We start from the raw sequence: 144179 nt of genomic DNA on the forward strand, positions 1-144179 counted from the left end.
GGAAAGAAAATTCAGAACAATTCAACTGTCCAATTAATAACACTCGGTGATTGAATGAAGCAAAATATATTCCCGACTGATGAATGGCATGCTTACCAGATGGCAAGCCAAATCGAGCAGGTGGCTTGAACCCAGCCTGGGCTTTTATAAACTCGGTCACAGTAGGGTATGGCAATTTTCACTCGCGTGGAATTGGCGTGGAATCCACGAAAAATTAACCCAAAAAATATAATGACAACATAGCGTAATACTGACATACAATTTATAAAAATAAAAAAGAGTGACACTCACATAGTGAGAGGAATAAATATCATATAAAACACCCAATGTTTGAAGACAGCAGATGGCACACGAAAGGCCTCTTTGCCAATAACAAATAATTAGTGCAAATTATGCAGGTATGTGGATCCTCATGAAGAAAACAGTGAATACACCAGCACCACACGGGGGGGGGGCTGCTTACCAGATGATATATAACAAATAGTGAATCTTGTAATCTTGTGAGGTGCCAACCGAGTCTACCAGTGAAGGGGTTAATACGTGCACCAAAACCGCATAAAAAGCCTGCTTACCAGATGTCAGACTTTCGGTGAGCAAATTAACTTATCAACCAGATGAATTGACCAACTAATGGAGAGAGCGATATAGATCCATCCCCTCAAACATATCAAAGGCTTTTTGGAAGCCGATCTGACACTCTCCGACCGGATCCCACGCTGAGCTGTCAGCCGCGGCTTCACTGTGGAGAATTTAAGTATTACCTTGGGGAGATGCAGACTAGAATACTGCAATCACTGAGCAGCAAATGATATCACCTGTGATGTATTTCAGTTATCCTGCAAAGCTGGCCTGTTAGTGGGTCCCAAGGACAGTAGTTAAGAACCACTTCCCTAAAGGATTTCATTAATGGGTCATTTCACCCAAAAAATGGACTCTATTACAGGTGTAGCCTTGCTGGCTTCTTTTATAACTTCAGTTCTCCATCGAAGAGATCTCCCAGTCAAAACCCCTGGCTCTGTTCTCACCAAACTTTGCATGTTTCAGTTACATTACTGGACATTATTTACATTTGTTACATAGTTACATTTGTAGACTAGGACAGTCTATGGGTGCATAGAGTTGTTGTGTGAATGGTTTGGCCCGAGCATAAGTTTTTGGGCCAAACATTGGCTATTCACCCGTTCAATGAACACCCAAATTATGAGGGCGTTCGACACCGAACGACCGAACGACCAGCACGCACTGCACCACTGCACAGTGCATTGGAAGCCCTGATTGGCTGAAGCCATGAAAGCTTTGCACTGTCAGAGCCATGATTGGACACTGTCATGACTCCTCCATCCAATCATGGCTCATTGCTCTAATGCCCTGTACACACGATCGGACTTCTCATCAGAAAAAGCTATGATGGTTTTTCTGACGGAATTCCGCTCAAGCTTGTCTTGCATACACATGGCCACACCAAATTCCGACCGCCAAAAACGCGGTGACGTACAACACGTACGACGGGACTATAAAAAGGCAGTTCAGTACGAAGTGCTCCACCCTTTGGGCTTCTTCTGCTAATCTTGTGTTTATCTCGTGTTAGTAGAAGTTTGGTGAGAGACTTGTGCTTTTTCAGATCCTTTTACTGCCGTTCAGTTTGTGCTTGTGGGTTTGTATCTGCTTTTCAGTGCCTGTAGACAGTTCGTATCTGTTCTTCTGCGCTCGCTACTGATTTTCAGCTCGCTCTTCACAGGCCTTGCTGTTCTTCAGTGAGTTCTGTTAGTTCATTCTGACCAGCTGACCGTTTTGAAGCCATGTTGCTTATACGTGCTTGTCGTAGAGTTCATGCTGTGCGGGGCTTGGTGTTGGGCTTCTAGCTTTGACCCAAGCCCAGTCCATGAACAGGGTGGGGAGGAGTTCATGGACCAAGAATTGGTTGTAGTACTTGGCGACAGGGAGAAGCCTGCAGGACCTCAAGTTCTCGACAGGCATCTCCCCCAGGGCTCTGGGGATCATTATCCCAGAGACCTGTTCTGCCGTCATTCAGGTCCTGCAGAAGGACTATATTAAGGTAAGTTTTCTCCTTTATCATAACATTCTATGTATTTAATGTTTGCTAATGTATTGTATTTCTTTCATCATTCCCTAATTACCATGATTGTAATATGCTGTGAATGTCCTCTTTGTCCTCATGCATGTTGGAAGCTTTTAATGCTCCTTTTTTGTCCTTCATGCATATTTGCCTTCACTAACCTCCCCAGCATGCTATCCTGGGCCCATATCCACCTAGCCTAGTCACCTAACAATGTATTTTGTCAGCTCCATAGTACTGTTTTACCCTAAACACCCCCTAAAATGTGTACAAATGTTGTGTCCTTAAATTCATGCAGAGTGCCAGAGGCTTTTTTTGGGGGCTTTGGCCAATTATGCCTCAGGGGATTTAGTACACGCCCCACACTATGTAAGGCCGCCTGGAAGTCTGCCTTGTGTAGTGTGTTCCGGCATTCTGAGAGATAGAGAGAGAGACAGTGTCATTACATTTGAGTTAGATAGAGCAGGCAGGCGAGTCAGTTAGCTACAGTCAGTGTATTTAGTATATATATGCATCCCAGCTGTTGTGTGTGTGTGTGTGTATATATATATATATATATATATATATATATATATATATATATATATATATAAATATATATATAGAGAGAGAGAGAGAGAGAGAGAGAGAGAGAGAGAGATATCTATATATATATAGATATATATATATATATATATATATATATATATATATATATATATGTACACTGTATTCAGTTTAGCTAGATCCGTCCCTGTTATTCTCTTCCTAATATACTTACAGGCAGGCAGCTGCAGTATTTTCAGTCAGCGTACTGTATCCTGTGCACAATTTGCAACTAAACCTAGCTGCAGACAATTGCTGGTGTTCTCTTCCTAATAATACCGCAGGCAGCTGCAGTATTTTGAGTCAGAGTACTGTATCCTGTGCACAGTGTGCAACTAAAGCTAACTGCAGACAATTGCTGGTGTTCTCTTCCTAATAATACCACAGGCAGCAGCTGCAGTATTTTCAGTCAGTGTACTGTATCCTGTGCACAGTGTGCAACTAAAGTTAACTGCAGACAATTGCTGGTGTTCTCTTCCTAATAATACCTCAGGCAGGCAGCTGCAGTATTTTCAGTCAGTGTACTGTATCCTGTGCACAGTGTGCAACTAATACCCTGAAGGGCCTGGTATGGAATTTAGGGGGACCCCCACAGCATTTTTTTTTAAATTTTGGTTCGGGGTTTCCCTGTGGGGAAATCCCAAGCTGTTTTTATCAATGCATTTTTATGTGTATTGTCGGACCGACAATTCATTAATAGCCGCAAGTAGTTTTAAATTACTTTTTTTCCTTTGAAATGTCATTTTGCTGTCAGACTGTTCTAAACACGGGAAACATCCGCCCCTTTACAGGCATACTATAGACACCCCCAGGTACGAAATTAAAAGGAATATTACACTTTTATTGTTTCACTTTAAGCATTATTAAAATTACTGCTCCTGAAAAAACTGCCGTTTTTAAAACTTTTTTTTGCATTGATACATGTCCCCTGGGGCAGGACCCAGGTCCCCAAACACTTTTTATGACAATAACTTGCATATAAGCCTTTAAAATTAGCACTTTTGATTATTCATGTTCGAGTCCCATAGACTTTAACGGTGTTCGTGTGTTCAAACAAATTTTTCGCCTGTTCGCATGATCTGGTGCGAACTGAACAGGGGGGGTGTTCGGCTCATCCCTAGTCAGTGTACTGTATCCTGTGCACAGTGTGCAACTAAAGCTAACTGCAGACAATTGCTGGTGTTCTCTTCCTAATAATACCTCAGGCAGGCAGCTGCAGTATTTTCAGTCAGTTTTAGGGATGAGCTTCAAGTTTGAGTCGAACTCATGTTTGACTCGAACATCGGCTGTTCGCCAATTCACTGAACAGCGAACAATTTGGGGTGTTCGCAGCAAATTCGAAAGCTGTGGAACACCCTTTAAAAGTCTATGGGAGAAATCAAAAGTACTAATTTTAAAGGCTTATATACTTGGTATTGTCATAAAAAGTGTTTGGGGGCCTGGGTCCTGCCCCAGGGGACATGTATCAATGCAAAAAGAAGTGTAATATTCCTTTAAATTTCATACCTGGGGGGTGTCTATAGTATGCCTGTAAAGGGGCGCATGTTTCCCATGTTTAGAACAGTCTGACAGCAAAATGACATTTCAAAGGAAAAAAAGTCATTTAAAACTACTCGGGGCTATTAATGAGTTGTCGGTCCGACAATACACATAAAAGTTTGTTGATAAAAACGGCATGGGATTTCCACACAGGGGAACCCCGAACTAAATTTTTTTTTTTTTAAATGGCGTGGGGCCCCCCAAAAATCCATACCAGACCCTTATCTGAGCATGCAACCTGGCAGGCCACAGGAAAGGAGGGGGGATGAGAGAGTGCCCCCCCTCCTGAACCTTACCAGGCCACATGCCTTCAACATTGGGAGGGTGCTTTGAGGTAGGCCCCAAAGCACCTTGTCCCCATGTTGATGAGGACAAGGGCCTCATCCCCACAACCCTTGGCCGGTGGTTGTGGGGGTCTGCGGGCGGGGGGCTTATCGGAATCTGAAAGCCCCCTTTAACAAGGGGACCCCCATATCCCACCCCCCGTGTGAAATGGTAATGGTGTACAAAAGTACCCCTACCATTTCACAAAAAGAGTGTCAAAAATGTTAAAAAAAGACAAGAGACAGTTTTTGACAATTCCTTTATTTAAAGTCTTCTTCTTTCCATCTTCTACGGGTCTTCTTCCTTCTTCCTTCGTCTGGCATCTTCCTCCATGGCGTCTTCTTCCCCGCTTTGTTCTTGGGCGGCTTCGCATCCATGGGAAGCTCCCGCTGTGTGACGCTTCTCTTCTTCTGACACTTCTTATATAAAGGAGGGCGGGGCCACCCAGTGACCCCTGCCCCCTCTGACACACAGGGACTTGACAGGGACTTCCCTATGGCTTTCCCTGTGACGTCAGAGGGGGGCGGGGTCACCCATTACGTAACCGGGTGACCCCGCCCCCTTCTGACATCATGGGGAAAGCCATAGGGAAGTCCCTGTCAAGTCCCCGAGCGTCAGAGGGGGCGGGTCCACTGGGTGGCCCTGCCCTCCTTTATATAAGAAGTGTCAGTATTTTCAGTCAGTGTACTGTATCCTGTGCACAGTGTACAACTAAAGCTAACTGCAGACAATTGGTGGTGTTCTCTTCCTAATAATACCACAGGCAGGCAGCTGCAGAATTTTCAGTCATTGTACTGTATCCTGTGCACAGTGTGCAACTAAAGCTAACTGCAGACAATTGCTGGTGTTTTCTTCCTAATAATACCTTAGGCAGGTAGCTGCAGTATTTTCAGTCAGTGTACTGTATCCTGTGCACAGTGTGCAACTAAAGCTAACTGAAGACAATTGTTGGTGTTCTCTTCCTAATAATACCTCAGGCAGCTGCAGTATTTTCAGTCAGTGTACTGTATCCTGTGCACAGTGTGCAACTAAAGCTAACTGAAGACAATTGCTGGTGTTCTTTTCCTAATAATACAACAGGCAGGCAGTTGATTCAGCTAGCTGCAGTATATGAGTGTACTGTATACTGGGCACAGTGTGCAGCTAAAGCTCACTGCAGACAATTCCTGTTGTTTTCTTCCTAATAATGCTACAGGCAGGCAGTCGATTTAGTTAGCTGCAGTATAAACAGTATATATATATATATATACATCCCAGCTTTGTGCAGCTACATCTCACTGCAGGCCATTCCTTGTGTACCTATTCCAATAAACCAAAGACAGTATGTCTGGAAGGCCAAGGAGAGGCAGGCAGTCACAGGCCAATAAAAGAGACAAGCAGGCTCTATGTCTAGAGGCATCAGTGCTGGTCATGGACACGGTGCATCCTTCACAGCACGTGGCCGTGGGGCATGCTTGTCCTTTTTCCCGGCAGATGGCCGTGTTGAACCACAACATGCCAAAGAGTTGGTAGAGTGGATGACCAAGCCGTCCTCATCCTCCTCATCCTCCGTCATCCAGGTTACCTTGGCTGCCAATGCAGGTGCCAAAGCGGCCTATTCTTTGGACTTGATGTCATCATCAGTTACTGCTTCCCTAGCCCCACCGGAGGAGTCCCCCGAACTGTTTGACCACAGTGTCGGGTATATGCTGCAGGAGGATGCGCAGCGTTTTGAAGGCTCCGATGATGGTACCCAGCTTGAGGAAGGCAGTAATGTGAGCCCAGAGAGAGGGGTTGCCCAAGAAGGACAACAAACTGGCAGTCATGTTCCCCTAGCTGCAGCATACTGCCAGGTTTGCTCCAGTGACGAGGAGGGAGGGGATGATGAGCTCACTGACTCTACGTGGGTGCTTGATAGGAGGTAGGAGGAGGAGGCGGAGGAGGCATATCTGCAAAGAGGCAGGATGCCCTCCAGGGGCCAGCTTAAGGGCAGCCAACCGACTGCATCACACCTCATAGCTCTGCAAGTGCAGAGCACTGGTGACTCAGCGCATTATTCCAAAAGTTCTTTGGTGTGGGCCTTTTTTGAGATGTGTGCAACAGATCGCACCATTGCTATTTGCAACATATGTCTGAAGTGTATCAAGCGTGGACTAGACAGCAAGCGCTTGGGCACCACATGCTTAATCAGACATATGTCGAGCTCCCATGCAGCCCATTGTCTACACTACCTTAAAGACCAACACCAAAGAACAAGGTGAACCTCTCCTTGCTCCTCCTCATCAGCTGGCATCTCCAACCCTACTATACCTTCAGTCCTCTCAGAAACCTGCACTGAGAGGAATGAAGGTGTAGAATTAGGTGTGCCACTGCCAAGTACTTGCGGGCTGGGAGGAGGCAGTGAGGATCATGTCGTCCTTAGTGACCCAGAGGACCTACGCTGCATGGCCTCCCTGATCCTGTAAAGCCTGCAGAAGGATCCTCGTATTCCTGGTATCAAGGAGAGGGATCATTACTGGCTGGCAACCCTCCTTGATCCACGTTACAAGGGTAAGTTTGCTGACCTTATCTTGCCTTCGCAGAGAAAGCAGAGGATGAAACATCTTTGGGAGGCCTTGCAGAAAGGTTGGTGCAACGCGTTTCCAGAGCCTGGGAGGTTACAATTTCCTGGTCCTCCTGGACAACGTGTCCTCCTGGACAATCGGTCAGTCACAGAAGGAGCGGTGGAGAAGGTGGCCATCTGACCGATGTGTTCAGACAATTTTTTAGTCCGCAGCCCCAAGGTATGATCGGTTCCAGCAGCCATCGCCAGTGTCTGATTAACATGGTGCAGGAATACCTAGGGGCAAGATCAGACTTGGACACCTTTCCCATTGAAAATCCTCTGGGTTACTGGGTCTTGAGGATGGATCACTGGCCAGAGCTTTCACAGTTTGCAATTGAGCTACTGGCCTTTCCTACATCCAGCGTTCTTTCGGAACGCACATTCAGTGCTGCTGGAGGCTTTGTAACTGATCACAGGGTGTGCCTGTCCACCGAAACGGTCGATCAACTGACCTTCATAAAAATGAATCAGCTACCAAGCACCCGATGCTGATGTAACTGAATATTTTTTTTTAATGTGAGATCCCTTCAAGACTGCCTATGCTGATGCTGATTGACTATCCTGTTATGCTGAGTGACTATCCTCTTCCTACTCAATGTTCATGCTGATAGCTTGTAAGAACATTTTTGTTTCTGGGCACCACCACCAGTGGCTAAGGCCCAATTTTTCTGCCCCTGTTTAACAGGGGCATGTAATTACAATTTTTGATGCAATACTTTGCAGCAGGGCTCATTCCTGCGCTCCAACTAGAGTATCTGTGAGGGGTTGCAGTGTTGTGGCACCAGCACCAATGCCTAAGGCCCAATTTTTAAGCCCCTGTTTAACAGGGGCATGTAATTACAATTCTTGATCTAATATTTCACAGCAGGGCCCGTTACTGCACCCACCAAGAGTAACTGTGAGGCCTTACAGTGTTGTGGCAACACCACCACACCGTCCACCACCAAAGGCCCAATTTTTCTGACCCTGTTCAACAGGGGCATGTAATTTTTATTCTTGATCTAATATTTCACAGCAGGGCCCGTTCCAGCGCCCACCAAGAGTAACTGTGAGGACTTACAGTGTTGTGGCAACACCAACACCTAAGGCCCAAATTTCTGCAGAGTAGAAGGCCCTTACTTTCAAACATCCAACTTACAAATGACTACTACTTGCAAACGGAAGGAGACAACAGGAAGTGAGAGGAAATCTACCCCTAAGAAGTGAAATTCTCTCCTGTAAGAGTTCCTTGTTTCACTAAAACCCCAAATTTTCAAAATCCAATTGTCATTGGGACAGAAAGTGAGGTGAAATCTTCTGAACAGGTGTACAGACAGCAAAACAAATGTTACAGGGGTGATAACCCTTCCCTGTTTTCCAAAAAGCTTAAAAACAGATTTTTTGTCTGGAGCTACGCGTAAAAAATGTACCAGTTCAAAATTACAAACAGATTCTACTTAGGAACAAACCTACAGTCCCTGTCTTGTTTGCATCGCCTGTATACTGCTGTTCAGAGTATATAGGGCCTGGGGGCCCCACGTCTTTCCTTTTTTTTATTTTGGTGCGCGGTTCCCCTTAATATCCATACATGACCCAAAGGGGCTGGTAATGGGCTGGGGGGAGGGTTTCTCAATGATTTTCATCCATAATGCCAGGACCAGACATGACATTAAAGCCGCAAGCAGTTTTAAATTACTTTTTTTTCATTTAGAAATGTCATTTTGAGCAGGGACTGTTCTAAACACGGGAAACATGCGCCACTTTACAGGCATACTATAGACACCCCCCAGGCACGATATTTAAAGGAATATTTCACTTTAATTTTTTCCCTTTAAGCATCATTAAAATCACTGCTCCCGAAAAAAACGGACGTTTTTAAAACTTTTTTTTTGCATTGATACACGTCCCCTGGGGTATGACCCGGGTCCCCAAACCCTATTAAGGACAATAACTTGCATATTAGCCTTTAAAATTTGCACTTTTGTTTCCTCACGTTTGAGTCCCATAGACTTTAACGGGGTTCGAAAGTTCACGCAAACTTTCAGTCTGTTCGAATGTTCCGATGCGAACCGAACTGGGGGTTGTTCGGCTCATCCCTAATACTGATTCTAGATTGAGGCCTATATTGGGATAATATTAGGAGAGTTTAGCCTGATATTTAGTGTTTTTGTCTTGTGTTTGGTGTTTCAGAAAAAAATTAATAAATTAAAGATCCTGATTTTATGGGACAATTCATAGATAGACACAGAAATATGAGGAATTTATGGGAGGTGAAAAACCCCTTTTATTGAAACAAACCAGCTAGGAAGGCATCTCTGCTGAAACTGCTAGAATTCGTGAAAATGCAGGTCCCTGACCCAGACATCACGTTTGTTGAAAATAAAATAATAAAATTGGTAGCTTGAGAAGCACATATAGGAAGGAGTTTCAGAAGGTCCAGAAGTCCCTGAGGTCAGGAGCAGCAGCAGATGACGTGTATGTACCCAGTCTACGGTACTACAACAGGATGCGGTTTCTGGAAGACCAGATGGAAGCCAGGGAATAGAGATGAGCTTCGAGTTCGAGTAGAACATTGGCTGTTCGCAAGTTCGCCGAACAGCGAACAATTTGGGGTGTTCGCGGCAAATTCGAATGCCGCGGAACACCCTTTAAAAGTCTATGGGAGAAATCAAAAGTGCTAATTTTAAAGGCTAATATGCAAGTTATTGTCATAAAAAGAGTTTGGGGACCTGGGTCCTGCCCCAGGGGACATGGATCAATGCAAAAAAAAGTTTTAAAAACGGCCGTTTTTTCAGGAGCAGTGATTTTAATAATGCTTAAAGTCAAACAATAAAAGTGATAGTGTAAGTGTAAGGGATATTACACTTTTATTGTTTGACTTTATGCATTATTAAAATCACTGCTCCGGAAAAAACGTCCGTTTTTAAAACTTTTTTTTCCATTGATCCATGTCCCCTGGGGCAGGACCCAGGTCCCCAAACACTTTTTATGACAATAACTTGCATATTAGCCTTTAAAATTAGCACTTTTGATTATTCATGTTCGTGTCACATAGACTTTAACGGTGTTCGCGTGTTCGAACGAACTTTTTTCCTGTTCGCATGTTCTGGTGCGAACCGAACAGGGGGGTGTTCGGCTCATCCCTACCAGGGAATCACTTTCCACTCTTCTGGCCCCCCTTCCATCCTGCCTTCCCTCCACCCTTCCATCCACCCCAGGTGAGGCTTCCGAGGACCAACCTGCGCCTTCCATCCTGGAAGAAATTGAGGAGCCCAGATGGAGCCAAGTATAGTTTTATTAAAAATATTTTTTTGTGGGAAAATGATTGTTGTTAACTAGATGTTATTATTGCTAACAAATGAATGATTTAACAAAAGTGTTTTACATATCAGAAAAAATATTGTGGCCTAAGTTACAATGTAGTTGATAGTAGATATAAGTACCATCATCCCAAAAGATCATAATTAAGGGAAAGAGGGGGTGAAGACGCAGAAATACCACACAATCAAAACAGGTGGATTCCACAAGATTTGGATGAGAAGTGTATGTAGAGCTTTTTAAATCTCGACCGGTTTCGCAGTTGAACACCGCTTCCTCAGGAGAAGCATATCTAAAACATGATGTAACATGGTTTTAGCATATACAGGTAAGTACATAAAGTCATTGCAGCAGCACTATTTACAACAATAATCAAATACAGTGTACACATAGGATAAAAATAAGGACAAGCTCACCCAGTCAGGCGGTTTCCGTGAGTATGCAGGACCCAATAAAGGTTCCCCCGCGGCGGACACAGGGGATAACAGACAGCCTCTAATGGATAAGAGTGTAATTAACCAGACTGTAAGCATCTTAGTACTAGTAAGATCCTAAGGGGGTGTGCCATTACCGTAAGATTACAGAGGGCCTTTAGTGCTGGTATATAGAGAGGGAATAGAACGAGGACCAAGGAAAACAAGAAGGGGGGGAGGGGGAAGGAGAGAAATTGGAACCCCCAGACAGGAGGAAATTGGAAGGGAAAGAAAGAAGGGGAGGGAGGGAAAGGGGGGGGGAGAAGGGAAAGGAAGGGAAAAAGGGGGGGTCTGGATTGTTCCCCAACAGGTTAGTTTGTTACTATCCCCTTATTGATTATTACACTTTTGTCTTCCTTATTTTGTACCGCTCTTTCCTGTACATCTTAATCAATGCTTTCTGGCACCTACCCTATGCCACCATTGTGTCCATCCAGCACACAGGTCTATCTCCAACGTTATGGCTGTTGAATTTGATATTGTTCGGCACATCACGGATCTTGTGGACAGATTACTGGGAGGGGCTGGGGAAGATGATATTCCAGAGGGTAGTGTTGGGGGCATTAGTGGTAGGTTAACCAAAGCACAAAAACACAAGGTGAGTATAGTAGCAAGTCCTAGTTGCAATTTTGAAACACCCAATACGAGGACAATATGCGACCGGTCTAAACTATGTGGCATGTTTACCAACGCCAGGAGCATGGCAGACAAAATGGGTGAACTAGAGATACTGTTGTACAAGGAGGATTTGGATTTTGTGGGAATTTCAGAGACCTGGTTCAACAGCTCTCATAATTGGCTGGCAAACATTCAAGGGTATACCCTATACCGCAAGGATAGAGAGGGTAAAAAAGGGGGAGGGGTATGCCTATATATCAAGAATAATGTACAAGCGAATGTGAGAGATGACATCACTGAGGGAGCTAGAGAGGAGGTGGAATCCTTATGGGTAGAGCTCCAAAGGGATGAAGCTAAGGGGAAAATAATATGGATTAGCAGCAAGGATGGGAAGTGTTATCATAATGGGGGATTTTAATTATCCAGACATAGACTGGGCGGAGGGAACCGCGCATTCATTTAAGGCTCGCCAGTTCCTTAGTGTCTTGCAGGACAATTTTATGGGTCAGATGGTAGACGCACCAACTAGAAATAAAACATTACTGGATCTACTGATTACCAACAATACAGACCTGATCACAGATGTGGAAATACGGGGCAATTTAGGTAACAGCGATCACAGGTCAATTAGTTTCAGTGTAAATCACACAAATAGAAAACATAAAGGGAATATAAAGACACTGAATTTCAAAAGAGCCAACTTCCCTAAACTACAAACCTTGCTAAAAGGCATAAATTGGGATAAAATATTAGGAACAAAGAATACGGAGGAGAGATGGGTTTGCTTTAAGAGCATATTAAATAAGGGCATTAGCCAATGTATCCCATTGGGTAATAAATTTAAAAGAGCGAACAAACATCCTGGATGGCTTAACTCTAATGTAAAAATGCATATAAAAGCAAAGGAGAAGGCCTTCAAAAAATACAAGGTTGAGGGATCATCCTCAGCATTCAGACTTTATAAAGAATGCAATAAGAAATGTAAGGGTGCAATTAGGACGGCTAAGATAGAACATGAAAGACACATAGCAGAGGAGAGCAAAAAAAATCCCAAGAAATTCTTTAAGTATGTAAACAGTAAAAAAGGGAGGACAGACCATATTGGCCCCATAAGGAACGAGGAAGGACATCTGGTTACAAAGGATGGGGATATGGCAAAGGTATTGAATTTATTCTTCTCCTCAGTCTTCACGAGTGAATCGGGGGGCTTCAGTAACCAAAACTGCAGTGTTTATCCTCATGACACAACACAGGAAGCACCTCCATGGTTAACAGAGGACGGAATTAAAATTAGACTTGAGAAACTTAACATTAATAAATCACCGGGACCAGATGGCTTGCATCCGAGGGTACTTAGGGAACTCAGTCAGGTGATTGCCAGACCGTTGTTCCTAATTTTTACAGACAGTTTATTGACTGGAATGGTACCAGCTGATTGGAGAAAAGCCAATGTAGCACCAATATTTAAAAAGGGCCCCAAAAACATCCCTGGGAATTACAGACCAGTTAGCCTAACATCAATAGTATGTAAAATCTTGGAGGGGATGATAAGGGACTATATACAAGATTTTAGTAATAAGAACGATATCATTAGCAGTAATCAGCATGGATTCATGAAGAATCGTTCTTGCCAAACCAATCTATTAACCTTCTATGAGGAGGTGAGTTGCCATCTAGATAAAGGAAGGCCCGTAGATGTGGTGTATCTGGATTTTGCAAAAGCATTTGACACAGTTCCCCATAAACGTTTACTGTACAAAATAGGGTCCGTTGGCATGGACCATAGGGTGAGTACATGGATTGAAAACTGGCTACAAGGGCGTGTTTAGAGGGTGGTGATAAATGGGGAGTACTCAGAATGGTCAGGGGTGGGTAGTGGGGTTCCCCAGGGTTCTGTGCTGGGACCAATCCTATTTAATTTGTGTATAAACGATCTGGAGGATGGGATAAACAGTTCAATCTCTGTATTTGCAGACGATACTAAGCTAAGTAGGGCAATAACTTCTCCGCAGAATGTGGAAATCTTGCAAAAAGACCTGAACAAATTAATGGGGTGGGCAACTACATGGCAAATGAGGTTCAATGTAGAAAAATGTATTTGGGTGGCAAAAATATGAATGCAATCTATACACTGGGGGGAGAACCTCTGGGGGAATCTAGGATGGAAAAGGACCTGGGGGTCCTAGTAGATGATAGGCTCAGCAATGGCATGCAATGCCAAGCTGCTGCTAATAAGGCAAACAGAATATTGGCATGTATTAAAAGGGGGATCAACTCCAGAGATAAAACGATAATTCTCCCGCTCTACAAGACTCTGGTCTGGCCGCACCTGGAGTATGCTGTCCAGTTCTGGGCACCAGTCCTCAGGAAGGATGTACTGGAAATGGAGCGAGTACAAAGAAGGGCAACAAAGCTAATAAAGGGTCTGGAGGATCTTAGTTATGAGGAAAGGTTGCGAGCGTTGAACTTATTCTCTCTGGAGAAGAGACGCTTGAGAGGGGATATGATTTCAATTTACAAATACTGTACTGGTGACCCCACAATAGGGATAAAACTTTTTCGCAGAAGAGAGTTTAATAAGACTCGGGGCCACTCATTACAATTAGAAGAAAAGAGGTTTAACCTTAAACTACGTAGAGGGTTCTTTACTGTAAGAGCGGTAAGGATGTGGAATTCCCTTCCACAGGCGGTGGTCTCAGCGGGGAGCATTGATAGCTTCAAGAAACTATTAGATAATCACCTGAATGACCGTAACATACAGGGATATACAATGTAATACTGACACATAACCACACACATAGGTTGGACTTGATGGACGTGTGTCTTTTTTCAACCTCACCTACTATGTAACTATGTAACTATGTAACATGTTAGATCATGTTTTAGATATGCTTCTCCTGAGGAAGTGGTGTTCAACCGCGAAACCGGTCGAGATTTAAAAAGCTCTACATACGCTTCTCATCCAAATCTTGCGGAATCCACCTGTTTTGATTGTGTGGTATTTCCCCTTTTATGATGATATATAGTGATGTTGTTTGTAATTGCAACTGTAATTGTAACTGTAATTTTTACTGTTGTTTTGATTAAAATTAACATTTTATAAGGTCTTTTAACTCATCCTTACACCTACTACGATATACCAATAATTGAGTACCAGAATAGCCCATTTTCCTTCCTTTTTGGGGGGGGGGTCAGGACAGGAGTTGTCAGTAGCAGCAACTGCGACTGCGTCTTCACCCCCTCTTTCCCTTAATTATGTTTTACATATCAATAGACAGTAGGGACCAAAAATGATTGTGACAAGAAAGAAAAATGCTGGGCTCAGATTGATAGTCTTTTCTATTTTATTAACATTCAATTTGCAACAGTCACGAGCTGAAAATTGTGTGTGATTGATGAACCAAAAACTAAAACTATGTCCCTTTTTCATACACAGGAAGACCTCAGCCAGGACGAGGCTCTATAATGTGGCAGACAGGAGGCAGGAGGAGGCGGGGGTAAGTGGCAGCCAGGAGGAGGCCGGGCCCAGCCTCACCCAATCTCAGGTCCCTCCCCTCTGCCTTCCACCCAAAAGGCCCAGGAAGGGGAGGAACGCAGAGGAGGCAGCACTGGGCCTCATTAAGGAGGGTAATGACGCCCTGAAAGCCCCCCTCGATGCTCTAGAGGCCTATGGCATGTATATAGCCTCAAATTTGCAGCAAATTGAGAAGGGTCCATGCCGCAAATGTGAAAAATTAATTTTTGAGACCATCCACAAGGGGTTGAGTGGCCAAATGACGGGAGATGTCCACTTATGTACGCTCACCCATCCTCCTCCTCCTCCTGCCACAAGTCCACCTCCAGAGCCACAGCCTGCAGGGGAGGCTGCAGGGAAGGGTGCAGTGAAGAGAAGAAATTGATTGCCTGGCTTCGGTCGGTTCTGAGAGAACATGCAGGCTGTTGTAGTACCACAGCCTGGAGACATGTATTTCATCTGCTGATGTTCGTGATCTCTGGGAGTCCTGGACCAGATTGTGCTCCCTTCTATATGGACTTCTCAAGCTACTGATTTTTTAATCCACAGAGTTGATGTCTGCCCTGGGGGCCAAAGGCTTCGCAAATTCCAGCAGTTTCTCCAGCGTTGCCTTCCCTCTTTATTTTGTTATTATGAGCCAGAATAAATGGAGATTTTTTGTTATGAAAATACTTGCCTATTTTCTTCAAATAGGACAGTTTGTTTGTGAGCAGGCAGGTACATTTCAAAAATACAATGTCTAATTAACAAGGGACACCAACCAACCTCCTTGAGATTTACAAATACAAGATAATAATGTTGTGGAAATGTGACATACAAAAAAAAAATATGGAGCTCACTCTAAAATAATTACCAAAAAAAAACAACAGGGGATCTGGATTACAAAAAGAAGACTATAAAAAATATAAACATTATTCTGGAGATCTGGCTTTAAAAAACAAATGTATGTAGCGCTGGTAGATTTGCAATCTACCGCAGATTAGGTAAATTTAGTAAATCGTGTGTTAGGAAGGTTAAAGGTTCGCCTCTGTTCCAGCTTGGCTGACGTTGTGTGTGGTTCCGTGCTGACCGGTGGGTGTCGCTGTTACCATTAGTCAGTGTTGGAAGGGCAACGTGTCGAAGTGTATGGATGCTCCTCTGTCTCGGAGACAAGCTCGGTGGAGGTGGTCCTCCGAGTTGCATTCTGGGAAGGGGGTATTTATGGGACAGACGCCATGTTCTAAGGTCGTTTTACAGCCACCTGCTGGCCCTCCTGGCCGACAGGTATGCGTTAAGGAGCTACCTCGTGGTCCTCCGATCGGGAGGCCCACGATGCTACGGCGCAGGGGTGGGTCCAGATGCTTGTCTGGGGCCTACAACCGCGGCCGAGGAATGGTCCTGAGCTGTCGGTCCTGTGTGACGAAGCTGGACAGCCGAGGAGATCCCAGGGAAGGACCCGTCTTGGAGAGATCACGCAGCGTGCTGGTCTATAGAGGGGCCTGGTGACTCGGTTGGAGGACGTATCCAAAAGAAGTAATTATACAGCATAGTGTTGCCGGTTCGGCTTAAAGGTTCAGGCACTGTGACTGACTGTTCACTGCAGAGGCCTATCCAGACGAGCAAAGAGTGCGACCCATGAGGGGAACGCATTCCATATAATTATCTGAATTCTACCGGGACATTTGTCGCTAAGATCTTGTAAGAAGTTATTTGAGTTGCTCCTGAAGGTTTCCTTTTCCGTCTCTTTCCTGCTACTTCCTAAAGTTTGACTGTTCAATAAAGCATTGAAAACGTACTCCAGTGTTGGTGCGTGTGTCGTCCAGCAGTAAACTCAACGGAACCCCTAGACCCGGTGGCGGTGAAACAGAGGGAAGCAAAGTGAAGGTAACAGACCCGCTCCCCTACATATATTATTCATGAGATCACAAGAAATAATAAAGAAATAAGTTTGTGAGAACTCTGTGTGAATATGAGCAGCAAAACAACTTCTTTCTTTTAGCATTATAAAGAAAAAGAGAATGCGCTGCATTGAAAGATTTAAAAATTATCTGTGTGATGAATGTGCCATCTCCATTACACACGGTCCTTTTACCAGACTGAGCGGCTCCATCTCGTACTTGATTCTGAGCATGCGTTGCATGTTTTTTTGCACGTTGGAATTGCATACACACGAACGGAACTTCCGATAGAAACTTTTTCCGTTGGAAAACTTGAGAACATGCTCTCAAACTTTTGCTGGCGGAAATTCCGCCAGCAAAAGTCCGATGGAGCATACACACAGTCGCATTCTCAGACCAAAAGCTCTCATCTGTCTTTTGCTGGCCGAAATTCCGATTGTGTGTATGGGGCATTAGTCCCACCCCACACTACAAAAGTATTTTTTCCATAGCAACCATTTGTAGTGTGATATCAGCGCAGAGAGAGATAGAACAGGGCTCTGTTCGGTGCTCTTAGACAGTTAGTGTGTTATAGTGGGCTATTCTGAGTCTATTGTCATTGTAAAGTATCAGTTTAGTGTGAATCTAGTGATGGTTCAGTGTGAGTGTAGCGCGACAATTCATCTTTACTTCAGTGTCAGTTTATTTTATCAGCACAGGTTTCCTGCAGTATATTTCAGTGCATTGCTGTACATTTACCACAGTATATTTCAGTGCGTTACTGCACATTTAATGCAGTATAGACATGGGCCGAACGACCACCACTTCGGTTTGCGGCAGAACTTTCGAACCATGAAAAAGTTCAGAACAGAATAATGAACCCAATTGAAGTCTATGGGACCCAAACTGAAAAAATCAAAAGTGCCCATCTTGAAGGCTTATATGCAAGTAATTGGACATACAATGGTTATGAGGGTCCAGGTACTGCCCTGGGGGACATGTATCCTTGAACACAAAGTTTGTAAAAAAACATAATTTTTAAATGAGCAGCGATTTACTATGGCTTAAAGTGAAACCACAAAAATTAGAAATATCAATAAAAATGGAAAATTCCTATAAATATAGTGTCTGGAGAGTCCCCTTAGTCTGCCTGTAAAGTGGCACATTTGTACCATGTATAGAACCTGCTGCAGCAATAATGACATTTTTAAAACCACAAAAATGACATTTTCCCTGCCAGCTTTCTTTATTTTATAAACCACGGCTTGGGGAGCCAGTCTGTTTGATGAGGCCACAATGGAACAAGATTAGAGATTTTTTGGATGAAGTCTGGTGTCTCTTTCGCTGACTTTGGATAAAGTAACGGGTAGGGAAAAATGGGTGTGTTGGTGGTGCCTTCACACAGTAACCCTATAGAGGTACTCTTGATGAAAGCAAGAATTGGCCTTGCTGTCAAAAATTTAAATGACATGCATCTGTCCAACAGGTGTGGAAAAATTGGTCCTTGGGTGTTAATTGTGCCCATAAAACCTACACCAAAAAAATTCTTCCAGATGACATCAACACCAACAAGGCTAGGCAGCCTAGGCAGTCTTTTGGAGATTTTAGATCCGGAAAGCACTTAATCAGTGACATCGGCATCAGGGGTTTAATAGCTGCTGCTAATCCAGGACTGATTCATTTTGATAAATGTCAGCTGGACCACGGAGTCTGTGGACAGACATGCTCTCTTACCTGTCACAAAACCTCCAGCAGCACTGAATGCCCGTTTGGAAAGTACGCTGGATGCAGGGCAGCCAGCAGCTCAGTTGCATACTGGGCACGTTCTGGCCAGTGGTTTATTGTCATGACCCAGTAACCCAGTGGATCATAAACTGGAAAGCTCTCCATGTCTGTTTTCGCGCCTAGATAATCTCACACCATATGATGCAGACGCTGCCAATGGGATGTGGAAGCTGACAGCCCTGGGTGTTGAGGACTAAAAAAATAGAAATGCATCACTGAGGCGGCCCCCTTCTCTACCAATCCTCTCTTGACCAACAGAAGCCTCAAAACTATAATTTCCACGAGACTGTAACCTACCAGAGTCTGGAAAGGCATTACATAAACTCCTCTTTAAATCTGGTGCAGCTGTGCATGGTAGCCAATCAGCTTCTAACTTCAGCTTGTTCAAATAAGCTTTGACAATAAAACCTAGAAGCAGAGATACATCAGATTTTGCACATCAGTTCTAGTAAATCAACCCCAGCGAGCCTCGTACTAGGGCGAGCACGCGTCTAGTTTGATCATCGTGCCATGCCGTAAAGAAGGGGGACTCAGTGGTGAAAAACCATCTATAACTAAGTATTCTTGTTACATTTTCCAATACTACTACATTTGTTATCTTTATCTGTATGTAGATGGGGTGCAGTGTGGTGTCTCGGTAATAACAAACACAGTCTTAAGTGCGATGAAAATAATTTTGTATTGAGACAGTGCAGAGACAGTTCACAATAAACACGGTGGGAAGACAGCCCAACCAGGAACAGTCACAGGTCCCAACAGTGTGTAGAGAGCAGGTTACAGCCGAACTGACAGCACCTGTTAGGAGGGGCAGAGCCTCGTGCCCAAGTGGGAAGATGTCCAGAGAAGTTGCAAGCCCTACACTTTCCCTCCTCACCTGGAACTTTTCCCTGGCACTAGTACTGTCCCTAACCTATCCCAACACTATGCACTCTCAAATGCATACCAAACCTGGAAGCCAGGGCCTAAAATAGGCTCTGCATGACCTATGATGGCAGCTGGAGTCACATGGGGCAGCAGCATCCAATCGAATAGATTCCCCAGTGACCCAGGAAACCATAGAGGAACCATGTCCCTCTTGACTTCCTCTCTAGCTGTAATGTCACTGCGGACGAGCATCACCTGCAGAGGAGAAAATAGACTGCTGCACCATTTACTGCGGTTCACAATAGTAAACACTGAATAAATAGATTTCATTCACAAAAAAATGGTTGTTTATAACAGTGATATTCACTGTTATAAGCAATCATAGTGTGAAAAAAAAAATCCGGATCCCCTCCCAGAGTAGTATAGTGTTACTATGGTAACACTGGTTTGTTCTGGTTTGTTCTGGTCGCAGTATGCAAAAAAAAATCTTATAAAAAAGAAAAAAAAAATTAATGAAAAAGAAATAAAATATTTTTAAAAATTGAAAAAAAAATATTATTATTATTTTTTTTTTTTTTTACATGCTTTCACCAGTCAGTGTCCCGGATCACCACCGCACCCATTATATGATGTACTATTATACTGGTGACAGTATGTAAAAATAAAAAATTGAGGTTTTTTTTTTTATTTCTTAATTTTCCAAAAATTGTTAGAAATTATAACTTAAAAAAACTTGCCATGCTTTTTTACTAAATATCTTGGACAATCTACTTTTCAAAAAGGGGTCATTTGGGGGGTATTTGTACTGTCCTGATGTTTTTGGGCCTCAAGAAATGAGATAGGCCGTCAGTACATCAGGATTGATCAATTTTCAGATATATATGCCATAGTTTGTGGACTCTATAACTATCCTATAGACTAAATAATATACACTGATTTGGGTTATTTTCACAAAAGAAATATAGCAGAATACATTTTGGCCTAAATTTATGAAGAACGATTATTTATTTGCAAAGTTTTATAACAGGAATGAAGAAAAACATTATTTTCCAAAATTTTCCAAAATTTTCCATCTTTTTTTACTTATTTGGCAAAAAGTAGAAAACCTAATGGGGACAAAATACCCCCAAAAGAAAGCTTTATTTATGTGAAAAAAATGATAAAAAGTTCATATGGGTACAGTGTTGCATGACCGCGCAATTGTCATTCAAAATGTGACAGCGCTGAAAGCTGAAAATTGGCCTGAGCAGGAAGGGGGTGAAAGTGCCCGGTATCGAAGTGGTTAAAGGCCTTGTCCCCTCTGGCAAGGTAACCCCCACATGTTGATAACATGTGAAATGGTATGTCTCAAGAAGGAGGGTGTCTCACTCGTTTGCATGCAGATCACCCTAGATAACACCCACATGTGATGCTGAGCCTCCATGTTTGAAAGAACTGAAATTCAATGAATGACTTGTGGTGGGTCAGGGACAGTCAGGCTGGGGAGGAGAGACCTAGGTGACACTGGGCCTCCTCCAGCCAAGAAATTAGGAGTGGCTCTATCTGACTCTTTGTAGCTTCTAATGCAAATTGTGAGAATCTCACAGCATGTGGTGAAATACAGGACCCTATACAACTGTGCAAGACTAAAGAAAAGGTTGGAGTTCAACTTGAAAACTGCAGATTGGACGCTCTGAGATCCTCCAATTCTAGAAGAACAACAAGTCCCAGCATATCCTGCAGCATTGTTTTATACAGTAGTAGACTCTATATGGCTGTAGTATAATGGAGGAGCATAAAAGGTACAGTATAGTATATAGTATACAGGATAGAGATATCAGGTGTCCTCTGGTGTCCTTCAGTCCATATCAAAAGGTCATCTTCTTCTCACAGATGTACTTTCTTTTTATAGAACAGCGAAAATCATTCCAGTCATATCCATCCCTTAACGTAGCACAGTCTTCCCCTTCTTCGACACCAGGATCCTTCCGATCATCGGGCTGCCTGTTCCCCCAGAACCTGAAGGACAGAAGTAACAATAGGGTTTTAGACCAATACAGGAACTGAGCAGAACTGGGACCTCAGAAATGCTATAAAATGAGATTTAAAAGGTGTGAGCCCAACAACTGTGATCGGCTGCAAGAGAACTGACCACACACTACAATTTAATGGTACAATCTTCTAAGGTTAGATCAATGGTGGCCAACCCCATACATACATAGTCAGTAGCTATGTGATGTGTTCTTCCTCCCACCTCTTTCCCTGATTGAATATGTGAAGAGTTTTCTCCTCCAGGTCCTTCATGTGAGAAGTTCTTCCCCTTCACATCTTTACCTATTGGTCTATGTGAGGAGTTCTTTCCCTCATCTCCTTCCTACATTGGCTATGTGAGGAGTAGGGATGAGCCAATGGTTTGCCTTAAACCTAGGCTGTTAGGGTGTTTGGAAGAATGGCCAAAAATTTGGTCCCCTGTGCGCTGGGAGCTGAGCATCATCTATAGAAATGGTATTTCTACTGCTTCTATATATAACAGCTTCCTACTGTCAGTGGTTCCTAACGAAGCAGCAAGTGCTGGTGCCCACTGCGTCCCTAGCAACCATCTCTGGCACATTACTCACATGGGTGGGAATCTACAGTTACATTAGCAAACGGACAGGGATAACAGCAACTGTCACTGGCCATATTTGGTCAATGATGTCACTACTTTCCCCTCCCCTTCCCTTATATAGCTGATGACAGCTCATGGAGCTGTCATTCAGCGAGCAGTACCATTGGGAATAGCCATGTACATCAGGTCAACCCAGTTTTTAATTCTGACAAGCCAGCAGGCGCAGGGCATCCTGATAGATGATGGATTTACAAGGAGGGACTCTTTTTTGGGTATTTTTAGTTTTTATTTGGGTGTCTTTATTTATGGGTTACACAGTTAATTTGCACCTCCTACTCATTAACATGAGGGGAGGCGATATGTGTAGGTGCCCATATTTTTAACAGGGGCTTCCAAATTCTGATGAGCTCCCCCCACAGACCCCCCACAACCATTGGAGACCTTTATCTTTATCAACATGAGGATAAGATGCTTTGCCAGGGGGTCCTCCCTGGCATGGCATACCTCCAAGTTAAAGTCATGTGGCCTAGCATGGCTCAGGAGGGAGAAAAAAAACTGAACTGGGGGCGTTCAGTTTTTGCCATCCCTAATTAAGATAAAAAGCCTTCAGCATGCAGTAGCCTCCCTCAGCCCCGCTAATATTTACCCGAGCCCCATCTCGAACCAGCGATGTTGCAGGAGTGTTTTGGTTGCAGGGACTCTCCCTCCTCATTGGTTGAGACAGAAGTGTGATGCCATTGGCTCCTGTCAATCAAAGTCAGTCAGCCAATGAGGAGAGAGAGGGGTGGGGCTAAACCATGCCTCCATATCTGTCCCCTTGTGGGGGCACTCGACAGGAGGGAGGGGCCAGGAGCATTGAGGATGCATCATGTCCATGACCAGCACTGTTGACTGTAGACACAGAGCCTGCTTGCCCTCTTTTAGTGGCCTGTGAGCGTCTGCCTCTCCTTGGTGGCCTTCTGGACATGATGTATATTTTGTTTTGCAACACCACACTACACTGTATTGTGTACTGTGTACACCACCAGAAAAGTAGTAGCAACTGCACTATGGCTGCACTGTATTGTAATTACAATTTTTGATCTAATATTTCACAGCAGGGCCCATTACGCGCCCACCAAGAGTAACTGTGAGGGCTTACAGTGTTCTGGTACCACCAAAATCTAAGTGGCCAATTTTCTGCAGAGTATATAGGGCAGGCCGTATAGTATATACAGGCGGTCCCCTATTTTTAAACATCTGACTTACAAATGACTCCTACTTACAAACGGAGGGAGACAACAGGAAGTGAGATGAAATCTACCCCTAGGAAGGGAATTCTCTCCTGTAAGGCCTCTTTAAGACGAACGATCCATTCAGGTCCACCTGTCAGTTTTTTAGGCGGACCTGAGCGGACCCTCCATAGACCTCTATGGAGCATCGGATGTCAGCAGTGACATGTCCACTGACATCCGACCCGCTCCGATCCGAAAAAGTGTAACGGAGGAAAAACCTACTTTTCCATCCGTTTTCGGATCGGGTGACGACGGACTCTACGGTCTAGGGGAGAGCGGCACTGTGACAGGTCCGTCGCTGCATAGTGTGCAGCAATGGACCTATCATCTGCCTGCTCAGCGGGGATCCACGGAGCGATCCCTGCTGAGCAAGCGGATGTTCACGGAGGCGGATCATCTCGGATCCGTCCCGTGTGAAAGGACCCTAAGAGTTAATTTGGGAAAAAGGTGTCTCCTCTCCACTGATGCTCTATCACCAATCCTTGTTTCCCTAATAACCCAAAATTTTCAAAATTCAATTGTCATTGGGACAGAAAGTGAGGTGAAATCTTCTAAATAGGGGCACAGACAGCAAAACAAATGTCACAGGGGTGATAACCCTTCCCTATGTTTTCCAAAAAGCTTAAAAATAGATTTTTGGGCTGGAGCTAAACACGTTAAAAATGTACCAGTTCAAAATTACAAACAGATTCTACTTAACTACAAACCTACAGTCCCTGTCTTGTTTGCACCGCCTGTATACTGCTGTTCAGAGTATTTAGGGCCTGGGGGCCCCACGCCTTTTTTTTAATTTAGGTGCGGGATTCCCCTCAATATCCATACCAGACCCAAAGGGCCTGGTAATGGGCTGGCGGCAACATTACATTACAGCTGCAAGCAGTTTTGAATGACTTTTTCCTTTGAAATGTCATTTTGCTCTCGGACTGTTCTAAACACGGGAAACATGCGCCCCTTTACAGGCATACTATAGACACCACCCAGGTACGAAATTTAAAGGAATATTACACTTTTATTGTTTCACTTTAAGCATTCTTAAAAACACTGCTTCCGAAAAAACAGCAATTTTTAAAACTTTTTTTTGCATTGATCCATGTCCCCTGGGGCAGGACCCGGGTCCCCAAACACTTTTTATGACAATAACTTGCATATTAGCCTTTAAAATCCCATAGACTTCAACGGTGTTCGCATGTTCTGCCGCGAACCGAGCCGGGGGGGTGTTCGGCTCATCCCTACTTAGAAGACAGGTGTGAGCCAGTATTACTGGGTGCATTAAAGAGGAGCTGTGTGCATTGATGGGCTTGAAGATATGTGCATTGAAGAGACGTTGGTCTGAGGGACACATTACTAAGAGCAGAAGTACTGCTGAAGAAAGAGCCAGGTGGCTTGATATTTTTTTGCCTGTTTATGCTGTGTGCTGGGAAAGTTTATGGACTTTAAGTTAATCTGTTTTCATAAAAGTGGGCTACCAGGCCCTTAAAACTGGCATGGACTTCACTAAAAAAAACGCATCTACCACTGAGTCTCATCACTCCATGTCACAGTACTGTAGCACCCTCTACCATAGGTAGGTGCTAGAGGTGTAGTGTTGTAGGTTCTGTCAGTGCAGGTAAATTTAAGCAGGCCTAATGCTGTGAGCTAGGCCTGCTTGTTTTTGATTCGGGGGCAGGGAGTGGTTAGTGTAGCAGTGGGTGTGACTGACATGTACTTCAGCTTTTGAGTGCCTCCCCTGCTGTCAGTGAGAATGTTCTGGAAGAGGGGCAGGGCTGAGAGTTGGAGTAGCATGGAGTACATGTGAGGAGCCCTGACCAATTTAGGATTGGCAGGAGGCAGTCCTCCTACATATACTCAGGGTCAGCCTGCTGGGGGAGGAGTTGTTGGCTGGGAGAACTGAAGGATGGAGTGCTAGACTGTGTGTGGGGGAGCACCCCCCTCTGGGGGGGTGCGACTCAGGCGGAGGAGCTCAGCAGCTGGGAGGGAGCCTCTCCTTACATGGTCATGGGGATGTATGCTGGAACAGGAGTTGGAAAAACAGGCGGTCCGCATGGTCTGGGAGAATCCTTTAGGGCAGGAGTCGATGAGTGAGGCACAGTGGAGATCTGGAAGAGGCATACCAGGGAAGCTGGGTGTAGAGCCAGAGGAGAGACTGTAGGGTTTTGTATCAAATTGTTGCAGCTGGAGGGCACAAGATTTGCAAGTCATGTCAAGAAAGAAAAAAGGAGCGCACCAGCCTAGTGCATTATCCTTGACAAATTTATTAATTAAAAGCAAGATAAAATCTACTCACAAAGGTTGAAGAAAAAAATCGCATTGTATGTGGCACAGAGGTGATTAGTCCAGTGGTAGCAGTTTTCCAGGTCCCAGGAAGGAGGCGTACGGACTACTGCTGGCTAACGCGTTTCGAAGGTTACCCTTCTTCATCAGAGCCTTAGTAGTGTTAGTCTCCTGCTGGTTTTTATACATGTGTCCATCCAAACAAGACTGGTCAGATTGGTTCTGAGGCTCCTCCCTTAATTGGTGGGCGGTCCTCTGAGAAGGATGGATCTTGGATTTGTTATTATTATAAGACCGTTATTATTATTATTAGATCAGCGGCCATGCATATATTCAGGAGTACAAACATCCAACAACAAGTAAACTGAAATAGTCCTGCCAATACTACTATGTAAGTGAGCCAAGGCACATCAGATGTTCCTTGGAGCTCCTCTCCCCTCTCTTCAATGGATTACAGACATCAGAAGACACTGATCAGAGGTCTAGAATCTAAGATCAGCTCTTTTGCTTGGGCAAAGTGTCTCTATGGGGACTGTGGCTGTACCGGCTTCCATTGCTGGCAGTTCCTGGCCGGTGACACGTTCCTGTGTTCTGTAGAGCCAGGTGGAACGCACGCCGCTCACCCGCTTCCAGGGTGCGGTCCACAGGGCGGAAGTGCGGTCGTGATGTAATTTCCCGTGCGCCCATTGGCGCACGAGATTGACATACTATGATAAACAATAGCCTCCATTTTGCCGTAGGCAAAGATAGAGGCCAAAGCCAGACAGAAACGTCTGAACTGTGGATTAGAGGAGGCTATTGTTTATCATAGTATGTCAATCTCGTGCGCCAATGGAAGCCGGTACAGCCACAGTCCCCATAGAGACACTTTGCCCGAGCAAAAGAGCTGCCATCAGACATGTACATCATAAGGTACAATAAGGTGAATATATGCATGGCCGCTGATCTAAATATGAATTATAAATTAAAAATTAAAAATCAAAATTAAAATACCAGAGCTAGAACTAGAAACTACAATTAAGACTAAAACTATAAATTAGACTAAAATCATATTAAACGTAAAAAGTTTTTAAAAAATATATTAAAAATAAAAAACTAATAATAAAAATCAAATTATAACCTAAATACACTACGGTCTTATAATAATAACAAAGCCAAGATCCATCCTTCTCAGAGGACCGCCCACCAATTAAGGGAGGAGCCTCAGAACCAATCTGACCAGTCTTGTTTGGATGGACACATGTATAAAAACCAGCAGGAGACTAACACTACTAAGGCTCTGATGAAGAAGGGTAACCTTCGAAACGCGTTAGCCAGCAGTAGTCCGTACGCCTCCTTCCTGGGACCTGGAAAACTGCTACCACTGGACTAATCGCCTCTGTGCCACATACAATGCGATTTTTTTCTTCAACCTTTGTGAGTAGATTTTATCTTGCTTTTAATTAATAAATTTGTCAAGGATAATGCACTAGGCTGGTGCGCTCTTTTTTTCTTTCTTTTCATTTAATATTAGGACAATCCCATCCTTAAGAGCAGCAAGGCCGAAATCCACAGTCCTTCCTGAACCCTTGGGATCTTTTAGCTAATACACCTGTGCGCAAGAGTATTTTTGCATCTTTATTTTGCAAGTCATGTCTACTGGGATCAGTAGTCTTTCATTAAATGTCCTTTTCAACTAAATGTTCAGGGCCATCAAGAAGTGGTACTGCAGGCCCCTGGCCTATTAAGATTTAATAAATGAAACTAAAGCCGTGTACACACGGGTGGACTTTTCGACTGGACTGGTCCGACGGAGGGAATCCGTCGGACAATCCGACTGTGTGTGGACTTCATCGGACCTTCAGCTGAGTTTTTCTGTCTAAATCAGACGGACTTTAGATTTGGAACATGTTTCATATCTTTCCAACGGACTCGAGTCCGGTCGAAAAATCAGTTTGTCTGTATGCTAGTCCGACGGACAAAAAAAGGATGCAAGGGCAGCTATTGGCTACTGGCTATGAACTTCCTTAATCTCGTCCCTTCGTACGTCATCACGTTCAAACCAACTGACTTTCGAACAGACTTTAGTTAGTTCGCGTGTGGGCAAGTCCGGTTGTTCGAAAGTCCGTCGTAACTCCGTCAAAACCAACAAAGAGATTACCCCCTTAGTGGGACTTTAATAGACCACCAACTCTTATGATAAAAAGATATATTTTATTATAATGGTATACTATAAAAAGACGTAAAAACGTCTATGACATACAAAAATACAAAAATTGCATTCCATACAGAATCAGAACAAGAGGTATACAAATGATAATATTAGATGTACTCTCCTAGGGGTGGTGTACCCCGATGCCCGACGCGTTTCCAGTATTCTGATAAATTCATCAGGGGTTTGAGAGTTGCAAATATTTTCCAAATGTATAGGTTCCAGTGACATGACTCTGTGTTCAAGCAGCACTTAAGACCCCAATGTCAAATGAAATGTTTCATGGACGCCAGGCCCAGATACTGGAGAAGCTAGATGTGTCTTATATTTCCGATATCAACATGTGTTGAACAAATCTAATTGGGACCAGCAATCATTAGAGCCTGTGTAATAGAGGCTGCCCAACAGGCGGATCGATATCCAAGATGGTCCCACACTGGCTATATCCTCTGGGTGTCCAGGTCCGGTATGGGGTGCCTTCCCAAGTATTGGTGCTTAACTCCGTCAAAAGTTCGTCGGAAAGACTGTCGGACCTTTAATGCTGAAAAGCCCACTCGTGTGTACGCGGCATAATCCTAGGACTTATTCAGAGGGAGGCCTAGTCATCTGAAGATGGTGGGACAGGATGTCTAATGCTGTGACAGGAAAGTTTTGTGAAGGAGGAGAAGTGTCCTGGAGGTAGAAGTCTGCAGGGAGAGTGCAGAGGAGGAGAATGGACTGGAGTAACGTTGTCAAGATTAGATTCCACCATTTTGTTCTATATTATTGCAACCTATTTGTTCCATGGCCATCCCATACCCTTTCCCCCAACCAAGTTAAATTCCCTAAATAAAACAACAAAACAAAGCAAAAGACTTTTCATTGTCTACAAGTGTGACGTATGGATGTCTGGCAGCAGGGTGAATATTCGTGGATGTTAGTAACTAGTGGCAACACACTGCAACAGTACATTATTGTTTTTTGGGTGACAAACTATTGTACAGCACTGGGTGAAGTGAAATAAAGTCTTAACGATGTGCTCAAGGATCCATCGGTGTGCCACCTTTTCAGATAATTTTGCCAGATCTTATGCCGCGTACACAAGATCGCACATTCCGACAACAAAATCAAAATGTTTTTTTTTTCGGCGGATGTTGGCTCAAACTTGTCTTGCATACACACGGTCGCACAAATGTTGTCGGAAATTCAGAACGTCAAGAACGTACAACACGTACGATGAGCCAAGAAGATTAAGTTCAATAGCCAGTGCGGCTCTTCTGCTTGATTCCCAGCATGCGTGGAATTTTGTGCGTCAGAATTGTGTACACACAATCGGAATTTCTAAAAACGGATTTTGCTGTCGGAAAATTTGAGAACCAGCTCTCAAATTTTGTTTGTTGGAAATTCTGACAAAAAATGTACACAAGGTCAGAATTTACGACAACAAGCTCCCATCGAACATTTGTTCTGGGAAATTCTGACCGTGTGTACGCGGCATTAGAGATATGTGAGAAGGATTCTGATATTTGAGGTTTCAGTGTCTTACTTTGGAGTTATGTCATAAGACGTTCCATCCACCCATATCCAGGTTCCATCCGCCTCTGTTAGACCGATCCAAAAGGTTTGTTTATTTGCAATCCCACGCAGAAAATTCTTAAGAAAGACAAAATATAGAAGTTGTTAAAAGATGAATTATTATACACACAATGGGTGATTAGGTCACATGACAGTTGGGCTACCAGTATATTTTAGGGTTTGGGTAGGAAACTGGGGAACCAGGAGGAAATCCACTAAAATGATGAGAACACGTCACACCCAACACAAATGTAATCTTCCCCCAGAGACAAAGACATGGTACAACTTATCTCCAGGCTCGTGACACCCCTGAGGTCAGCCTTAGAAAATGGACAGCAAAGTCAAGGTTGAAAAATTGAGGAGAGAGGAAATGTATTCTACAATAGCAATGTTTTGGCTGTGTGTGGTGATCCAACATAACCTCATGACATTTACATCGGAGGATCATGCCTAGAAACCAATTCATTCTGAAAAAAGAAAAAATATTTCCACAAAAAAATTATTTTAAAGTAAACTTGCCCTAACATAAACACAGGGGGTGTAATAGTTTCTTGAAGCTATCAATGCTCCCCGCTGAGACCACAGCCTGTGGAAGGGAATTCCACATCCTTACCGCTCTTACAGTAAAGAACCCTTTACACAGTTTAAAGTTAAACCGCTTTTCTTCTAATTTTAGTGAATGGCCACGTGTCTTATTAAATTCCCTTTTGCTGAAAATTTTTATTACTATTGTGGGGTCACCAGTACAGTATTTATAAATTAAAATCATATCCCCTCTCAAGCGTCTCTTCTCCAGAGAGAATAAGTTCAGTGCTCGCAACCTTTCCTCATAACTAATATCCTCCAGACCCTTTATTAGCTTTGTTGCCCTTCTTTGTACTCGCTCCATTGCCAGTACATCCTTCCTGAGGACTGGTGCCCCGGACTGGACAGCATATTCCAGGTGCAGCCAGACCAGAGTCTTGTAGAGTGGGAGAATTATTGTTTTATCTCTGGAGTTGATCCCCTTTTTAATGCCAATATTCTGTTTGCTTTGCTTGCAGCAGCTTGGCATTGCATGCCATTGCTGAGCCTATCATCTACTAGGACCCCCAGGTCCTTTTCCATCCTAGATTCCCCCAGAGGTTCCCCCCCCCCAGTGTGTAGATTGCATTCACATTCTGGTGTTGAGTGTTTTTCATATTTCTCAGCTGGTCATCATCAAGCGTGAACCCTGAGGAAGCAATTTGTTGCAAAACGCCTCAGTTATTTATACTTCTTTGTACAGTGTTTGTTTTACTATTGCTACCTGTTTGATGTGACCAATTTATCCCGTTGACTTGATTTTAATGATGGTACTATGGTTTTAAGAAATTTAATAATAAAATCAGTGATTGTAAAGGCAGAAGGTGCATTCTATGCATTAAGATAAAAAACCTTCTGTGTGCAGCAGCCCCCCCTAATACTTACCTGAGCTCCCTCTAGATCCAGCGATGTTGCAGGAGTGTCTCGGCTGCCCAGGACTCCCCTCTTCATTGGCTGAGACAGCAGCGCGGCGCCATTGGCTCCTGCTGCTGTCAATCAAAGACAGTCAGCCAGCCAATGAGTAGAGAGAGGGGGTGGTGCTGAGCCGCGGCTCCATGTCTGAATGGACACACGGAGCTGTGGCTCGGTTTGGGTGCTGTCTGGAAGGCTCTGTCAGAAGACAGAATAATAGCAGCAGACAAATCCCTGTTCCCCGAATATCTGGAAGAAGAGGCGCATTAGTGCGTGCTAACATGGGAACGTATATGCGCATGTCCGGAATGTTAACAAATATGCGCATGCGTGCACACATGTGCGCGGCGCATCTCGGGACAGATAAGGGCCAAATGGGCTATTTAAGCTGGATCAGCACTCAGGATCAGTGCCGTCTCATCTACAGCATTCTGTGATTTGTCCTGTTCCCTGTTATCTGCATCTGCTCTTGAAATACTTACAATCAGGTGAACAAGTACTCAGAGGCGGCTCTATAATTAGGCAAGTTAGGCGGTCGCCTAAGGCCTGGCCCTCACAGGGGCCTCACGGCCGCCTAATTTGCCTATTGCAGTGTTTAACAGTGGTGGTTTCCCAGTCTGTTATGCCGCAAAGTCACCAGCTCTACCCGTCAATCACAGGCAGCTGACGGGTAGATCGAATATCGGCCGACATGCAGAGTAGCGTGGGAAACGGCTGTAAAAAGTCCATAATGTCCTCATGTCACACTGCTCCACGGCGGCCCCTCCCCTCCTCCATTCCAGGTGATGTCACAAGCATACAAGAGGAGAGGAAGGGCCGCCGGGGAGCAGCGTGACATGAGAGAGGACAGTAAGGACTTATATTACAGCTGCTTCCTGTGCTACTCTGCATTTAAAGGAAACTAAGGAAAGTGTGCCCTGCTGTGCCCAGTACTCTGATGTACACCATACCCTGTGCCCAGTACCCTGATGTGCCCAGTACCCTGCCATGTCCAGTACCCTGATGTGCCCCATACCCTGTGCCCAGTACCCTGTATCCTTCCAAGTCCAGTACCCTGATGTGCCCCAAACCCTGTGCCCAGTACCCTGATGTGCCCAGTACCCTGCCATGTCCAGTACCCCGATGTGCCCCATACCCTATGCCCAGTACCCCCATATGCTCTGCTGTGCCCAGTGCCACATACCCTGTGCCCGTACCCTGATGTGCCCTGCTGTGACCCATGCCTTGCACCCTGCTGTGCCCGTACCCTGCTGTGCCCCATACCCTGTGTCCAAATCCTGCTGTGCCCAGTACCCTGATGTGCCCCATACTCTGTGCCCTGCTGTGCCCATGCCCCATGCCCTGATGTGCCCAGTACCCTGCTGTGCCCTGTACCATGTACCCTGATGTGCCCTGTACCCTGCTGTGTGCCCTGTACCACGTTGTGCACCCCATGCCCTGCTGTGTGCCTTGTGATAAGCCTTGCTGTGTACCCCATGGTATGCTGCTTGTCCCATGGTGTGCCCCATGCCCAGCCGTGAGCCCCTTAAAGTGCCCCATGTTTTGCTGTGTGCTCTGTGATGTGTCCTATGCCCTGCTGTGGGACCCATGATGTGCCCCATGTTCTGCTGTGTGCCCCATGATGTGCCCCATGTTCTGCTGTGTGCCCCATGTTCTGCTGTGTGCCCCATGTTCTGCTGTGTGCCCCATGTTCTGCTGTGTGCCCCATAATGTGCCCTGCTGCCCCCCCTGGTATGGTCTCCTGACCTCCTATGCTCTGCCCTGCTGTCCCCTGTACACTGCCTATCTCAAGTTAAACCCAGAACTGAGCATCTGTGGGGAAAAAAAAGCACAAGTTTCACATAAAATAGGTAAGTTCTAAGATTTGGTTCTATTATTTAAAGGGGTTGTAAACCCTCATGTTTTTTCACCTTCTGTCACTCAGCAGCCCCCCAGCCCCCCCATTTTACTCACCTGAGCCTGTTCGTCCCCATGCCGGAGACAAGCTCTACCTCTCTGGCCGGGGGTTCTTTGCTCTTGACTGGATAGATAGCAGCGCAGCCATTGGCTCCCGCTGCTGTCAATCAAATCCAAGGACGCAGGGGGAGGGGCTTAGCCTGGCATTTGTGTCTATGGATGCAAATGCTGGACACGGGAGCGTGCCCGCAAGGTAACCCCCAGGGAGAGCGCTTCTCCTAGGTGGTTTCCCAAAGCAGGGAGGAAGCGCGAGCGCCGTTGGGGGACCCCAGAAGAGAATGTTTGGGGCCACTCTGTTCAAAATGAACTGCACAGTGGAGGTAAGTATGTTTGTTTGTTTGTTTTTTTTTAAAACAAGGGTTTACAACCCCTTTAATGCTATATTTTAAAATGTTTTTATATCACAGCTGGCTGATCATGCCAATTTTCCGTGAGCTGTAGACCTGAACACTACAGGTTACAGCACAACTAAATTGTTAGCCCCACTCCTGAACTCCCAATGATTGCCTTACCCATACCCCAGTTCATATTTAATATTTTTCCCATTATGGGTGTGAGTGGGGCCTCATGTCTAAGTTTTGCCTAAGGCCTCTCAAAGTCTAAAGCCGCCTCTGCAAGTACTGTATGTTGCTCTTAAATGAAATGAACAGTAAATAAATAATATAAACAAGTGAGTCCAAGAGTCACAAATGCAACACAATAGTGAAAGTTTGAATGATGTGCCACCAACTTCCTCCACCCTGTGTGACCATCACCAAAAAAATAGGATGTGCCCTTATCAAAGAGCGTTGACCACACTCTTTGGTAAGGGCTAGCGTCATTTCCTGTCATCGTGTTTGGAGAATCTACTTCTGAAACCACTGTGTCCGGTACATGCTGTTTTAATCGTCTTTTCATGTAAGTGCATTACCTTTATTAACCACTTCTCACCCGGCCACTGCACATAAGCTGCCGGGTGGGCGCTCTCTCCTTCTGAGTGGACGTTCAGAAACGTCCCTTAGAAGGAGGTGGATCGCGTGCGTGCGTGCCCGCGCAGCTGCGAGATCCCAATGCGCTCGTGTCACCCAGACACAGTGCATCTCTGATAAGGCAGGAGGGCTCTGTGATTGGCCCTCCTGATCACATGACGGCCGTGTTCAATCACGGCCATCATGTGATGTAAACAGAGAGCCGGTTGCTAGGTAATTGGCTCTCCTCTCCTCACACAGAAGTTGTCGGTGAGGAGAGGAGAGCGGATCGCTGCATCCGGCTGGTGATCAGTGAGTATGAGCTGTTTTTTACAGCTTTTTACTCACTGGTCACCAGTGTAAAACACAAATGTAAAACACACATTTACACACATTTAAAACACACATGTACACAATATAAAACACACATGTAAAAGATGTACACAATGGGAAAGAGAGCATGTGCAGGCGGTCGGAGCGGATGCAAACCTAGACCGCTCCGCACACTCCTGGCACATAGAGCCATCAGAAGCAGCCCTCCTGTCCCACTCATTCCAGCACAATGCCGGGACGGCGGGCACACAGCACGGAGCACACCCCCATGGGTCAGCTAAGAAATCCAAGATGGCGACCGGCATGAACCCTGTGCTTCCAATGCTTCATCTGCCTTAGAAAAGGATATGGCTGATATATGTCCTTGCCTCATATAAAGTCCCAAACCCCCCTTTTATTCTTTGTACCAAATAGGGATGGAAGCATGCGGCTTTTGCTTAGCAATCAGCTGACACAGAGACAAATGTGTCATGCTTGATTCCTTCCCTCTGGTCCCTGCAACATTGCGGGACAAGACTCAGGATAGGTTTTCAGGGCATTTCTGACACAATACCCCAGTGCCAGAATTATTTTTCTTTTCCTACAACACTGTAGGTTAAATTTGGGAAATATCCCTTGTCTTGATATTGTTTATGCAATTTTTGATCCACCTTTACAGTCCCATTGTTTTCCATGGGTTTGGCATATGTGAGGGGCGTGGACCTTGTGGGTATGGTGATGTCAGTCGGGGCTTTGTCTGGCTCAGGGAGCTGTGATGCACATCGGCGGTCCTCCCCCTTTTGGGGGGGCGGGCGGCCGCCCCGCTTTGCATCGACGCCACGCATCCGGCGCAACACCTCTGATGCCGACTGTTGTTGACGTCACCACGTGGGCGCCGTGAATCCATCTGGCGTCTGATACAAGGGAGACTAGTTTGGCGCCACTCGCTGGCCGTCTGGCCTGGGGGGGCGGCGCCTCCTCTTCTTATATATTCGCCAACGTGACGTTGGCGGCTACATGCGGCTGTGGCGAGGCAAGCTTTTGTTTGTGGCACATCTACTCAACACACATACACAGAGGTCGCAGATTGGGAACACCGTGCAATAAGTGCGGTGCACTTTCCACTATACACATTCAGGTAACATACCTTGCACTTATTCTAATTCCTCTTTTCTTCCTTCACACTCCTGTGTTTCCCTGTTTTCCTACTCTCACTGATAGTGTTCACTATGTTGGAATATTTCCATTGTTAGCAACACAATTTCACTATCACACAACTGAGTTATTTCACCTTCAAACGATAGCGTTTACCAGGTTGGAGCACTTGCATTGCTTCCAACACGGAGTCGCTGTCACACATTATTTGTTTCTTCACATTTTCTTTCTCCTCCTTTTTCCTCTTCATGTCCTCTCTATATTAATTTATTTTATTGCATTTTATTTTATTTTTAGGTATTTATTTATTTTTTATCTTCTCCCATCTTTTTCTCTCCCCCATCCTTTCTGTTAGTGCATTTCCCCTCTCTTTTCTTTCCCATCCTTAATGTTAGTACTCACCACTTTGGAGCATTCCCATTGTTCCCAACACAATGACATTATCACAGATTTCCATCACTTTGTTCTCACTTACACATTTTTTCACATTTTTTTTTTCATTTTTTTTCATTTTCATTCATTTCTGCATTTTCACCATTTCAGCACAGGGCTTGCTCTCCTGCTCGGCCGTTTGTGCCGCCGCAGCTCCCGTGTCAGATTCTGCCTCCGGCTGCCCACGTAACCACTGACACGCCCTTTCTATTGCCTCACCTGTGAGTATGGGCTGTTGATTCAAGCCAATTCCGTCTATTTTTTATTTTTCATATACAAGATTTACTTATCGTCTGACACAATACTCTCGCTTTATAGACATCCAGTTTACATCGGCTACTGATGAGCGGCAAGTTTAGCCGCGAAACGCGTCGAGCTTCAGATGCCTTAAATTTTACAATCATGCAGTTTTGTAACACATTCTGTATATACTGTTTCATCTATTTATCTGAATATCATCGTTAATGTGTAATATGCCTCTGTATGTACCAATTAATCATGATGGAAGATGCAATATGTATCAATGCTTTTGATGTATTTTACTGTGCAATATTTAATAAAATTAACACTATCCGACTATAAAGCTCATTTTTTTGCTTGCAAATCCGCATGCCTCATGCAAAGTCCCAACTTCTCCTTTTGCTTTGTTTTTGATAGGGATGGGGGCAATTGTGACGTAACTGTCCTTGCCTCATATAAAGTCCCAAACCCTCCTTTTTTTCTTTGGCTGATATATTCCTTGGCCAGACCAGTGGCCAGAGATATAGATCCTGACTGTACTGAGAGATCCCCAGACCCTTTGCCTGCACCATTGCCATATTCTCCAGACACTATCCTCCTTGACCGCTTTGCAGATATTTTGAAAAAAAAGTTAGAGAAGGCCACATCTAAATTGGCCTCTGACCTGAAGCAGGATTTCCAGAATTTAGGATGTCGGTTAGACAGTATTGAACCCAAAGTTGATGACACTGTCCACAGAGTAGCACAAAATTCTACTACGGTTACTGAACTACAATAGGATTGACGATCTTGAAAATCGTGCCAGATGGTATAATTTCCGCATCCGTGGTATACCAGAATCGGTTAAAGACATAACCTCCATCACTTCTTCCCTGATGCAATCAGCTGTCCCAGATATTGATGAAATCCACATGGATAACAATCGCATTCACAGAGCCCTAGTTCCTCTGAAACCAGACGGGCCTCCCCGAGATGTGATTGTGAAACCCTATTTCTTCGGGGTCAAGGAAGCGGTTATGCGATATGCCAGGGAACACCCGGACCTGGAAGTTGAAGGTTATCAAATCCAGGTCTTTGCATTGTAGACATTTCCCAGGCTACCATTCAAAAAAGAAGAGCATTTAAACCTTTGCTTTCCCCTCTGATCCAGCGCAACATTCGCTATCGCTGGAACTATCCTTTCCATTTACAATTCACATATAACAATTGATCATATGCCTTCTCTACATTCGCAGACGGTGAAAAGATTTTGATGAAGTTGGGATTTATCTCTCATAAGCCCCCATCTCATGATCCATCAAGATCTAACGATCCTCCTCTTCCGCTTTCACCTCTTTGGTCTTCCCCGTCCTCAAGGAAATCCGCAACTTCACGTCGAGTTACCTGGAAAAAACCCTGACTGATACATATTACCTTACCCCCCTTCTTTTTTTTTTTTTTTTCTTTTTTTTTAATCTTACCCTAACAGCAGTGGCTTCTCAGTGGTCCTATTGCGGGACATTAGCTGCTGCCTATGTTTGGTTAACATTCTTTAGATACCATACACCTGGTATCGGTTACCTTCCAGGTCATCCTGGTATTGTCGAACTTGGGACCTGGTTGTATTGCACAATATTTGCTATATTTGTACTAATTGTTGGTCCATTATAAATGTATATGGGGGGGGGTTATTTTTGGGTTTTTTTTGTTTTTTGCAGCTTACAGCAGTAGCTTCTCAGCGGTCCGATTGTGGGACATTAGCTGCTGCCTATGTTTGGTTAACATCTTTAGATACTATACACCTGGTAACTGTTACCTTCCAGGTCATCCTGGTATTGTCTAACTTGGGACCCATTTGTTTTACACAATATTTGTTATATTTCTACTAATTGTTGGTCCATTATAAATGTATATTGGGTTGTTTTTTTTTTGTTTTTTTTTGTTTTTGTTCTTTTTTTTTTGTTTTTGTTTGTTTTTGTTTGTTCAGGAACATTTAGAAGGGCATTTTACTATATAATATTTGTGCCGGGAGGAAGCTATGTGCTCGCCTTGTTTGTCAGACTCTCCCCATCGATTACCCTTGGTGGAGACTCCCACACTCCCAGATCCTGGGTTCTGGACTACGGGGTTATACTGTATTTTGCTTCACTCGATTTTCCATGTTATATTCCTTGATACTGGGCGTTCCTAAGCCCACGTATCGACTACTATTTCTTCTCTTTTCTATCTTCTCTATTTTTGACCTTTTTTCCCTTTCCTCCCTGAGGGTCAGCCAGAGGTTCTTTTGTTTTCCGGAGAGGCCCATACCTTGGAGTAGGTAGGTAAGTTTATCTATTACAGCTGTTTTTGTCTTTTGCCATGTCCAATTTAAATGACTCGAACTGAACCATACAGTAGGTGACCGCGATACTGTGTCAATCTCACCGCATTTATTTGCGAGATTTGACACCTGCGAGCCCCGTCGCGGGAGCCAGCGCTGAGATGGCTCACTCATCGGGAAAGGAAAACTTCCCCTGATGAAGCCGCGTGACCCGTGACGCCACGCGTAGGGACAGGCACCGCCCACTGTCAGCTGTGTATGAGCTCGCTGCTCGTCTGGATACACTGTACCTTTCGTTTTTTACTGTGTGAGTACCCTGTATGCTGCTAATGTTGAATAAAGTCTGATACATGCCACACTATATGGTATCTTCATCTCTCCATTTACTATGATGCTCCCCATGGATCTGAGGTCTGATAAATGACAGTCCATTACCTAGGACCCCCCTGCACAGGAGACACCACAAGCGCTGTCTGCTCTATGCTGTAACCTCAGTATAGTGAGGTAAGGGGCCATTATCTACCACTAGAGGATTGTTGCATGGAGGAGATCCTGCTGTACACTTCACACTCACCACTCTTCTGAACAAATGATTTCTAAACTCAGCTGCTATCTACACAACTTAATTGTCTGTTATCACTAAGGAAGCATTGAAGCTGTTTTTTGTTGCACTGAGTCACCTTTATTGGATTGTATTATTTTAAGATGGAGCACCCCCTGCTGGCGCTGGACACTATATTGCATGATGCAAAACTATGAAGATCACTTTGGACATTCAATGTAACATTGTATCATTTGGCAATTTTTGCTTTTATGTTATTGAGTTTTTAGCCATCTATTTATTTATATGAATCATGGTTCATTGAACTATAATAATTTCAGGATATTAACTGCTTGCTGACCGCCGGCCGTCAGTTGACGGCCAGGCGGCGCAGCTCTCGTTGCGGGAGGGCGTCATATGACGTCCTCGCTTTCTTAGGCCACCAGGGGGCACGCGCGCGCCGGCGCCGGCGATCGCGTGCGCCCGCCGTGTCACTAGGCACCCGCGATTACCGGTAACACAGCAGGACCGTGGATCTGTGTATGTAAACACACAGATCCATGGTCCTGTCAGAGGAGAGGAGACCGATGGTGTGTTCCCAGTACAGAGGAACACCGATCGGTCTCCTCCCCTAGTGAGTCCCCGCCCCCTACAGTTAGAATCACTCCCCTAGCAACACAGTTAACCCCTCGATCACCACCCAGTGTTAACCCCTTCACTGCCTGTCACATTTATACAGTAATCAATGCATTTTTATAGCACGGATCGCTGTATAAATGTGAATGGTCCCAAATATGTGTCAAAAGTGTCCGATGTGTCCGCCGCAATATCGCAGTCACAATAAAAATCGCAGATCGCCGCCATTACTAGTAAAAAAATTTAAAAAAATTAAAATGTTATAAAACTATCCCCTGTTTTGTAGACGCTATAACTTTTGCGCAAACCAATCTATATACGCTTATTGCAATTTTTTTTTACCAAAAATATGTACAAGAATACATATCGGCCTAAACTGAGAAAAAATTTGTTTTAAAGAAAAAAAAAATGGATATTTATTATCACAAAAGGTAAAAATTATTGTGTTTTTTTAAAAACTTGTCACTCTTCTTTTGTTTATAGCGCAAAAAATAAAAACCGCAGAGGTGATCAAATACCACTAAAAGAAAGCTCTATTTGTGGGGAAAAAATGATAACAATTTCATTTGGGTCGAGTGTTGTATGACCGCGAAATTGTCATTCAAAGTGCGACAGCGCTGAAAGCTGAAAAATGGCTTGGGCAGGAAGGGGGCGAAAATGCCCTGTATTGAGGTGGTTAATTCACAGCACTTTGTACTGGCATTTAATGTCTCAGCGGCAATCACTATCTTATTGAAAAAAATATTTTAATATTTTTTTAATTTTATTGTAGATTTCACCATGGTTTTATTTTTATTTAAGCTGAGAGATACATATGTATAGTTTTTTTGGTGGGCTCCACCCTTTATTTATTATTATTTTTTTCTATTATGCACATACTGCCTGCACGTCCACATAGTGCCCTCCGCTATCTTCTTCCAGCTCTTCTGTTCTTTTGCCAGCGGGGGCCCGGTCTGCTGCCACTGTTTTGTCGCCTCTGTCTTGTCGCCGCTGTCTCATCACTTCTTCTCTTCATCGCTTCTTCTCTTCTTCCAATGTTGACACAACGCTCTCTCCGGCTGTGTGCGAGCTGCGGAGCCATTTATATAGGCGGTGACCCCGCCCCCTTGTGACGTCACGGTCCCAGCATGCGCAGGGACTCTGGCGTCATAAGGGGGCGTGACCCCAGAGTACCTGCTCATGCTGGGACCGTGACGTCACAAGGGGGCGGGGTCACCACCTATATAAATGGCTCCGCAGCTCGCACACAGCATTCCAGCCGGAGAGAGTGTTGTGTCAACATCAGAAAAAGAGAAGAAGAGAAGAAGCGACGGGACAGCGGTGACGAGACAGCGGTGACGAGACAGCGGCGACAAGACAGTGGCGACAAGACAGTTGCAGCAGACCGGGCCCCCACTGGCAAAAGAGCTGGAAGAAGATAGCGGAGGGGCCCGGGAGAAGAGGTGGAACACCGGGAGAGGTCGGAAGAAGACACTCCCCTCCTGATGTCGGAAGAAGACCCCGGAGCTGCCTAATAAATTACTCTTAAAACCTGTGAACTGTGTTTTTTTTTTATTGACACTTTTTTCCCTAGGTGAATGGGTAGGGGTACCATGTACCCCATACTCATTCACATAGGGTGGGGGGCCGGGATCTGGGGGCCCCCTTATTAAAGGGGGCTCCCGGATTCCGATAAGCCCCCGCCCGCAGACCCCGACAACCAACGGCCAGGGTTGACGGGAGGAGGCCCTTGTCCTCATCAACATGGGGACAAGGTGCTTTGGGGTGGGGAGGGCCCGCAGGACGCCCCCCGGCCCCCAAGGCACCCACCCCCCCATGTTGAGGGCATGCAGCCTGGTACAGCTCAGAAGGGGGTGCACTCGCTCGTCCCCACCCCCTTTCCTGGCCGGCCAAGCTGCGTGCTCGGATAAGGGTCTGGTATGGATTTTGGGGGGACCCCCACGCCGATTTTTCGGCGTAGGGGGTTCCTCTTACAATGTATACCAGACCTAAGGGCCTGGTATGCCCCTGGGGGGAACCCATGCCGTTTTTTTCATTTAAAATTTGGCGCGGCGTTCCCCCTCAGGATTCATACCAGACAGCTGTCAGCACTGCCTGTCGCTCATCGCGAAAGGAAAAAAAGTTTTCCTTTCCCGATGAGTGAGCCAGCGCGACATGCACAGTACCCTGTCGCCGAGAACCAGCGTGATGGGATCGTGCTGGAAACACAATCTCGCGGTCAGGTACTGTACGACTGCTTTCTCATAATGTTCAGGGGTTGGGCTCTCCATTAGGGATGAGCCGAACACCCCTCGGTTCGGTTCGCACCAGAACGGACCGAAAATTTGCACGAACGTTGGAACCCCATTGACGTCTATGGGACTCGCACGTCCAAAATCAAAAGTGCTCATTTTAAAGGCTAATTTGCATGGTATTGTCCTAAAAAGGGTTTGGGGACCGGGGTTCTGCCCCAGGGGACGTGTATCAATGCAAAAAAAAGTTTTTTCGAAAACAGTGAATTTAATTATGCTTAAAGTAAAAAAAAATTGAAATATTACTTTAACTATCGTACCTGGTGGGGGGGGGGCCAAAGTATGCCTGTAAAGGGGCGCGTGTTTCCAGTGCTTAGAACAGTCCCTGCACAAAATTACATTTTTAAAGAAATAAAAGTGATTTAAAACTGCTTGCGGCTTTAATGTAATGTCGGGTCCTGGCAATATGTATGAAAATCAGTGAGACAAAAGGCATGGGTACCCCCCAGTCCATTACCAGGCCCTTTGGGTCTTGTATGGATATTAAGCGGAACCCCGCACCCAAATTATAAAAAGGAAAGGTGTGGGGCCACCAGGCCTTATATACTCTGAACAGCAGTATACAGGCGGTGCAAACAAGACAGGGACTGTAGGTTTGTTTTTAAGTAGAATCTCTTTGTAATTTTGAACTGGTACATTTTTAACGTGTTTAGCTCCAGCCAAAAAATCTATTTTAAGCTTTTTGGAAAACATAGGGAAGGGTTATCACCCCTGTGACATTTTTTTTGCTGTCTGTGCTCCTCTTCAGAAGATTTCACCTCACTTTTTGTCCCAATGACAAATGTTTTTTGAAAATTTGGGGTTTTTAGTGAAACAAGGATTGGTGATAAAGCATCAGTGGATAGGAGAAAAGTTTTTCCCATATTAACTCTTACAGGAGAGAATTTCCCTTCCTAGGGGTAGATTTCATCTCACTTCCTGTTGTCTCCTTCCGTTTGCAAATAGGAGTCGTTTGTAAGTCGGATGTTTGAAAGTATTGGCCTGCCCTATATACTCAGCAGAAATTTGGGCCTTAGATGTAGGTGATGCCACAACACTGTAAGCCCTCACAGGGCCCTGCTGTGAAATATTAGATCAAGAATTGTAATTACATGCCCCTGTTGAACAGGGCCAGAAAAATTGGGCCTTTGGTGGTGGTGGTGCTGGTGCCACAACACTGTAAGTCCTCACAGTTACTCTTGGTGGGCGCAGAAAGGGGCCCTGCTGTGAAAAAAATTAGATCAAGAATTCTAATGACATGTCCCTGTTGAACAGGGGCAGAAAAATTGGGCCTTAGGCACTGGTGCTGGTGCCACAACACTGCAACCCCTCACAGATACTCTAGTTGGAGCGCAGGAACTAGCCCTGCTGCAAAGAATTACATAAAAAATTGTAATTACACGCCCCTGTTAAATAGGGGCTGAAAAATTAGGCCTTAGGCACTGGTGGCGGCGCCCAGAACCAAAATGTTCTTACAAGCTATCAGCATGATCATTGAGGAGGAAGAGGATAATTACTCAGCATAACAGGATAGTCACTCAGCATCAGCATAGGCAGTCTTTGAAGGGATCTGACATTTTCAAAAAAAATTGTTCAGTTACATCAGCATCAGGTGCTTGGTAGCTGGTGGTGCTCCAAATCAGATTAATTTTTATGAAGGTCAGTCGATCGACCAGGTCGGTAGCTCAATTGCATACTGTGCAAGCTCTGGCCAGTGATCCATCCTCAAGACCCAGTAACCCAGAGGAAAGGTGATCCTGCCCCTAGGTATTCCTGCACCATGTAAAACAGACGCTGGCGATGGTTGCTGGAACCGATCATACCTTGGGGCTGCAGACTAAAAAATTGTCTGAACGTATCGGTCAGACGGCCACCTTCTCCACCGCTCCTTCTTTGACTGACCGAAGCCTCAGCAATACCTTGTCCAGGAACAGGAGTTTGTAACCTCCCAGTCTCTGGGAGCGCGTTGCACAGACCTTTCTGCAAGGCCTCCTGAAGATGTTTCATCCTCTGCTCCCTCTGTGACGGCAAGATAAGGTCCGCAACCTTACCCTTGTAACGTGGATCAAGGAGGGTTGCCAGCCAGTATTGATCCCTCTCCTTGATACCACGAATACAAGGATCCTTTGCAGGATCAGGGAGGCCATGCAGCGTAGGTTTGCTGAGGCATTTGGTCCGGAGTCCTCTGGGACACTAAGGACGACATGATCCGCAGCCACCTCCTCCCAGACACGTACAAGTCCATGGGTTTCTTGGGACTGTAAATGATCCCTTAAAGACTGCTGCTGATGCTGAGTGCCAGGCTCCACCTCCATGCTGACACAATCCTCCTCCTCCTTGTCCTCTTCCTCTGTGATCGGCGGCACGCAGGAAAACACTGTCTGGATAAAGGGGGCCTTGAGAGCTAAGGAATTCCTCCTCTTCCTGCCCCTATTCTCCCTCAAGTGCCCTGTCCATTATTTTATGCAGCGTGTGCTCCAACAGGTGGACAAAGGGGACAGTGTCACTGATGCATGCACTGTCACTGCTCACCATCCTCGTGGCCTCCTCAAATGGTGATAGGACAGTGCATGCATCCCTGATCATCGCCCACTGGCATTGGGAAAAAAAAAAACAAGCTCCCCTGACCCTGTCCTGGTGCCATAGTCACACAGGTACTCATTGATGGCCCTCTGCTGCGTGTGCAGCCGCTGCAGCATGGCCAACTTTGAGTTCCACCTGGTGGGCATGTCACAGATTAGGCGGTTCTTGGGCAGGTTACATTCCTTTTAGAGGTCTGCCAGCCGAGCACTGGCATTATATGACTGGCGGAAATGCACACAGACTGTAAGCCTGGGTACCTGCCCAAGAACCGCTGCACCACCAAGTTAAGGACGTGAGCCAAACAGTGCACATGGGTCATTTGTCCCTGTTGGAGGGCGGAGAGGAGGTTGGTGCCATTGTCGCAAACCACCTTTCCTGCCTTAAGTTGGTGTGGCGTCAACCACCTCTGAACCTGCCCCTGCAGAGCTGACAGAACCTCTGCCCCAGTGAGGCTCCTGTCCCCCAAGCACACCAACTCAAGCACCGCATGGCATCTTTTGGCCTGCGTACTTGTGTAGCCCCTTGAACGCCTACGGAGCACCGCTGGTTCCGAGGACAAAGCACAGGAAGAGGCCATGGAGGAAGAAGAAGAGGGGGTGGAGGAGAGAGGTGTGTCAGAATCACCAGTAGTGGCATTTTGGAGACGTGGTGGCGGAACAACCTCCAACACTACATGCCTGCTGGACCATGAGTCAGCTGTAATATGCACCTTACCGCTGACTGCCCTGTCCAGCGAGGCATGGACATTGCCTTCCACATGCCGGTAGAGAGCCGGAATCGCCTTCCGTGAGAAAAAGTGGCGTTTGGGTACCTGCCACTGAGGAACCGCACATTCCACAAACTCACGGAAGGGGGCAGAGTCTACCAACTGAAAAGGCAGCAGTTGAAGTGCTAACAATTTTGCCAAGCTAGCATTCAACCACTGGGCATGTGGATGGCTGGGAGCAAACTTCTTTCGGCGGTGCAGCAGCTGGGACAGGGAAATTTGCCTGGTACAATCTGACGTCGGTGTACCAAAAGCAGATTGCCCACAAGTACTTGGCTGTGACACACCTAATTCTACACCTTCATTCCTCTCAGTGCAGGTCTCAGAGAGGACTGAAGGTATAGTGGGGTTGGAAATCTCAGCTGATGAGGAGCAAGGAGAGGTCCTCTTTGTTCTTTGGTGTGAGTCTTTTAGATACGCTTGCCAACGAACTGCATGGCAGGTCAACATATGTCTGGTCAAGCATGTGGTACCCAAGCGGGAGATGTTTTGGCCACGCGAGATACGCTTGAGACATATGTTGCAAATAGCAGCGGTGCGATCTGATGCACTTGTCTCAAAAAAGGCCCACACCAAAGAACTTTTTGAATAACGCGCAGAGACTGCAGCGCCCTGCACATGTGGAGCTTTGGGGTGTGATGCAGTCAATGTGCTGCCCTTAGGCTGGTCCCTGGAGGGCATCCTGCCTCGTTGGTGATGTGCCGCCTCCTCCTCCTCCTCCTCTCTCCTATCAGGCACCCACGTTGAGTCAGTGACCTCATCATCCCCTCCCTCCTCATCACTGGAGCAAACCTGGCAGTATGCTGCAGCAGGGGGAGCATGACTGCCAGATTGCTGTCCTTCTTGGGCACCCCCTCTGTCTGTGCTCATGTTACTGCCTTCATCGAGCTCAGTATCATCATCAGAGCCTTCCAAATGCTGGGCATCCTCCTGGAGCATGTACCCAACACTGTGGTCAAACAGTTCGAGGGACTCCTCAGGAGGACATGGTGGGGCTAGGGAAGGAGTCACTGATGACATTGAGCCGAGGGAAGAGGCCGCTGCTTTGCCAGACAAAGTACCCTGGGCATGGGTGAGAGAGGATGAGGAGGATGAGGACGGCTTGGTCATCCACTCGACCAAGTCTTCCGCATGTTGCGGCTCAACACGGCCAGCTGCCGAAAAAAAGGCCAAGCGTGTCCCACGGCCACGTGCTGATGAGGATGCACCGTCTCCACGACCAGCACTAGACACAGAGCCTGCTTGCCCTCTCTTATTGGCTTGTGACTGTCTGCCTCTCCTTCTTGGCCTTCCAGACATACTAATGGCCTGTAGCTGCACTAAGCTGGGATATATATATATATATATATATATATATATATATATATATATATATACTGATACTGCAGCTAGCAAAATCAACTGCCTGCCTGTAGTATGAGGAACACCACCAACCTTCTACAGGTAGCTTTAGCTGAACACTGTGAGGTGGACGCACCCCACTAACTTGTAGGTTTAGCTGAACACTGTGAGCAGGACGCACCACACTAACTTGTAGGTTTAGCTGAACACTGTGAGGTGGACGCACCACACTAACTTGTAGGTTTAGCTGAACATTGTGAGCAGGACGCACTGCACTAACTGTAAATAGTCTAGCTGCCTGACTGTGGTACTAATAGGATCAAAAGAACACCAGTAATTTTCTTCAGGTAGCTGTATATACTGTAACAAGACAAGCCTGCCTGTCAGTAAGAAGATAACAGGAACGGATCTAGCTGAACACTGTGAGCAGGACACACTGCACTAACTTGTAGGTTTAGCTGAACACTGTGAGCAGGACACACTGCACTAACTTGTAGGTTTAGCTGAACACTGTGAGCAGGATGCACCCCACTAACTTGTAGTTTTAGCTGAACACTGTGAGCAGGACGCACTGCACTAACTGTAAATAGTCTAGCTGCCTGACTGTGGTACTAATAGGATCAAAAGAACACCAGCAATTTTCTTCAGGTAGCTGAAAATACTGTAACAAGACAAGCCTGCCTGTCAGTAGGAAGATAACAAGAACGGATCTAGCTAAACTGAATACAGTGTATATATATATATATATATATATATATGCGCAACACCTGGGATGCATATATATACACAATACACTGTAAGTGCAGCTAACTGACTGACTGTTCTGCCTAATCTATCTACCTCAAATCAAATGTCACTGTCTGTCCCTCTCTCTCTCTCTCAATGAACACTGGAACACACACTAAACAGGGCCGTCGTGCAGACGGCCTTATATAGTGTGGGGCGTGTACTAAATCCCCTGAGCCATAATTGGCCAAAGCCAGGCGGCGCTGTGATTGGCCAAGCATGCGGGTCATAGTGCATGCTTGGCCAATCATCAGCCAGCAATGCACTGCGATGCCGCAGTGAATTATGGGCCGTGACGCGCCACACGAATTTGGCGCGAACGGCCCATATCGTTCGCAATTCGGCGAATGGGCGAACAGACGATGTTCGAGTCGAACATGGGTTCGACTCGAACACGAAGCTCATCCCTAGCGGTGGTCTCAGCGGGGAGCATTGATAGCTTCAAGAAACTATTAGATAAGCACCTGAATGACCGCAACATACAGGGATATATAATGTAATACTGACATATAATCACACACATAGGTTGGACTTGATGGACTTGTGTCTTTTTTCAACCTCACCTACTATGTAACTATTTAACATGGGGACAAGGTGCTTTGGGGTGGGGGGGGCCCGCAGGGCGCCCCCCTGCCCCAAAGCTCCCACCCCCCCATGTTGAGGGCATGCGGCCTGGTACGTTTCAGGAGGGGGGGCATACCAGTGTCATACCAGACAGCTGTCAGCACTGCCTGTCGCTCATCGGGAAAGGAAAAACAGTTTTCCTTTCCCGATGAGCGACCCAGCGCGAGATGCACAGTACCCTGTCGCCAAGAACCAGCGTGATGGGATCGTGCTGGAAACACAATCTCGCGGTCAGGTACTGTAGCTGTCGCAATGCGATCCCATCCTAAAATACATGAGGTAAGTTGCAGACAACAGGAGCACACATTTTCTCTGTTTGCTGACAACGTCCTCATGTATGTCACTAATCCTGAAGTCACTCTACCTACTCTGCTAAATAACCATTACCATTACCAACAAATAACCATTGCTAAATATTGGAAGCAGTCGGTGGTTCCTCTTGACTCTGCAAAGAATAAGCTTAACTGGATTATGGTTAATGATAGACTCACCTGTATTCTCCGCAACACTACTAAGAAATTTGATGCAATATGGGACCCATGGATACGATATATATGCTCATCCTAATTCACCTCTGGCTGGCCCTCCCCCCTTCCTTTTTCTTCTCTCTCCTCTTTCTTCTCCTTTTTCTTTACTCCTTTCTTTAATTCTTGCTGTTTCTCAGATATCCTTAGAGCTATAGGATGACTTGATAGTTCATACTATTAAATGTTGTTGAGATTTACGGAAAAGGGCACAAGGGAACCACCGCCCCCCCCTTTTTTTTCCTCTCTTCTCCCTCCCCTTCATTATCCCCCTCCTTCGGTTCCTACGCTATACCTTTTCCCTGTACTATAACCATTTCCAGTAGTACAAGTCTAAGTGGCTCGTTGGGATTCTACGTAGTTAGTCCTTAAAGAATCAGAAACATATTTCATGACCTGGCCACTAACGACTTTTATCCTTCTATGTTAATGCATCTTATCAACCTCACCAATACTTCCACCAAATATACTATATTTCTCAGTTTAATGTTTTGAGGTGCTGTATTTCTACATATCCTGATGGAAGGCCACTCAGATACTTATGCTTAATCTCACACTTATAAGTTTTATTGTTCATTGAATGTACTTTCTATGACATTGTCTTATTACTTGAATAATAAGATAAAAAAAAATATATATTGAAAGTTAAAACATGTACACAATGTAAAACACACATATCCCCAAAACACATGTCCCCACACACATGTTCCCACATAGTAAAAGCACCTGTCCCCCACAGATTTAACAGTAAAATCACATGTCCCAATGATTATCTGCACACATATGTCTGTGATCACCTGCGCACGTCTGTACATGATCATCTGCGTACATCTGTCCGTGATCAAACAAACCAATTATTATACACTTTTTTTTACCAAAGACATGTAGCAGAATACATGTTGGCTTAAATTTATGAAAAAAAAAACGATTTTATTGGATTTCTTTTAAAATAGAAAGAAGAAAATATTGTTTTTTTTTCAAATTTCCACTCTTTTTTCACTTATATTGCAAAAAATAAAAAACGGAGTCCTGAATAAAACCACCAAAAGAAAGCTCTACTTGTGCATTTGTGAAAAAAAAAAAATCATTTGGGTACAGCATAGCATGACCGCGCAATTGTCATTGAAAGTGTGACAGCGCTGAAAGCTAAAAATTGGTCTGAGAAGGAAGGGGGTGAAAGTGCCCGGTATTGAGGTGGTTAAATCCTGGTAAAAAAGATTTTACGCTATTGTGGCATTTGTCTCTCATTTGGGGTATATGACCTGAGGTGACGGTTGGAGTAAAAGAAACCTGATGTTTTCCCCGGTGGTGGCTTGAAGTTTCTGTTGAGCGGACCTCCTTACAGACGTGGAGTTTTTCCAGACATACAAGCCTATGTTGCCCCCCCCATAATAGGTGGTCAACGCTTTTTGGTAAGGGCACACCCTATTTTTTTGGTGATGGTCACACAAGGTGGAGGAAGTTGGTGGCACAGCATTCAAACTTTCACTATTGTGTCACGTTTGTGACTTTTGGATTCACTTGTTTATATTATTTATTTACTGTTTATTTCATTTAAGCACAACATACTTGTTCACCTATTTCATTTTTGTGATAATAGCTCACTTGATGGTTGCAGCTGCAATTTTGTGTTTTTGTTTATCAAAACGCAGTTTATTTTTGATTTTTTTATAACTTACAATCAGTAGGATGTGTTCCTTCTGCTGATGCCCCTTCTTTTAGGTGAAACCCTCCACCATTCATGCCCCCCCCCCCCCCATGGTAGGCGTTAACACAATTAAGGGCTCTCATTGACTATGGCCTCCTTTTCCACCCAGCTGCTCCATTCATCCATACTACAGCTTCTATGAATGGAACACCAACTATGAATGGAGGGGGCAGACCTAACGATCATCCACCCATCCTCCATTCAGAGATCATTTCCCATTCATAGAATAAAGAGGGTTTTTTTTTTAATTACTCAGGTGTATTGGTAATACTTGAACCATGAAGCCAGAAGGATATCCATAAGAAAGTTGTTTTTTTCCCCTAAAGGAAACCTATAATTAGAGAAGAATGTAGGTTTTCCTTGCTGACCTCCTAAACATGCCATTGGCCTGGCTAGAACTCCAGCCAAAACGTTTTTTTTCTACTTTTTAATATACCGGGAAGGAACTAGAAGCTCCATCAAGTCTTCATTGTAACAATAAAAGAGATGAGGAGCACTGGATTGCCGTGGCCGCTGCTCCATTAGGGGCGAAGGGACACCGCCCCCCTAATAAATGCGCCCGGCCCCAATCTCCAATATCTTTATGGACCTTGCTTTGTGCACTGGTCCATTTCATTTGGTGGAGGGGGTGTTATGGTGTGGGGTTGTTTTTCACGGGTGGGGCTTGGACCCTTTGTTCCAGTGAAGGGAACTCTTAAGGCGTCAGCATACCAAGACATTTTGGACAATTCCAGGCTCCCAACATTGTGGGAACAGTTTGGGAATGGCCTCTTCCTGTTCTAACATGACTGTGCACCAGTGCACAATGCAAGGTCCATAAAGACATGGGTGAGTGAGTTTGGGGTGGAGGAACCTGACTGGCCTACACAGAGTCCTGACCTCAACCCGATAGAACATCTTTGGGTGAATTAGAGTGGAGACTGCAAAACAGACCTCCTCGTCCATCATCAGTGCCTGACCTCACAAATGCTCTGGAAGAATGGTCAAACATTCCCATAGACACACTCCTAAACCTTGTGGACAGCACTCCCAGAAGAGTTGAAGCTGTTATAGCTGCAAAGGCTGGGCCAACTCAATATTGAACCCCATGGACGAAGACTGGGATGCCATTAAAGTTCATTTTTGTCTGTGTATAATTCCTGCACCTTTTTTTTCAATGTTTGATAATCATGAAGCTGAAATTTAAAAATCAAAGAACTTTGTCTCTGTGAAGAAGCTACAGCAGTGTAAGCTCTGTTACATTCCTGTCCGGATGAGGCAGCAAGTGACACACATTTTTTTAAATGTCAGAATTTCCCCAAGAGGTTCTATAAAGGGTGCAGATATCTGTTAAAACATTTAATGTTGGCTAAAGGGTTAACTATTCATTTGCCATGACTCAGTCATAATCTCTCTCAGTCTACCAGTGCTTAGATTGTTGTCCTGCAAACTGGACAATCTCTTCACAGGGTGAGGCTGGGAGCATAATAATCAAATACTGCTGGCAGTGATGTGATCAGACAGTGGGACTAATACAATAGGAAGTGTATATCTGTGCATACCAGCTCTGCCTCGCTGTTAGTGACCACCAGGTGGGCCTCCTTGTCCTCGCAGTCTTTCTTGGAGGCGTTCCATGGTTTTGTGTCTGAAGAGAAGTAGTAACAGCTGAGTCCATAGTGATTCCATCCCTCACTGCATAATGGATTGGAGGAGCCTGAGGGAGCAAGAAAGATGATTAGGTGGGTGACGCTGAATTGTAATGCCGCATACACACGAGTGGACTTGCCAACAGGCTAAACTCCATCTGCATTTCCGACAGAAAGATTTAGAACATGTTCTATATCTGAGTCCGTCGATAATGCCGACAGAAAAAGTCTGATGGGGCATACACACGGTCGGAATGTCCGACCAAAAGCTCCCATCGGACATTTTCTGTCGGGAAGTCCGTCCGCGTGTACGCGGAATTATGGTTATAGCCGAACAGTTCAGCCAAGACGGTAAAATTATAATAAAAGGAAAATCAGGCACAGCATGCAGACATAAATGTTGTGGGGGCAATGAGGCTACTCTACTGCATGCCAACATCCCTTTATCACTAAAAAAAAAATTCCCTTAATGGGATTTTAAAGGGCACTTATCATCACAACACATATATTTAAAATGATGTAATACTTTTATTAGTACAACATCATACAAAGATCTAAACACATATAAGTACGGCATAAAATATTACTTTGGAAATGTCCTAGATCAGTGATGGCAAAACTTTTTGAGCCCGAGTGCCCAAACTGAAATAATAAAGTTGTTTTTGTGTTGCAAAGTGTAATTCACAAGAGAGGGGGGCTGAGCAAAAGAGGGGGGTTGTGTGTGAGAGAGAGAGGGGGAACAGAGAGAGGGGGGGTGAGAGAGAGGGAGGGGGGGCTGAGAGAGGGAGGGGGCTGAGAGAGAAGGAGGGGGGACAGAGAGAGAGGCTGAGAGAGGGAGAGGGGCTGAGAGAGAGGGAGGGGTGCTGAGAGAGAGGGAGGGGTGCTGAGAGAGAGAGAGGGAGGCTGAGTGGGAGGGAGGGATGCTGAGAGAGAGGGAGGGGACTAAGAAAGGGTGGGAGGCTGAGAGAGAGAGAGAGAGAGAGAGAGGGGCTGAGAGAGAGAGAGGGGGCTGAGAGAGAGGGAGGGGGGACAGAGAGAGGGAGAGGGGCTGAGAGAGAGAGAGGGGGCTGAAAGAGAGGGAGGAGGGACAGAGAGAGAGAGAGGGGCTGAGAGAGAGAGAGGGGGCTGAAAGAGAGGGAGGAGGGACAGAGAGAGAGAGGCTGAGAGAGAGGGAGAGGTACTGAGACAGAGAGAGGGGCTGAGAGAGAGAGAGAGAGGTGAGCTGAGAGAGGGGAGGGGGGACAGAGAGAGATAGAGGGGTGTGAGAGAGATGCTGAGAGAGAGGGGAGCTGAGAGAGGGGGAGGGGGGCTGAGAGAGAGGGGTGTGAGAGAGAGAGAGGGAAGGGGACAGAGAGAGGGGGACACAGAGAGGGGGGACTGGAAAAGTGGGGGCTGAGAGAGAGGGAGGGTGGCTGAGAGAGAGGGAGGGGGGTTGAGAGGAGTGAGAGACCTCTAGCTCTGTCCTATTCTGCAGTCCCTGCTCTGCCTCCCTGCCCCAGTCTTTGTCTGCAGGTTGTCAGTGTATAATTGTGCCTGGTACCTGTCTCTGTTCTTGATCCAGGAGAGCTCTCTGCTCTGTTCCATCCAACAGCCTGCTCCTCCCACCTGTCCACGTCTTCGGGGCCCACAGTCAGCCTGTTCTCCGGTCCTCACTGTTGAAGAGGAGGTATGAGGAGTCCAGGCTTCGGAAGGCTCCATGGATGCTGCGCCCCTCTTTGGCCGTAAAGTAAGCGGTGAAGCTCTTCTCTCCCTCCTATTCTCTCAGGCCTGTAGCCTTCCGCGTGGAGGCTGTGGGGCCGCCCATCACTTGTGTAGATAGTTTCCTGCACCTCACCACTGATTGTGGCTGTGCTCTCCCCGCCGTGAACCTGGACCCTCTCGCGTGCCCACAGAGATGGCTCTGCGTGCTAGCTGTGGCAAGCATGCCCATAGGTTCGCCATCACTGTACTAGGTGTTACAAATGAAGTAATGTGACTTTTTTCACCCGATACGTTTCTGAGAAATTAAATCACCTTCACCAGGGGTGTTTGGAGTATCACATCTCTACAATAAAATTTGAACATTCATTAAATTGTCAAAAGTATTGGGACACCTGCCTTTACATGCATATGAGCTTTATTAGCATCCCAGACTTAGTCTGTAGGGTTCAATATTGAGTTGGCCCACCCAGGTTCAGGCACTGATGTTGGATGAGAAGGCCCGGATCACAGTCTGTGCTCTAATTCATCCCAAAGGTGTTCTGTCGGGTTGAGGTCAGGACTCTGTGCAGGCCAGTCAAGTTTCTCCACCCCAAACTCGCTCATCAATTTCTTTTTGGACCTTGATTTGTGCACTGGTGCGCAGTCATGTTGGAACAGGAAGGGGCCATCCCCAAACTGTTCCCACAAATTTGTAAGCATTAAATTGTTCAAAATGTCTTGGTATGCTGATGCCTTAAGAGTTCCCTTCACTGGAACTAAGGGGGGACAAGCCCAACCCCTGAAAAACAACCCCACACCATAATCCCCTCCCTCCACAAAATGATTGCCGGCCAGTCAAGTTTCTCCACCCCAAACTCGCTCATCTATGTCTTTATGGACCTTGCTTTGTGCCCTGGTACAAATCATTTGGTGGAGGGGGGATTATGTTGTGGGGGTTGTTTTTCAGAGGTTGGGCTTGGCCCCTTAGTTCCAGTGAAGGGAACTCTTAAGGCGTCAGCATACCAAGACATTTTGGACAATTTGTGGGAACAGTTTGGGGATGGCCTCTTCTTGTTCCAACATGACTGCGCACCATGTAGACCAAAAGAATTGGATAGGCTGCACACCCACACAAATGCATCATCAATCAGTTTATTAAAGCATCATAATACCACTGGATGGGTACAAGTAGAGGAACGTGGTTAACGTGTTTCACGAGATTTTGGTTTTGACAAAGCATGTAAATCATGTGAAACACGTCAACCTCGTTCCTCTACCTCTGCCTGTACCATGCAAGAAGTTAGGGGGCTGTGCTAGTGAATTGACTAGTCATTTTTTTATAGCACATTTCAAGTAATAAAAAATGTTTGTGGAAAAGAAAAACACTGCAACAAAATATTTAAAATGCTTATTTTTGTGTGTTTTTACCTGCATTTTGTAAATTGATAACAGGGTTTCTGTAAGAACCCAGGAAAGTGACTGGAACTCCCACTTAGAGGAAGCTCAGCTTCCCTTTACATTGGAGTCACAGCATTGGGATGTAATTGTTGCAAGGTGAGGATCACCCCACATAACCCCCCTGATACAGGGTTCCACATATAATTTTGAGGTGAAATATTTTTGGAAATTGTTTCTGATCCTTTTTGTGATGTAAAACGTACAATAATAAATTATTGAGGTTTTTATCTTTATCTGGACTTACAAAGGTGCGGCCATCAGTAGATGTACTGTGGATCCTTGGAGAATTTTTGGAGGAAATAATTTAAGATAAACTTACTTTTCATTTTCTGGAGCTCTTCTGCCACTTTCCCCAAAAATCCCAAAATCCTCTGAATGTCGCTGAAAAAGGAAGCTGAAATACACAGAATGTCAGGAGAGAGCTGGCCTCCTTTTATACCAGAGGTCTCCAAACTACAGACCACTACAAGATTTTATCTGGCCCCCAGCTAGGTGTTAGCGGTCCCTCACACTCCTACAGTCTTCATTTCTATTCATCCTTACTGATTATATCAAGGCTTGTGATTTTTCTATTGCTGGTGGCTATATGAATCTTGTATAATAATAATAATAATAATAAATTGTATCTATCTATCCATTCTAATATACAGTACATTGAGCAGTACATAATTACCCATGACTTCATATGTTAAATTATACTTCATGTCGGAATCTGAGAAAGAGAGGAAAACCAACATTAATTAGTATAATCAGGTTTATCATTATAGACTTCTCTTACTCTACATACATTCATTTAAGACACACCCACTTCCTTGCCCATATCTTTTGGGTTCACATGGTTTCTGCTAAAGAGAAAAATCCACCAGTCTGAACTTTGATCCTAGGCATTTAGTCATGTGACCATATTGGGATTCTGGAGAAGCTTAGGTTTCTACACATAATACAATGTTTCAGGACTGTTACCATTTATGATCACCATGGAACATGGTGGACCAGGCAGTAGAAATCCTATTTGATAAAAGGTCTGCTTTCAAGCCCAACTCTAGTTTAATGCCAAAAATAAAATAAAATAGAAAGCATCTCTGCATATGTCCCTTGCAGTAATTATAGTTTGACAGTTTCCCAGATTGAATGATGTCCAGTGTCGCTTAACCGGCTTCCTGTGAACTCAGGGTGTCAAAATCCTACCCCCTGTGGGTATGTCATCCATGGGTTCACAGGAGCATGCTCCTGAGAGCAACACCTTGTCATTATAAGGTCTGCTTTCTGCAGCATTCAAGATTCACCCAGTGCTGAGGACAGAAGAGGAACCATGAGGTCAGAACCTACCCTCTGCTGAGGACAGAAGAGGAACCATGAGGTCAGGACCCACCCACTGCTGAGGACAGAAGAGGAACCATGAGGTCAGGGCCTACCCATTGCTGAGGAATGAAGAGGAACCATGAGGTCAGAACCCACCCTCTGCTGAGGACAGAAGAGGAACCATGAGGTCAGGACCCACCCACTGCTGGGGACTGAAGAGGAACCATGAGGTCAGAACCCACCCTCTGCTGAGGACAGAAGAGGAACCATGAGGTCAGGACCTACCCACTGCTGAGGACAGAAGAGGAACCATGAGGTCAGGGCCTACCCATTGCTGAGGAATGAAGAGGAACCATGAGGTTAGAACCCACTCTCTGCTGATGACAAAAGGAATCATAAGATCAGAACCTACACTCTGCTGAGGACAGAAGAGAACCCATGATGTTAGGACTCACCCACTGCTAAGGACAGAAGAGGACCAACCATGTAATGAATCCACCCACTGCTGAGGACAGAATAGGAACCATGATGTCAGGACCCACCCACTGCTGAGGATAGAAGAGGATCCATCATGTCATGGGTCTGTGACGTCAGGACCCACCTATTGCTGAGGACAGAAGATAACCAACGAGGTCAGGAACCACCCACCTTTCAGGACAGAAGAGACCCATCATGTCACAGACCCATCATATAAGGACCCCCCACCACCGCCACACTGCTGAAGACAGAAGAGGACCAATGAGGTCAGGACCCACCCACTGGTGAAGATAGAAGAGAACCCACAAGGTCAGGACCCACCCACTACTGAGGACAGAAGAGGACCCATCATGTCATGGACCCATAACGTCAGGTCCCACCATCTCCTGAGGACAAAAGAGGACCCATGAGGTCAGGACCTACCCACTGCTGATGACAGAAGAGAACCCACGAGGTCAGGCCCCACCTACTGTTGAGGGCAGAAGAGGACCCAACATGTCACAGACCCATCACATCAGGATCCACCCAATGCTGAGGACAGAAGAGGACCCTATCATGTCACAGACCCATAATGTCAGGACTCACCCACTGCTGAGGACAGAAGAGGACCCTATCATGTCACAGACCCATAATGTCAGGACCCACCCACTGCTGAGGACAGAAGAGGACCCCTGAGGTCAGAATCCATCCACTGTTGAGGACAGAAGAGGACCCATGAGGTCAGGACCCACCCACTGCTGAGGACAGAAGAGGACCAACGAGGTCAAGACCCCCCCACTGCTGATGACAGAAGAGGAACCAGAGCCGCCATCAGGGGGTACAGCCGTTACAACTGTAAGGGGCCCCGGGGCCCAAGGGGCCCGTCCGGGCAAGAAGAAGGCAGGACAGGTGAAGGGGAGCTGTGCTGTGCATTTCAGAATCGATCTCGGCTCATTCTGCATTCTGTGGCATTGAGCTCAGACATCGAGCTCTTTACTGCCACCTCTGGCTACTATGTGCATGTGAACCCCTTATGTACTGGGCTTCTCTGTGTCAGCAACATGTCAGCTTTGTGAAATGAGCTGGGACTAGGTAGGAAGATCTTCTTTACAAGTAGGGGCTGTGAAGGAAATGGAGGGGGCGAGTTTTGTGTACAGGGAGGGGCCAGAACCTTGTGTGTTTACAGGTTTGTGTATATGTGGGGCTGCAATATATACATATGCATCCAATATATACAGGCATGTGGTCGGGGGGGCTTTCATATATACAGGTGTGTGTGGGGGGGCTGACACATATACAGGTGTGTGAGGGGGCTGATATATATATAGGCGTGTGGTTGGGGGGGCTTTCATATATACAGGTGTGTGAGAGGGGCCAACATATATACAGGTGTGTGGGGGGGGCTGACATATATACAGGTGTGTGTGTGGGAGGGCTGACACATAAACAGGTGTGTGTGTGTGTGTGTGTGTGTGTGGGGGGGCTGACATACTGTATATAGAGGTGTGAGGGAGGCTGACATATATACAGGTGTGAGGGAGGCTGACATATATACAGGTGTGAGGGAGGCTGACATATATACAGGTGTGAGGGAGGCTGACATATATACAGGAGTAAGGGAGACTGACATATATACAGGTGTGAGGGGGGGGGGGCTGACATATATACAGGAGTAAGGGAGACTGACATATATACAGGTGTGAGAGGGGCTGACATATATACAGGCGTGAGTGGGGGGGCTGACATATATACAGGTGTGTGTGTGGGAGGGCTGACACATAAACAGGTGTGTGTGTGGGGGGGGGGCTGACATACTGTATATACAGGTGTGAGGGAGGCTGACATATATACAGGTGTGAGGGAGGCTGACATATATACAGGTGTGAGGGGGGCTGACATATATACAGGTGTGAGGGGGGCTGACATATATACAGGCGTGTGTGGGGGGGCTGACACATAAACAGGTGTGCGTGTGTGGGGGGGGGGGGCTGACAAATATACAGGTGTGAGGAAGGCTGACATATATACAGGTGTGAGGAAGGCTGACATATATACAGGTGTGAGGAAGGCTGACATATATACAGGTGTGAGGGAGACTGACATATATACAGGTGTGAGGAAGGCTGACATATATACAGGTGTGAGGAAGGCTGACATATATACAGGTGTGAGGAAGGCTGACATATATACAGGTGTGAGGGAGACTGACATATATACAGGTGTGAGGGGGGCTGACATATATACAGGTGTGAGGGGGGCTGACATATATACAGGCGTGTGTGGGGGGGGCTGACACATAAACAGGTGTGTGTGTGGGGGGGCTGACATACTGTATATACAGGTGTGAGGGAGGCTGACATATATACAGGTGCAAGGGAGACTGACATATATACAGGTGTGAGGGAGACTGACATATATACAGGTGTGAGGGAGACTGACATATATACAGGTGTGTGGGGGGGGGGGGCTGACATATATACAGGTGTGTGTGTGGGAGGGCTGAAACATAAACAGGTGTGTGTGTGGGGGGGCTGACATACTGTATATACAGGTGTGAGGGAGGCTGACATATATACAGGTGTGAGGGGGGGGGCTGACATATATACAGGAGTAAGGGAGACTGACATATATACAGGTGTGAGGGAGGCTGACATATATACAGGCGTGTGTGTGGGGGGCTGACACATAAACAGGTGTGTGTGTGTGGGGGGGGGGGCTGACATACTGTATATACAGGTGTGAGGGGGGCTGACATATATACAGGTGTGAGGGAGGCTGACATATATACAGGTGTGAGGGGGAGCTGACATATATACAGGTGTGAGGGGGGGGGGCTGACATATATACAGGTGTGAGGGAGACTGACATATATACAGGTGTGAGGGAGACTGACATATATACAGGTGTAAGGGAGACTGACATATATACAGGTGTGAGGGAGACTGACATATATACAGGTGTAAGGGAGACTGACATATATACAGGTGTAAGGGAGACTGACATATATACAGGTGTAAGGGAGACTGACATATATACAGGTGTAAGGGAGACTGACATATATACAGGTGTAAGGGAGACTGACATATATACAGGTGTGAGGGGGGGGGCTGACATATATACAGGTGTGTGTGGGGGGGGGGCTGACATATATACAGGAGTAAGGGAGACTGACATATATACAGGTGTGGGGGGGGGGGGGGGCTGACATATATACAGGTGTGAGGGAGGCTGATATACATATATATACAGGATTGAATGCGTACAGGTGAGGTGACCGGTGTGCGGATTCGGTAGGATGACCCGTGGGCAAGCCCTGGGGAATGTTGGTGGTCAGGCTTGGGGGGGAGGGGGGCCCAGAAATAAAGCTGTGTAAGGGGCCCAAAAATTTCTGATGGCTGCCCTGAGAGGAACTGTAATGTCACAGACCCATGAGGTCAGGACCCACCCACTGCTGAGGACAGAAAAGGACCAATGAGGTCAGGACCCACCCACTGCTGAGGACAGAAAAGGACCAATGAGGTCAGGACCCACCCACTGCTGAGGACAGAAAGGACCAATGAGGTCAGGACTCATGCTGATGACAGAATAGGAACTGTAATATCACAGAGCCATGATGTCAGGACTCACAAACCACCCACTACAGAGGACAGAAGAGGACCCATCATGTCATGGACCTGTAATGTCAGTTTTTTTAGTTATTAAAATTCACCTTATTTGTTTGATATCTGGATACATTTGCTCTACAAACAGACAGAGAGAGGCTTTGTGATATCTACATCCTGTTTGCACACTGTGGTGAAAGGTGGTGGTCTAAACCACCATGGGGAATATAGCACTATGTGGACGTGCAGGCAGTATGTGCATAATAGAAAAAAATAATAATAAATAAAGGGTGGAGCCCACCAAAAAAACTATACATATGTATCTCTCAGCTTAGATAAAAATAAAACCATGGTGAAATCTACAATAGAATGAAAAAAAATATTAAAATATTTTTTTCAATAAGATAGTGATTGCCGCTGAGACATTAAATGCCAGTACAAAGTGCTGTAAATTAATATCCGGAAATTATTATAGTTCAATGAACCATGATTCATATAAATAAATAGATGGCTAAAGACTCAATAACATAAAAGCAAAAATTGCCAAATGATACAATGTTACATTGAATGTGCAAAGTGATCTTCATAGTTGTGCATCATGCAATATAGTGTCCAGCGCCAGCAGGGGGCGCTCCATCTTAAAATAATACAATCCAATAAAGGTGACTTAGTGCAACAAAAAACAGCTTCAATGCTTCCTTAGTGATAACAGACAATTAAGTTGTGTAGATAGCAGCTGAGTTTACAAATCATTTGTTCAGAAGAGTGGTGAATGTGAAGTGTACAGCAGGATCTCCTCCATGCAACAATCCTCTAGTGGTAGATAATGGCCCCTTACCTCACTATACTGAGGTTACAGCATAGAGCAGACAGCGCTTGTGGTGTCCCCTGATGAAGCCACGTGACCGGTGACGCCACGCGTAGGGACAGGCACCGCCCACTGTCAGCAGTGTAAGAGCTCGCCGCTCGTCTGGATACACTGTACCTTTCGTTTTTTACTGTGTGAGTACCCTGTATGCTGCTAATGTTGAATAAAGTCTGATACATGCTTGAAATACTACACTATATGGTATCTTCATCTCTCCATTTACTATGATGCTCCCCACGGATCTGAGGTCTGATAAATGACAGTCCATTACCTAGGACCCCCCTGCACAGGAGACACCACAAGCGCTGTCTGCTCTATGCTGTAACCTCAGTATAGTGAGGTAAGGGGCCATTATCTACCACTAGAGGATTGTTGCATGGAGGAGATCCTGCTACACACTTCACATTCACCACTCTTCTGAACAAATGATTTGTAAACTCAGCTGCTATCTACACAACTTAATTGTCTGTTATCACTAAGGAAGCATTGAAGCTGTTTTTTGTTGCACTGAGTCACCTTTATTGGATTGTATTATTTTAAGTTTGAGCGCCCCCTGCTGGCGCTGGACACTATATTGCATGATGCACAACTATGAAGATCACTTTTCACATTCAATGTAACATTGTATCATTTGGCAATTTTTGCTTTTATGTTATTGAGTCTTTAGCCATCTATTTATTTATATGAATCATGGTTCACTGAACTATAATAATTTCCGGATATTAATTCACAGCACTTTGTACTGGCATTTTAATGTCTCAGCGGCAATCACTATCTTATTGAAAAAAATATTTTAATATTTTTTTTTCATTTTTATAGTAGATTTCACCATGGTTTTATTTTTAATTAAGCTGAGAGATACATATGTATAGTTTTTTTGGTGGGCTCCACCCTTTATTTATTGTTATTTTTTTTCTATTATGCACATACTGCCTGCACGTCCACAGAGTGCTATATTCCCCATGGTGGTTTAGATCACCATCCTATACCTCAGTAAAGACAAGAGTTGATACCCAGTACACCTAGATAGTATCATTTATTGTAGGATCAGCGCAGCACCATCCCCATTTGTCAGTTGTTAGTCACACCAGGGTTTAAGGCTGGACCCCATTCGGTGCAAGCTGCTTTTCCCTATCTAAAACCACCTATAACACCGCTGCTTGGTAGCGCAGGAATAATACTCCCTATATTGTGGTGAAAGGTGGTTTGATGGGTAAGTGTTCCGGTGATTGGAATAAGATAATCTTACTGCTTGCTGTTTGGACTTTTTCCAGGTTCCTCACAGCTCCCCGAATGCTCTGAACTTCACAGGAAAGAGAACCTGTAATGATAACAATAGTGGCTCGTCTCAGATTACTGTGGATCTACACTCCAATACACCCACAGAACATTAAACAAAACTTCATAGGTGCCTGATAATATACAGTTAGGGTCGGTTCACACATGGGCAACACGACTTTAGCGCGACTTTGTACCGCGACTTCAACGCGACTTCAACGCGGCTTCAGCGCGACTTTAGCGCGACTTCAGCGCGACTTCGGCAAATTACGAGGCGACTTGAAGTCGCCTCCATGACAGGCGACTTCGCCTGTGGCCAATCACCTCTCTGGGAGGGAGGGGGGGAGGGAGGGGTTTTCTCTGCAAAGTCGCTTGACTTTACAGAGAGATCCGACTTGCAGGCGACTTACATTGAGTTGAATGGGTACAAGTCGCCTACAAGTCGGATAGAAGTAGTACAGGAGTCTTTTCTGAAGTCGGAGCGACTTCAGTAGTGTCAATTAAGACGCTCCCATTGCCTACCATGTTAACCTAAATGCAAAGCGACTTGGGGCGACTTGGAGCGACTTGAGGGCGTACAAGTCGGATCCCAAGTCGCCCCAGTGTGAACCGACCCTTAGCCGCTAATAAAATGATACAAATGTATTCACAAAAAATGTAAAAGTACAGCGATTGAGAGCCACACCTGACCTATTTACAGAATCCACAATGTACAGGCAATAAAAAAATCACTTGTTTCTCAGTATAACGTTGGCTTTCCCACCCTAGAATAGATACCTCCTTTGTTGTAGGCACATTAGATGACTTCAAGATCATAGATGACAGTAGCAGGGTGGATCTCAACCCTTATGCCGTGCGTTTGCCTTGCCCAGGTAATACACATACTACAAGATGGTTTATTGGATGGTGAAAGGTTGTGATATGCAGCTATATAGCCTCTGTCCTCCCTAAGGATCACCCACTATTGTGGGACAATAGAAGAGGGCTAATAGAATGGTATCCTTTTTTATGTTAAAGGGATAATCCCTGAGACCCCGCCAAGTGTTTCACAGATCCAGAGGAAAAGGGAATATATGGAACCCATGAAATGCATCGTGACATGACCATTGAGGCCATTATACACTCACCATTCCTCATCTGTGACATTTCCTCACCAACACTTTTATCTGAAGAGGAAATAGAAAACAATATCAGATAAGGTTCTTCAATGTTGAGATAAGGTTCTTCAATGTTGAGATAAGGTTCTTCAATGTTGAGATAAGGTTCTTTAATGTTGGAGAACTCACATCAGCAAATACAGTTTAAAAAAAAAATAAAGATATGGTCCTTAGATTGCACAGACGTGGTCTGGATGTTGTCGATCTTCACAGTGGTCATTATAAGGCCCCATTGAATCACATTTAATCTTTTTTGGAATTATGAAGCTGACCTGTCATATATTTTCATGGTAGGTGCACCATTCTACTAATTTGTCGGTGTAACCCCTCCAGGTATTTATGACCTCTCACAGATAACACAATACTTCCCCTGATAATGCCATCATCAGCTTCAGAAGGACAGAGCATCTTCGTTCAGACATCCTCCAGGATCACCATCTATGTCTTGGACTATGTCTTGGACTAACTAAGATGCCAGCTCAGAGATGACACAGTAATTACATTTCTGGTGCCTGTGTAGTTCTTGGATGTGTTCACAAATGTCTGCAAATAGTCAAAGTCATAAACTGGAGCTCAAAGGCGGAGCCTTTCTGAAATAATTATACTGCTCCTGTATATTACGATATGTCAGGAATTTATTCATGGAGACTTACACTTTATATCTTCGAGTCCTTCAATATCACTGCCAGGCAGTGGCGGCCCGTCCATAGGGGGCGCATGGGCGCCACCCCCCCCCCCCCTCGTCCATGCGTCTGGCCCGCCTAATCTACATGCGGGTTCCGGACTCATGGATTTCAATAGGGTTTTAAGCCGGAGGCTCTAATTGGCTTGTGTGACAATAGCAAATTAATATTCAGTATTGTCTTCCTGATTCTCCTCCCAACCAATCATGAAGCAGTTCCTGAGACTCGATTGGCCAGGGAGTCTTAGGACTCCCGACCAATCAGGTCTCAGTCAGGACTAATTTCCTGTTCGGCCTGAAGGAGAAGCAATGGCCCCGGAGCGAGGAGCTGGAGCCCGGATCCATGTCTGCCTGATCTGCCTAAGGTAAGAAGGCCTCTGATCACCGTCGCATTACCATCCGTCTCCCGTGGTGTGGGGGGATCGCTGCATTCCAGTCTGTCTCCAGTGGGGTGGGGATCAGAGGGATCGCCCCATTCCCGTCCATCTCCCTAGGGGGAATCGCTGCATTCCCATCTGTCTCCTGGGGGGGGGGGGATCGCTGCATTCCATTCTGTCTTAGGGGGATCAGTTCTAGTATCTGCGCCCCCTTCTTCCTACTGCCTCGGACCCCACAGTACTGCAGTTTTCCCTCCTCTCCCACCAGCAAGTACCAAGGGCACACAGTCAGGTTATTTCAAGGTGGTGAGCGGGGGGGAGGGGGCTCACCGTCCTGAATGAACACACAACTCTGAGTGTGAAAGCACTCATTGCACTGAATGGGAGGCAGTTTTTATTTTAGAGGCTATTTCTAACGCTAAAACGCCTAAAAACTGCCTCAGTGTGAAAGAGGTCTTACAACCTTTTGTATCACTTGCCCAACCCTATTAGATTGTAAGCTCTTCTGAGGCCCTCTCATCCCTCTTGTATTTTATTGTATTTTAACTGTATTGTCTCCTTTTTAAATTGTAATGCGCTATATAAATCCTGTATAATTATAATAATAATTCAGTGGAACCCAGAGGAGACATGTGGGGGGGCTAAAAGGTTAAAGAGAACCTGTCACCTAAAAATCATCACATAGGGCACTTTTTGTCCCCTATGTGATGACAAAAATAAAAAAGTTAAGCAAAAAAAATAAGGTTAAAAGAAAAGAACATGAAATCCCCCCAAAACATTTTGAGCTCCCCCCCCCCCCCACATATACACACGTACGAATGTAAGTGCACACATTTATTGCGTTTGTTTGCCCTTAGATTCACTTTAGTGTGTTTTTAGTGTGTTTTTTTACTGAAATTTGCAGTGATATCATGTGACATAAAAAATTGGAACTACCACTATTTTATTCTCTAGGGTGTCTGCTTTCAGAAAATATATCATGTATGTATATATAGTTTGTGTAATCTTCAGGCCTAAAATGTGTGCAAACAATGCAAAACTGTTTCTTGGTCTTATTTTTTTATTTGTTTTACTTTGGATCTGCAGACGTACACTTGTTGCTGAAACAAGCAAATCAGTCCTTTGTTTGCAATAGGACACCACATACTTGTGCAGTAATATAGTGGGCAGCAAAACTTCACATATTAGTCCTGATTGCCATAGCTGCCATTAAATTTAACCACTAGCCTACCGCCCACCGTCATATAACGTGAGCCCGTTCGCGCGCAGCCCTGTACTGTCGGTGGCGGCGTGTCACCGAGACACCGCTCGTCACCGACATGGGTGAACAGCCACTGGGCATGGCTGTTTACCACGTGATCGGCCGTGATGAAGTCACGGCCGATCACTAATGGTACATCCCCGCATTGCACGGTGCATGCGCGCGATCATGAGCGCGCTGCGCATGCACGTCGGTGGCGGCATATTCCCGGGAACACTGCTCGTCACCGACGATAGTACACAGCCATTGGCCAGGGCTGTGTACCATGTGATCGGCTGTGATCCATTCACAGCCGATCACTAACTGTAAACAAAGAGCTGTCACTAGCTGTTACTAGCCCTTCTCTCCTCACACACCGTTTCCAGTGTGAGGAGAGAAGAGCCAGGAGCAGTGAGTTACAGATCTATGCAGGCATGTACTGGCCATTGGGACTACAGGGAGTTTCCCGGTGGGCCGATGGCTCAGTGGGCCGATTTCAGTGACAGTGGACCGCTGCCTCCCTCCAGTCCTCTGTCCCCCCCGCAGTGCTCACCTCCTCTCCCTGGCTAGTTATGCAGAGCGCCTGAATACAGACATGATGCTCAGGAGTCAACACTTAGAAGCTCATCATACGATCTGGAAGGAGGGCGGCCTCACTTTCCTGCCTAATCTTGTTCCATTGGGGGGGTGGGCGCCAAACTGATTCTTTGCCCCAGGTGAAATAATGTCTAGCTTCCCCACTGGTACTGCCTATAAGAGAAATAATGTAGAACGGCTAATAGCTAGTGGGGGGGGGGGGCTTGGGTGGCAAGCCAGCATGGGAGAGACCTGTCAAAGTGGGCCAGTCTGGGTGAAGTCCAGGGCCAAATTTTTGTCCCAGTCCAGCCCTGGATCTATGTATTGTAGTGTCTGCACCAACACCACACCTGTCCCATCGCCCCCCCCAATTGTCATCTGTTACCCAACAGTCACCCCATAAAAGTCACATAAGAGACTGCCATCAGTGACCATCAGCGGTGCAACCATCACCCATCAGTGACCTGCCCTGTCACCTGTCACCCACCAGTGACCGTGCCCTGTCACCCGTCACCCACCAGTGACCGTGCCCTGTCACCCGTCACCCACCAGTGACCGTGCCCTGTCACCCGTCACCCACCAGTGACCGTGCCCTGTCACCCGTCACCCACCAGTGACCGTGCCCTGTCACCCACCAGTGACCATGCCCTGTCACCCATCAGTGACCTGCCCTGTCACCCGTCACCCACCAGTGACCGTGCCCTGTCACCCGTCACCCACCAGTGACCATCAGCGCTGCACCCGCCACCCATCAGTGACCGTCACCTGTCAGTGACCGTCGCCTGTCAACAATCTGTGACTATCACCTGTCACCGTCTGTGGCCTGTCACCCATCAGTGACCGTACCCTGTCACCCGTCACCCATCAGTAACTGTGCCCTGTCACCCATCAGTGATCATCAGCAGTGCACCTGCACTCATCAGTGACCGTCGCCTGTCAACTATCTGTGACCATTACCCGTCACCGTCCGTGGCCTGTCACCCATCAGTGACCATTGCCCATCTCATCATCACCTCTCAGTGAACGTCACCTGCCACCCATCGCACAGCCCATCAGTGACCGTCACTTTGCTGCAGTTCATTGTAGACCAGTCAAATTTGTATGCCCAGCAGTATATTGCCAGCAACCCCCAATCATCTTATGCCCGTCCGTTTGAGTGGAGAGATTTGAATTTGGAGGAGTTTAAATTGTTTTTGGGCCTCACCCTAAATATGGGGCTTACAAAAAAAATGAAGGACATACCTATTGGTCCACCAACCACATCCACCATATGCCCATGTATTCTGCCGCAATGTCCAGGTCCCGATATGAGATGACGATTTGCAGAACTCTATGTCCCCGAGAAGAATATATGTGTGGATGAGTCCCTGGTACCATTTTCAGGCCGGCTAGGAATAAAACAATATATTCCTAGCAAAAAGGCCAAATACGGAGTCAAATTTTACAAGCTGTGTGAGAGAGCCACGGGACATCTATATGAAGGAAGAGATTCCCAGCTCCAGCCCCCTGAGTGCCCGGCCTACATGGGCACAACTGGAAAAATCGTATGGGACCTGGCTTACCCACTTCTGAAAAAAGGCTATCATATATACCTGGACAACTTTTATACCAGCCTGCCCCTTTTCAGACACCTATATATCGAAAAAACCCTGGCCTGCGGAACCTCAAGAAAAAATAGGAAGGGCTTCCCACAATCCATAGTGAACAAAAAGCTGCAAAGGGGGGAAAGAGCAACACTGAGATGCAATGAAGTGCTGTTCCTTGAGGTGGAAGGATAACAGGAACGTGCACATGATGTCCACCATTCATGATGACACTACAGTTGTAGTTCAGCGAAGACGAGGTCCCATTTAAAAACCGACATGTGTCCAAGACTATAATCTCTACATGGGGGGGTGGATTTCAATGACCAAATGATTCAGCCCTATTTGTCAATAAGGAGGTCCCGATTCTGGTACAAGAAGGTAGCAATTTATCTAATCCATTTGGTCACCCGTCACCCACCAGTGACCGTGCCCTGTCACCCGTCACCCACCAGTGACCGTGCCCTGTCACCCGTCACCCACCAGTGACCGTGCCCTGTCACCCGTCACCCACCAGTGACCATGCCCTGTCACCCATCAGTGACCTGCCCTGTCACCCGTCACCCACCAGTGACCGTGCCCTGTCACCCATCACCCACCAGTGACCATCAGCGCTGCACCCGCCACCCATCAGTGACCGTCACCTGTCAGTGACCGTCGCCTGTCAACAATCTGTGACTATCACCTGTCACCGTCTGTGGCCTGTCACCCATCAGTGACCGTGCCCTGTCACCCGTCACCCATCAGTAACTGTGCCCTGTCACCCATCAGTGATCATCAGCAGTGCACCTGCACTCATCAGTGACCGTCGCCTGTCAACTATCTGTGACCATTACCCGTCACCGTCCGTGGCCTGTCACCCATCAGTGACCATTGCCTGTCACCCATCAGTGGCCATCGCCCATCACACCATCATCACCTCTCAGTGAACGTCACCTGCCACCCATCGCACAGCCCATCAGTGACCGTCACCTGCCACCCATCTGTCACCCGTCGCACAGCTACCCGCCACACAGCCATGTCCAAAAGAGGATATACTAGTGAGGAGGCGTTCCAGATCCTCTCTATGACTGATGAGAGCACCGAGGAGTTCTCATCAGAGCCCAATTCTGATTTCGAATCAAATTCGGCATTTGAACCGATCGAGAGTAGCAATGATTCGGATGAAGAATGGGTCCCTCCTAAAAGGGCACGACACTCTGGAAACCAGGAAGCCGCCAGCAACCAGGATTATATTCCCAGGCCCAGTACCAGCGCTGCTGCCAGCAACAGGCCCCAGGAAGAAAGGCCCTGTACCAGTGCTGCCGCCAGCAATAGGCCCCAGGAACAAAGGCCCAGTACCAGTCCTGCCACCAGAGATAGGCCCCGCGCACAAATGCCCAGTACCAGTGCTGCCACATCACACCTGAGTACCAGCACAGGAAATTCAACTCTCCCAACTACTGGAGTGTCACGTCCCCCAAGAGCCAGGGCCGCTACATACATGCCAGATGGTCTTGCCAACCCAACATGGCTGCCTTCCAACTCGGGATCACCAATTATTCCCCCTTTCACAGCACAGCCAGGTGTGCAGGCCAACACCCAAAATTTCACAGAGATCAATTTTTTTCACCTGTTTTTGCCCAACACTTTGCTGCAGTTCATTGTAGACCAGACAAATTTGTATGCCCAGCAGTATATTGCCAGCAACCCCCAATCATCTTATGCCCGTCCGTTTGAGTGGAGAGATTTGAATTTGGAGGAGTTTAAATTGTTTTTGGGCCTCACCCTAAATATGGGGCTTACAAAAAAAATGAAGGACATACCTATTGGTCCACCAACCACATCCACCATATGCCCATGTATTCTGCCGCAATGTCCAGGTCCCGATATGAGATGACGATTTGCAGAACTCTATGTCCCCGAGAAGAATATATGTGTGGATGAGTCCCTGGTACCATTTTCAGGCCGGCTAGGAATAAAACAATATATTCCTAGCAAAAAGGCCAAATACGGAGTCAAATTTTACAAGCTGTGTGAGAGAGCCACGGGACATCTATATGAAGGAAGAGATTCCCAGCTCCAGCCCCCTGAGTGCCCGGCCTACATGGGCACAACTGGAAAAATCGTATGGGACCTGGCTTACCCACTTCTGAAAAAAGGCTATCATATATACCTGGACAACTTTTATACCAGCCTGCCCCTTTTCAGACACCTATATATCGAAAAAACCCTGGCCTGAGGAACCTCAAGAAAAAATAGGAAGGGCTTCCCACAATCCATAGTGAACAAAAAGCTGCAAAGGGGGGAAAGAGCAACACTGAGATGCAATGAAGTGCTGTTCCTTGAGGTGGAAGGATAACAGGAACGTGCACATGATGTCCACCATTCATGATGACACTACAGTTGTAGTTCAGCGAAGACGAGGTCCCATTTAAAAACCGACATGTGTCCAAGACTATAATCTCTACATGGGGGGGTGGATTTCAATGACCAAATGATTCAGCCCTATTTGTCAATAAGGAGGTCCCGATTCTGGTACAAGAAGGTAGCAATTTATCTAATCCATTTGGCCATTTACAATTCCTACATAGTCTACACAAAATCCACAGAAAGCCCCGCCCCCTTCCTAAAATTCATAGAAGTAGTAGTCACGTCCCTCATCTATCAACAAAGACCCCCCCCCAGAAGGACTTCGTTCTGATGCTGTTAGCCGACTTCATGAACGCCACTACAACATTCTACTATCGGAAGCAGGCCGAAGACGGCAAAAAAGATGTCGCATGTGCAGCAGAAGAGGTTTTCGAAAAGATACCAGCTTCCATTGTCCCCAGTGTCCCTCCCAACCTGGCCTTTGCATTGGTGAATGCTTTGAACTGTATCATACATCCCTAAATTATTAGCCCATATTTTCCCCATTTTCGCTGATCATTTTCCATGCTTCCCCAAATAACCATGCCACTGCCTTCAACGTGAACTGACCCTGGCCTGCTTTTTGACTATGCCTCTGCCTACTGTTTGGACTGCTTCCACATGAACTGACCCTGGCCTGTTTTGACTATGCCTCTGCACACCGTTTGGACTGCTTGCTCATGAACTGACCCTGGCCTGTTTTGTGACTACGCTTCTGCCTACCGCTTGGACTGCTTGCACGTTAACTGACCCTGGCCTGTTTTATGGACTATGCTTTTGCCTACCGCTTGGACTGATCTGTTGCCCTGCTACTATAGTACACAGGGGTCTCACATATGTGAGGGGCTCCAGAATAGTTTTTCCGGATGCCACATGAACGGACCACACCTCTGCCTGCTACCTGGACTATACAAATAATTTGCTGTAGCAAGAGGCAGTATGTTTATGAAGGGCTGGAGAGCGGTACAATAATGAGTGTCTGCAGGTAACAGTGTACCAGGACCAATATTATGGCTGTGCTGGCTGTCTCTGCCAGGACACTTTCTATGGACAAATGCTTTGGCTGTGCTGACAATATCCTTGTGCTGACTATAGACAATATTCCTGCCTGCTGCCTGGATAATTACTATTGCTGTCGCTAAGCACATCCCTGACTGCTGCCTGGACCAGTGCTCTCTTCTGTGGGCACTACTAAAAGCACAGGTAATACTTTTTTTTTATCCTTTCCGCAATAGAATTTATTTTAGATTGTAATTCTTGGTATGTACATGCTATGTGTTAGAAATATGAAGGGCCTTCAAAAATGATAGGTTGCCAGGAAATTATCTATGTAATGTATGCACCTAGAACGCCTGATGGTGCTACTTGGATGTTGGGCCTCTGTATGTGGCCAAGCTGTGTAAAAGTCTCACACATGTGGTATCCCCATACTCAGGAGGAGTAGCAGAATGTATTTTGGGGTGTCATTTTTGCTATGTGTTGGAAATATCTTATAAATGGACAACTTTGTGTAAAAAAAATGTGTTTTTATTTTTTTTCCACATTTTCCAAAAACTTCTGGAAAAAAAATAACCATTCAAAAGACTCATTATGCCCCATAGATTATACGTTGGGGTGTTTGCTTTCCAAAATGGGGTCATTTTGTGGGCAATTCCATTGTCCTGGTGCTCCAGGGCCTTCAAAAGTGTAATAGGTGGTTGAGAAATGAGATGTGCAATTTATGCTCGTAGATCGCCTGATGATGCTACTTCAATGTTGGGCCTTTGTATGTGGCCAGGCTGTGAAAAAGTCCCACACATGTGGTATCGCCATACTCAGGAGGAGTAGCAAAATGTATTTTGGGGTGTAATTTTTGCTATGTATTTGGTATGTGTTGGAAATATCTTATAAATGGACAACTTTGTGTAAAAAAAAATGCGTTTTCATTTTTTTTCCACATTTTCCAAAAACATCTGGAAAAAAAATAACCATTCAAAAGACTCATTATGCCTCATAGATTATACGTTGGGGTGTTTGCTTTCCAAAATGGGGTCATTTTGTGGGCAATTCCTTTGTCCTGGTGCTCCAGGGCCTTCAAAATTGTAATAGGTGGTTGAGAAATGAGATGTGGAATTTATGCTCGTAGATCGCCTGATGGTGCTACTTCAATGTTGGGCCTTTGTATGTGGCCAGGCTGTGTAAAAGTCCCACACATGTGGTATCGCCATACTCAGGAGGAGTAGCAGAATGTATTTTGGGGTGTCATTTTTGCTATGTATTTGCTATGTGTTGGAAATATCTTATAAATGGACAACTTTGTGTAAAACAAATGCGTTTTCATTTTTTTTCCACATTTTCCAAAAACATCTGGAAAAAATAACCGTTCAAAAGACTCATTATGCCTCATAGATTATACGTTGGGGTGTTTGCTTTCCAAAATGGGGTCAGTTTGTGGGCAATTCTATTGTCCTGGTGCTCCAGGGCCTTCAAAAGTGTAATAGGTGGTTGAGAAATGAGATGTGCAATTTATGCTCGTAGATCGCCTGATGGTGCTACTTCAATGTTGGGCCTTTGTATGTGGCCAGGCTGTGTAAAAGTCCCACACATGTGGTATCCCCATACTCGGTAAGAGTAGCAGAATGTATTTTGGGGTGTAATTTGTTGTATGCATATGCTCTGTGAGAGAAATAACCAGTTAATATGACAATTTTGAAAAAAAAAAAAACAAATCTTCCTTTTGCAAAGAATTGTGGGAAAAAATTACAAGTTAAAAAAACTCACCATGCTACTTACTTAATACCTCGGAATGTCTACTTTCTAAAAAGGGGTCATTTTGAGGGTATTTGTACTTTTCTGACTTGTTAGTACCTCAAGAAATGAGATACACCTGATGTACTGAAGGCCTGATCAGATGTTTTCAATTTTCAGTGATTGGCACCATAGTTTGTAGACTCTATAACTTTCACAAAGACCAAATAATATACACTAATTTGGGTTATTTTTACCAAAGATATATAGCAGTATAAATTTTGGCCAAAATTTATGAAGAAAAATTACTAATTTGCTAAATTTTATGACAAAAACAAAGAAAAAGGCAATTTTTCACAAAATTTACGGTCTTTTTTTATTTATAGCACAAAAAATAAAAAAAACATTAGTGATTAAATGCCACCAAAAGAAAGCTCTGTTTGTGTGAAAAAAGGACACAAATTTCATTTGGGTACAGTGTTGCATGACTGAGTAATGGTCATTCAAAGTGTGAGAGCACCGAAAGCTGAAAATTGGTCTGGGCAGGAAGGGGGTTTAAGTGCCCTGCATTGAGGTGGTTAAGCAATCTTTTTTTTAATTGTCAGACAGATCTAAATTAAGAGTCAGAGGTTCTGCACAGGAAGGTAGTAGTCACCTTAGCCCTAGGCAAATATTAAAAAGTCTTCCCCCTGTGGGAAGGGCAACCAGTAATGAATACAGAGGGAGAAATCCTCTCAGGTAGAATACTATGACCATAAGAAACTCTTCCTCAAATGTTCCTTCAATAGGCAAATGACCAGAGGCAGTCTGGATCTGGAATGTTGCTGTTATAAACTAGAGGTTGTCTGGTTGTGGTAGGTATGTACTCTTTTTACACTTATTTTTTATTTATTTATGAATTAAAAAAAAAAATTATTTATATCTTTTATTTAAAAATGTATTTTCTTCCTTGTAATGGGGTCCCTGCCCTGATCATGCAAACATAGGCAGGGACGGCAACGCAACCTTGGCACTACATTAGGCAAAAAAGAAGTCCTAGGCCTCAGCACCACCTTGTCCTTTTCTAAAATCAGAAATGGTTCTTTGCAAAATAAGGACAAATGTTCGGAGACACAACTCAAAGAAGTGATGGGTGCAAGGATTACCGCCTTGTAGCTGAGATAGAGATATAAATGGGAAGATATAGGGATGTAGAGAGACATAGAGGGGAGGGTCTCCAATTGGTTGAAAAGACCATCTCGAAAGATTAGAAAAAAACAGAATGGGGCTTAACCCGGGAGTGAGAGGCCAACAGTCTCTTGAAGTTAAAAAGGGCAAAAACCAGCCAATTTCTCACTCAAAATTTTTTTTTTTTAATGCTATTTACAGATTTACATTTTTTTTATATTTGCCTTTTATATATTTTTTTTTTCCTGATAGTTAGTGATGAGCTGGACATCCCAGGTTCTGATTAAGGGGTAAGTTCATGAACTTAATCAAAGTTCGGATGCCAAATCCAAACCACAATATCCCAATATATTAGAGATACTCACAGGAAATGAACAGGAAAGTCGTGAGGGTGACCAAAGTAATGAAGACCAATATTAGGAGGATCCCCAGGATCAGTATCACCCGGTGCTGTTTATTCTTGGCAGCCGGAATCTCTACAGACAGAGAGGATAGTGAATAATCCTGCGTGTATCAGCCTGTATAATAATCCTCCAGAATTCTTATCTCATGTAAAGACATTTTATATTCATCCCGGATCATCTGTGTGCTCGTTCCCTGCATACAAATCCGTAATCTTCTACTATAACTGTATATATATCTATATTTATATCACATCTATCATATAATAATCTTCCACTATAACTGTAAATGTACATATCACATCATGTTATTTCATTATCATGATATAGTCAAATGAGAGCGTAGGTTCTGGTTCATACACTACTACCTTATGTCTACTACATGTTCTACTACCTTATGTCTACTACATGTTCTACTACATGTCCTACTACCGTATGTCTACTACATGTCCTACTACCGTATGTCTACTACATGTCCTATTACCGTATGTCTACTACATGTCCTACTACCGTATGTCTACTACATGTCCTACTACCGTATGTCTACTACATGTCCTACTACCGTATGTCTACTACATGTGCTACTACCGTATGTCTACTACATGTCCTACTACCGTATGTCTACTACATGTCCTACTACTGTATGTCTACTACATGTCCTACTACCGTATGTCTACTACATGTCCTACTACCGTATGTCTACTACATGTCCTACTACCGTATGTCTACTACATGTGCTACTACCGTATGTCTACTACATGTCCTACTACTGTATGTCTACTACATGTCCTACTACTGTATGTCTACTACATGTCCTACTACCATATGTCTACTACATGTCCTACTACTGTATGTCCAAAAAATATTGTCTTACGATGTCTAAAAAAATATTGTCCCACAATGTCCAAAAATTAATGTCCTGTGATTTTCAATAAAAATATCCTGCAATGTCCAAAAAATAATGTCCCACTATGTCCAAAAAAATAATGTCCCATGTTGTCAAAAAATAATGTGCCAAGATGTTTAAAAAATTATGTCTATGATGTCTAAAAGTTAATTTCCCTTAATGTCCAAAAATAATATCCCACAATGTCCAAAAATAATGTTCATGATGTCTAAAAGATAATGTCCTAGGCATGTGCAAAATGAAAAAATTTGTTTAGTTTCGTTTCGTTTTAATTTGTTATTTAATTAATTTAGTTTAGTTAGATTCGTTAAATTCATTAAATTCGTTTTTCAAATCAGTTTAGTTTTCGACCGAATTCGAAAATCGGTCGAATTCGAAAATATTTCAACCGGATTCGATATTATTTCAACCGCATTCGAAAATATTTCAACAGCATTCGAAATTATTTCAACTGTATTAGAAATTATTTCAATCATATTCGATAATATTTCAATCGCATTCGAAAATATTTCTACCGAATTTGATAATATTTCAACCGCATTCGAAATTATTTCAACTGTATTCAAAATTATTTCAATCAGATTCGATAATATTTCAACCGCATTCGAAAATATTTCAACAGCATTCAAAATTATTTCAACTGTATTAGAAATTATTTCAATCGTATTCGATAATATTTCAATCGCATTTGAAAATATTTCTATTTTCGAATTTGATAATATTCAGATAATATTCAGATAATATTCCTCTTCAGCAAACCAGAAGAACGCTGCATGGTTTCGGGTCACCATGGCAGTAAAAGCTGTGAGAGGGATTGAGCGCACCCCAGACTGCATCCGTCATCGGTGAATAAAAATGATTACATTCTCTCTCTCTCTCTCTCTCTGTGTCTCCCAGAGGCGTATCTAGTGAAAATGGCACCTATGGCAAGCACTGAAACTGCGCCCCTGTCAAAAAAAAACAGCTAATAAAACTACAAGTCTTTAACCACTTCAGCCCCGGAAGAATTTACCCCCTTCCTGACCAGAGCACTTTTTGCGATTCGGCACTGCATTGCTTTAACTGACAATTGCGCGGTTGTGCGACGTGGCTCCCAAACAAAATTGAAGTCCTTTTTTTCCCATAAATAGAGCTTTCTTTTGGTGGTATTTGATCACCCCTGCGTTTTTTATTTTTTGCGCTATAAATAAAATAAGAGCGACAATTTAAAAAAAAACGCATTATTTTTTAGATTTTGCTATAATAAATATCCCCCAAAAATATATAAAAAAACATTTTTTTTCCTCAGTTTATGCCGATACGTATTCTTCTACATATTTTTGGTAAAAAAAAAAATCACAATAAGCGTTTATTGATTGCTTTGCGCAAAAGTTATAGCGTTTACAAAAAAAATAATAATAATTATATATATATATTATTATTTATTCTATTCTGTTCTATTGTTACTCTATTCTATTCTATTTTTTTCTATTCAAATTTGAATTCATTCAATATGAATTTCAAATTTCAAAAGATGGCTATATACCGTATTTATCGGCATATAACACGCACTTTTTTCCCCTGAAAATCAGGGGAAAATCGCAGGTGCGTGTTATACGCCGATCCCCTGCGATCCCGAGCTGTCAATTCTTCAAAATCGCCAACCGCGATTTGAAAATGGCGCCGCCGGCGCCGAAATACACAGAGCCGGTCCTCGGCTCTTTCCGGCGGCTCTCGTTCACTTTCGGCTCCACTCGTAGTCCCGAGCGGAGCTATCCGAACCTACACGGCTAGGTTCGGATAGCTCCGCTCGGGACTACAAGTGGAGCCGAAAGTGAACGAGAGCCGCCGGGAAGAGCCGAGGACCGGCTCTGTGTATTTAGGCGCCAGCGGCGCCATTTTCAAATCGCGGTTGGCGATTTTGAAGCCCAGGTTAGCTGGGATAGAGGTTTGAAGGCTGCACTGGGGAAGGCTGCACTGACAAGGCTGCACTGACAAGGCTGCACTGACAAGGCTGCACTGACATGGCTGCACTGGGGCAAGGCTGCACTGAGAAGGCTGCAATGATGGGCATTTAAATGTAAGTTTTTATCCCTTCAACTTCCCTCCTAAAAGTTTTTTTCCCTTAAAATTCCCTCCTAAATTGGGGTGCGTGTTATACGCCGATAAATACGGTATATAAATATTGCATATATATATATGTGTGTATATATTATATATTTATACATATAGCCATCTTCTGAAACTTGAAATTCATATAGAATAAATTCAAATTTAAATAGAAAAGATTAGAATAGTAAAGAATAGAATAGAATAACAATAGAACAGAATAGAATAAAATATTGTATATATATGTGTATATATATATATATATATATATAATTTTTTTTTTTTTTTTTTTTTTCTGATCTGATCTATTCGAATTTGAATTCATTCTATATTTTTTCCCGATCTAATCTATTGTTTTTCTAAGATATTATTTTCTATTCTATTTAAATTCAATTTCATTCTATATGAAATTCGAATTTCGGGAAAATGGTTTTATATGTATATGTATATACATGTATATACATATATATATATATTAGATATTTATTTATATATAACCATCTATTGAAATGCGAAATTCATATAGAATAAATTCAAATTCGAATAGAAAAGATTAAAATAGAAAAAAAATAGAACAGAATAGAATAAAATATTATTTTTTTATATATATCTATAGATATCTATAGATATATATCTATAGATATCTATAGATATCTATAGATATATATCTATAGATATCTATAGATATATATCTATCTATAGATATATATCTATATATGATATTTTATTCTATTCTGTACTATTTTTTTTCTAATATATATATATATATATAAATATATATAATTTTTTTTTTTTTTCTGATCTGATCTATTGTTTTTCTAAGATATTATTTTCTATTCTATTTCAATTCAATTTCATTCTATATGAAATTCGAATTTCGGAAATTTTATATATATAACCATCTTTTGAAATTCGAAATTCATATAGAATGAATTCAAATTCGAATAGAAAAGATTAGAATAGAAAAACAATAGAACAGAAAAGAATCTAATACATATATTATATTTTATTCTATACTGTTCTATTGTTTTTCTAGTCTATTTTCTTTTCTTTTCAAATTCATTCTATATGAAATTCGAATGTCGGGACATGGTTATATGTATATAATTTTTTTTTCCTGATCTTCTCTATTGTTTTTCTATGATTTTTTTTCTATTATTTTCTAATCTATTCTAATCTTTTATATTCAAATTCGATTTCATTCTATATGAAATTCGAATTTCAGAAAATGGTTATATATATATATATATATATATACATATATATATATATATATATATATATACATATATATATATATATATATATATATACATATATATATATATATATATATATATATATATATATATATATATATATATATATATATATATATATATATATATATATATATATATTTTTTTTTTTTCCCGATCTAATCTATTGTTTTTCTAAGATATTATTTTCTATTCTATTTAAATTCAATTTCATTCTATATGAAATTTGAATTTCGGGAAAATGGTTTTATATGTATATACATGTATATAAATATATATATATTAGATATTTATTTATATATAACCATCTATTGAAATGCGAAATTCATATAGAATGAATTCAAATTCGAATAGAAAAGATTAGAATAGAAAAAAAATAGAACAGAATAGAATAAAATATAATATATATACACATTATATTTTACTCAATTCTGTTCTATTGTTTTTCTAGTCTATTTTCTATTTCTAGTCTAATCTTTTCTATTCGAATTCGAATTCATTCTATATGAAATTCGAATTTCGGAAAATGGTTATATATAAATAAAAAATATTTATATATATAACCATCTTTTGAAATTCGTAATTCATATAGAATGAATTCAAATTAGAATAGAAAAGATTAGAATAGAAAAACAATAGAATATATATATTATATTTTATTCTATTCTGTTCTATTGTTTTTCTAGTCTATTTTCTTTTCTATTCAAATTCGAATTCATTCTATATGAAATTTGAATTTCGGAAAATGGTTTTATATATATATATATATATATATATATATATATATATATATATATATATATATATATATATATAAAATATTTATATATATAACCATCTTTTCAAATTTGAATAGAAAAACAATAGAACAGAAAAGAATCTAATATATATATTATATTTTATTCTATTCTGTTCTATTGTTTTTCTATTCTAATCTTTTCTTTTCTTTTAAAAATTCATTCTATATGAAATTCGAATTTCGGAAAATGGTTTTATATATATATATATATATATATATATATATATATATATATATAAAATATTTATATATATAACCATCTTTTGAAATTCGAAACTCATATAGAATGAATTCAAATTTGAATAGAAAAGATTAGAATAGAAAAACAATAGAACAGAAAATAATCTAATATATATATTATATTTTATTCTATTCTGTTCTATTGTTTTTCTAGTCTATTTTCTTTTTTCATTCTATATGAAATTCGAATTTCAGAAAATGGTTATATATATATATATATATATATATATATATATATATATATATATATATATATATATATATATATATATATATATAAAAACATTTTCCGAAATTCGAATTTCATATAGAATGAATTTGAATATATATATATATATATATATATATATATATATATATATATATAAATTGTTATTTTCCAATCTATTTTCGAATTCGAATTTATACTATTCGAAATTCGAATTTCAGAAGATGGTCATATTCTGTTGTATTTTAATAAATTCTATTCTGTTCTTTACAATTCTTTTATGTTTATTCTATTGTTTTATTATTTTATATTCTATTTTATTGTATTCTTTTTTTAGAAATCAATTTATATTTTTTCTAATTCGAGTCGAATAGATTTCGAATTTGTTTTCGAATCGAATATATTTCGAATTTGGTTTCGAATTCGATTCGAATTTCGTCCGTGGGTTTTCGACTCAAAACATTTCGGATTCGTTCAAATTCGTTAGTATTGTAATTCGGTATTTCGGATGCATCCGAATGTCCGAATAATGAAAATTTCGTCCGAATTTCGATTCGGAACTAAACGAAATGCACATGTCTATAATGTCCCAAGATGTCCAAAAATAATGTCCAACGATGTCCAAAAAGTATGTGTCCTACAAAGTCTGCAAACAGTCCCACGATGTCCAAAAATAATGTCCCTTGATGTCCAAAAAAATAATATCCCACAACGTCCAAAAAAAATTATGCACCAAGATGTCTACAAAATAACGTCCTATCATGCCCAAAAATAATGTCCAAAAGAAAGTCCCACAAAGTAAATGTCCCACAATGATTTTTTTCCCACTGATCCTCTTACTGGGAATGACAACAAAGCTTCAATGACAGCATAGTGGTTCTTGGATGCTGGTGACCCCCAGTGTCCTAGCAACTAATGATGCATCCCTATTCAGCTGAATGGAAACATTGACGTCGACGATGCTTGCTGACATCACTGAGCAAATATGACCACGTGATGATATTTGGTGAATGACATCTGCTAATATCCCCAGTCCAACTATTCACATTCAGATGAATGGGGGCAGGGATGCTCCATTGGTTGCTTAACCCCTGACAGCCACTGTGTTCTGGAAACCACAGACCTGAATGGGAAGCTGTCACTTATTAGTGGCAGTAGTAATACTGCTGCTAATGAACACCTTCCTTGTGAATCAGGAGGTTCACTGCAGTGGGTGGGTGAACAAGTCATTTAGTTGACCTGTTAACTGAAACGCAAGCAGCTAGAGTTCGGGGCAAAACCTGCATTGCTATAAACTTGAACCCTTATCTCTAATTGTGAGTGTCAGGATTAAGGTCTCCCACAAGCCTGTCATTTGTCGGTGGTAGCAGCTTGGATATTACTGTATGTGTGCATTGTGGGAACTTTGGGATTTCCATTGGGCTGGTCAATTTCCAAGGAGGAGCAATGGACGGCAATGCTTCATGCATAGTTTTGCACCTCCTTCAACTAAGTATCACTGTGATAGAGTGTTGTACTGTCACTATATATATATATATATATAGTGACAGTACAACACTCTATCACAGTGTGAGAAAGACTTTTTCTCACCCAGGGTTCTTGCCCAGGCAGGTTGAGGGGCTCGGGGGGGGGGGGGTAGGTCATATGGAGGCAACTGGATTTCCAGTTTCCTCAGAGTTTAGAAAAACCCCCCTTGGGTCCTGGAGCCCGGAGACTTTGTAGAGACTTATGAGGGATGGACTCTCCAATCCTGGCTCCATGTTTTTTGAGCAACCAGCTTGTGCAATCCTACTTTGTTTTGGGAGAGACTGGCCTTCCCTAAGGAGTCCATATGACTGCAAGGGGGCAGCCAGAAACACGTGTCCATTTTTAGAGGGTACTGTCTGGAGGAACAGATAAGAGTCTATGTTTGAGGCCAGTGCAACAGATCTGCAAAAACAAACCAGGAAGCTGCTAATAAGTGTTTGTTTGCTGAACAATTCTGAATACCCCCTACCAGGGTAACCCCTGTGTTTTTAATAAAGGTGGTCAGGAAGAGGCCTTATAAGAAGCTTTCGTGAGTGGACTGAGTCCTTATGATCTCTACACTTGAGCTAATTTCCCACAAAATATATAGATATACTGTATATCACCTTGTATATCATATTTAGGTATAAAATCAGGGCAACCAATGAGGTGCTGTTTTTTATTACCTCAATACAGATATAGTAAAAAGTGATTTCTGATAGGTAGATCCAGTATAGCAGTATTAGTATTAGTAGACATGTGTCCTATAAATGAAGACTCGGGTCCTCAGCTGTCCATAATAGATTAAGAGGATACCCCTCATTATAATAACTTACCTTCGGCTGTTGATGTATTCATCCTTTTTAAATGAAGATCCACATTGCGATACGTATTTTTCTCATAAGAGCGCCCTGAAGAAGAACACAGACCTTAATATAGATATTGTAGATACCAGGGAGGATTTTCAGGTGATGTAATTCAGATATAATGGCGCTCTACACAGCATTTTAACAATAAGAGATGGAGCTTTTCTGAAATATGATACTATCGACATTTATTGTGACCTATCGGGAATTTATTCTTGGAGAATTGTAAAAGTTACTGGCGCCAATGATACATACTATAATATATTGACTTACATAACAATGTATAATTAGGCATTTGAAGCATTTAACAGGACAACTTTGGGATCATTAGAATTTAATTGTATTGTTACTTTCATGACTTAAGACTCATCTTCCACTAGGGTCGGAGTAGATGACCAGGACTGGTTGAGGTGCAGATGGGCCAAAGTCACAGAGCTGACACATATTTGGATAATCTGCTTGCCTCGCAACACCGAGAGCCCTTAAAAGGTCCGGGTCTTCACCTGAACATCTAGAGGTAGAGAGATTGTTCTACAGGTGATACCCAAGCAGATTGCAACTGCACTGCTGCAACTCTCTGGCAGTGTTGGAGCACAGGTAACACAAGGCAGCAGATAAGATTGAAGGAAATAGCAAAGCTTACTAGGGCATACTGGGAACACATGGCTGAACGCAGTTAGGGACTCACTGGGATCAAGCAGCTGGAATCCGGTAGGGACACACTGGGAACACAACATGGAATGCATGCTAGGACATACTGGGAATACAAGGTTTAAATCAGGTAGGGAGGCTCTGGAAGCACAAGACTGGAAGCAGACTGGAACACACTGGAAGCACAAGACTGGGAGCAAGCCGGGACACACTGGGGACACAAGGCTGGCTGAAGGCTGGGACACACTAGGAAAACATGGGGCTGGAAGAAGGCTGGGGCACACTGGAAACACAAGGCTTCAAGCAGGATGGGACACAATGGGAGCACAAGGCTGGAAGCAGGTTGGGACACACTGAGAACACAAGGCTGGCCGAATGCTGGGACACACTATGAAAAACATGGGGCTGGAAGCAGGCTGGGACACACTGGAAACACAAGGCTTGAAGGAGGATGGGACACAATTGGAGCGCAAGGCTGGAAGCAGCCTGGCACACACTGGGAACACAAGGCTGGAAGGAGGCTGGGACACACTGGGAACACAAGGCTGGAAGGAGGCTGGGACACACTGGGAACACAAGGCTGGAAGGAGGCTGGGACACACTGGGAACACAAGGCTGGAAGCAGGCTGGGACACACTGGGAACACAAGGCTGGAAGGAGGCTGGGACACACTGGGAACACAAGGCTGGAAGCAGGCTGGGACACACTGGGAACACAAGACTGAGTGGGTGGCTTCAATATTTTCAACTACGCAATTTTTATAAAGAGCTGAATAGGTCAAGTCTCTGTGGGGACTTAACTCAGTTTGAGGAGTTGTGCCTCTCTGACTCAAAATGCCCCCATGCTTTATCTAAAACATAGGGCATTTTATTATCGCACACATTTCCCAACCGCCCCTTCTATGTCCGAGACTGGGAGCTAGGTAAAAATGTGGCCCTTGAAGACTGGGAAAAAGTGTTCTCTCTCATTTTTAACTAATTGCTGCCCGCGCTATAGCCGAAAGATGGCTACAGCGTGGCCCTTAATTGCAGGGAGGGCGTCCATGGACATCCTCCTGTGCATGAGCTGCATGCATGCCCCCATGGGTCACGCGAGGCACGCTCTGTGATCACCGAGTCTATGAGACTCGGCTAATCACAGATCAGAGTAAGGGGCCAATCCCGGCCCCTTACCACATGATCAGCTGTCAGCCAATGACAGTTGATCACGTGATATAAACAGAAGATCGATAATCTGTAATTTCTTTCCCCTCACACTGTCAGTGTGAGGTGAAAAAAAAGCTGATCATCGGCTTCTGTCAGAGGGACATCAGTCCCTCACACAGAGAGCCACGGCTGCCTCATCAATGCCCACCAGTGCCACCTATCAGTAGCCACCAGTGCCATCTACCAGTGCCCACAGTGCCACCTACCAGTGCCTACCAGTGCCAAAATTTAATGCCCACTAGTGCCTCATCAGTGCCACCGATCAGTGCTGCCTATCAGTGTCACTTACCAGTGCCTACCAGTGCCCATTAGTGCCACTTATCAGTGCCACCTATCAGTGCCCATCAGTGCCACCCATTAGTGCCAACCATTAGTGCCAATCAGTGCCAACCATCAGTGCCACCTATCAGTGCCGTCTCATCAGTGCTTATCAGTGCCACCGATCAGTGCCCATTAGTGCCACCTTATCAGTGCCTATAAGTGCCTATCAGTGCCGCCTATCAGTGCCCATCAGTGCAGCCTATCAGTGCCCATCAGTGCCCATCAGTGCAGCCTCATAAGCGCACATCAATGAAGGAGAAAAATTACCTGTTCTCAAAATTTTATAACAAACTATGAACTGTTTTTCAAAATGTTCAGTCTTTTTTCGTTTTTTTTTTTTAGCAAAAAAATAAAAAACCCAGCAGTGATTAAATACCACCAAAAGAAAGCTCTATTTGTAAAAGCTGAATATTGGTCTGGGCAGGAAGAGGGTTATTAAGTGCCCAGTAGGCAAGTGGTACTTTATCCTCTTATTCACAGGAACGCAACTATAGGATTTTGACAAGATGGTATCGTTGCCCGGTCCTATTAAACAATATTAATCCAGCTATGTCTGACCTATGTTGGAGATGTTGTGAATCGAGTGGCACATTATTACACTTGTGGTGGTCTTGCACGAATATAAAACCATTTTGGTCGGCTATTTTTAAACTAATTTTTAAAGTCATGTTGTCACCGGCAAAAAGTGTCAGGAGTCTCCGGAGGTAGCGCTCCTTTCTCTGATCCCGGGATCAATTAAGTCAATTATAAAGGGAATATTTTGATTTTTCTTGATGGCAGGAAGAGCTTTAATTCCAAGACATTGGAAATCTCCAATAACACCAACAATACAGGAATGGATAGTAGAGATGAACCACATAATGCAGATGGAAGAGCTAATATCCACAGCAAATAACAATGACTTTAAGTTTAGGGAAGTCTGGGCACCGTGGGTGAAGTTTCTGGAATCATCTCAGCTGTAATCTTTCTTGTGATTATTAGGATGCTATCATTTTTCCTAATTTTACTTCATTCATCAATTTCTTTATTCTCTTTTTTTTTCATTTCTTTCTCTCCTTTTTTTTTTTTAATTATGTAAAGATTGGCATTGATAGCAAATATTTCACTACGTTTCATTTGTGCAGTCTCTTGTTTCTCAGTTGCCGAAGCACAAGAGGGCATGTGGTAATACAAAATTCGGGTGGCCTCTGTATATGCAGGTCACGGTTAATAAGCATTGTTATTTCCTTTTCTTTCTTTCTACAATGCCATTCTTCTCAATAAAATATATTAAACCGAAGAACACAAGACTGGAAGCAGGCTGGGACACACTGGGAGCACAGGGCTGGAAGGAGGCTGGGACACATTGGGAACACAAGGCTGGAAGCAGGCTGGGACACATTGGGAGCAATCTAGAAGATGGTGGGAATTACTGAAAGCAAAGAAAAACTCTAGACGAGAATACAGGGGTCCAGCGACTAGCATGTCAACATGGACATGTTGCTTAAACACTGTGCAACTCTCTGGCCAACTGCATCAAAGTGATCCCTTTCTGGCCAACTGCATCAAAGAGGTCTTTCTCTGGTCAACTGCGTCAAAGTGATCCCTACCTGGCCAACTGAATGAAAGTGATCCCTCTCTGGCCAACTGAATGAAGTGATCCCTCTCTGGCCAACCGCATCAAAGTAATCCCTTCCTGGTCAACTGTGTTAAAATGAGCCCTTTCTGGTCAACTAAATCAAAGTGATCCCTCACTAGCCAAATGCTTTAAATTAATCCCTTTGCTGGCCAACTATGTCAAAGTGACCCCATTCCTATCCCCTCCCCCCCTCAGTATATTTATCAATGATCACATCTACAACCTACCTGGTTCTCTCTCCAGATTTTTACCCCCCTTCATTGCAGGCTGCAGACAAACCCGATTCTGTGCCCTACTCAGTCTTCATCTTCGATATATGTTGATTTTATATTTAGGAACTTCCTAAAATAAGGTGTTGCCACATACTGCATTTCAGTTTTAGGAACTTAGAAATGCCACAATAAAGAGGAAGTGTATGAATTTCTGTAATATTCTGTAGAACTGTGTGCCCACTCATGAACTTGTTGTTATTTAATCTCAGTGATTTATGGACTATGATTGGTTTATAATACATTTGTTTGCACTACTCATCTACTACTTTGGAGGATGGGATAAACAGTTCAATCTCTGTATTTGGGGACGATACTAAGCTAAGCAGGGCAATAACTTCTCCACAGGATGCTAAAACCTTACAAAAAGATCTGAACAAAATAAATGGGGTGGGCAACTACATGGAAAATGAGGTTTAATGTAGAAAAATGTAAAATAATGCATTTGGGTGGCAAAAATATGAATGCAATCTATACACTGGGGGGAGAACCTCTGGGGGAATCTAGGATGGAAAGGGACCTGGGGGTCCTAGTAGATGATAGGCTCAGCAATGGCATGCAATGCCAAGCTGCTGCTAACAAAGCAAACAGAATATTGGCATGCATTAAAAAGGGGATCAACTCCAGAGATAAAACGATAATTATCCCGCTCTACAAGACTCTGGTCCGGCCGCACCTGGAGTATGTTGTCCAGTTCTGGGCACCAGTCCTCAGGAAGGATGTGCTGGAAATGGAGCGAGTACAAAGAAGGGCAACTAAGCTAATAAAGGTTCTGGAGGTTCTGGAGGATATTAGTTCCAACATTTGAGCTGGAAAACAATTAAACCAGGCCTATTTCAGACACTTGTTGCTTATAAGTTAAAATAAGTATTTTTTGCTAGAAAATTACTTAGAACCCCAAAACATTATATATAGATATTTAACAGAGACCCTAGAGAATAAAATGGGGAGTCGTTGCAATACTTTATGTCACGCCGTATTTGCGCAGCGATCTTTCAAACGCAATTTATTTGGAAAAATACACCAATTAATTAAAAAAAAAAGTAAAAGTTAGCCTGATTTTTTTTGTATAATGTGCAGTGTAAAATTGAGCACACTCGTGGAATAGCGACAAACTATGGTACTTAAAAAGTTCCATAGGCGACACTTTCAATTTTTTAGTTGTTACCTGTTAGTGGTTACTAGGGATGAGCCGAATTTGCACGAACATTAGAACCCCATTGACGTCTATGGGACTCGAACGTTCAAAATCAAAAGTGCTCATTTTAAAGGCTAATTTGCATGGTATTGTCCTAAAAAGGGTTTGGGGACCCGGGTCCTGCCCCAGGGGACATGTATCAATGCAAAAAAAAGTTTTAAAAATGGCCGTTTTTTCAGGAGCAGTGATTTTAATGATGCTTAAAGTAAAAAAAAAAAAAAAGTGAAATATTCCTTTAAATATCGTACCTGGGGTGTGTCTATAGTATGCCTGTAAAGTGGCGCGTGTTTCCCATGCGTAGAACAGTCCCTGCACAAAATTACATTTTTAAAGGAATAAAAGTCATTAAAAACGGCTTTAATGTAATGTCAGGTCCCGGCAATATGGATGAAAATCAGTGAGACAAACGGCATGGGTACCCCCCAGTCCATTACCAGGCCCTTTGGGTCTTGTATGGATATTAAGGGGAACCCCGCACCTAAATTAAATAAAGGAAAGGCTTGGGGCCCCCAGGCCCTATATACTCTGAACAGCAGTATACAGGCGGTGCAAACAAGACAGGGACTGTAGGTTTGTTGTTAAGTAGAATCTGTTTGTCATTTTGAACGGGTACATTTTTAACGTGTTTAGCTCCAGCCCAAAAATCTATTTTAAGCTTTTTGGAAAACATAGGGAAGGGTTATCACCCCTGTGACATTTGTTTTGCTGTCTTTCCTCCTCTTCAGAAGATTTCACCTCACTTTCTGTCCCAATGACAAATGTTTTTAGAGAATTTGGGGTTTTAGTGAAACAAGGATTGGTGATAAAGCATCAGTGGAAAGGAGAAATGTTTTTTCCCATATTAACTTTTACAGGAGAGAATTTCCCTTCCTAGGGGTAGATTTCATCTCACTTCCTGTTGTCTCCTTCCGTTTGCAAGTAGGAGTCGTTTGTAAGTTGGATGTTTGAAAGTAGGGGCCTGCCCTATATACTCATCAGAAATTGTGGCCTTAGGTGTTGTTGTTGCCACAACACTGTAAGCCCTCACAGGGCCCTGCTGTGAAATATTAGATCAAGAATTGTAATTAAGACAAAAGGTTTAGGTTGGGACTTTATATGAGACCATGACCATCCAGTACACAGGTCTCCACCCCTATATATATAAGAAAAATGAGGGAAAATTGGGGGAAAGGGGACAATTGGGACTTTATATGAAACACAACACTAGGACAGGCTGAGTCATCAGGTATAGAAAAAATGTAGGATTTATTGATACCACATGAAAACACAAAGTGCAATAAATGATACTAACATATAATCACTAGATATGATACAGAGTAGGTAGAACATGGCAGTAAGACATATTGTAGTAACATAGTAGCATGTTAAACACTGTAGCATAGGTAAATTACAGTATCATCAACATTACACCCAACATGTGTGTACATAGTCAATATTGTATTAAGATCACACTGATGGCTAAAACACTAAAATGCCCATGGTAAATGCATATTTGTTGTGACATGTCAAAAAGTTGTGAATGTTCAGTTGTAATGCTCGACGCGTTTCGTGGAAGTTTGTCCACTCATCAGGAGCAGCTATTTGGAAATATCTAGTTCTTGTTCTATATCTTGTTGGATGATACCCGTTTTTGCTTACTATTATACACCTATTTTTACTATATTACAGCTATCTTGGGTTTATGCTTTATTCTACACTACCATGTTGGAAATCAAAGGGGAACCTTCCTACTACCCATCTTTCTACGGTATCCTGTATTGTCTTGCCATGCCGCCGCTTGGTTACCTCCTCAGCTCCCGTGGGGATGCTACATTCACCCCTGATTATTCCCTACCATCATTAACATTACTATATATGTTCTACCACCATCATACCACATATCCACAGGTAAGAGTGCTAGGACTAGCGGATTTGCTTCCCCTCTTCCTGTTGTAATTGAATATTATTAATTACTACTTTACACTATATTCTAGATATTTCCAAATAGCTGCTCCTGATGAGTGGACAAACTTCCACGAAACGCGTCGAGCATTACAACTGAACATTCACAACTTTTTGACATGTCACAACAAATATGCATTTACCATGGGCATTTTAGTGTTTTAGCCATCAGTGTGATCTTAATACAATATTGACTATGTACACACATGTTGGGTGTAATTTTGATGAAACTGTAATTTACCTATGTTACAGTGTTTAACATGCTACTATGTTACTACAATATGTCTTACTGCCATGTTCTACCTACTCTGTACCATATCTAGTGATTATATGTTAGTATCATTTATTGCACTTTGTGTTTTCATGTGGTATCAATAAATCCTACATTTTTTCTATACCTGATGACTCAGCCTGCCCTAGTGTTGTGTTTCATATAAAGTCCCAATTGTCCCCTTTCCCCCAATTTTCCCTCATTTTTCTCATATATATAGGGGTGGAGACCTGTGTACTGGATGGTCATGGTCTCATATAAAGTCCCAACCTAAACCTTTTGTCTCAAATATTGATAGGGATGGAAACACACACTAATTATCATATTTACCATTGCTGTGGTCTTGTGTCAAGTGCCTAGTAACTATATTATAATTACTTGTTATTTTGGAATATCTTTGTTTTATCTTAGTCATATAGCTCTCCAGGTCAACACCCGGGGGTGGATCCTTTCCATCCCCGGGAGCTGCGACGCGCACCGTTGCTATCCCCCGATCCCCCTGATCCATCAGTCACGGGATCGTGGGCGTGTGTCCGCTGTGCGTCGATGCCACGCCCCGCACGTCAGCACGCCCGGTGTTATCTGACGTCACGTGCTGACATGACGCTGTTTCCATCTGGCGTGCATACTGACGGAGGCGAAAGTTGCCTATATAGGCGCTAGTCGCCTTAGTGGGCTGCTTCCTTCCTCCCTCACAGCACGTCCTAGCGTGACGTTGGGGGTACCTCGTTGGCTGGCTGGCTGATAATATGTTATCTCAGGTAACCACGGACTCTTACTTCTTTGCACCATGCCTCTATTACCCCCATCTACTTGCCTACCTTCACATTCACTGCTATGCACTGTCCATTCACCCTGTTTACTTGGTGGTTGTGGTGGGCTTTTTCTTCTCTTTTTTCCCGTCCCACTGGTTCCCCTGTTATCAGTGATCTGGTCTCCTTATGCCCTTTCAACTGTTGCTTCATCTTATCCTACACTCTATCTTCCACCGTGTGGTCATTCAACAATACCGTTTTTGCTTACAATTATACACCTATTTTTACTATATTACAGCTATCTTGGGTTTATGCGTTATTCTACACTACCATGTTGGAAATCAAAGGGGAACCTTCCTACTACCCATCTTTCTACGGTATCCTGTATTGTCTTGCCATGCCGCCGCTTGGTTACCTCCTCAGCTCCCGTGGGGATGCTACATTCACCCCTGATTATTCCCTACCATCATTAACATTACTATATATGTTCTACCACCATCATACCACATATCCACAGGTAAGAGTGCTAGGACTAGCGGATTTGCTTCCCCTCTTCCTATTGTAATTGAATATTATTAATTACTACTTTACACTATATTCTAGATCAGTGGTTCTCAACCTCCCTAGTGCCGTGACCCATTGATAAAATTTCCTAAGTCGTGGAGACCCCCAACCGTAAAATTATTTTCATAGCATGGTTTGTCAGCACCCAAGGCAAGACAAGTAATTTGCACCCCTAACCCACGGATATTTAGTGCTCCCTTAGTTCCTTCCACTCATACAATATTAAAACCCCTTATGGTACATTATAGGATGTACCACTCTTTCTCTTTGTTCTCCTTTCTTTCCCTTTTATCTCTCTCTATCCTAATTTCTTGTTTTTTTCCCCCCCATCCCTCTTTCTAGCCATCTTTCTTGTTCTTTCGCTTATTCTTTCTCTCCCTTTTTCTCTGTTCCTCCCCCTCTTTTCCTCTCCCTTCCACGTATTCTATATTTTTATTCCTTCTCTTACTCCTTGGTGGGGGGGGGGATGAGATGAGTGACAATGTTGGCGGGGAGTTCTGCTCAGCCAACTTAGGTGCTCTTAATCAAGGTCATCTGCTGATCTGAGAACTGTAGTGGGGACTTTTAATGGCAACTATAATCACAGGTAGTTTTACTCACTGTGTCTCTGACTTTGTGGTGTCTCGTAGCAGTGACACCTATGCCGAAATCAGGAGATAGGGTCTCCTCTAGCCCCTCCCACTTCACATTCCTCACCAGTCAGCTGACCTCTAGTCTCTGCCCCCCAGTCATGCCGTGAACTGAATGGGCAGCTGCGAAGAGGCTGAGTGGCCGGCTGTGGGCTCCAGGGACAGCCCTGCTGGGTGGCCACAAAAAGGCTGGGAAAGCGGTGCGGGCTTCAGAAACAGCCAAGGATTTGGTGACCCCTGGCAAATCATCATTTGACCCCCAAGGGGGTCCCGACCCCCAGGTTGAGAACCACTGTTCTAGATATTTCCAAATAGCTGCTCCTGATGAGTGGACAAACTTCCACGAAACGCGTCGAGCATTACAACTGAACATTCACAACTTTTTGACATGTCACAACAAATATGCATTTACCATGGGCATTTTAATGTTTTAGCCATCAGTGTGATCTTAATACAATATTGACTATGTACACACATGTTGGGTGTAATTTTGGTGAAACTGTAATTTACCTATGCTACAGTGTTTAACATGCTACTATGTTACTACAATATGTCTTACTGCCATGTTCTACCTACTCTGTACCATATCTAGTGATTATATGTTAGTATCATTTATTGCACTTTGTGTTTTCATGTGGTATCAATAAATCCTACATTTTTTCTATACCTGATGACTCAGCCTGCCCTAGTGTTGTGTTTCATATAAAGTCCCAATTGTCCCCTTTCCCCCAATTTTCCCTCATTTTTCTCAAGAATTGTAATTACATGCACCTGTTGAACAGGGGCAGAAAAATTGGGCCTTTGGTGGTGGTGGTGCTGGTGCCACAACACTGTAAGTCCTCACAGTTACTCTTGGTGGGAGTTGGAACGGGCCCTGCTGTGAAATATTAGATCAAAAATTGTAATTACATGTCCCTGTTGAACGGGGGCAGAAAAATTGGGCCTTAGGCACTGGTGCTGGTGCCAAAACACTGCAACCCCTCACAGATACCCTAATTGGAGTGCAGGAACTAGCCCTGCTGCAAAGTATTGCATCAAAAATTGTAATTACATGCCCCTGTTAAACAGGGGCAGAAAAATTGGGCCTTAGCCACTGGTGGCGGCGCCCAGAACCAAAAATGTTCTTACAAGCTATCAGCATGATCATTGAGGAGGAAGAGGATAATCACTCAGCATAACAGGATAGTCACTCAGCCTCAGCATAGGCAGTCTTGAATGGATCTGACATTTAAAAAAAAATGATTCGGTTACATCAGCATCAGGTGCTTGGTAGCTGGTGGTGATGCAAGACTGATTCATTTTTATGAAGGTCAGTCGATCGACCGAGTCGGTGGACAGACGCACCCTGTGATCGGTCACAAAGCCTCCAGCAGCACTGAATGTGCGTTCCGAAAGAACGCTGGTTGCAGGACAGGCCAGTAGCTCAATTGCATACTGTGCAAGATCTGGCCAGTGATCCATCCTCAAAACCCAGTAACCCAGAGGATTTTCGGTGGGAAAGGTCTCCAAGTCAGATCTTGCCCCTAGGTATTCCTGCACCATGTAAAACAGACGCTGGCGATGGTTGCTGGAACCGATCATACCTTGGGGCTGCGGACTAAAAAATTGCCAGAAGCATCGGTCAGATGGCCACCTTCTCCACCACTCCTTCTTTGACTGACCGAAGCCTCAGCAACACGTTGTCGAGGACCAGGAGTTTGTAAATTCCTAGTCTCTGGGAACGTGTTGCACAGACCTTTCTGCGAGGCCTCCCGAAGATGTTTCATCCTCTGCTCCCTCTGTGATGGCAAGATAAGGTCCGCAACCTTACCCTTGTAACGTGGATCAAGGAGGGTTGCCAGCCAGTATTGATCCCTCTCCTTGATACCACAAACACGAGGATCCTTCCGCAGGCTTTGCAGGATCAGGGAGGCCATGCAGCGTAGGTTTTCTGAGGCATTCGGTCCAGGGTCCTCTGGGTCACTAAGGACGACATGATCTGCAGCCACCTCCTCCCAGCCACGTACAAGTCCATGGGTTTCTTGGCACTGTAAATGATTTCTTAAAGACTGCTGCTGATGCTGAGTGCCAGGCTCCACCTCCATGCTGACACAATCCTCCTCCTCCTCCTCCTCCTCTTCCTGTGTGATCGGCGGGCACGCAGGAACACTGTCTGGATAAAGGGGGCCTTGAGAGCTCAGGAAGTCCTCCTCTTCCTGCCTCTGTTCTGCCTCAAGTGCCCTGTCCATTATTCCATGCAGTGTGTGCTCCAACAGGTGGACAAGGGGGACAGTGTCACTGATGCATGCACTGTCACTGCTCACCATCCTCATGGCCTCCTCAAATGGTGACAGGACAGTGCATGCTTCCCTGATCATGGCCCACTGGCGTGGGGAAAAAAAAACAAGCTCCCCTGCCCCTGTCTTGGTGCCATAGTCGCACAGGTACTCATTGATGGCCCTCTGCTGCATGTGCAGCTGCTGCAGCATAGCCAACGTTGAGTTCCACCTGGTGGGGAAGGCACAGATTAGGTGGTTCTTGGGCAGGTTAAATTCCTTTTGGAGGTCTGCCAGCCGAGCACTGGCATTATATGACCGGCAGAAATGCACGCAGACTTTCCTGGCCTGCCTCAGGACATCCTGTAAGCCTGAGTACCTGCCCAAGAACCACTGCACCACAAAGTTAAGGACGTGAGCCAAACAGGGCACATGGGTCATTTGTCCCTGTCGGAGGGCAGAGAGGAGGTTGGTGCCATTGTCGCAAACCACCATTCCTGCCTTAAATTGGCATGGCGTCAACCACCTCTGAACCTGCCCCTGCAGAGCTGACAGAATCTCTGCCCCAGTGTGGCTCCTGTCCCCCAAGCACACCAGCTCAAGCACCACATGGCATCTTTTTGCCTGCATACTTGCGTAGCAAGGACAAAGCACAGGAAGAGGCCATGGAGGAAGAAGAAGAGGAGGGGGTGAAGGAGAGAGGTGTGTCAGAATCACCAGTACTGGCATTTTGGAGGCGTGGTGGCGAAACAACCTCCAACACTACTGCACCTTGTCCTGCATCCTTCCCAGCTGCCAGCAGAGTCACCCAATGCGCCGAAACTTACGTAACGTCCCTGTCCATGCCTGCTGGACCATGAGTCAGCGGTAATATGCACCTTACCGCTGACCACCCTGTCCAGCGAGGCCAAGGCATTGCCTTCCACATGCCGGAATCGCCTTCCATGAGAGAAAGTGGCATTTGGGAACCTGCCACTGAGGAACCGCACATTCCACAAACTCACGGAAGGGGACAGAGTCTACCAACTGAAAAGGTAGCAGTTGAAGTGCTAGCAATTTTGCCAAGCTAGCATTCAACCGCTGGGCATGTGGATGGCTGGGAGTAAACTTCTTTCTGCGGTGCAGCAGCTGGGGCAGGGAAATTTGCCTGGTACAATCTGATGTTAGTGTACCGATATTTGGCTGTGACACACCTAATTCTACACCTTCATTCCTCTCAGTGCAGGTCTCAGAGAGGACTGAAGGTATAGTGGGGTTGGAGATCCCAGCTGATGAGGAGCAAGGAGAGGTCCTCTTTGTTCTTTGGTGTGGGTCTTTTAGGTACGCTTGCCAACGAACTGCATGGCAGGTCAACATATGTCTGGTCAAGCATGTGGTGCCCAAGCGGGAGATTTTTTGGTCACGCGAGATACGCTTGAGACTTATGTTGCAAATAGCAGCGGTGCGATCTGATGCACTCGTCTCAAAAAAGGCCCACACCAAAGAACTTTTGGAATAACGCGCAGAGACAGCAGCGCCCTGCACATGCGGAGCTCTGCGGTATGATGCAGTCAGTGTGCTGCCCTTAGGCTGGCCCCTGGAGGGCATCCTGCCTCATTGGTGATGTGCCTCCTCCTCCTCTCTCCTATCAGGCACCCACGTTGAGTCAGTGACCTCATCATCCCCTCCCTCCTCATCACTGGAGCAAACCTGGCAGTATGCTGCAGCTGGGGGAACATGACTGCCAGATTGCTGTCCTTCTTGGACACCCCATCTGTCTGGGCTCACGTTACTGCCTTCCTCTAGCTCTGTACCATCATCAGAGCCTTCAAAACTGAGCCGAGGGAAGAGGCCGCTTTGGCAGCTGCTTTGCCAGGCAAAGTACCCTGAGCCTGGGTGAGAGAGGATGAAGACGGCTTGGTCATCCACTCGACCAAGTTGCGGCTCGCATGTTGCGGCTCAACAAGGCGAGCTGCCGAAAAAAAGGCCAAGCGTGTCCCACGGCCACGTGCTGATAAGGATGCACTGTGTCCACGATCAGCACTGTTGCCTCTAGACACAGAGCCTGCTTGCCCTATTTTATTGGCTTGTGACTGTCTGCCTCTCCTTGTTGGCCTTCCAGACATACTATTGGCCTGCAGTGAGCTGCACAAAACTGGGATGTATATATATATATATATATACCGATTATACTGCAGCTAGCAGAATCAACTGCCTGCCTGTAGTATTATTAGTATGATAACACCTGCACTTGTCTTCAGGTAGCTATACTGTAGGTGCAACTGTGCAGGGTACACAGTACAATAACTGGTAATACGTAAAGAGCCTACACAAGCACCTGGCTGCAGGTAGCTATACTGTAGGTCAGACTGTGCAGGGTACACAGTACAGTAACTGGAAATACTTCAAAGAGCCTACACAAGCACCTGGCTGCAGGTAGCTATACTGTAGGTGAGACTGTGCGGGGTACACAGTACAGTAACTGGAAATACTTCAAAGAGCCTACACAAGCAACTGGCTGCAGGTAGCTATACTGTAGGTGAGACTGTGCAGGGTACACAGTACAGTAACTGGAAATACTTCAAAGAGCATACACAAGCACCTGGCTGCAGGTAGCTATACTGTAGGTGAGACTGTGCGGGGTACACAGTACAGTAACTGGAAATACTTCAAAGAGCCTACACACGCACCTGGCTGCAGGTAGCTATACTGTAGGTGAGACTGTGTGGGGTACACAGTACAGTAACTGGAAATACTTCAAAGAGCCTACACAAGCACCTGGCTGCAGGTAGCTATACTGTAGGTGAGACTGTGGGGGTACACAGTACAGTAACTGGAAATACTTCAAAGAGCCTACACAAGCACCTGGCTGCAGGTAGCTATACTGTAGGTGAGACTGTGCGGGGTACACAGTACAGTAACTGGAAATACTTCAAAGAGCCTACACAAGCACCTGGCTGCAGGTAGCTATACTGATAGTGAGACTGTGCAGGGTACACAGAACAGTAACTGGAAATACTGTAAAAACACCTGCCTGCCTGTCAGTATATTAGGAAGAGAAGAACAGGATCTAGCTAAACTGAATGCAATGTGTATATATATATATGTATATATATATATATATATATATATATAACACCTGGGATGCATATATATACACAATACACTGTAACTAAAGCTAACTGACTCGCCTGTCTACTCTATCTAACTTAAATCAAATGACACTGTCTCTCTCTCTCTCTCTATCTCTGTCTCAACGCTGGAACACACTACACAGGGCCGACGTGCAGGCGGCCTTATATAGTGTGGGGCGTGTACTAAACCCCCTGAGCCATAATTGGCCAAGCATGAGGGTCATAGTGCATGCTTGGCCAATCATCAGCCAGCAATGCACTGTGATGCCGCAGTGAATTATGGTCCGTGACGCGCCACTCGAATTTGGCGCAAACGGACCATATCGTTCGTAATTCGGCGAACGACCAAACACACGATGTTCGATTCGAACATGGGTTCAACTTGAACACGAAGCTCCTCCCTAGTGGTTACCTGTTTAGAGTTACAGAGGAGGTCTAGTGCTAGAATTATTTTTCTCGCTCTAATAATCGTGGTGATACCTCACATGCGTGGTTTGAACACTGTTTACATTTGCAGGCGCGACTTATGTGTGTGTTCGCTTAGGCTCGCGAGCAACGGGGGGATGGGGCTCTTTAAAAAAAAAAAATCTTATTTATTTAAACAAAAATGTATTATTTTTACACTGTCCTTTAATTTTTTTTTTTTTTTTAAATCTTTTATTGCTGTCAGAAGGAATGTAATAGGTGGTGACAGGTACTCTTTTTATCGAGAGCTCTGGAGTCTATAAGACCCCAAATCCCTCCTTTGCACTTGAAAGTATTCAAAACACCAAGATCGGCATTTTTGAATGCTTTCGATTTCTGAAAACTGGCGCCGTTGGCTCCCCAGTAAACCGGAAGTGACGTCATGACATTGTGACGTCGCTTCCAGGTTACTACATCCGAGACCTGATCAAAGCCATGCCGGCTGGCTGCTCGGGTCTCCCGGGGGGACGGGAGAGACCAGATGAGCGGCGGAAGGTGGCGGGAGGGGGGTTGTCCCCTCCCACTGCTTGTAATAACAGCTGAGTGGCTGCTTAGCCGCATCGGTTGTTATTACTAGAGAGCTGACCATCGGCCTTTAAAGAATGGTACCGGGGTGATACCTACAGCTGTATATCATCACTCCGGTACAACCACTTGAAGCCAATGAAGTACAGGTACGTAATTTGGCGGCAAGCGGTTAAGTGTGGACCATCACCTATACCAGTCATGTGAAGGAGGGGGAGAGAATGTTCTCAGGGTGAGGAGCAGAGCAGACACTGATCATGGTGGATGATGGAGTGGAGAGAGGAGGGGTAAATGGTCACAGAGCACTGGGAGAGAGTATAACTACACCGGCCATTTAATGGAAAAGGCAAAAGTCCCGGAAGGCGCACGTCTCTGCAAAACCCCAAAAGAAGGTGAATGACAGCCTCAGCCCTGGGCTCCAACCAGGCCACGCCCCCAACGCGTTTCACTCCATCCACAGAGCTTAGTCATGGCCCCCTATCTCTTTTTTTGAGGCCTTAAAATGTCAGGAGAGTGCAAATACCCCTCAAATGACGCATTTTTGGAAAGTAGACAGCCAAAGGTATTACGTAAGAGTCATGGTGAGTTTTTTGAAGTTGTAATTTTTTGGGGACAATTTTTGGGAAAATGAAGAAATTAAGTAAAATTCGTTTTTTTCCATTTTTTTTTTTTTTTTTTTTTACATACTGTCACCAGTGCAGTTCAGCGTCATCATATGACTGGTGTGGCGGTGATCAGGGATACTAACTGGCGACTGTATGCATAAAAAAAAATTATAATAATAATAATTTTATATTTAATTTCTCAACATTTTTTTTTATTTTTTAAACATTTTTATACATACTTCCATCAGATTAGTTCAGTGTCCTCATTGTGACATTGTACTACTCTGATAAGTGATAAGCACTGTAACAGTTATCATTTGAACTGTCATGAATGGGTTTTCCATTCATGACAGCTTGCTTTCTGTTGAGATGCTGTGATTGGCTACAGCTAATAACATGGTACAGGGTGCTGTGATTGGCCCAGGTACCATGTGATATCTGTGGGACAATCACAACACCTGTTGACATGCTGTGATTGGCTACAGCTAATCATATGGTATAGGGTGCTGTGATTGGCCCAGGTAACATGTGATAGCTGTGGGCCAATCATAACACCTGTTGAAATGCTGTGATTGGCTTCAGCTAATCACATGGTACAGGGTGCTGTGATTGGCCCAGGTAACATGTGATAGCTGTGGGCCAATCATAACACCTGTTGAAATGCTGTGATTGGCTTCAGCTAATCACATGGTACAGGGTGCTGCGATTGGCCCAAGTACCATGCGATAGCTGTGGGCCAATCACAACACCTCTACAGGAAGCACAGCTGTTACGAATGAAACCCATTCATAACATGTTTAGAGTTACAGAGGAGGGCTAGAGCTAGAATTGTTGCTCGCACTCTAACGCACGCAGCGATACCTCCCATGTGTAGTTTGAACGGTATTTACATATATGGGCAGGACTAACATGTCCGTTCACTTCTGAGCGCTAGCTACCGGGGACAGGGGCGTTTAAAATTTTTTTTTTTTTTTGTTATTTTTTTTATTTTACTTTTTTTTTATTTTTACTTTCTTTTACAAACATTTTTTTTATCACTTTTATTCCTATTACAAGGAATGTGAGCATCCCTTCTAATAGGAATAATTCGTGACAGGTCCTCTTTATGGAGAGATGTGTGGCCAATAAGAACCCACATCTCTCCTCCAGGCTGGAAAGCATGAGATTGAGAAAAAAAATTCACCTATCTCATGCTGACAGCCGCGATCGCTACTTTGTTTACTTCCGGGAACCCGGGCGTGACGTTATAATGTCGTGTACGGGCCTCCGACAGTCATAGAGATGACTGGTGACCATCTGGTCACCAGTCATCTCTATCATCGTCATCCGGCACTGGACTATTCTTTCTCCGGGCCCCCAATGGCACAGGAGAGTCCTGGAGAAGCACCGGATGGCGGCGGGAGGGGGGGGATGTCTCCTCCCCTCGCCTGTAAGAAAGATCAAGCGGCAGAACTGCCACTATGATCATTCTTATGGTACACAGAATTGCCGGCTAAAAACAAGGATATCTAAATGATTCCTGTAGCTGCACCCATCATTCAGATATTCCCACTGAAAGTCCAGGACGTCATATGACGTCCTTGGGCAGGAAGTAGTTAAGGACCAGTGAAGTAAAAATCAGTATTTTTTTGCTAGAAAATTACTTAGAGCCCCCAAACCTTACTTTTTTTTTTTAGCAAAGATCCTAGGGAATAAAATGGTAGTTGTTGCAATTTTGTATGTCACACAGTATTTGCACAGCGGTTTTCCAAACGCAATGTTTTAGGAAAAAATACACTTTAACCACTTACGGACCGCCGCTGTCGTTATACGTTGGTACTTTGAAGAGGAATATCGTTGTTATGGCAGCAGCTAGCTACCATAACCCTGGTATCCTCTTCTTCAGCAGGCGATACGCTTCAAAATAAAAGTGGTCTCAGTAGCGGATTCACCACGAGATTACTTTTATCGGCGGCGGGAGAGGGCCCCCACCTGCTGCCTCATTTCGGTGCCCTCTGCCACGTTTTGGTGCCCTCCGCCGCTTACCGGAGCTGTCGGAAGAGGCGGAGACGATCGGTTCCTCTCCCTGGCTTGGTATGGAGATGAGTGAGGGGAAGATGGCCCCCACCCAGCTCCATAATAATGCAGGGCGGAAGTGGCATCAAAACGTCACTTCCGCCCATAGCTTTTAAAGCAACATTTATTTTTAATTTTTTTTCAAACTTTTTTTTTTTTTATTGCATTGCATTTTTAATTGCCTTTTAGTGTAAATCTTTAAGTCTTTTTGACCCCAGATCTCATATTTAAGAGATGCCGTCCTTTTTTTCTATTGCAAGGGATGTTTACATTCCTTGTAATAGAAATAAAAGTGACACAATTTTTTTTTTAAAAGAACAGTCTAAAAATAAAAAAAATAAAAGGTAAAATAAATAAGAAAAAAAAATGTAAACGCTCCCCAACCTGCCGAGCTCGCGTACAGAAGCGAACTCATACATAAGATGTTTTCTGATAAAGACTTTTTTCTGGATCTCTAACCACAAACCAGAGCGGAAAGAAACATAATGGATAGGAAAGTACCATTTCACGAAGAAACAAACATCAACATGTTGTCAGCCCTAAAGGGGAAGCGGAGGTTCACCCAAAAATTGAACCTCCGCTTTTCAGAACCCCCCCCCCCCTCCGGTGTCACATTTGGCACCTTTCAGGGGGGAGGGGGGTGCAGATACCTTTCTAAGACAGGTATTTGCACCCACTTCCGGCATAGACTCCCACGGGAGTCTATGCCTCTTCCCGTCCCCACCACACTGTCTGCTGGGGCACAGAGACAGCGGGAACCAGTTAGGAAGCGCAGCGCGACTCGCACATGCACAGTAGGGAACCCGGAAGTGAAGCCGCAGCGCGACTCGCGCATGCACAGTAGGGAACCCGGAAGTGAAGCCGCAGCGCTTGACTTCCTGATTCCCTTACAGAAAATTAGCGGCAGCACCCGAGGACCGAGGGACGATTCGGTCTCGGGTGCCGACATCGCTGGACCCTGGGACAGGTGAGTGTCCTTATTTTAAAAGTCAGCAGCTGCAGTATTTGTAGCTGCTGACTTTTAATTTTTTTTTTTCGCGGGACTCCCTGTTTAATGGGTCAGTCCTACCAAAAGTGGGTCTTTATTACAGGTGGAGCCTGGCTGGCTTCTTTTATGTCTTCAATTCTCCAGCAGTGAGATCGCTCAGTCATAATCCCAGCTCTGTTCTCACCCACCTTTGTATGAAATAAATAGAAATCATGAAGGGATTGTAGGAACCCCTCATAATGGGCCCAGCAGGTGTACAGACCTGAAAACTCAGCACATGTATTCTGGGAACCCCTAATACTGGGCCAAGCAGGTGTACAGACCCAGGAACTCAGCACAGGGATGGTTGGAACCCCTCATAATGGGCACAGCAGATGTACAGACCCGGGAACTCAGCACAGGGATAGGGGATACCTCATAATGGGCTCAGCAGGTGTACAGACCTAAAAACTCAGCACATGGATGGTGGGAACTGCTCATAATGGGCACAGCAGGTGTACAGACCCGGGAACTTAGAACAGGGATGGTGAGAACCCTTTATAATGGGCACAGCAGATGTACAGACCCAGGAACTCAGCACAGGGATGGTTAGGACCCCTCATAATGGACACAGCAGGTGTACAGCCCTGGGAACTCAGCACAGGGATGGTGAGAACCCCTCATAATGGGCACAGCGGGTGTACAGACCCGGGAACTCAGCACAGGGATGGTGAGAACCCCTCATAATGGGCACAGCAGGTGTACAGACCCGGGAACTCAGCATAGGGATGGTGAGAACCCCTCATAATGGGCACAGCAGGTGTACAGACCTGGGAACTCAGCACAGGGATGGCTAGGACCCCTCATAATGGACACAGCAGGTGTACAGATCCGGGAATTCAGCACAGGGATGGCTAGGACCCCTCATAATGGGCACAGCAGGTGTACAGATCCGGGAATTCAGCACAGGGATGGTGAGAACCCCTCATAATGGGCACAGCAGGTGTACAGACCCGGGAACTCAGCACAGGGATGGTGAGAACCCCTCATAATGGGCACAGCAGGTGTACAGACCCGGGAACTCAGCATAGGGATGGTGAGAACCCCTCATAATGGGCACAGCAGGTGTACAGATCCGGGAATTCAGCACAGGGATGGTGAGAACCCCTCATAATGGGCACAGCAGGTGTACAGACCCGGGAACTCAGCACAGGGATGGTGAGAACCCCTCATAATGGGCACAGCAGGTGTACAGACCCGGGAACTCAGCATAGGGATGGTGAGAACCCCTCATAATGGGCACAGCAGGTGTACAGACCCGGGAACTCAGCACAGGGATGGTTAGAACCCCTCATAATGGGCACAGCAGGTGTACAGACCTGGGAACTCAGCACAGGGATGGCTAGGACCCCTCATAATGGACACAGCAGGTGTACAGATCCGGGAATTCAGCACAGGGATGGTGAGAACCCCTCATAATGGGCACAGCAGGTGTACAGACCCGGGAACTCAGCACAGGGATGGTGAGAACCCCTCATAATGGACACAGCAGGTGTACAGAGACATTGCACTACATGTACTGAGATGTGATCATGCTTCAATAAAAAATCGTTTGGACGCTACCCGTTGATCTGTGGTGTGTCAAAAATATTCATTGAGTCTCTCATAATGTGCACAGCAGGTATGCAGACATGGGAACTCTGATCAGGGATGGAGGAAACCCTTTATAATGTGTGCAGACCAGGGGACTCCTTTTTAATAAAACTCAAAGGATTTTACACTATGGGAGCGCCTATGTTCTCTTTCATTTTATACACCTGTGGTTGAGCCTATTCGTTCTGTGAGGAGGGCTGGGATTATCAAGATTTTTTCCAGAGGAGACCTAGAATCCATTGCCAATTTCTAAGTAGCCCAGCAGCCATTTCTTTGGTTGATCCGGCAGTAGCTAGCATTTACCAGCCTTCCATGATCCTCTGTAGCGGGGGGATCATGGGGTTCTGGTAAGCAGACACCCCTTCTGTTTTGGTGGCGGATCTTTCCCTCTCAAGATTTATTTTGACACAAATCACTACATTTATGGAACTTTGGATTTGAGGACTATACTTTACATTTAATATGCATTTATTTACCACTATCAATTTTTGGTTCATGTCACAATTTTGTGGTTTAGTACCTTTTTGCATGAGTGAAGTGAGTTGGGCAAGTCTATTACTGTATTTTGGTTGTGTTTGCCTTTCATGAATTTGATCAATCTCACTATTTTTGATTCACTTCACATTCAATAGCTAATTAGCGTGATTCTATTGTTTTCTCTTTTCTTCTTTCTTCTTTCTTCTTTCTTCTCTCTATCCCATATCACATCTGATAAATGGATATCCACCTATGTGTGGGCCACACTAGATGTGAGGGCACTCTATTCGTCGATCCCCCACAGCGCTGGATTGCAGGCCATCCAATATCATCTTCAACGCTACAGCTCCTACTCTCAGGAGCTACAGGAGTTTATTCTGTTAGGTGTTGAGCTTTTATTAAAGCATAATTATTTTTTATTTGATGGCGTATATTATGTCCAGCGCGTGCGGGGCGTCGATGGGTGCTAGATTCTCACCGTCCATGGCGAACCTCTATATGGGTTGGTGGGAGGAACAAGTTTTGTTCACTCCCAGCAACCCTTTTGCTAAGCAGATTGTTTGGTATGGTCGTTTCGTTGATGACCTCGTGATGGTGTGGGATGGTGACTTTATGGGATTGCATGAATTTTTGAAATTTCTGAATGATAATCAGTTAAATCTACATTTTTCAATTGAGCATGATGTTTCCAGTATCAACTTTTTAGACATCACCCTAAAGGGTGATCCAACCACAGGTGATGTTTCAACATGCACCTATAGGAAACCTTGCTCTGGTAACTACGCTTTTTGCAACCAGTTGTCATCCATCCCACACCATCAATGCCATCCCTTATGGGGAGTTTATTCGAGCTAAACGGAACTGTTCAACAAACTCAACCTTTGAACTAGAATGTAAGGTCATCCATCAGCGCTTATTGGACCAAGGTTATAACGAATCTGTTATACACCAAGGACTAGAAAGGGTTTTGATGATGGACAGAGAGGAATTACTGTCAGATAAGCCTAAAACTGAGAGAGAGCATAAAAATAAAAATAAAAATAATAACAAACCTCATCAATATTATAACTCTAGGAATAGAAACATTTGTAACCACATTTTCCCAAGAATATAATCAAATAGTCAGAATAATAAAAAAGAATCTGTCAATATGATTTCAATGAAATTCTGCAAGCAGGTTTTTTTTTCTAGCCGACGTGCGCCCACACTGGGGACTGCACTATCACCTAGTCTATTTTCATCCAAACAATGCCAACCCACCTGGCTCTCCTATCCTGGCAGTTACCCTTGTAATATAAAAACCTGTAGGTACTGTAACTTGTGTGATCTGGGTAAAACATTTGTTGCCGCAGCTACAGGTGAAGAGTTTACTATACAGCAATACATCAACTGTGGCACAAACTATGTAATTTACCTGATCACCTGTATTTCATGCAGCCTCCAATATGTAGGCTGTACCACGCATCCTTTGAGAGCCCGTATAGGGGAACATTACTGTGACACAATTAATCCAAATGCTAGAAATATTTCGAATGCAACATGTCACTTTAGGGAATGTCACCAGGGCGATCTCTCCTCTTTCCGCTTTAGAGGAATAGAACGGTTGTCTCACTCAGAGGAGGTGACAGGGAGAGAAGGCTACTGGGGAGAGAAGCATGGTGGATTTTTAGATTAAAAACTAGATTGCCTCAGGGGTTAAACCTGAGGTGGGATCTGGATTTGCACTTACATTAAACATGCCTCTCCCCAGAGCCTCCTCTCTCTTTCTCTCTTTTCCTCCTCTGGTGTCTTTTTCACATACCTGAATTATTATTTTTATTTCATTTTTTATTTTTTGTATCTAATGTTTTTTGTATTTCATGGTGTGTTTTAATCATGTATATGTGCATGAGTGCATGCATGAGAGTGTGCACACATGCACTTATTATCACTATAAGGTGTGTGACAAATAGTGGCATACATATGGATCACTCAATATGCAGTATAGCTGATTCCCCCTTTTTTGGATAATTGCCTGTAGTCAATTAAGACAATTAATGGGTGGAGCCAGTGATCCTTGGAGCTACTATTTGTTTTCAAAGTTTCATGTCTGTAATGTGGTTATGACTAAGGCCTTATAGGCTGAAACGCGTCAACTGTTCTTATTTAGATAGGCAATTATTATTTAGATAGGCAACTCCTATCCTCATATTGATTAGTGGTTCCAAATTAATAATAACTACTGCAGTAGGGAACAGACACAAAAGATACGCTCAGCATCTTTCCAAATAACTGTTCTGCTTTATTATGATGCAATTGAAGGTTTTTATACACATGATTACGTAGGTATCACATTAATATTACAATTGTACATTTATGGTAACAAGGGGCGTTACATAGGCAGGCTAATTCTAATCAGGACTCGAAGAATGTAAACATGTACTGAAAACATTATTAGTGCTGTTGCACAGTGAGGGCAGTGTGCAATACATATACAATACAATCATATATAGAACTTACAAATTTCCATTACAGTCTCCCCTCTTTTGATCAATATTTTGATCACTAACCATACCTGCTATCACCTTTAACCTGGAACCTCCACACACTTAGGTGGAGGTAGTCCTGGCCAAAGAGGCAAAAACTCCATTGTGGAGAAAATAATAGCTGAGCAACTTTTTCATTACCAAATGACTTTTCATTGTGAAAAACAAATGATTGATAAGACATATTTACAGAGTACTGGCTGTACACTCCTGTGGCCAGAATGGCCTTCTAGCTGAATTGTTGGCATGCTGACTTATCAGCACATGTAACCACGACAATTCTACATAAAATGGAAAACGTACAAAAGACAAATATGACTTCAACATGGCTGAACTACTTTTCAAATATATATATTCCTTACAATTAAAGTAATTGAATCAAAAAGTACCCTAGACTGTGATCACAAGAGGGAAACAAATCAAACACAGAGATTTCTTTAATTTAGTCATTTTTGCAGTGTCTGGTGTGGATCCAGGTGACTTTTCCTTCAAGTTTTGCAAAAACTGTACATGAAATAGATGCTGTATTGAGTCTCCAAACATTTCCTTATATATCAATGTCTCTTAACAATCCAAAAGTCACCTGGCTTTAGTTTTAGATCCTTCCAAACTTTTAGGATCTGGAATCGGGGAGAAAACACATAAATGAGTTTGTCAAAAATCTTAAAAGATCAGCAACATTCTCTGTGAGATCCGAATGGAGGACTTCAGCTGCTGAGACAAAATATAAGCAAGTGAGTAACACACTCCCAAACCAAATCCCATGGGAGAGAGTTCAACATCCCCCTTAGGGGCTTCATAAAATATAAGAAAACATTCAGGCAAAAGTTTTCTAGTTTCTTACTCTACTTTGTCCGCTACATTGTAGACAGTAGGGGGTGTAAAAATAAAACCTCAGAACTTCTAGTAAGGACTCTCCTATAAAAATGATTTCCTCTGTTACTCTCTGTACTCCCTGGCACTCTGTACTTACAAACTACTTCTGATAACACTTTTTACTGTGGCCTTTGCAGTAGCATTTGTCACTGGACATCCAGAAAACATGTCCATACAGACAAAATGCATACTTGTAAGATCCTAACTTGGGCATCTGGATATATCTTTTTTGTAATCTCTGGAAGGGATGTTCAGCTTTTGGTAACACCTTTGGTAACAGGTAAAACAAGAAGTGGTATGTTATAAAAACAACTGTGGAGAACCCTGGCTCTATCCCACGCTCATTTACTAAGGCAGCCATAACTTCTTGTGACCGATAACACGGTCCATGTGTCAAGCTGGAGGGAAAAGAGTGGCTGGCAGACATAAATGATCACCTTTTCCAAAGTCCTGTTTCATAAGAAGTTGCCCCCTGTGGACCACTTGTTCTTCTCGTTCTGGGGTCCTTAAAGTTGAATTATTAATCCCAGCTATACTGGGCCAGAACTAGGGTGGAATCTGTGAGTTGCACAGACCCATCAAGTGTCCGGGGCTGTAAATGCAGCATCCTTAGTCACCTGGTCTGCTTCCATGTGTGAGTTTTAATATGGCTACCTCAGCAAGAACCTGGAAGGCTGAAAACAGCCAATCAAATTAACTTGGCATGCTTTATTGGTTTACCTGCCGAAGTAAAACTTCTGGCCCTTCAAATGGAACCAAAAGCTCTCTATATCTCAACTATCTATATAAATATACACTCTTTTTATAGCTCACAGGCTTTGCTAAAACATGGAGCTCTGCTTCTTGAGCTGGGGAAAAAGGATCCAATGACTTTGAATACAGAGTATCCTTCTGGGTGATAAACTCCATACTCAAATCTACAAAAAATGTAATATCTGGGTCTTCAGGGAGTGTGTCCTGCACTGGGCTCACAGCAGCCGATTCCCACATCAATTTAACACACCTGTCTTCCTTTGTCTCCAGCCTCCTCCAATAGAGGCAATAAGGTGGCTGGATTCAAATGTACGCATTTTTCATTGTTAGATTTGTACATAAACAAACTCATATTTTAAACCTTTCATTAGACGAACATTTAGTTAGCTGTATATTTGCTGCACAGAATGTCGGACCATTAAAAATTAAATGTTTGACCAAAACAATATCTAACTTTGTCTAATAGCACCTTTGCATAAAAGCTGCAGCTCTGATATATCGGGGTGAACCCTTCATTACTGGGTCCAGCTTGCATAAATATATTACAATAGCTTGTTTTCTATCACGCTGTTTGTGTAAGAACTCCAGTTTCATGTTTCAAAAGACAACTTCTTCCTGGCAATATTATAATAAATGATAACAATACCCTGCGGTCATGGAGAGATGCCCATAAATCCAAAATATTCTTCTGCTTATACCACTGCACTTACAAGAAAAAGGGGCACATCATTTCACAATCCACACATTCTGCTTTGGATTTCAAAAATAAAAATAAATAAAACAAAAGGACCAACAATCTGTATGATGGACCAGAAAGCATCAAAAACTATAAAACAACTGGCTGCAGGTGGCATCTATCCTAACAGGGTGTGTGGACTTGATGTGATGGGTCTGTTATATTTATATTTTATTTATTATTACTCTCACATCATGGACCGCACATCAAGTTATTATCAAAAACCTTAAAATTTCATTTTTGTAGAAGAACTTCTTATGTATTCCATCCATCTTGGCTTTGTTAAATATTATGGCAGCTTTATTCAAAATAACAACCTCATCTTAATCTTTTTTTTTCTCTCAATAAGGGCTTATTGTATAAATGTAAAATGACAAAATTGTTATCTTAATCTAAACTAATCCCATTCATTACAAATTTCCCCCATAACCTGGATTTCATTTCCAACCAAAGGTTGTCTAAAACAGTTTCAATATATCTATATTATTAATAAAATTGTTAAACTCATATTAGAAATTAATACTCATTATTTTTTAATTTTACTTAATTTCCCTTTTTTAAATGCACTGTTTCCACTATCAAAGGATATTCAATTTGTGTAATACACGGGTAAATGTAACCTTCATTTTACCATGTTTGGAAAACAGATTCAAAATAATTGTGATCACATTGTTTACCATTAGATTCGTTAACCCGGCACATTTTGTTATAAATGTTTTGTCTAAAAAACAGAAATTGGCATGATGTCCTTCCAGCTTATCACTGATCTCTTATCCCAGCCACATTTCTTTCATGAGAGCGCAAAGGAGGGGGTCACATCTGCGTACATGACACACACAAGCAATAGAACTAAAGGTCCCAGCATTCACACACATACACCAATATCTCTCTCACTTTCTTTTAACTCTTTAATATTTCCCTGCCTAAATTCTGCTTTCCTTATTTTGTTCAGATATCTTTTATATCTAGCTTCTATGATCAGATGGGCAGCCACAGTGCTCATCCCATCTTCCCTCTCTGACAACATATAAAGTATTCTGTTTTACCTCTCATTTCTCTGTTTCTGACTCTAATAGTTGTAGTGCCTGACCCCAAATTCATCCCACAACTTAACATGAAAATGTCCCTTTCTGTCTAGTGTTAATGTCACCCTTGATCCATCCTGCTCACATTGATAGCTGTTTCTCTAGCTGTTTACTCTGCATGATTCTTAGTCCCTGTGGACTTTGGTAACCCAGTTACCCATTGTGGATCCCTGTCCACTCTAACCATTAATCTAGGGGCTCAGTATAGGCGGAACCGCACCTTTGGTTCATATATAGCGCTCCTCTTGCGCTGGGCATTTTTGAGGGTCTCTTACCCTTCATTCCCTTACTTAATTCAATGCCCATAATGACTGGCCAGTCTTCTCTCTTCTCTACTTGTGCCTATACCCTCTTGCCTCTAAACTACTTTATCTAGCAGATGTACTACATATACCTGTGAACAGCACTATTCTTCCCTTTCTTATCTATAACACTCCAATGGACAATAGACAGGGACAACATAACATATAACCACCAATCAATACAGTTCGATTAAGGGGAGTAAAATAGGTACCCTTTGTCCCGAAAATGCCTTACCGATCAAGGAAGTCTGATAACTCAAATGTAAGCAAAAGGCTTACCTCAGCCGGCTGATTATCAGAAATTCCCGGATCGTCTCAAGCTCCTCGTTTCGGATACTCAGGGTCACCTGGAATCCCCTCCTAAGGCAAAGGTCGCCATGCTGACTCGGTTAAATTGATGATAGGCAACTCCTATCCTCATATTGATTAGTGGTTCCAAATTAATAATAGCTACTGCAGTAGGGAACAGACACAAAAGATACGCTCAGCATCTTTCCAAATTACTGTTCTGCTTTATTATGACGCAATTGAAGGTTTTTATGCACATGATTACGTAGGTATCACATTAATATTACAATTGTACGTTTATGGTAACAAGGGGCGTTACATAGGCAGGCTAATTCTAATCAGGACTCGAAAGAATGTAAACATTTACTGAAAACATTATTAGTGCTGTGTGCACAGTGAGGGCAATGTGCAATACATACAAAATACAATACAATTATATACAGAACTTACAAATTTCCATTACAGACGTGTCGAAGTTCTGCTTGTGGCAAAGATATATTTAACTCATTCGATTTTGTGGGGTTAACAAAAAGTCCAGATACTTGGGCAAATTTTTCCAAGACATTTAGTAAGTTTGGGGCTGAAATATGGGGATGAGATAAAAAGATAAGAACATCATCTGCATAAAGACATAACTTGTGCTGATATCCGCCTAATTCGATTCCTTTAATATCAGGATGAGACCTAATTAGTTGTGCTAGTGGTTCAATCAGGAGAGCAAAAAGCAATGGGGATAGAGGACAGCCCTGCCTTGTCCCTCTTCTAATGTCTAACATTGCAGATTTATATCCCGCATATTTAATGTATGCCTTTGGGTTGTTATACAAAGAAGAGATCCATGCAAGGAAATGGTTCCCAAATCCCCATTTTTGAAGCATATACTGCAAATATGGCCAGGTGACAGAATCAAAAGCCTTTCTGATATCCAGGGATAATAGGCATGTAGGGATGTGTCTGACTTTAGCTGCGTGAATAAGTAAGAGAGCTCGTCTGATATTATCACCTGCCTGGCGTGTTGGCATAAAACCTGTTTGGTCTCTGTGAATTAGTCGACCTATAATGTTATTCAAACGAGTCGCCAAGATCTTGGCAAGAAATTTAACGTCTAGGTTAAGGAGCGATATGGGGCGGTAATTGGTCCAAGAGGTAGAGTCTGAACGGGGTTTGGGAATCATTGCTATAATGGAGGTCAGTGTATCAGACCCAAATGAGTAACCTTTCAAGATAGAATTAAAAGCCCTGGTCAAGATCGGTGCTAAAATGTGCGCATACTGTTTGTAATATAATGCCAAGAACCCATCAGGACCCGGTCTCTTATGTGGTTTTAATAGTTTAATAGCAGTCAGAACTTCAGGTGCTGTTATGGGGGACTCAAGGGTATCACGTTGTTCCTGGTCTAAGGTAGGGAGCATTATGTTGGAAAACAGAGTATCTGCTTTTGTTTTGTCAAAGTCTTGAGCGGAGGAATATAATTTAGCTAAATTAGAGCAAAATTTCTCTAATATTTTAACTGGGTTGCTAGTATATCCATCACGGGATAATTTCAGTCTGAAAGAAGTCTGTGCATGTTGTATCGCCTTTAAACTACGCGCCATGGGGGTGTCTGGTTTATTAGCTTTAAGATATTGGATATGTTGACGTTTACGTAGTAATTTATCAGCAGAGTCAGTTAGAAAAAGGTCTAGATCAAGACGAGCTTTCTCCAGTTTTGAGTTATTGGTGGCACTCGGGTAAGATTGAAAGGCCACATGGCATTTATTGTAAACAGCCTCAAGCTTTGCGAACATTAGTTTACGTTCTTTTTTAATTGCTGACGCTTGTTGTATCAATCTGCCCCGAATGACCGCTTTATGGGCTTCCCACGATGTGAGGGGGGAGACATCATCCGTGTCATTGAATGAAAGGTAATCAGTGATTGCCCCTTCAATCTCAGTTCTAAAGGATGGATTGGTTAGTATGGAGTCATTAACACACCAAGTGGTGTCGTGTGATCTGGGAATAGTGGAAGCTAAAGTTGTGAAAACAGCGCAGTGGTCGGTCCATGGAAATGGGATTATTTTAGAGGAAATAATTTCTGGTATCATGCTGGATGGGGCTAAGATATGATCAATACGTGAGAAAGAGTTATGTGGATATGAATAGTGTGTAAAACGTTTACTGGAAGGATTAAGTTCTCGCCAGGTATCTACTAAGTTATGAGTAGAAAGCAGACACTGGAGAGTCAATCTAGCAGAGCTTGTAATTGGGGCTGAAGGGGATTTATCCAAGAAAGGAAAAACCGTTGCATTAGAGTCTCCACACAAGACAACCGTACCAAATTTGTGCGTATCAACTAGTTGAAAAAGATGGGATAAAAAAGCTTCTGGGCGTTTATTTGGGGCATAGTAAGATACTATCGTAATGGGAGTATCGGAAATATAGCCAGTAAGTAATGTATATCTTCCTTCTGGGTCATTTAACTGTGACACAAGGGTAAAGGGAGTATTGCGATGGAAGCCAATAAGAGTTCCACGCTTTTTAACTGAGGCAGAGGTGGCGTAAAATTGTGGGTATGAGGTCGAAAGGAACTTAGGGTAAATTTTGTCTGTAAAATGGGTTTCCTGCAAACATATAATATGTGCTTTCTTAGCTGTAAAGGAGCGCATAGCCTTTGTGCGTTTATGTGGGATATTAAACCCTTGTACATTTAAAGATAAAATATTTATGGGGGCCATAATAGTGTCAGGGATATCATTATATCATGAGGAATATAAAACGTACCGAAAACCAGGACCACCACTTGAAGAGATAAAAGAGAGAAGAAAGTGATAGGGAAAAAAGTAAAATAATGAAATTGAACTACCCTAGAATAGAGACCTAATATCTTTAATTTGAGACAGAACAGTAGGGTGTGGGAACGTCTCGAGAGAGTAATCAAAAATCTCCGAGAGGTTCCAGAGCCACCAACAGAATCCCACATAACAATAGCAGGGGTCTGAGGGTGGTAAAGGGGGCGGCAAGAAATTCCTAAGGGAAGATCAACACCGGAGAACCACAGGGGTTATATAAGTAATTAACACTAAAATAGAGTATTTGTAATCTATGTGTAACAATAACTACCAACTACCAAGCTTATTCCAATCAGGAAAAAAAAAAAATATATACGTGTGTATATATATATATATATATATATATATATATATATATATATACGCACACATACACATATATATATATATATATATATATATATATATATATATATATATATATATATATATATATATATATATATATGCACATGCACACTCGCACACACATAAATGCACACGCATCCACAACCTTATGAGAACCTGAAAAGAATAAAGAAAAAGGTATTTAATGAGGCCAAAAAGAGTGGTAGCTTGGTTATAAAGAGATAAAAAAAAAAAAGGACCATCAAAAGCGAACAAGAAACCACATATAAGAAATGTCAGGTGAGCTAATAGGTCCAAAAACTCTCAAAAAAAAAAAAAAAAAAAAAAAAGGGGAAAAAAGGGAAAAAAAAAGCGAGAGTCCAACAAGAATTTGTTACTTTGGTTAGTGTCAATAGAAAAGGGTATTAACCAGCCCTGAGTACTGGAATCAAATACTGAGTTGTGATCTGGAAAAAGTGTATAGGTCAGTCCATGGAATCTTCATGAGATGGCGTTGAATTTTCAAATCGTCCACGTTTATGGCTATTCTGGCGTGAAGAGGACGAGGGATTATTGAAGCCTGCTGCTGTATTTTGTGGAGGGGAGCTGGAGGCCGATCGTCTACGATGTTTTTCCTTTAGGTGTTGTTTTATCTGCAATACCCATTTCAATCATAGCCGACTGCAAGTCCTCTGAAGAGCGACAAACACACTTGGTTTCAAGGTGTGTGAATCGAAGAGAAAAGGGAAATCCCCAATGATAGGTGATTTGGTTCTGTTGTAGCACCTGTAATTGGGGTTTGAGTGCTCGTCTTTTTGCTACTGTGAGTGGGGAAATATCTGCAAAAAGCTGATACGCATGGCCTTGGAATTGCAGAGAATCTTTCCCTCTAGCAGCTGCAAGTAATTGCTCTTTGGTTTTATAATAATGAAATTTGGCAATTATGTCTCTAGGGGGGGCCATTAGTTTTGCGAGGAGATAAAGCCCTGTGCACTCTGTCCATTTCCAGTCTATCCACAGGAATACCAGGCTGTAATTCCTGTAATAAAGCTATCATAGTGGCTTGAAGATCAATGACAGTCTCAGGGATTCTCCTAATTCGCAGATTTGATCGTCTGTCTCTGTTTTCCTGATCTTCCAAACGTGACTGTAGTATAATATTTTCCTCTTTAAAAACCCCTTCCCGCCGACCGTACGCAGAAATGCTTAATCGGCTTTCCGGGGTTATACCGGGATGATGCCCGCAGCTGCAGGCATCATCCCTGTACAGTTGTTTACAGCGGGCGATCGGCTACCCGAGTATAACAACCGATGCGGCTAAAAGCCGCTCGGTTGTTATACTGGAGGAGCGGGAGGGGACATCCCCCCCCTCCCGCCGCCTCCCGCCGCTGTTACCGGGCCTCCCGTGCAATCGGGAGGACCGGTGTCTGATCGTGTGCCTTCGGCGGCAGGGGGCGGGCTGGAACGAAGCTGTGAGCGGCTTCGTTCCAGCCTTCTCGTTGTAAACGCGGAAGCGACGTCATGACGTCACTTCCCGTTTACTCGGCTGCCAATGGCGCCGAATTTTAAAAAGTACACAGTATTCAGAATCGCCGTTTTCGGTGATCTGAATACTTTGAAGTGTAAAGGAGGGATGGGGGGTCTTTTAGACCCCCCATCCCTCCATAAAGAGTACCTGTCACCACCCATTACTGTCACAAGGGATGTTTACATTCCTTGTGACAGCAATAAAAGTAAAAAAAAAATAATTTTTTTTTAAAACACAATTTATAAAGTAAAAAAATAAATAAAACAAATAAAAAAAAAAATTTTTTTTAAAGTGCCCCTGTCCCCGCGAGCTCGCGCAGCGAAGAAAACGCATACGGAAGTCACGCCCGCAATGTAAACGGTGTTCAAATCACACATGTGAGGTATTGCCGCGATCGTCAGAGCGAGAGCAATAATTCTAGTCCTAGACCTCCTCTGTAACTCAAACCTGGTAGCCGTAAAAAAATTTTAAAGCGGCGCCTATGGAAATTCATAGGTACCGTAGTTTGTCGCCATTCCACGAGTGCGTGCAATTATAAAGGGTGACATGTTTGGTATCTATTTACTCGGCGTAACATCATCTTTCACATTATACAAAAAAATTGGGGTAACTTTACTGTTTGGATTTTTTTAAAATTCATGAAAGTGCCCCTTTTCCAAAAATTTGCGTTTAAAACACCGCTGCACAAATACCGTGTGATAAAAAATATTGCAACAATCGCCATTTTATTCTCTAGATTCTCTGCTAAAAAAATATATATATATAATGTTTGGGAACTCTAAGTAATTTTCTAGCAAAAAATACGGATTTTAACTTGTAAACACCAAATTTCAAAAATAGGCTTAGTCATGGCTCTCAAATTCAGAGATAAAGTGCTGTGTGTGGCTATCTATTTCATCCACTCGCAATTCCAGCTCAGCCGTTCTCTGTCCCAGCTCCCTTATTTCCTTTGTCAATTTATCAGTAATGTGATCGGAAATTTGTTTGAGGGCTTTCTGTAGCATGCGTTCAAACGTTTTAAACATGTCAGATTGAATCACAGCCTGTGAGCCGCCAGTATCAGAGTCAGACTCAGCGGTAAAATCCTGGGTCTTTACACTGTGTGGCAGTGATTTTCTAGTGTGCGGTGTAGAGGGCTGTGAGGTAACTGCCGCCGCCATCTTGGAAGACTGCCTGGCCGGCGCTTCTTTAGCCATACCTGCTTTATGTTTACGTTTCGGGCCCCGCAGGACCATGATAAAGATACCTGAGGGCTCTAGGAAGTACCAGCTATCGCTGTGTAACGTTTGTGGAGTCACTGGACCCTGTAGTCCTCCGGTGTTCCCGTCCCAGGAGCGGAGCTCTAAGACAGCATTACCGCTCTCCTAGGCATCCGCGCATGCGCCCCTCCGTCTCATTTTTTCTATAGTAAACCGTGACTTGATGGAGCATTTTTAGTGAGACTTTTTGAGTCCCCAAACACATGGCATAATACAGCTAAACTGTTTTATAGACTACTTTGTTCCCTTCGCCTTTCGGCTTTACTTTTGCTAATTCTACTTTAGTTTAGTCTTATGGAATTTTTATAGCGAGCCGTGGCGTTCTGCAGCACGAGAAGTGAGACTCTGGGAGTCTCTAATCATATGGTATCATTTAATTCTTTGGTGTAGGATGTAGATCTAGACTATGTTTGATTTAGTTTTTACAGTTACCCTACTATATTCGTGTGTGCCTGATCTTATTATTTTCTTTTGGGCTTTGTGCTTCATTCAGCTTATTTCAGCATATGAAGTGAGACTTATGGTCTCCGCATACTTGTTGCTGCAGCGCAGTCTGCCACTATGTTAACCTATGTGGAAACTGCATCCGTCTAGTAGTTCTTTCTGGTTTCTCACATCCTCTGGTTGGGGTTTTTTCATGTTTCCTGTGCGATTGATCAAATATTTTTCTATGATTGGCCGCACGGCTAACATCATATTGTTATGAGAGTTTAACATCAACAACAATGGATATTTATACATATTTTTTCGTGGTTTATTTGGTGTCTAATCCATTTCCACGTCTTTGTTTTTTACTGTCTTTCCTTTCGGGAAACAAAGATTCATTTGACACCAGTGTTTTGGATGTGATGCTACATTTTTGATACATTTGTAACCACGTCTTTGAGTAGTTGGGACCCATTTCAGATTTATAATAATTTTTATTGCACATTTTTTTGTCAACTCTTTTGTTTACATGATTCAAGTTGTTGGATATGATCGGAGAAGTTGTTTAATGTATATATATATATATATATATATATATATATATATATATATATATATATATATATACTTCTTTATTTCATGTTTAATGTTGCTGGATATGATCGGAGAGGTTGTTTAATGTGCATATATATACTTCTTTATCTCATGTTTAATGTATATATGCTTTGATCTAGCATTCAATATACATATACTCTGATCCTATATAGTAATTTACATTCAATCTATTTAACTGTTTATGTATATTGTCTTTTCTTGGGTTGCGTGAGTGCTCTGGAGTGTCTTTGTATACTATGTCGGGTCGCGCTGTCACACATTTATGTATATTTTGCTCAGGTCTATATATATATATATATATATATATGTCTTGTATATTTTTTGATTTTTGGTTCTGTATATGTGTGAGCGAGGTACCCTGCAGTTACATGGCTTTCTGGTTCAACACTCTTTGGCACTCCCTACTATTCTAATATTGTTCCATTGTTGCGGCTCCACCTGCTGTGAGGGGATTTTGGCATCCAATGCTAGCCTTTCTTTTTCTTTCTTTTTTCAGTTATTTACATGAGTCCGTGCTGATTTATATTGGCATGTGAGTTTTGTTTATACACATTCTTTTCTTTTTTTTTTTTTTTTTATATACTTGTTTGGCTATTATTGGATGTTTTTTCCCTCCTCATCTTGCAGGTGTGGGTTTTTATAATGGGATCATTATCTTTTTAATTACACCAAGAAGGTGGGTCTACTATGCAGCGCGGTGATTGATTGTTCTACAGGCATGCATACTCCACCCTCCCTCTTTTACTTTTCTATTTATATCACACTATTACTATCCCTCTTTAGCTATGAATAAGCATCCAAATGATGTGAAACGCGTTAGCGGTTTACCACCCTGTACTTCTCTGCATTTGCCTGTATTGTTAGATTTTACTTTAATAAAGATGTCCTTATCCCGGAGTGCGGCTATCCAGGATTTCTTCTTGTCTCATTGTTCCCTGGGCAGATGGTGTGTCTGCCGGAGCCTGAAAGGCTAATGCTGTGGATCGGGAGGTTCGGATGTGCAGGCGGAGGCTGGAGCTCAGATCTTAGGCGTCTGCCATCTTTGCAAGCCGCGCATGCGCCCTTGCCATGATATTTTTATCATATGCAATTGTAGAAGTTCAGAGCTTACTGCAAGAAATAGAAGTAACACTGATATAGAATATGATCTGTTGCCCCGAGAATGTACAGACACTTTAAGGCAGTGTTGGCTGCAGAATGTTGGGACATGTATTGTTATCAGTACAGATAGTAGTAGTCGGTCACATTCATCTGAACTTCTTCTGTAATGTGGAAGACCTTTGGTAGCTTCTCCAAGTCACTTCTAATGAGTGTCAGGAACATCCCTCAACATTTCCATCCACACAGGGTGTGTCAACACCTCCATCCAATCACCATGGGAAGGTAGATGTTGATTGTCCAAAAACAAGGATGGGAGGTGTGAAGGCTGTAATCCTATTCTTGGTGTCAGGAATAGTGATGACCTAAATTAACTTGGGTTTGGTTCCAGCAGCAGATATGACTAAAGTTCAGGTGTTGAACCAAACCCCACTAAAGTCAATGGAAGCCGAATGCTAATAAAAGGTTCTGGCCATTTTCTAGGCAAGGAATTGTCAAACAACTGACAAGGGGGTTGGGGTGGTTGGGTACTGCACTAAGGAACATATACCAGAGCAAACTTTTTTTTTTAAATCAGTCTGCCAGAAGCAGCAATTTCACTACTGCTTAAAGTAAAGCATTAAAAGTCCAATAGTCCTTTCAAAGAAAAACTGGGGGGGGGGGGGGGGGCTTACTCTGCCTGATATTTAGAAAGAACAAAGTATAATTAAATAATTAAATTGCTGGAAAAATGACAGCTCCCAGCATCCAGAGGTTCCATTCATCTGTACCAGAACCTTATCCTAGAAGAGGGTGTTCTATAGGTGATAATAGGGGACCTCACAAAAAAAAAATTAAAAAAAGGGTGTGAGATTCCCCCAATACTTCATGCAAGGTCCCTCAGGCCTGGCTTAGAGGGTGCCCTCAGGCAACTTTGCGGGCACCCACTGACCCATTTGAAAAAAAAAATTCAGCCGACACATGTTAGTTCCAGAAGTTTCCTTCAGCTGAATGACAGCTCTGGTACCCACCACTAAAATGTAAACAAAGGGCAGGGTCTACTGGGTGACATCATTGCCCAAATATGGATAAGGACAAGACCATATTTGGATCCCCGCGAGATTAGTGACCAAATATGGTTTTGTCCATATTTAGCCACTGACGTCACCTGGGAGACCTCGCCCCTTTGTTTACATTTTAGTGGTGGGGACCAGAGGTGTTCAACTGACGTAAGCATCATGTGTATCATCATCATCATCATCAATATGGGTGCACAGCTGAGGACAAGGCTGGAACATATAGCACAAGTAGTTATAGACTAGGACAGACTATGGGTGCATTGTTCAAGACCATGCAGGAACATATAGCACAAGTTGTTGTAGACTAGGATAGTCTATGGGTGCACAGCTGAAGACCATGCAACAACATATAGCACATGTAATTGTAGACAATTACATTTTATGCAGAAACGATATTATGCAGTGCATAAATAAAACAGTCCATGTAGAAAAGGAGAGAATCCCTCGTGGCAAGAAGAGGAAATACAATTCTTCTGTATAAAGTGACAATAACCTCCACCCCAGACACGCAGATGTGCTTACCAGATAGGGTGGACCTCTTATTACAGGAGGTCATAAACGCATGTAATCACTCAAGTGGGTATGACCACTGTAGACCACTATAGATATCCAATACAGCCCCGCAGGAGAACTCTCCAGTGCAGTGGTAAGGGAGATATGTCCACTGGTGTCAGTGGAAAAGACTTGCAGCAATCCCAAAAAAATAAGGGGAAAAACTCTTAGTGCACTCCGTAAGAATAGGAGGTAAATTCAGTAAAAGTTTGATCTTTTAATTCAATAAAAATTTTTATAACAAGCGCTAAATAGCGCAATCGTAAAAACAGCAGCTCAAGTAGCACACATAAGAACAGCTTGTTCGAGACCGAACAGCTGAGATGGCAGCGGGTGACGTGTGAAATGAAGCTCCGCCCCCGTACGCGGCGTTACGTCCAGTCTGAAGCACAAGTAGTTGTAGACTAGGACAGTCTATGGGTGCACAGATGAAGACCATGCAGGAACATATAGAAGGAATGAGAGAAGAAATGTCCCCGGGATTGTATGGGTGGGGGGGAGGTGAAGTATTAAAGGGGAAGTAATGGGTAATGTGATTGGTATGACAAGGTACCCAAAAGTAATAAAAATATTCTTTATTTGAAATATACAAAATTTAAAAAACAATGAACAGCTCATACAAAATTCCTATACCATGTTAATAGAGGCTCTAAGGTAAAAAAGCACACATATACATGATATGATAGAAACCCAACATGTTTCGGATTTAAAAGTACAATTCCTTCTTCAGGGGTTTCCTGTGAGGATGTATTGTATGATCTAGGAAAGTACATAGATAAAACATACCAATTATTAATACAAAGATGCAATGAGTATGTACCATAAAGTATAAATGGTGGGAATAGGAGCTTGGGAAGCAAAAGAAAGAGAGTAGCCAATAATGGTGGAACAAACTTACTAATTCACAAAGCTGTAAGCATATCCTAGATAGGTCAAATCTTGATGGTTTATCAGATGGTACTCCGAGTTCCAGTCTCCATAATACCAGTCACATTTACTTTTGAGAAGTAAAACGATATGTGGGCTCGTATATTTAGAGCTACAGATTAGATATTATCTGAAATTCCTTCGGTGACACCCTCCTATCAAGGCATTTAGACATTTGCAAAACTCCTCCCAAGACCCATTCTATTGCTTGCATCAGTTCTTTTGAGAGAAGTACCAAGACAGGGCGCTGTGATGTTTTTAGGAAGTTTGTTGGTGGGTGCAGTTAGCTTGCCTGCCAGTGGGTGGCCCTGTTGCCATTATGGCATGGTAAGGGGAAAGTTATAATCATGTGTTGGCTCCCCTTTTAGAGGAATCTTTGCTCTAGTTATGTGGAAGGTGGGGTTAATGCCCACATTAATGTCAGCTGTGGGTAGTGCCCATTGAGTCTGGGATATGGGAACAGGACACCCCAGAGCTGTCAAGATGTAATCCTGTACTAAAATGATCTAAAGAGTCCTGTGTAGGGCTGAATTCCCTGGCAAGGTGATACTGATCATGTGAGGACTACCTGGAATCACCTTGTCTACCCCTGACCTGCCTCTGCAGGTGCTGTAGCGGGATCCGTATATCCTTGGGGACCCCTGTTTAAGTAGTAGCTGGATCTTGAAAATAGACTGGCATACTAATGGAGGCACCTTGTCCCCCTGAACCTCCTCTGCAGGTCCAGTGACTCGGTAATAGATAGTCTAATGCCGCGTACACACGATCGGAAATTCGGCCAGCAAAAGACCGATGAGAACTTTTTTCGGAAAATGCGACCGTGTGTATGCTCCATCAGACTTTTACTGGCCGAATTCCAACCAGCAAAAGATTGGGAGCGTGTTCTCAATTTTTTGGATGGAAAAAGTCCCTATCTGAAAATGCGATCGTCTGTAGCAATTCTGACGCGCAAAATTCCTACGCATGCACGGAAACAATTTGAGCATTGAACTTCATTTTCTCGGCTCGTCGTAGTGTTGTACATCACCGCGTTCTTGACGGTCGAAAGTTCAGCAAACTTTTGTGTAACAAGCCAAGCTTGAGTGGAATCCTGTCGGAAAAGCCATCATATCTTTTTCCAAGAAGAATTCCGACTTAGAATACTGTACATAGGGAAGTGGTCCCTCATTCCTTTATTCTGAATATTAAGGCCTTTACTGGGGATGTTGTGAGCCGGCCTTTGGCCAGGAGACGTGTCCAAGATGGTGGTTACAAAGGCAGAGTGCTCAGTCCAAGAAGAAGTGGGGACAGGTACATTCTGACGTCAACATCTGGCTAATCACAAGTCCCCTAACAAACTATGTACAACACCATGCCAACCACTCCCACCAGCTATGATTTTCCTGCATGGCATAAAGAAACACACATACCCAGTGATGACATCACCTGGTCTAAAATAAGAAATGTGGTGAAAACAGAAAGATTTTTTTTTATGATGTCATTGGCATGGTAATAAGGGGGGAGGGGGGACCCAGGGAAGGCAAAATATAAGCAGAATACACTTCACCTCTAAAGTAATATCCATATAAAACTAAGAATCAAACTGAAACCAACTTCCTCCCAGTGCATTTTAGGTGACATGTTTGTATGATGCCGGTTCCAGTAAAATGATTGCCATCTATGAATTACTCAAGATGTTTCTTCCTCTTTAGTGCTCTTAACTGATAAGTGGAAACATGTGCTCTGTGCTGTACACTTCATGAGGACCGGAGATGTTTTCTGATAGAGGCTTCTGATGGGGAGAGATTACCCCACACCACTCTCACCTTCTCCTGAACTCCAACTACAAACCAGAGATGAAATAAACTCAACTTTTCTAACATGATAGACAGGACAAATTGGTGCTATAAGATTTCATTAATGGGCCAGTCCATTAAAAATTGAGACTTTAAGTGGAGCCTGGCTGACTTCAATTCTCCAGCAGTGAGCAGTGAGCAGTGAGATCTCTTGGTAATAATCCCCAGCTCTGTTCTCACCCGCCTAGGAGTTTTGGATATCCCCCACCCTGTTTGTGTGTTCCAAATCTGTTACATTCCCCATTGTATGAAATTAATAACAATTCTGGTCAGAGGCGGCTCTAGGCTTTGTGAGGCCTTAGGCAAAACTTACACATGAGGCCCCACGGACTGGGACGCTCCGTGATGAGGCCGCTATTCCTCAGGCTGCGGGCAGTATCTGATTTGTCCGTCAGCTCCTAAGCCACAGAGTCCCAGTGGGGGTAGGCAGAGCTGCCGGCCTCAACTTCAGTGATTGAGAACAGGCAAATTAGGTGGCCGCGAGGCCCTTGTGAGTGCGAGGCCTTAGGCGACCGCCTAATTTGCCTAATTAGAGAGCCGCCTCTGATTCTGGTGTACATACCCAGGAACTTCACCGGGATGGTGAGAACTCCTCATAATGGGCACATCAGGTGTACAGACCCAAGAACACAGCACAGGGATGGTGGAAACCCTCAAAATGAGCACAGCAGGTGTGCAGACCTGGGAACTCAGCACTTGGATGGTGGGAACCCCTCATAATGGGCACAGCAGGTGTACGGACCTGGGAACTCAGTACAGTGATGGTGGGATCCTCACATAATGGGTGCAGCAGGTGTAGAGACCCAGGAATTCTGCACAGGGATGGTCGGAACCCTTCATAATGGGCACATGATACTTCTATCTACTGCAATTGTGGAAGTATACAATTTAAATAGAATTGCATTAGAAGCCTGACAAAAAAACACTGATATAAAATAATGATCTGTGGACCCGTGCATGTACAGGCACTTTATGGCAGTTCAGCACCGCAGAGTGTTGGGCACTGTATATTATTGGTACAGATAGTAGTAATTGTTCACATTCAACTGGATTTCTGTAATGTTGAAAACCTTTTGTGACTTCTTAATGTCACGTCTTCAGTTGAGTGTCAGAAAGATACCCCAACATTTATATGTACACATGTAGCATCAACATCTTTATCCAATCACCATGGAATGTGTAGATGTTGATTGCCCAAGAACAGGATAGGAAGCACGAAGGTGGAACAACCATCCTGCTCTAGTTACAGAATCCCATCTTTTTGTGTCAGGAATAGGGGTGAGACAAACATTATTTCTTCTATACCAGGCCCTTATCCTAGATGAGGGTCTACTATAGATGTTAATGTGGGAACCCTCACAGACAAAAGAAAGGAAAGCAGAATCCAAAGGATCAAAAGATTCAAGGGACCTCTAAAGAGGCAGGAGGAAAAAAATCACACATGGAGTTTTCACCAGAGTCTGCTATACCAGTGGTCATCAACCCTGTCCTCAGGACCCACTAACAGGCCAGGTTTTATGTATTACCTTTGGAGATGCAGACTAGAGTACTGCAATCACTGAGCAGCAAATTATATCACCTGTGATGTGTTTCAGTTATCTTGCAAACCTGGCCTGTTAGTGGGCCCTGGGGACAGGGTTGCTGACCACTGTGCTATACGATTGACTAAAGTCTTGCAAATGCGGTTGCAAGCAAAGAACATCCTCAGTTGTGTAGTAATCTTGGGCCCACCCTTAACACCTTTGATGTGCAGCTTGAACATGACTGCCCACTTTACCCTGTCCATCTTGAAGCCCCTGATGAAGTGCCACACTGCTCAGGCAGGGCTGGGACAAGGGGTAGGCAGGAGGGGCGGCTGCCCTGGGCACTGTGGTATCATGTGAGGTGGAAGGGCACTGTGAGGAGATTGGGAGGAGGGGATTTTTGTTGAAGGGGGGTTTTGGGGGGGCAGCAGGGGGTAAGAATTGTCCTAGGAGGGGAAATTTGTGTGTGTGCGCTAGGAGTGGTAATTCAGGGGGATCTGTTTTGGGAAGGGGGGATGTGGAAAGAGGATTTGTGCACAGAGGGGAAATTGGCACCGTGAGGAGATTGGGAGGAGGGGATTTTTGTTGAAAGGGGGGTTTTGGGGGGCAGCAGGGGGTAAGAATTGTCCTAGGAGGGGAAATTTGGGTGTGTGTGCTAGGAGTGGTAATTCAGGGGGATCTGTTTTGGGAAGGGTGGATGTGGAAAGAGGATTTGTGCTCAGAGGGAGAATTGGGGGATTTTGCACTAGAAGAGGCGATATGGTAGATTGTGCTAGAAGGGGACATATTTTCAGGGGGAGGATTTGTACTACCCTGTTTCCCCGAAAATAAGACCTAGCGTGATTGTCGGTGATGGCTGCAATATAAGCCCTACCCCCCAAATAAGCCCTACCCTGTTTCCCCGAAAATAAGCCCTACCCTGAAAATAAGACCTACAAGGACTTTAACTAGGGCTTATTTGGGGGGTAGGGCTTATATTGCAGCCATCACCGACAATCACACTAGGTCTTATTTTCAGGGAAACAGGGTAGTAGTGATGATAATGGAGGATTTGTGCTAGGTGGGGGGATTCGGAGGAATTTGTGTTATGGGAGATGGGGTTTTAGAGTGGGGGATAGGAGTACTTGGAGGGGAAATTTTAGAGTTAGAGGATTTGTCCTAGGAGGGGTGTTTTTTGTTGGGGGGGAGAGGAATTGGGCTGGGGGATTTGGAGGATTGGGGGAAAAGATTTGTACTGGGAGGGGAAATTTCAGCAGGGGGGGTGGATTTGTACTGAGAGGAGGGGGGATTTGTGATTAAGATGTAATCATGCAGAATTGTGCTCAGTTTTGAGCAATTGGGGGATTTTGGTTGACACATAATGTTCATGCATCTTGGGGGAGTGCAGTTTGGCATGTTCGCCCTGGGCTCTGGATGACCTTGTCTCAGCACTGGCACAGGTGTTGTCACAGGGCGGCCAGGCCTGGGCAAGGTGCTGCAACAGAGGGAGGATCTTGCTGCTGAGTACCAGTGTCTTTCCTTCAAAGGTGAGTTTTCTGAGTCTCCAGAGTCTGAATTACTGGTTCATTTTTATCGATTTCTTCTCCTAAAACATCAGGGCTATGCCCTCACCTCCAAACCAGAAACCAAGGATTTTGATATAATATGCTCTGATGTTGAAAGAGATAGATGCAGTGAAAGGCAGGAACCACTTACCAAAGAGCATGGCTTCTGACTTCCAACAGCTGGCTTTTGCACCTGAAACTCATCCTAAGTTCTTGAAGATCAGGATGAGCAAATCAATAGAACACTGGGCAGCATAGAACACCATCACATGGTCCATGTAGAGCAAGTACTCAACCTCTCTTTTGTGTGGACCTGGTGCGGTAATTCCTCTGATCTCTGGATTCCATCTGATGCATTCAGCAAAGAGCTCTATGAAACAAACAAAAGAAGAGGTGAATAAGGGCAGCCTGACCCTGCAAAGAACTGGGAAGGGGTCAGCTTTCACCAACACCATGCTACAAATGTCATGGTACATCAGGTCAACATATAAAGAAAACCTTTTGCCCAAAACCAAACCTGCACAGGGTTCTGCACATGAACCCATCACCCATGGGAGATAAGGTCAAAGGCCTCTTCCTGGTCAAAAATGACAAGGTTAGCGTGCACAAAACGGTCTTTGATGAACTGAACCATGTCCTAGAAAACGTGCAAGGCTGTCCACAATCCTGCAACCAAAAATGCAACAAGTCTGGTCCAGGTGAATTATCTGTCTGATGAGAGCCTTAAGTCACTTGACCAGTACCTTAGTGATGACCTTGTAGTCCACATTCGGGAGAGAGATGGGATGCCAATTTTTCAAATCACATCTCTCCCCCTTCTGCTTATGCAAGATCCTGATCATACCAATGCCAATGAGATACCACAGTGCTACATAGGGCTCCACTGAGAGACTGTTGCACCTCCTACAACAACAAGGGAAAGTTGGTGGCATGATAAATAGTGTTAGTGATACCTAAGAAGAACCTCTCAGCCTCTGTCATGTTCATTTCTTTTGGGGAGTAGAGGTTGGTGTCATAGTCGCTGAAAACTTCCAATCCCTGCCTCTTCCTTGACGTAGGGGAGAAAAGATTCGACATAGGGGAGAAAAGATAAATAAAAATAATGATGATGATGAATGTTATTGGCTGATTGTAACCAAAGAGGAGGAGCAGTAAAATAGCTAGAACTAAGTACACACGTACTTTGGCTTATGGTGTCTGTTGAAAGTTCTAAGAAGATTAGACGGAACAGGTAAACTATATGGCGTCGTACAGTTTAGCTGCTCCATCATCTTCTTTGAACATTCGACAGACACCATAAGCCTTCAATGACAGATTCAACCTTAATTTGGATTTTCGGACTAATGTAATTTTTAACGAAAAACGAAATAAATAAAAACGAATTTCGGGAGTAACCAAATAAATTTATTTTTTGGACGAAAACAAAATTCCGAAACGAAATATTTCAGTGTGCACATGTCTACCTCCTAGCACACACTTGCTGGCATCCCCTTGCCTGAAAGAAGCTGAGCAAATTGACTTTCACAAACTCCCAACAGTCATTTACCTTTCCAAAGTACCTCTTTTCATTCTTCCATGAGATGTAGGTTTCCCTGAGTTCCTCCAGCAATTCTTTGTTTTCCAGCAGAGAGCAGTTCAGCTTCCAGGAGTCTGCGCCAGGGGCGAACCCCTCACCTAGGTCACCTTGAAAGTGATTGGCCCTGTGATAAAAAAGAAAGTAGGGGACCATGAGGTGCCTCCCATGCCTGCTGGCCCTGACAGAGGCAATAACCACCATCCAACCACTACCACTGGCTCTTGGGGTCGAGAGAAAAGCTTTGTAAATCTAAAAACATTTGCCTTTCTTGGTTTCCCCCAGTGCACCATCAATAGGTGCAGAACATTCTCTCTATTCATTTTCTAGGAAATTGCTCCCCAGGAAATGATAGAATGGATGTCTATGTGTCTCTGGTGGAACTATAGGTCTGCAGTGAAAAGCTAGCAATGGGCCTGTTCTGGAGCAGCCTTTCCAAATAAGGGTCCCCCCCCCACAGGCCTAGGCGCTCCTTGAACTGTGGATGATTAACCTCCTATATTATGGTCTCTGCAAAATTCCAAGACCATCGACACTTGGGAAAGCCAGCAGCATGGCACCAATTATCTTTTCTATCTGTAAGAGTTGCAATATTCCTTCTAATCACCAATGTAAAAAGCATTTTTGACATTTGGTTTAATAAGGGTTCCCAAGACATGAAAATTATTTCAGGAGTTCCTCTGGGGTAAAAAGTTTGAGAAAGACTCTGACGGGAGTCACTTTGGGCAGGTGGCACGTGGAACCCAGAATCACTTGGAGAGATTTGGAAACCCTTGTTTCAGCTCCCCATGCACCTCCTATGTCTAAGTCACCCTGTGTCTGTACAACCACACTGGAATGTTGTGTGTGTGTGTGTATATATATAATATATATATATATTATATTATTATATATTATATTATTATATTGTATATTGTCTCATACTATGGTGTGCTCTCTGCTAGGTCGCTTGGGATGTGGCTGAATTCCATTGTTCTATTGTGTCTGTTTGCCTTGAGAGAAAAGTATTATGGGATGTGTATGTGTCCACACTCCACTTGAGTGCTTTCGTCATATACAGCTTCCTTCCAGCCGCTGACAACCAAGAAGTAGGCAGTACTCATTTTGGCTACTGAACATGAACTGTTTATTGAAACACAGGTACACAGAGGTAAAACTCGGGATTTGCATTCAGGGCGGGGTAGACTGTCCAATCAGCAGGGAGATCTGTTGGAGGAATTCCCCCCTCCCTCCTTACAGGAAATATTGTATGTACAATTAGTTATATCCCAAGTATAGTATCTGTTCTTATAGATGTTTTGGGTGGAAGAAAGCTGGTTTCCCTTGTGCTGGTTAGTATTTTCTAATATGGTGGACACAGTGGAAGGGATCCTTTCCCTCCAGGGTTGAATCCGACCTGGTGCAGAGGGCTTGTCCTCAGTTGTAGGTAGGACTCAGGCCTAAGTGCTAATGGCTTTCTGGCAGGGTTAGGCTGCATTTGTCTGACCATGGATTGGGAGGTGCAAGGAGCTCCTGGTGATGTGCCCCCTGACAGTGGTTTTCCAGGGGTGCCAGAAAATCACTATGAGTATGGGACTCCACTGTATGTTCACTAACACTTGGTCACCCCTCTATTTGCTTTACTTGCACAGGCTTCTTGAGCAGTCCTTTTGGCCAGCTAGGGGAATTTTTTATATCGGTCTGTAGGCCCTCTGTGTGTACTCCACATCACACTTTATTTATTTTCACTATTTATTTATCACAAGCACTTGCACTGCATGTGTGGTTGTTGTTTATTCCTGCACAGTGACGGAGAGATGCAGCATAGCTCCCAATTGTTCCTGTTTTCAAGGGACTGTCCCTGATTTGGAGCAATGTCCCTCTGTCCCTCATTCCTCCTCATTTGTCCCTCATTTTGGTCTGATCTATATAGTTGTATATAAAATGCACTTTTTATCTTTTAAAAAGTGTTTTCCAGCACTAAACCTTTCATCTGATTTCTAAATTGCTGCATTTGTAAATTCCAAAACCCAATATAAAGGAAAAGTAGTGAGTAGTGGTAAAAAAAAGCACTTGTGGTTAAACCAATTTTATTTTTTTGTACAATTCTCCTTTAAGGGGGTGTGGCAGTGGGTGTGTCCTATGCCTGCATGCTTTGGCTGATAGGTGTCCCTCATTCCCATCTCAAAAAGTTGGGAGGTATGGATGCAGGTTATTGGGGGCACTGATATCGGAGGGAGTTTCTATAGCCTTCGGGTCTTTTACCTCTCCCCATTCATGGGGATCCTTCTTCGGGAAATCCTCTCACCAAGAACTTGGTGGACCAGTATTGGTTGACCCCTAAGGAAAATGATTTACCTGGCTTCAGATTAGGTAGACCATGGAGTACCATGCCTCTCTCAGGAGGCTTGTGCCCCAGGGGTTTAGGGTTAGAGGACCTTCCTCTTCAGAGGTTTGGTCATTTCTGTACCTTTCATGTACAGTTTTTGTGTGCTGTGTGCTTCTTTTTTTTTCTTCATGGCAGCTTTGATGGGCACTGCACTGCAGAGCTCTGTAAAAGCAGACAAAAAAAAGTTATATTTTTTATTTTATTTTTTAAATATAATATACTGCACCATGAAGGCCTTTTCTTTGTTCTGAGCCTTTTGCAGTGTCCAAGTTAAGTCTCGACCAGTGGTGGCTGGTGCTAAACTTTTTTTTGGGGGGGCAAACAAATCCCCTCAGGTCCTCACTCACCCCTCAATGGTTGTGGCGCCACAGCTTCTTTGGCCCACCATGTGCAGTGACCACCATGTGCAGTGACTACCATGTGATTTATTGTGCCCCCCAGTGACAACCATGTGCAAGGACCACCATGTGCAGTGCCCACCATGTGATATATATATCTTGCCCACCATGTGCAGTGACAGCCATGGGCAGTGACCACCATGTGATATATTGTGCCCACCATGTGCAGTGACAGCCATGGGCAGTGACCACCATGTGATATATTGTGCCCACCATGTGCAGTGACCACCATGTGCAGTTAAAACCATGTGCAGTGACCACCATGTGATATATTGTGCCCACCATGTGCAGTGACCACCATGTGATATATTGTGCCCACCATGTGCAGTGACAGCCATGGGCAGTGACCACCATGTGATATATTGTGTCCACCATGTGCAGTAACCACCATGTGCAGTTAAAACCATGTGCAGTTACCACCATGTGATATATTGTGCCCACCCTGTGCAGTAACCACCACGTGCAGTGACCACCATGTGATATATTGTGCCCACCATGTGCAGTGACCACCATGTGATATATTGTGCCCACCATGTGCAGTGACCATGAGCAGTGACCACCATGTGATTTATTGTGCACACTATGTGTAGTGACAACCATGTGCAGTGTCCACCACGTGCAGTGACAACCATGTGATATATTTTGCCCACCATTTGCAGTGATCACCATGTGATATATTGTGCCCACCATGTGCAGTGACCACCATGTGATTTATTGTGCCCCCACCATTTGCAGTAACCACTATGTGCAGTGACCACCGTGTGATGTATTGTGCCCACCATGTGATGTATTGTGCCCACCATATGCAGTGACCACCATGTGATGTATTGTGTCCTCCATGTGCAGTGACCACCATGTGATGTATTGTGCCCTCCATATGCAGTGACCACCATGTGATGTATTGTGCCCTCCATGTGATGTATTGTGCCCTCCATGTGCAGTGACCACCATGTGATGTATTGTGCCCTCCATGTGCAGTGACCACCATGTGATGTATTGTGCCCTCCATGTGATGTATTGTGCCCTCCATGTGCAGTGACCACCATGTGATGTATTGTGCCCTCCATGTGCAGTGACCACCATGTGATGTATTGTGCCCTCCATTTGATGTATTGTGCCCTCCATGTGCAGTGACCACCATGTGATGTTTTGTGTCCACCACGGGCAGTACAGTAATGCAGAGTAGAGTGCCCTGTGTAATGTGCTGTCCCCACCATGTCATGTGCTGTAAAGTGCCCACTATGTAAAGTGGAGTAGTGTGTCCTCCGTGTAATGTGCTGTGCCCACCATGTAATGCGGAGTGGTGAAAAAAAGCAAGAGTAAGAAGACTTAGTAAAGAGGGGTCCATTCTATGGGGGTCCTGCCCTGGCCTGCTCTAAAGGGGATCTATATGGGGGACCCTGACCTGCGCTTTATGTGATAATTACTAAGCCCCTCCCCTTCATGACATTGTCAAAAAGGGGCAGGGAATTGGTGATCTGCGGACGCCCATGCAAGTGGCTGGGTCACTGCGCCCCAAACCCAACTTTTTTTCAGCCAATTAAAGCCTCAGGCTCTAATCATGTGACTTGAAAAAAGAAATAACCTCATAGAAACCTATGAGTCTGGCACCCTCTGGCATCCTCGCATGCAAACTAGGGGGGCGGCGCCCCTCCGCCCCTTATGGACAGGCTGCTCCTGGTCTCAGCCCCTTTAAGGGGTACACCTGTGCAGTGAGTGATACCATCCCATATACTATCTCAGGGAGTCTATAGCAGGAGAAAAGGAGGAGAAAAGGAGGAGAGCCCCTCAACCCATTAGATGGGAAATAGAAATACCCCCAATTGGGACTTTAAATTGGCAACAACACTAATGGAATATGTAAAAAATAATTTTATTTATACAAAAAGAAACTAAAAAATCATCACAAGATGATTGCTAAAACATACATTAACATCAGACACAAATATACATACCCTGTTTCCCCGAAAATAAGACCTAGCGTGATTGTCGGTGATGGCTGCAATATAAGCCCTACCCCCCCAAATAAGCCCTACCTTGTTTCCCCGAAAATAAGCCCTACCCTGAAAATAAGACCTACAAGGACTTTAACTAGGGCTTATTTGGGGGGTAGGGCTTATATTACAGCCATCACCGACAATCACGCTAGGTCTTATTTTCAGGGAAACAGGGTATCACAATGTTTTGCAATAGAATATAAAGGTACGTATATCAAGTAAGGATGGGCGAACGGTTTGGCCCGAGCATAAGTTGTTCGGGTCGGTCGACCGTTTGTTCGCCCCCCCCCCCCCGAGCCGACCACAAGGCAATGCGGCACTGAACAGTGCATTGCAAGCCGTGATTGGCTAAAGCAGTGAAAGCTTCAGCCAATCAGGGCACAGAGCACTGTCAGAGTCATGACTGGACACTGTCATCATGACTTTATCCAATCATGGCTCATTCCCACCCCACAGTATGAAAGTATTCTTTCAATGGCAGCCATTTTCAGTGTGATTTTGGCATTGAGAGAGATAGAACAGGGCTCTGTTCAGTGCTATTAGTTAGTGTGCTATACTGTGCTATTTTGCTTCAATTGTCAGTGTAGGCTATTAGTTTAGTGCCAGTCTAGGGATAGTGTGAGCGTAGTGAGGAGGACCATCATTCAGCTTTTCATAGTGTGCAGCTAGAGTAGGGACAGCTCAGATAGTTCCAGTGTAGTGTAGTGAGACCGTGTCAGTAATCTTGTCATTAGTATATAGCTAGACTAGGGACAGTTCAGATAGCTTCAGTGTAGTGATGGTTGAACACTGTCTATTTGATTGCATTACTGCCAGTTTAACGCCATATCGTATGCGTGCATTACTGCCAGTTTAACGCCATATCGTTTTGCGGGCGTTACTGCCAGTTTAACGCCATATCATTTTGCGTGCGTTACTGCCAATTTAATGCCATATAGTTTTGCGTGCGTTACTGCCAGCTTAACACCATATCGTTTTGCGTGCGTTACTGCCAGTTTAACGCCATATAGTTCTGTGTGCATTACTACAAGTTTAACGCCATATAGTTTTGTGCGTTACTGTCACTTTAACGCCATATAGTTTTGTGCGTTTTGCGTGCGTTACTGCCAGTTTAACGCCATTTTTGACCACAGCATCAGCCACTTGCTCCTTGATGATGCCCACCCATAACTGGATTCAGATGCTGGTTCTGAGGTTGAGAATGACAGGAACATGTGCCTAGAGAGAGGGAGGAACACTGGTAGACAAATTGGCATTCATGTTCCCCAAGCCGCAACGTATTGCCAAGTTGTCTCCAGTGGTAATGATGAAGATAGAGGAGATGGAGATGATGATGATGATGATGAGGTCACTGATGCGACTTGGGTGCCAGATAGAGCAGAGGAGGAAACTGAAGGTGAGGCAGCACAACCCCAAGGAGGTTGGCATCAAGAAAGAATAGAGAGCAGCCACCCTATTCCATCACATTCTGCAATTGTTATCTCCAGGCCCACTCCCCACAGCTCAGCTGTCTGGGCCTTTTTCAGCACATCTGCAGCAGATCGCACTGTTGCTATCTGCAAACTGTGTCACAGGCACATCAAACATGGCAAAAACACCAACCATTTGGGTACCACATGCCTAACAAGGCATTTAACGTCCAACCACTCAGCCCATTGGCAAGAGCACCTAAAAGCCACACAAAAGGGGCACAAATCTGTCCCTCCTCTTCCTCCTTACCCACTTCAGTCTGCCCCTGCGATACCGAGTCATTACCTTTCAACAGCCTCCACTGACAGGGATGATGGTATAGCACCGGGTGTCCAAGGTCCTAGCAGCTCATCTACCAGCAGCACACCACCAGCTGTAGACTGTAGCCGGCAAATTTCTGTGCCCCATCTTCTGCAGCGGAAAAAAAATACAGTCCCTGCCACCCACATGCCCAGCGCCTGAATGCAAGCTTGTCAAAGCTGTTGGCTCTCCAACTTCTGCCTTTCAGCCTGGTGGATTCTGCCCCCTTCCATGAATTCGCACAATGTGCTGTACCACAATGGCAGGTTCCCATTCGATTTTCACGTAAGGCCGTTCCATCTCCCTACCATCACATGGAAGGAAATGTTCTGGCATCATTGGGCAAGGCAGTCAGCCCTAAAATCCACCTTACTGCTGACACGCGGCAAGCATGACAGGGACGAAATATTTCATTCACAGCACACTGGGTAACGCTGCTTGCAATTCGAAAGGATGCAGGACAGGGCTCAGTGCTGCAGCTTGTTGTGCCCCCACATCTCCATACAGCTGGTGGTGATGATGCCAGACCTGTGAGCTCTACCCCCTCCTCCTCCTCCTCCTCCTCAGCCACCTCCATGCCCTCCTCTGCAGTATTGTCCTATGAACATCAGGTACCCCCTAAGCGTTCAAAGGGCTTTTCACAGAGTCAGGCTAAAAGGTGCCATGCAGTGCTTTAGCTGGTGTGTTTAGGGGACAGGAACCACACCTGAGCAGAAATTCTTGCAGCTCTGCAAGGACAGGCCCAGAGCTGGTTCACACCACGCCAGCTGGAGCCAGGAATGGTGGTATCCGATAATGGCTCAAACCTCCTGTCCGCCCTTAGACAAGGAAAGGTGACACATGTGCCATGCCTGGCACATGTCCTCAGTTTGGTGGTGCAATGTCTCCTAAGTATGTACCCAGGGTTGCAAGATGTACTAAAGCAGGCCAGAAGAGTCTGTAGCCATTTCAGGCGGTCATACACAACCAGTGCTCGGTTGGCTAAAATTCAGCGGGAATTCCACCTGCCCGTAAACCGCCTGCTTTGTGACATGCCCACCGGGTGGAACTCAACTTTGGGAATGCTGCAGTGGCTATACATGCAGCAGAGGGCCATCAATGAGTACTTGTTTCAGTAAGGCACAATGACAGGCTCAGGCCGCCTCGGCTTTTTTTCCCCACGCCAATGGCTGATCATTAAGGATGCATGCACTGTATTGTCACCATTTAAGGAGGCCACAAGGATGGTGAGCCGTGACAGTGCATGCATCAGTGACACAATCCCTGTTGTGTTCCTGCTGGAGCAGACTCTGCGTGGCATTATGGACAGATTACTGGAGGCAGCAGGAGGAAGAGGAGCACTTCCTTTCCTCTCAAGGCCCACTTTATGCAGACACCATCATTCAGATGTAGGGATGAGCTTCGAGTTCGAGTCGAACTCATGTTCGACTCGAACATCGGCTGTTCGCCAGTTCGCAGAACAGCAAACAATTTGGGGTGTTCGCGGCAAATTCGAAAGCCACGGAACACCCTTTAAAAGTCTATGGGAGAAATCAAAAGTGCTAATTGTAAAGGCTTATATGCAAGTTATTGTCATAAAAAGTGTTTGGGGACCCGGGTCCTGCCCCAGGGGACATGGATCAATGCAAAAAGAATTTTTATAAAAGGCCGTTTTTTCAGGAGCAGTGATTTTAATAATGCTTAAAGTGAAACAATAAAAGTGTTATATTCCTTTAAATTTCGTACCTGGGGGGTGTCTATAGTATGCCTGTAAAGGGACGCATGTTTCCCGTGTTTAGAACAGTCTGACAACAAAATGACATTTCGAAGGAAAAAAAGTCATCTAAAACTACTTGTGGCTATTAATGAATTGCCAGTCCGACAATACACATAACAGTTCATTGATAAAAACGGCATGGAAATTCCCCACAGGGGAACCCCGAACCGAAATTAAAAAAAAAAAATGAAGTGGGGGGTCCCCCTAAATTCCATACCAGGCCCTTCAGGTCTGGTATGGATATTAAGGGGAACCCCGTCCAAAATTTAAAAAAAATGGCGTGGGGTCCCCCTCAAAATCTATACCAGACCCTTATCCGAGCATGCAACCTGGCAGGCCGCAGGAAAAGAGGGGGGAAGAGAGAGCACCCCCCCCTCCTGAACCGTACCAGGCCACATGCCCTCAACATTGGGAGGGTGCTTTGGGGTAGTACAAGAGTACCCCTACCTTTTCACAAAAAAACTGTCAAAAATGTTAAAAATGACAAGAGACAGTTTTTGACAATTCCTTTATTTAAATGCTTCTTCTTTCTTCTATCTTCTTTCCTCTATCTTCTATCTTCCTTTCGGTTTCTTCCTCCATCTTCTTCTTCTTCTGGTTCTTCTGGTTCTTCCTCCAGTGTTCTCGTCCGGCATCTCCTCCGCGGTGTCTTCTTTTCTTCATCTTCTTCTCCAGGCCGTTCCGCATCCATGATGGCATGGAGGGAGGCTCCTGATGTGTGACGCTTCTCCTCTTCTGACGGTTCTTAAATCACGGAGGGCGGGGCCATCTGGTGACCCCGCCCCCCTCTGACGCACGGGGACTTGACGGGGACTTCCCTGTGGCATTTACCGTGACCCCGCCCCCCTCTGACGTCATGGTAAATGCCACTGGGAAGTCCCCGTCAAGTCCCCGTGCGTCAGAGGGGGACGGGGTCACCAGATGGCCCCGCCCTCCATTATTTAAGAACCGTCAGAAGAGGATAAGCGACACACAGCAGGAGCCTCTCTCCATGCCATCATGGATGCGGAGCGGCCCAGAGAAGAAGATGAAGAGAAGAAGACGCCGTGGAGGAGATGCCGGACGAGAACACTGGAAGAGGAAGAACCAGAAGAACCAGAAGAAGAAGAAAATGGAGGAAGAAACCGAAGGAAGATAGAAGATAGAAGAAAGAAGAAGCATTTAAATAAAGGAAATGTCAAAAACTGTCTCTTGTCATTTTTGACAGTTGTTTTGTGAATTGGTAGGGGTACTCTTGTACCCCCTTACCATTTCACACAGGGGGGGTGGCCAGAATCTGGGGGTCCCCTTGTTAAAGGGGGCTTCCAGATTCCGATAAGCCCCCCCCGCCCGCAGACCCCCACAACCACTGGGCAAGGCTTGTGGGGATGATGCCCTTGTCCCCATCAACATGGGAACAAGGTGTTTTGGGGGGCTACCCCAAAGCACTCTCCCAATGTTGAGGGCATGTGGCCTGGTACGGTTCAGGAGGGGGGGCGCTCTCTTGTCCCCCCCTCTTTTCCTGCGGCCTGCCAGGTTGCGTGCTCGGATAAGGATCTGGTATGGATTTTTAGGGGGACCCCACTCCAATTTTTTTTTTAATTTTGGCGCGGGGTTCCCCTTAAAATCCATACCAGACCTGAAGGGTCTGGTATAGATTTTGAGGGGGAGCCCACGCCTTTTTCTTTTAAAATTTTGGCCAGGGTTCCCCTTAATATCCATACCAGACCTGAAGGGCCTGGTATGGAATTTAGGGGGACCCCCATGTCATTTTTTTTTTAAATTTGGTTCGGGGTTCCCCTTTGTGAGGAATTCCCATGCCGTTTTCATCATTGAACTTTTATGTGTATTGTCGGACCGGGAATTCATTAATAGCCGCGAGTAGTTTTAAATGACTTTTTTTCCTTTGAAATGTCATTTTGCTGTCAGACTGTTCTAAACACGGGAAACATGCGCCCCTTTACAGGCATACTATAGACACCCCCCAAGTACGAAATGTAAAGGGATATTACACTTTTGTTGTTTCACTTTAAGCATTATTAAAATCACTGCTCCTGAAAAAACGGCCGTTTTTAAAACTTTTTTTTGCATTGATCCATGTCCCCTGGGGCAGGACCCAGGTCCCCAAACACTTTTTATGACAATAACTTTCATATAAGCCTTTAAAATTAGCACTTTTGATTATTCATTTTCGTGTCCCATAGACTTTAACGGTGTTTGCGTGTTTGAGCAAATTTTTTGCCTGTTCGCAAGTTCTGGTGGGAACCGAACAGGGGGTGTTCAGCTCATCCCTATTCCTTTGTCACAGAACACACAGGAAGAGAGAGGGGAGGAGGATGAGGAGGAGGATTCTGGCACTTTCATAGGCTTTAAAGAAGAGGAAAACATGCATCAATCTGTAAGCGATGGCTTTCCAACCCCAGGACCCTTGGGAGTAGTACGTGGCTGGGAGGAGGAAGTTCCAGATGCTGTCATCCTTAGTGACCCAGAGGAGTCTGCTTCTCAAGCCTCTGCAAATTTGAGGCGCATGGGCAACCTCATGTTTCAAAGCCTGCGAAAGGATCCAAGAATACGTGGCATAAAGGAGAAGGATGATTAATGGTTGGCAACCCTCCTTGACCATCGTTATAAGGGGAATGTCTCTGAACTCATCCCGTCCCCACAGAGAGTGCAGAGGATAAAACTCTTGAGGACACATTAAAGAGGAGTTTATTGAATGTTTTTCCTGACTCTAGTAGGTTACAGTGTGGTGGAAAACGTCATTTTGAGTCTTCCGTTGGTCAAGAAAGGAGCGTTGGAGAAGGCATCCGCCTAAGTGAGGCATTTCAGAATTTTTTTAGTCCTCGCTGCCCAGGGCTGTCAGCTTCCACATCCCATCGGCAGCGTCTGCATCACATGGTGGAAATTACCTCGGGGCCAAAACAGAGACGGAGAGCTTTCCAGCTGACGACCCACTGGCTTACTGAGTCATGAGAATAGACCACTGGCCAGAACTTGCACAGTATACTATTGAGTTGTTGGGCTGCCCTGCATCCAGTGTGCTTTCAGAACAGGCATTCAGTACTGCAGGAGGTTTTGTTACTAATCATAGAACGCGTCTGGCCACAGACTCTGTGGGCCATTTGACTTTTATAAAAATGAATCAGTCCTGGATTACCAGCTATGAAGCCCCTGATGCCGATGTCACTGATTAAGACTTTTTGGGATGTGGATTCTCTGCAGGACTTCGAGGCTGCCTAGCTTTGAGAGTGTTCAATCATTTCATCTGGAAGAATGTTGTTGGTATAGGTTTCATGGGCACAATTAACACCCAAAGACCAATTTTTCTGCACCTGTCTGACAGGTGCATATCATTGCAATTTTTTACAGTAAAGCAAATTTTTGCTTTCATCAAGAGTACCTCTATAGGGTTACTGTGGGAAGGCACCACCGACACTCAAAGACCAATTTTTCTGCACCTATTCGACAGGTGCATATCATTGCAATTTTTACAGCAAGGCAAATTCTTGCTATCATCAAGATTATCTCTATAGGGTTATGGTAGGAAGGCGCCACCGACACCCAAAGACCAATTTTACCGCACCCGTTACTTCTATCCAAAGTCAAAGTGACACCAGAATGTATCCAAAAAATCTCTAATCTTGTTTCCAGTGCACTACATTGTGGGCTCATCATACACACTGGCTCCCCAGTTGTTGCTGAGTAAAATAAAGGCAGATTGCAGGAAAAATGTCATTTTTTTTTGGCTTTTTAAATTCAATTGTTGCTGCAGCAGATTCTAGACATGGTACAGATCTGCCACTTTACAGTTAGACTAGGGGGACCCCCCTGGCACTATATTGGAAGGAATTTTTCATTTTTAGGCTTTCACTTTTAAAATAAAAAAATCACTGCTCATTTAAAAATGACGCTTTTCACAAACTTTTTTTTTTATTGATCAATGTCCCCCAGGACAGAACCCAGACCCCTATAACCATTGTATGCCTAATTACTTGCATTTAAGCCTTCAAAATGGGCACTTTTGATATTTGACATTCGGGTCCCATTGACTTTAATGGCGTTCGCTATTTGGGTCCGAACTTTCGCGGTGTTCGGACGTTGTGGTCCGAACAGAACAGGGGTCCATTCGGCCCATCCCTAATATCGAGTAGTTTCACTCCAGTATCCGAAAACACTTTACGGTAGCCAACATCTGGGAAAAGCTTTCCGGTACCCAACACGTTTCAGGTTCAAAGTCCTTTCATCAGGGGTATTTATATAGGAGAATTTAAATTCAAGTAGATAACAAAACATAGAACATAACATTGTTTATAGTGCAAAACATCATTTTGACAGGTATAATGAGCACAATATACATCCCAGGTTCAGAGGGGCAACCTACCGAGATATGGTGAATGGCACTGCAATCAAACACAGAATATTCAGGCAAGAATAAGATTAATGTTGTCAGTGAATTAATGTTTTCTTCATGTTCCTTAAAGTGTTGGTGGTCTTTGAATGGTTCAAGTTTCACATAGATCTCATCAATCTCTTTCTCTACCACATCAATATTTTTCTGATATTCTTCTATCAAAAGTTTCATCATTACTTGTGTGCATTGTTATGCCGCGTACACACGGTCGGACTTTGTCCGGCGCACTTTCTGACGGACTTTGTCCGCCAGGTGCGCCGGACTTTAAAACGGACGGACTTGCCCACACACGACCGGACTTTTCCGGCGGGCTAAGTCCGCCCGTCTTTCCGACGGACTTTCGCCGGAGTTACGGCGGACTTTCAGAATGAACGGACTTGCCCACACACGGACAAGTCCGTTCATTTTGAACGTGACTCATGTGCGACGGGACTAGAAAAGGAAATCAATCTTGCCGCTTTTATCGGCAAGATTGACACCTTGCGAGCCCCGTCGCGGGGCATACCAGGCCCTTAGGTCTGGTATAGATTATAAAGGGGAACCCCCTACGCCAAAAAAACGGCGTGGGGTCCCCCCAAAGATCCATACCAGACCCCGATCCGAGCATGCAGCCCGGCCGGTCAGGAAAGGGGGTGGGGACGAGCGAGCGCCCCCCCTCCTAAACCGTACCAGGCCGCATGCCCTCAACATGGGGGGTGCTTTGGGGGAGGGGGGCGCCCTGCGGGGCCCCCCTCCCGAAAGCACCTTGTCCCCATGTTGATGAGGACAAGGGCCTCTTCCCGACAACCCTGGCCGTTGGTTGTCGGGGCGGGGGGCTTATCGGAATCCGGGAGCCCCCTTTAATAAGAGGGCCCCCAGATCCCGCCCCCCCACCCTATGTGAATGAGTATGGGGTACATGGTACCCCTACCCATTCACCTAGGGAAAAAGCGTCAATAATAAAACACACTACACAGGTTTTTAAAATAATTTATTAAACAGCTCCGGGGGGTCTTCCTCCGGCTTCGGGGGTTCCTCCGATTCCTCTTCTCCCGGCGTCCGGTTGGTTCTTCTCCGCTCTCTTCTCCCGGTGTTCCAGTTCTTCGGCCGGCTCCTCTGCTGTCTTCAGGTAGCTCTCTTGCCAGCAGAGGTCCGGGCTTCTGGGCTTCTGGGCTTCTTGGCTTCTTCCCTCTTCTCTTCTCTTCTCCAGATGTTGACATGACGCTCTCTGCGGCTTGACTGCTCTCTGAGGGCTCCGTTGTGACTTATATAGGTGGAGACCCCGCCCCCTAATGATGTCACAGTCCCTGGGCATGCTGGGACTGTGACGTTTTAGGGGGCGTGGTCACCGGGCGATGTTGACCACGCCCCCTAAAACGTCACAGTCCCAGCATGCCCAGGGACTGTGACATCATTAGGGGGCGGGGTCTCTGCCTATATAAGTCACAACGGAGCCCTCAGAGAGCAGTCCAGCCGGAGAGAGCGTCGTGTCAACATCTGGAGAAGAGAAGAGAAGAGGGAAGAAGCCAAGAAGCCCAGAAGCCCAGAAGCCCGGACCTCTGCTGGCAAGAGAGCTACCTGAAGACAGCAGAGGAGCCGGCCGAAGAACTGGAACACCGGGAGAAGAGAGCGGAGAAGAACCAACCGGACGCCGGGAGAAGAGGAACCGGAGGAACCCCCGAAGCCGGAGGAAGACCCCCCCGGAGCTGTTTAATAAATTATTTTTAAAACCTGTGTAGTGTGTTTTATTATTGACGCTTTTTCCCTAAGTGAATGGGTAGGAGTACCATGTACCCCATACTCATTCACATAAGGTGGGGGGGCCGGGATCTGGGGGCCCTCTTATTAAAGGGGCTCCCGGATTCTGATAAGCCCCCCGCCCGCAGACCCCGACAACCAACGGCCAGGGTTGTCGGGAAGAGGCCCTTGTCCTCATCAACATGGGGACAAGGTGCTTTGGGGTGGGGGGCCCCGCAGGGCGCCCCCCTCCCCCAAAGCACCCCCCCATGTTGAGGGCATGCGGCCTGGTACGGTTTAGGAGGGGGGGGCACTCGCTCGTCCCCACCCCCTTTCCTGACCGGCCAGGCTGCGTGCTCGGATTGGGGTCTGGTATGGATTGTAGGGGGGACCCCACACCGTTTTTTCGGCGTAGGGGGTTCCCCTTTATAATCCATACCAGACCTAAGGGCCTGGTATGCCCCGCACTCACCGCAATAGGAAAATCTGTTTTTCCTATTGCAGCGAGCGCAAGATGCAATACCCTGCCCTCGCGTCGTATCTGGTCCGTCGGACCAGCATACACACGAGCGGACTTTCCGTCGGACCAGCACACAGACGAGCGGACTTTCCGCCCGAAACTGAGTCCGTCGGATAAATTTTAAACATGTTTAAAATCTTGGTCCGGCGGACTTTGGGGAAAAAGTCCGCCGGAAAAGTCCGCTGGCGCCTACACACGGGCAGATTGTCCGGCACACTCTGGTCCGCCGGACCAAGTCCGCCGGAAAGTCCGACCATGTGTACGCGGCATAAGATGTTGTTCTCCCACCTTTTCCTAAATGTAGTGTCTAATGTGGCAAACATTTGTATTCTTAGACTGAAAGGATTCATATCTTCTCGGACATAATGTTCAAAGTTCTCGATGTGCCAAAACATGGATACCTTCTTTTCCACCAATCTTTTTAGTTTTCAAAAACAATGAAGTCATTTCTGATTCAGTAGAAAAAAGAAATTTAAGAATTGTCTAGTGTGAAGTTACTGCCAACATCCTAATAAACATTATAAAGAGAACATGCACCAAATGCATTGGAAGACACCCCCTTGGACTTTGATGGCAGAAGTAAAGTGTAAGAAATCAAGATAGATAAAAGAAGGGCACAAAAGTGCCAACTTTATTGAATACAAAAATGAGAGAAAATATATAAATGTTGTATCACATATAGACACAGTGGTTTAAAACGTATTGCAATAGTGCATCAATAAGTATAACAAGAAATAATTAGTACATATTAGTCAAAAGATCACTGGCCAGACCGGGAGGGGGTTGGCCAACTGGATTCTTTAGACATATAAACCCGACATGTTTCGGAAATTATTTGTGCAATGGTATGCATATTCCTTCTTCAGGGAAAGTTTTAGAGTGGGTAATTATGTTCTTGTCCGCAACATAAATATAGGTATATGCTAATGTTTACATGACAACATCCAATAAATATCGATACTGTCAACAACCTTGTATAAAAAAAAAAAAAAAAATACCTAATAACAAGACATTTTTTGTTATACCTAATAACAAGACCAAAAGTACTTACATATCGCAGATTCACTTCAAGTTTAGCAAAACATGCTGGACAATACAAGATTATACATGCTGGCTGTACACATCCACACACTGGCACGATAGAGTTGATAGAGGCGTGCATCCACAGCCCAATAGTCAAAATGTGTTTACAAATGACGCCTGACAATCGCCATGGCAGCAAATTGTGCACTGTGGAGACAATGGCAGGAGAAGGGGGGGTGAGTCCCTTTCATGGCAGAGGTGCATATATGCACAGGGTAAGTTTATATATAGGCAGTGAAAAGGTACCATAGATAGCTGATCCAGAATTAAGTTCAGCAAATTTAAAAGTTAAAGTCTTTACCTGCAGGGAGTAAGGGCGTGGAAGATGTGGACACCAGGTCTGCAGCCGGCATACTGCCAAAACCGTATGGGCGCCAGCAATTATCCGTTCAGCTGTGTTTGGCATCAGCCAATCAAAACTGCGCCTGCCATCTCGCTTGATCAGCTGTAGTAAAACAGCTGACTGCAAGGTCTGGGCGTCTTTCAGACGCGGAGGTGCGTGGTTACAATTGAGAAAATTTTTTTTCTTCAATTGTAAGCATTCTGGCTGTTCC

At 44.2% G+C, this 144179-nt stretch overlaps 1 protein-coding gene across 1 annotated transcript; it reads right to left on the reverse strand.

Moving 5' to 3' along the window:
- Positions 1–19972: 19972 nt before the first annotated feature.
- Positions 19973–86560, reverse strand: LOC141134936 (C-type lectin domain family 10 member A-like). Its single transcript, XM_073624369.1, has 10 exons — positions 86455–86560; positions 82403–82477; positions 74524–74634; positions 63386–63424; positions 62230–62301; positions 55426–55464; positions 55072–55146; positions 51531–51682; positions 29365–29471; positions 19973–21514 (listed from the first exon to the last, which is right to left on the reverse strand). Exons 1-10 carry the CDS (start codon positions 86486–86488, stop codon positions 21364–21366), a joined length of 855 nt encoding a protein of 284 aa, XP_073480470.1. The 5' UTR covers positions 86489–86560; the 3' UTR covers positions 19973–21363.
- Between the last annotated feature and the right edge of the window lie 57619 nt (positions 86561–144179).

The sequence above is a fragment of the Aquarana catesbeiana genome, linkage group LG03 (assembly GCF_042186555.1).
Source record: "Aquarana catesbeiana isolate 2022-GZ linkage group LG03, ASM4218655v1, whole genome shotgun sequence".
NCBI lineage: Eukaryota > Metazoa > Chordata > Amphibia > Anura > Ranidae > Aquarana > Aquarana catesbeiana.

Coding starts and splice junctions, on each gene's coding strand:
- LOC141134936 (XM_073624369.1), bottom strand. CDS start 86,488: ATGAAGGGGGGTAAAAATCTGGAGAGAGAACCAG. Junction 63,425..74,523: donor GACTTTCCTGTTCATTTCCT/GTGAGTATCTCT, acceptor TTTCCTCTTCAG/ATAAAAGTGTTGGTGAGGAA. Junction 62,302..63,385: donor AATGTCACAGATGAGGAATG/GTGAGTGTATAA, acceptor TTATCATTACAG/GTTCTCTTTCCTGTGAAGTT.